This window comes from Muscardinus avellanarius, assembly GCF_963383645.1.
Source record: "Muscardinus avellanarius genome assembly, chromosome: 4".
Lineage (NCBI taxonomy): Eukaryota > Metazoa > Chordata > Mammalia > Rodentia > Gliridae > Muscardinus > Muscardinus avellanarius.
Window position 1 is genome coordinate 2,651,277 of NC_137789.1, and position 140,276 is coordinate 2,791,552.

Below are 140,276 nucleotides of genomic sequence, written 5' to 3' on the forward strand. Positions count from 1 at the left end.
AATATTCCCAGAAATAATGGGAGAGGAGCTCTCCCCGGGCAGACATGAGAACGGGGCGGGGACAGGGCCTGGGCAGAATCAGGGTAAGGGAGCTCCTGGCCCAGGCACTCCAACGGACAGACAGCTCTCTCTCCATCCAGGTCCCCAGGGCGAGGCGAGGGGGGAGGCTGTGGGTAAGCGGTAATGGCGGCTAGAAGGGACCCAGGAGCCTCCATGCTCCCGCCAACTGCCGGCCACGTCCCACCCACCTCCACTGCTGGGGAAGCCCAGGACTTGACCTCCACCCACCCTCTCCATTCCTCTGTAGGCGTCAGGGCAGAGACGGACAGTCTGAGTGGCCTCGGGCTCCTCCCTCCAGCCCAGCAGGCTCTGAGACCAACCCCTCCAGTGCCTCTGCCCACGGCGCCGCAGCCCACCGTCCAGGGCTGGAATCCAACCCCTCGGCTGGTCCTCCACCAGCTCGCCAGCTGGCCGCCTCTGTGCTGCCGGTCAGGACAGAGCCTGGACCTCAAGTCAAGGACACAAATCCTCAGAGCAAAAAGAACACTGGGAAAGTGCACGGCCGCCTGCCCCCGTTACACGCAGCAAGACTGAGGCGCTGACCGGCTCAGAGCCGGGAGAGGGAAGAGCTGGGCTCCAGAGCCAGCGCTCCGTGAGGCTACCACTACACCACCTCTCAGGGCCACCTGCTCCAGGAAGCCCTCCCTGGTCTAGCCATTCATTCACGGGGCCTCTGCAAAATGGTGACCTTACCTGAGGGGCAGCCGGCACCCGATACCTATGCATTTAGCCTGACAGCCTGGCCTGTTTGGGGCCACCCGTGGCCCGTGAACCCCTCTTCCCCACTGTCGATCACACTATCTGTAAAGTGGGCACAGGTCCACCCCTGCTGGCCCCCTAGGCTGGCATGAGGACCTTGAGAAGTGCAGGGAAGTCTGGGCGAGACCTTGGGACCAAGCCGGGCAGCTGGTTCAGCGACGGCAGGGGTGGTAGACGGGAAGAAGCCTGCTTCACACTGGGAGGACGGCTGTGAGCGACCTGCACCATGGGCCACAGTCCTTGACCCCGGGAAGCCTCCGTGTCCGGAGTCCTCATGACCGGCGCTGGCTGGGGACTCGTCCTCCTCATCCACACACACGTGTACAAGCACATATGCCCACTCACATGTTCAGAGACACACCTGCACATGCTCGCCCTCGTGTATACATGCACACACATGTACACACAGCCTGGAACTCACTCACTATTTGTGTGTCCCCAAAAGCCCATGTTCAGTGGCCAGTGAGAGGTGGGCCTGGGGAGAGAAGGGGGCGGGCAGGGTGGGTGGAGCCCTCCCTCCAGGTGCACCGATGCCCTCTCTGAGTGGGTGAGCTGTGGGGGCCTCCTCTCTCCTGCACACCTCCGAGGGTCCCTGAAGCAGCAGGAGGCCCGAGCCAGAGCAACCAGCTGACCTAGAGACTCCGGCCTCCTTCCAGAAGCAGGGACCGGAGGAACCCCTTTCCTAATGAATTGGCCGTCTCAGGTCTTCCGTTACAGTGACAGTAAGTGAGCTCAGACGGGGTGGAAGGTCCAGGACCCGGCCACGTGGACCTGCACGGGAGGGGATAGTGACAGCAGGCCAGCAACGATGGACTGGAGTTATCCCTGCTTACAGCAGGCTCCAGTTATGCGAGAAAATTCACTGTGAAATTTCTAATAATGATCCAGAGAGACTGGGTGCTCACGCCTGCCTCAGGCAGAGCAAGCTCTGAAGCAAGAAGCTGGGGCCACCTGTCCTTCCAGGCCCCCCAGGCAGGCGATGGGAGGACCCAGGACTCTTAGCAAGTGGTGGGGGAGTGTTTGTTGAGTGACCGGGTGTCCGGGTCTTCTTGGGGTCTCCACTCCACCTGTGCTCAAAACTCAGAGCCTGGCAAGCTTGTGACGGCTCCTCCCGGTGGACCGTCCTGCCAGCAGGCCACCATGCCAGGCCAGCCAAGGTGCCGGGGGCCCCTCTGCCCCTAGGCACGGCCACCGGGACTATGGTCATGGTCAGCGGGAAGCTCGGGCTGCTGGGGAGGTGCCTCCGGACGGGGCCGTGGAGCGGGAGGAGAGGAGGACTCCTAGTTAGCGGTGACCTTTGCTGCTCCTGTTCATTTGTTCTGAGTAATTGTGTGCGGGGTCACCCTCCAGCACAGGGCCCGCAGGAAGCACTTTTGTGTCTCCTATCAAAATGCGATGAGGTCAAGCCGGAGCATGAAGCCGAGGAGAATTTAATAAGGCGCCCACTTAGGTCTGCGGGAGGTGGGGCTGGGCGGGCTGCTCTTCACTGCCCTTCACTGCCCGACCGCAGAGAGAACTCCAAGCCAGGAGCTGGGGCTGGTGGTCTCAAGGCGCCTGCAGGAGACTCATAGGCCAGAGGGCCAAAGAGAGGGGGTACCAAGATGAGGAAGAGCCAGGAGCGGGAGCCCGGAAAGGCCGTGGGCTGGCCCTGGGTCTCCTGGAATCCCATCTGAGTCTGGCCAGGGTGGGCAGGGCAAGGCTCCAATCCCAGGGAAGCAGGCTGCAGGGGGCAAGGGGGCTGGGGTCAGGGGTCAGTCAGATGCCGAGAGGGCATGTGCCCCACCTGGGCAGGATGTGCCCAGAACAGGGAGGGGCACTCTCCACAGACACGCCCTGTGCACCCATTGCATGAGGGCCTGCTCCCACCTGGGCCAAGACCAAAGGTGCCCCAGGGAGACCCCCACCATGTGACGTGACCCCCCACCATGTGGTGTGAGTCCCCAGGGAGACCCCCACCATGTGACATTGAGTGTCCCAGCCCCCAGGGAGGCCCCCACCATGTGATGTGAGTGTCCCAGCCCCCAGGAAGACCCCCAACTATGTGATGTGAGTCCCCAGAGAGACCCCATCACCAGTGTGAGTTCCCCAGCACCCAGGAGATCTGCACATGGCAGAATGAGTTCCCAAATCCCCAGAGAGACCCTTCACCACTGGTATGAGTTCCCCAGCCCCCAGAGAGACTCCTGGTCACCAGTGTGAGTGTCCCAGCCTACAGAGAGACCCCCCCAACCACACAGTGTGAGTACCTCGGGCCCCATAGAGACCCATGACCATGCGGTGTGAGTACCCCAGGCCCCAGAGACCCCCCCACCACACAGTGTGAGTGGCCCAGGCCCTAGAGAGACCCCTGATCATGCAGTATGAGTGCCCAGGCCCTAGAGAGACCTCCGACCATGCGGTGTGAGTACCCCAGACCCTAGAGAGACCCCCGACCATGTGGTGTGAGTACCCCAGGCCCCAGAGACCCCCCACCATGCAGTGTGAGTGGACCAGGCCCCAGAGAGACCCCCAACCACATGGTGTGAGTGCTCCCGGCCCCAGAGAGACACCACCACCATGCAGTGTGAGTACCCCAGGCCCCAGAGAGACCCCACCACCCAGTATTAGTGCCCCTGCTCAATTCCTTCTGGTTGCCCTTGCTCTCCCTTCTGTCTGAGCTCTCCCTTCTGTCGCCCGCTGCATGACCTGCTGTGCTCTGCCACTCCCCGCTCACTGGACTCACCCTGCTGGCCACAGCTTCCTCTGCAGCACCGAGACCTGGGTGCTCAGCCAATACAGGCCTTCTCAGGTGAAGACCAGCTGGTGGGCCACGCCAGGGGCAGGGAGGCTGAACTCAGGGCCAGCTCAAGGCTGCAGGGACTGGCCAAGCACTGGACTCAGGCTTCCCAGGCACAGCCAGGGCGTGGTGGGGGGGCGTACCATGAGACCATCCAGGGTCTGAGCAGAGGACAGAGCCTCCGCGGACAGAGGTGGGACAGGCCTGGAATGTTCTGCCCAGAAGCAGAACCCGGAAAATGCCTGCTTGCTTCTCAGTGGTGGCTGGTGCCAGGACCTCAACTTCCTAGTAGAGCTGAGCTGGCTGCAGAGATAAGAGGCCTGCCACCAGGTGCCACCAGGAGACCTCTGGACCCAGGGGGCAGCACGGCCTTCTCTCCCGGGATCCCTGTTCTATGACCCGCATGCTTCAGCCAAGACTGCAGTGACCAGGGGTCAGCCTGGGACACAGAGGAGGGGGCTTCCCAGGGGTAGGAGCCCTGGGCCCGACCAGCAGGAAGGCTCATGGGAGACGGGGCAACAGGCCAGGGGGTGCAGCAGGAAGGCAGCACAGCTCCCCAGCCCTCAGGGGCTCGGCCCAGGGGGAAACTGAGGCACCGTGGCTCTGCTGCTCAAAGCTGTGGGTGGGGTGGGGAGCCCTCTCCCTCGCAGGGGACAGCAAGGAGGCCTGGGCCCTGGTCTCTGCCCCCGATCCCAGCAGGGGCCCTTACAGGGCCTTCATACTGCCTGGGGCCCACTTCCTCTCCAGAGCCTAGCACCCAGCAGAGCCGAGGCGCCTTCTGCTTCCTGGGAGGCCTCTGCCCTCGGGGAGGAAGCACGTGCCATCCCCCTCTAGGGCCATCTCAAGCTCCCAGAGGGCCCCTGCAGGTGCACTGTGATGGGCTGCCTCCCATGGGAGACACTGGCCTCGCTGCCCGTGGCACGTGGGTGGGCAGTCCGTGGTTAGGGTCGTGCCGCACACAGCACAGCTGGGGAGGCCATCTCCGGACCCCACGGGCTCTGGAGGCAGAGGGAAGGACAGGCGGACACCCACTGCCTCAGACCTCCCAAGTCCCCGTGGGGGGGGGGGGCTGGCCTCCATTGCCCGTGACTCCCACAGGGTGGGCCTGGGTGTGCTTCCCGCCAGCATGCAGAGTTGGAGTGAGGCGCTCAGGTTCTCCCCAGAAGGCTGGGGACACAGCTGGTAGGCAGGGTTGGGGTATCAGCCCCGCCCCAGAACATGGCCCTGGCTGTGTCCAGGGGGAATCTGATTTAGGAATACAGGCAGGCCAGGCAGGCGAGGGAATGAGGCTGCCTTCCCCACCCTTCCTCCCTCCGCAGCCTCCTCTGGGCTCTCCGCAGGGCAGGGAGGACGAGGTGTGCATTACAGCCCTCCAGGGCCCCTAAATCCTGCCTGCTCGCTCTGCGCCAGCCCGCAGCCCACTAATGTCACTGCAGAGCAGCTGCCGCCGGGGAGCACTCGGGAGGCACTCAAATGTTAGTGAGCCCCAGGCCTCCTTCAAATGCCATTTTTGGAGAAGAGCAGAAACCCTGGCTGCCCCCACACACATGCACATACATGCACATATATACATACAGGAGGATGCACACACACACGTGTGCATACACACACACACTCACACAGTGACATGGCAGGCTCAAAACCTGGCCCTGCACTCCCCACCCCCACAGCCCTTCCCAGCTGCAAATCAGGGCAACGAGCCCCAGGACAGAGAGGTCCCCTCTGAGCCCAAAGCCAACCGGTGCTGTACACTAAGCACTCATTGACCACCCACTGATGCAGTCTCTGGACTGGGCAACTCTGCCCAGGCCCAGATTTCCCATGAGTACAGCGGGTGTCCCTGCCGGGGGGCTTCAGAGGTCAGGAAGAGTGGAGGTACCCACTTCCCAGCAATGGGCCCCTCTGAGCCGCAGGTCCCTTATCCCAGCTCCCCGCCACCCAGTGCACGCCAGGTGGGGGTGGCAGGGGTGAGCTCCAAGACAGCCCCGCCCTGCTCTGGGACCTTGCACACCCCAAATACGCCACTGGCAACTGACTGCAGGCTCTGCGTCCGACACTCAGGCCCCGGCTGGGGGCGCTGCCAGCTGGTCCTCAGTCCCCCTCCAGCACCCGCCTTCCTGTCCAACACCACGCGGTCATGGGGGAAATCAAGCCACTCGCCGACTTTTGTTCATGCGTGCATTTCTGCCAGGCGCCCCAGGTCTTATTAAGCCAATGTCACGGTGCCCTCACCCTCAGCCACCCCAGTCTGTCCCACAGGGCCTGGGCCCGTCTACATGCTGGATCCTCAGGTGTGCACAGCTGAGCAGAGTGCAGATACGGAGTCAAAAAGGTTTGTAAACATTTGGCTTTGGACATCATGATGGTACTTTTTTCTCTTGTTTTTGTTTCGTTGTGCGTGTGTGTGTGTGTGTGTGTGTGTGTGTGTGTGTGGTGCTGGGGATGAAATCCAGGACATTCTACCTCCTAGCCACACTCTCAGCCCTATTTTCTATTCTTTATTTTGAAACAGGGTCTCACTGACTTGCAAAGGGCCTCACTAAGTAGTAGCTGAGGCTAGCCTTGAACCACGGTCCTCCTGTCCCAGCCTCCCAATGCTGGGATTACAAGCGTGCGCCACCACACCCGGCTTTTTTTGTTTTGTTTTATTTGTTTTTTGAGGTGCTGGGGATCCATCCAATCAGGGACCTCGACCCTGCTAGGCAAGGCATGTACCACTGAGCCACACCCTCTGCCCTGGCTTATAAAAAGGTTGAACACACACAATGAGTTACCACCTCACACCCAGAAGACAGCTAGAATCCTAGATAAACAAAAGCAAGGCTGCTGGAGATCTGGGCCACAGGGGGCCGAAGCTCTGACTAGCACACACGCGGGTGGACCTGGAAATGCTGGCACTGAGGACCGCGTGTCGTCTCGTTCCGCTCACAAGAGGACAGGCGGCCACAGAGCCGGGGAGTGGGCTCCGGTTGCGGGTGGGGCAAGGGAGATGGGTTGCGTCTTTGCTCCCAGAGTTTCTTCTGAGGCGCTGAAGATGTGCTGTGCTGGACGCGGTACGGCCGCAGGACCCTGAGAGCACACGGAGCCCTTGAATGATGTCCTGCGAAGTGCCGGGTGAGTTATATTTCAGTAAAACTGTTAGTTTTCTTTGTTTCGGTACTAGGGGTGGAACCCAGGGCCATTTTATCTCTGAGCTACACCCCAGACCTATTTTTTATTCTTTATTTTGAAACAAGATCTCATTGAGATGCAGAGGGCCTCACTAAGTAGCTGAGGCTGTCCTCAAACCAAGATCCTCCTGTCTCAGCCTCCCGAATGCTGGGATTACAAGTGTGCGCCCCCACGCCTGGCTAAAAGTGTTGTTTTAAAAATGTGGCAAGTAAGCCCATTCTCTTCCAAGTTCGCTGGGCTGTTCGTGGTGACAGCCCACGGCCCTCTCGGAACTCGACCTTGACGCTGCCCTCTCATCTGTCTATGAAACTCTGAAGCCGCCAGGTTTGGAGCAGGTCACTCTCCAGGTTTGGAGAGTCCTCAGGTGTGCGCTGCCAGGGGCTTCTGTTCCTTTGCTTTTGCTTTGTTTTGGTACTGGGGATTGAACGCAGGGGCATTCTACCTCTCAGCTACACCCAGCACTGTTTTGTTTTGTTTTTAATTTTGAAACAAGGTCTCACTAAGTTGCTGATGGCCTCACTAAACTGCTAAGGCTGCCCTCGAACCTGCGATCTTTCTGTCTCAATCTCCTAAGTACCACTGCCCCTGGCTAATACTTCTGTTTCTGCAGGGGAGATAGAAGGGATGGTGGGCACCCAGGGCAGCAGCTCAGTGGACAACAGGTGGGGCTCAGCCCTCGGGGTGGCCCTGGCTCCCAAGGACAGTGCCCGTGCTGCGCTGCGCAGCGGCAAGCTGGGGAGTCAAGCTGGGGAGTCCAGGAGGGGCAGGCGGGGCGCTTCCTGGCTGTTCCTCACTCTTCCCTTTCATGACAGACTTCCGCCTCAATTTGGGTAATTGTTCTCTATTCAGCTCGGATCTTCATTCAAGGAACCGTACGCCAGCCAGCGTGCTGGGGGAGGAAATTCTTTCAGACTCAGGCATCTGCTCCTGGCCTGGGGTGGGGGAGTTCTTCAAAGTCACTCCTCTCTCCTCTTTCTTCCTGGCAGCTGTCACTCTCAGCTCTGGGGGTGGGGAATCTTAGAACCCAACCGGGGCCTCTGCCCCTGGGGACTCTGACAGTGAGGCCCCCTAAGGAGCATACCTTCTGGTAAGAGACAGAAAGAAACAGCGGTACTGGCCCTGACTCTGGAAGCCAGGCATGCCGCAGGCGGCAGAGGGAAACCCTTCCCAGGCACCATGCCTGGACGGCTTCCTGGGGGAGGTGGCAGGCCACAGGGGGCTGGGTGCCCATGCTGTGGGAGGCCCATCGGGAAGAAGGGAGGGATGGCAAAAGCAAAGGGGTGAGATGAGAGGGTTCCAGACAGGACACGGGGAGAGCTGGGTTGAAGGAGACAGGCAAGGTGGGACCCAGGGCGGGCTGCCCCCACGGGCCCTGAGCCCCCACCAGCCCCGGCCTCTGTCTCCTCCCGAAGCCTTCCTTGAGCAGGTCATTATTCTATCAACAGACATTTAATAGAGAGTCCCCTCCTGGGAGATGCAGTGCTCCCTGGCTGCCCCAGACATGACCAAGTCCTAACCCTGGTACCTGGAAGGTGACCCAGCACTCTGCGCCCCTCGGCCTTCCAGGACGCCTGGGTGTCCCTGTCATTAAGTTTCTGACGGTCCTTGAAGGACTGTCAGCAGGCCAGTGTCTCAGTCCTGAGGCTGCTGCAGCAGAGTCCCCAGGCCGGGCCGCCTCCGCCGCAGAAGCGGCTCTCTCCAGGGGCCCAAATTGTGAGATGCGGGGCCTCCTGGCCCTGCCGGCTGCCCAGGACCCCATGCTCCTCAGTTCTGGGGTATGGCACCCGGGTCTCTGCTTCTGCTGCCGCATGGCCTCTCTCTCTCTCTGTCCCTTTGTCTCCCTCTGGCCTCTGCCTCTCCCCATGTCTCTGTCCAACTCTCCCTCTTCTAAGGACCCGGATCTCCATGGATTAGGGCCTGCTCTACTGCCTCGGGACTTCATCCTGACTCACATGCTCAGGTGCCGGGGTCAGGACTCAGCAGCGTCTCCACGGGGGGCACAAGGCAACCAGAGAAGCCAGGGAGGGGAGGGGTGCCTGCACGTCCCAGGGGCACACAGAGGGCAATCTCAGGGACACCCCCACCCAATGTCTGTTGATGGACTGAGAGACCAACTCCACCATATGCATCCCAGAAACACAGCCTCAGCGCCACATACGAGTCTGTCCAGGCATCTGGCGGCTGATTTGAGTATCTGGGTCTTCATTTCCTAGCAAAAGAGGCAGGCTGGCGGGGTGCCTGTCCACGCCCCTGGAGGGAAGAGACCACCAGCCCTTATCTCCGCAGCTCCTTTCTCTGAGGACACCCCAGGCATGGGGCCTCCAGGGCGGCGCCTCCAGGCACATCATGTCCCAAACAGACTCCAACCTCCCACAAGCCCTGCCAAGCGCGGAGCAGTCAGTGTGATTTATTAGTCTGCCAGGAACTTTTCATGATCCTAATGCGGTATTTAGAATCTATTTAACTGGGCAACAAAAACACCCAGCACCAGAAACGGTAAATAATTATCTCCTCCATTGGGCCTGGCTCGTCCTCCGTCCGCACCGCTCCGCAGAATGTTCCACGTTCTCCTCCGTTTGGAACGAGTGCCCAGTTCATCAAAGAAAGAACCTGCTGTGGGTTTCGGGGAGCGACGCGAAGGACCCCCTGCAAGTCTGTGATTAGAATACAAGAGGGAGGATCAAGGTAATTAATTTTTTTAACTTTAATTTTTTTTTTTTTTTAGTTTCCCCATCAGCTCCTGAAAACCCACGTGAATTATATCTGCTTATGTAAATAAAGCTAACGGGTGATAACATTAATTAGTAGCATAAAACTTTGGCTCATCCGGCTGGAGATAGCAGATAGTTGGGGGAGAGGATTAATTTCTATTTTAATTAGAAATGTACATTTCAGCAGCACGGCCTCTAGCCGTGACCAGTGTCAGTGCCCAGTGGTAAAGTCTGGTTCCTTCCAAGTGGGGCGGCTTCCAAAAGGGCGCTGGGGGGCATCTGCCCCTGAAGGGGATTCCAGCCAGCGTGCAGCTGGCTGATTAAAAACAAAGAGACAGAGGAGAGATGCCCTCGGTGCAGCTGCTTGTCCTGGCCAGGGCTGGTCCTTCACTGGGCTGCCCGCCCCTTCAATCCGCAGCCGTGGGAGCCCTCGGGGTGGGCTGGGGGGTGACGAAGCCATGTGCATTCAATGAACTTGAAGCAGGAGGAAGTCCCTGGGTGTGGCCGGACTGGGCAGCATCCTCAGAGCAGCACGCCAAGGTGCAGCTGCCAGGCCCCCAGGTGTAGGGGATCGAATCCCAGTGACCCCAGAGCCCTCTGGGGCGCGAGGACCCCTGGTCTAGAGCAGGTAAGACCTGGGCATGCTCTTCCTACGCACACGTACATGCTGTGTACATTTGAAGGGAGAACCAAAGTTTCTGTGTGGTCTGTGCAGCGTGCTGAGCGTGAGTGTGTGTGTACCATGAGCACGTGGCCTTGGGCATGATGTTGGGCATGATGTTGAGCACGTGTTGGGCATGATGGGAATGGGCAACAAACGTGGAGTATGTGTGGAATTTGCCTGTGTGTGCACACGTGTGGGTGTGTGTCTGTGGGTGACGTTCATGTGTGCATGTGGAGTGTGACCGTCCAGCCTGTCCTGTCCCGAGACTCTGGCGCACACCCTGCCTGGAGCCACCCATGCCTGGGCTGTCAGCTCCGACACTGCCCCCCCCGGCCTCAGTTTCCTCTTCTCCAGCCTGCTGGGTGGCTTCCTGGGCCCTGGGGGAGGGTGTGCTGGGCCCGCCTGTAACCTGTAGCCGGGCAGCTCTCTGGCCATCGGATCTCTGCGGACACCCAGCAGGACACGCAGCTCAGTGATCCCTGAGCCCCTCTGCCCCAGGCTGACCTCCTGTTCTCTGGTGGCCTGCGAGCCCAAGCAGGCCCTCGGGGCAGCTGGAAGGGAGCTCAGGCCAGATCAGGCCCACAGACCAGCGCCCCCCGGGGCAGGTAGAACCCTGGACAGAGGCTGGTCTGGGAGGGCCTCACCAGTAACTACAGAGAACAGTGCCGTCCACAGCCCCTGGCTGGCCTGCAGCTCTGCTGACCTGAGGCCAAAGGAGGATGTGACCCTCCCACCCCACCCCTCTGCAGAGAGCCAGGCAGTTCTGAGGGGCAGCCCTGCTCCCTCGGATGGACGCTGGGGGCAGCGAGGGGTCCTGGGAGAAGCCTCCAGGAAGGGCAGCGAGCATCCCTCCCTCCCATGGCAGGCAGCCCCTCCTGCAGCTTTGGCCTTTGCCTCTGTCTAAAGGCAGATTAGAACCACAGCAGGTGGGAGCTGGGAGAGGCCGGAGGAAGGACTTCCCAGACCCCAAGTGGGACCCAGGACGCAGGGAAGGGGTAACCAACTAAACCCCCTGAATCCAGAGTTGGCCTCATGCAGACGCTGACCACCCCAGCCCTGCACCCCCACGCTGGCCCAGAGGGAGCCAGGACCCCAGCCTCACCCCTCAGGATCTGATGTCCTCAAGACAGGCCTGGCTAGGGTACTCGCCAGCTCTGAGGGCGCTCAGAGGCCCCTGGACCCTAATAATGGTAGCAGCCCACACCCGGGCACCTGTATGGGCCAAGCCCTTTTCCAGACCCAGGGCCTCATTTAGTCCAACCACCTGCTAAGGCGGGGACAGTTAGTTCTCATTTCACAGATGGGGAAACTGAGGCATGAAGATTAACTTGTCAGCCAAGAGACAGGGCCAGCACTTTGGCTCAGCATCATGCCAGGAAGACAGAAGGGGGGTGGAGAAAGCACAGCCCCGTGGATCCCTGCGCCAGGCAGCCCCGAGGGTCGAAGGGCCCAAGGAAAGAGCTGGCCCACCCCTGCACGAGCCAGAGGGCTCAGAGAAACCCTTGAAGAGATGCTTACGGATTGACCCCTCCATTTCACAGGTGGGAAAACTGAGGCTGGAACTCGCCCTGGCACAGCCCCCGTGCACGGTGAGCAGAGAGGGTGGAGCCCCGTCTGGGCCTGGGGAACGTGTGAGTGAGTGTCTGCTGCCCAAGCCAGAGTCTGCCCCTCCCCTGGCCCAAGTGCCCAGTCCGCTCCATCCTGTCTCTGTGGGCCTAGCAGTGACTTGGCCCCTCTCCCAGGGGAATGCGCTCCTGCCAGGCAGGTCCTTCCGGACAACCTGGGGCGGATGGGCAGCAGCTGGCACACGGTAGTGCCCGCAGCAAAGGCTCCCATCTGCCCACTCTACCGTCAGCCCCAGGGATGCGCTGGAGTGCCGGCCCACGGCTCTGAGCCCTCCACGGGCAGGCCGGCCCCTCCCATACCGCACAAGCTCCCAGCAGGGCCGGACCCTGCCAGGCCACTATTTTTATCCAGTATGTTCCACATCTGAGAGGGAATTTCTGGACAGTTCCAGGACCCAGGGACAAGCCCTGGCCTGGCCCAGCCTGGCTTGGCAGGAAGGTAGTGGGCATCGGCCTCAAGGTGGATTTCGGACCCCACCACATCTCAAAGCCCCAGGAGACGGAGCCCCAGGTGGCCAAGCTCAGAGGGCAACAAGGTCACATGGTCACTCTACAGGCAATAGAAAGGCTGGGACACTGACCCGTGGCCTCACAGAGACTGCCCCCAAGCCCATGTCCTGGGATAGCTGGACAGCATCACAGAGACCTGTAACGCCACATCTGCAAGGCCACAGCATCACAGAGCCCCCGAGGGCCCTCCACCTGGGGGCAGCAGAAGAAAGAGGACCTCCTCCCCGGTAAGTCTGGGGTCATGCCAGTCCCAGGGTTAGGATTAGGGTCAGTCACCCCATCCCCCATACTCCCTGGTTTGGCCAAAGTTGAATGCGGCTCAGGAGGGGTCAGAATAGGTTTCAGTTGCTGAGCGTGGTGGGCACGCTTATAATCCCAGCACTTGGGAGGCTGAGCCAGGAGGAGGATCGCGGTTCGCGGACAGCCTCAGCTACTTAGTGAGGCCCTCTGCAACTCAGTGAGACCCTGTTTCCAAATAAAGAATAAAAATAGCGCTGGGGGTGTAGCTCAGAGGTAGAGTGTCCCTGGTTCCATCCCCAGTACTGCAAAAAGAAGAAGGAGAAGGAGAAGGGGGGGGGAGCCAGTCAGTATAGAGAAGTCAGGGGTCTGTGGAGCTTCCCCAGGACAGATCTCAGGGGCAGCCAGGGCAGAGCCCCTCCCTCAGGAAGAGGTCCCTGAGCCCCGCCCCCTGCTCATTACGTATGCAGGTCTGTCCCCACCAGCCCTACAGCCCTGTCCTCATGCTCTGAGACCTGCCTGGTACCATGAGACACTCTGGCCACCCCTCCAGAGTCAGAGATGACCGGTACCATTGTACTGCCCACCCAGCCCAGCATCCCCACCAGCAGCCTGATGCCTGGAGAGAGCGGTTCCCATGACGACAACTGGGATGCCAGCTCCAGATGCCCCCCGCCCCGGGAAGAGAGTGGGCTCTGCGGAGCTGGACAGGCAGTGGTGAAAGGGTGCAGGGCAGGCCCGGGGCGCAGACAGCTGGCTGGAAACCTTGCTCATCCCGTCGCCTTGACGGGTCAGTCTTCCCTGAGCTGGGGCTCCCCCCACCTCAAGGCAGACGGACGCTTCATGAGGTAGACAGGAAGATGGCCGTGCCACATGGATTCTAGCAAGAGCCTGTGCCATGCTCAAAACCTTTAGAAATGCCAGGCACTTTGCGGACATTGGAATGCAGAGACTTCCAAGGGAGGCAGAGCAATCCGAGACCCAGAGACAGGAAGGAGGACCGGGGTGGTGAGGACTTACTCGGGCCCCACCAGGCACAGTGGCTTTGAGCACTGGTCTCTCAAACCTGCAGCTGTGCCTGGCTCCCTCCCACCCCTCACAGAGGGTGACCAGGCCAGGGCTGAGCCCGCATGCAGAACAGCCCCTGATAGCTACTGCTCAGGAACACACCACTAACCAAGCTTGGAACTCATAGGGTGCAGGAGAGATCCCTGGGGATCCCTGCCTTTGCAGTACGTAGCTGTCGGAGTCTGAGGAGGGTCAGGGGAGCGGAATGGTGGGACCCACCCCGGGACAGAAAATTCAAGCAGACTCACACTCAAGGTCAAAGTTTAATAACAAGCATGTTCTGTGTGTCTTCAGAAGTAGTCCTAAACTGGGCACAGTGGTGCACACCTGTAATCCCAGGGGCTTGGGAGGCTGTGGCAGGAGAATTGCAAGTTCAAGGCCAGCCTGAGCAACTTAGCAAGACCCTGTCAAGACAGGAAGGGCTCAGCCGCTCAGTGGTAGATTGCCCCTGGGTTCAATCCCATTACACAGCAGGGCTCAGCTCACGACCAGGAATTGAGCTAGACTTGTAACCAGGATCAAGGCTCACACAGTGCCCAGATCACAGCTCAGTTACTGATCAGGGTCCGTGTTCAGTATGACTGGGGTCAGGGCTCAGCTCTGAGCAGGGATGGGGCTTAGTACACATGACCAGCATTTGGCTCAGTGTTGTTCCAGGCTTAGCGCTTCCTGTGACTGGGAAACGAGGGTCAGGAAGGGCGGCGGCGCCAACCCCTAGGCGTCGCCGCACGTCGGGGCAGCGTCTGCACCGGGGAGACCGCAGAAGCCGGCTGTCGCTTCTGACGGCAGACCGGCTTGCTTTGCCTGGTTGTTTTTCTCCTTCTTCACTCTCTGCCCAGCCAGGCAGCAGGGGAAGGTGTAATTAGAAATCAGGTTTGTTAACACGAACACGACGTACATAATATTTAAAACATCCGAGCGCCTTTAACTCGCTACCAACGTGCATTTGCTCATTAAGCAGGAATTTTTTATGGCAGCAACACTGCAAATAGCTCTTATTAAAATGCTCAAAACACCATCTGGTCCTTCGCCGAGACGCCGAAGCATGGCGGAGGTAGCCCAGCATGCCTGGAGACCTGGAGATCCCCAGGGCCCCCTCCCCAGCCAGCTCTGCGAGCACCCGGGGCCCTGTGTGCAGCCATGCTCCTCCTCTTCACCCTCAGCATCCCACCTTCCAGAGGAGAATGCAAAGGCTTTGAGGAGGTTCAGTGACCAGTAAGAGAGGCCGGGTCTGGGGTGCCCTGGGAGCCCAGGCTGACTCTGAGTGAGGGAGGACACAGCAACAGGACAGCTCCCCAGACCGCACAGCTGGAGCTGGAACTGGGCACTCACGGTCTCGCTCAGGGACTTCACCAAGGTCATCAGGACTGGGGCCCGGTGGGTTGGGGCTGGAGCCGCCCATAGGTCAGGAGGCTGAGAAGGGATGCAGGAAGAGTCTACAAGCGGCACTCCGGGCTCCACAAAGGCTGTGTTGCAGGAGGCTTGGTCTGCAAGGAGCCAGACTGGAGCCAGAGTAGGGTAGCAGGTCTCTGTGTTCACCGTGAGGCCCAGGGAACAAAGCTCTGGGTCTGAGCCCATCATCATACAGACTATATAGCCCCAGAGAGACAGGTTTTGATTGGATCGATAACAGGTAGGGTACCAATGTGGCGGCTCGGGGCAGGTCCTGTTTCTGCTTTCTGGGCTAGTTTTCCTGTATCAGCTCCACACAGCCAGGACTGCGTGGCACCATCTTGGGCCCCGGGTGGCTGGAACTGGGTGGCGTCATCTTGCTGAACTTAGCTACCTTATCTTGTGGCCTTAGCTGCCTGGAGAGCTGTTTTGTTCATCTCAGAGGAGCACCTGCTAAGAAAGTTTTATTCTTCTATCTTGTCCCTAGACTTTAATCAAGAGTCATCTTCAAGGACATAGCCGGGCCGGGCGTGGTGGCGCACCCTTGTAATCCCAGCGTCTGGGAGGCTGAGACAGGAGGATCGCAGTTGGTGGATAGCCTCAGCTACTTAGTGAGGCCCTTTGCAACTCAGTGAAACCCAGTTTCAAAATAAAGAATAAAAAATAGGTCAGAGGGTGCAGCTCGGAGGTCAAATGCCTCTGGGTTTTATCCCCAGACCCGCTTAAAAAAAAAAAAAAAAAAAAGGACATAGCTGGGCCCTGCCTCAGGTGCTCTAGGATGAACCAATGGTGCCCCTAAGCTGCCCTAAAATAAAATGTTTAAAAGAGGACGGGGCCGGGCTGGGGGCCGGGCGTGGTGGCGCACGCTTGTACTCCCCGCGCTGGGGAGGCGGAGACAGGAGGATCGCGCAGGTTCGAAGCCAGCCGGCTGGCTTAAGACCCTGTTTTCAAATAAAAATATAAAAAATAGGTGTCTGGGAGTGTAGCCCGGAGGTAGAAGGGTTTCCAGGAACCCCAGTACCACAAAAAAAACACAAGAGGATGGGGGTGTAGCTCAGTGGCAGGCAGAGCGCCCTGGGGTTCATCCTCGGCACTGCAGTGGGCGTGGGGAGGGGAGGAGAAAGGCCCAAACCCCATCAATAACCAAGCTGATGTCAGACCTGAGGCTGACTTCAGAAATGAAAACCTGAGTGGAGTTAAAATGCACAACAGGCAGAGCCCCCTCCCCTCCCCATCCGCCCTCTGGGTCCCGTGCTGGAGCAGCCCCAGGCCCACAGGGTAGCCCTGCTATCGAGCCCCACCCCAGAGCCCAGCCGCCAGCCCTGGGGGTGCTGGGCCAGAGCGCCCCTGGCTGGGGCTCCGCCCGCGGGCTTGGCAAGCGTGGGCGCCCTTCTTCTCGCCCCTTCCCCAGCGATAAGTGGCGGCGTTTAGAAAGTGTCAACTCTTCCCAGCTGTTGTTGCCAAAAAAAGGAAGACGAAAAAAAAGAAAAGAAAAAAAATCCCTCCTGGTTTCAAGGAAACTCACAACAACTTTAGAGAAACTTGCGACCGTGATGGATGCGCTCACTCCCTGAATATTCAACAAGGGCCAGAGGCCTCCATTTGTCATCTGCATTTTGGAGCTGCCGGGAGTGGGCGGCCGGGGGACCTGTTCTGTTCGGGCCTGGCATGGTTCCTCCTCGGGCCACTCCGGGCTTCCTGAAAGGAACCGTCTTTTATTTCTCTTTATTCCCAGGAATAATGGCTCTTGACATAAACGACTCCCGCTAGCAATTAGCCGTGATTAATGTACAAGTCGCTGCAGAAGCAGAGGAAGCGCGGGAGGGGTGGGCGACGCACGCACAGCCATGGCTTTGGAAGCCTGTGCCGCGCAGGGGCCGAGGAGGGAGCTCCCTGGGGCTTCTCCAAAGCTCTCAGCCCAGCACCGGGCAAAGGGCGTGGGCTTCCAGGAAGGACGGCGGGCTGGAGCTGGGACTCTAGCTGCCAGGGGCACATTGGGCGGGCAGCCCCAGCCGACCCTGACAGCTAAGCGCTGTCCTTTAGTACACACCCTGGTCCTCTGAGGCGTCACCCGCCACAGGCTGGGGAGTCCGCTGGGCACCCAGAGCCCAGACTTTGCCAGTGGTGGTTCGTGCCTCAGTCTCTGTGAGACCACCTATTCCAGGGCTAGGGTATCTTCATGCATGCCATACTTGCCCAGCCCCCACTGCCCCTGGGGGAGTCCGTTCTCACCCACCCCCCTCCTGGCACTGTGGGAGACCCAACACATGCCTCAGCACCAAAATACCCTGTAAAACTCCATGCCACCCCCACCTCGCTGGGGAGACGTGCCCAGCCTGCTCAGAGCACCCCTGCCTGGTCCACATCTGCCCCTGAGATCCCTGTTCCTCTCCCGGGGCCACAGAGGAGGTGGGACGCCTGGCTGTTGGCTCCTCTTCTTAATTTAATTTCAGGGCTCGTTAGAGCTCCATAATTAACGGGCCAGGGGAGCACTCATCACCCCAGCAACAGCCCAGACATCCCATCTGGGCCTGAAATGGGCCTCAGCCGTTCCTGTTTCCTGCCAGGCACGGCCCCCACCGCAAAGAAAGCTGGCCTGGGAGGATGTCTGTGGGCCCATTTCACAGATGAGACCAGCGGCTTGCACCTAGATAGCCTCTTTCCTGGCTCAGCCTGAGTCTCCAGCGGGCCCTGTGGCCCTCCCATGAGCCCCTCGGGCTCCCCAGGCCAGCTCCCAGATCAGTGCATAGAAGGCACCCTGCCCAGGCTCTGGCGGGGCAGTTTCTAGAGGGCTCAGAACCCCTTCCCTCCTCCCTCCTCTGAGTTCACATCTCTCAGGAAACCCCATCGGCTCCACCTTCCAAGAGTCCCCTAGTCCCACGCCCTCGCCATCGAGGCGGGTCCCCAGCCTCGATGGCCAGCCCAGCTCTCCACCCCAGCCACGAGCATCTCCCAGGTCTTCTAGATGAGGCCTCAGCCTTGCCCGCTGCCCCCACTGAGGAGCCTCTTTATACATGTCTTCCTAATGTGTCCCCAACGGAATTTCATTTCCACAGATGCCGCATGTGTATCTGTGCTTTGGGCGCACAGAGTAAGATGCCTTCAGCCTCCTGGACCGGATGCTCTAGGGCTGGATCCCCCTCAGGAACGCCGTGCTAACCATTAGTGAGGTCACGTGCTTTCTCTGCTCCAGGCCCCCCTGGGCTGAGGGTCAAGCCCAGGACCCGTGGTAGCCGTCACCCTCGCTCCTGCCCACGGTGCCTCCCAGACTGACACTCTCTACTGCGCCCTCCACCTGGGGTCCCCACCCCAATGCCTTCCATCCCTCCCCTCTCTGAGTGCCCTGCCAGGTCCCTCCCCTGGCCTCCATGCCCCCCCTGCCCTGGAGGCACTCTATAGAGGCTCTGGCAGGAGGAGGGCGGGGCTCCCATCCTGCACCCTGAAGGCAAGAAAGGCAGGGCTGGGGCCGTGTTCAGGGGGGACCTTCCTCCTGCAGGTGCAGGGACGGCAGGAAGAACCCGGAGCCACACAGGTTCGCCCCTGTGCGGGCACATGCTGCCGTTCACAGCCTCCTCCATCCCGGAGGCTCACAGCCTCTCATTCTACAAAGGAGGGAACTGAGGCCCAGAGACAGCAGCCACTCTGCAAAGCCACAAGCGGGGCCCTAAGACAGCCGGGTGTGGGAGGCACGGGCCCCGCCCGCAGGGCCTGTGCTGGGCTGGGGCTGCCCCGCTTTCCCATAAGGGCCCACGTTTCATGTGTCTCTGGCCCATGCAAGGTGCAGCTGCCAGGCCTGTGTCAGTCAGGGGACACTGGTTACACTGAAGAGGCAATAGCCCCCAGTCTCAGGGGCTCGGTTCTCCCTCCTGCGGCAGGCCTCGCCCCAGGCCAGCTCCAGGACTCCACGACAGAGGAAAAGAGGGCTCTGTGGCCCCGCCCTGGCCTGAACGCTTTGGGCCTTGTGCAGTGTCCAGCAGAGGTCAGCAGAGGTCACCGCCGGTCGCCAGCTGAGCTCAGGGGCAGGGAGGAGCAGCGGGCCCCAGGGGAGCCCCTCAATTAGCAGCCACTCAATTAATCCTCCATCGCAAAGTCCAACGCAATCAATTTGGGGAGCCGGTCGACACCGTCACACAGTAATTAGGAACAACCCTCAACTCCGGGCTTCCTTTGAAGATTGTAATTGCAATTAATTAAACATCCTCTTTGCTCCTCCGAGTCCATTTCGAGGAAACTGGAGTGGAGGGGTGGGCGCATTCCCAACCCCCGATCCTAGCAGCCAGCAACCAGAAGGGGACCCACAACCCAACGCATGCCCTCCTCCACGCTGGCTGCACACCGTGTCCAGAGGAAGAGGCCCACGCCCGGACTCCGCTAGCACTCCACTAGCAAGGTGCTACCCAGCACGGTCTGAAAGTGTTAACTGAGCACCCACTGGTGCTGTTCCACAGTAAATGCCCTACAGGACAGCTGCCCTGGAGGGGTGTGCTGACGGCTGTGAGGCTGCATGAAGACGGGCAGCCTGGGCCAGGGGCATGAGCAGGACCGGGGAAGGTGGCTCCACTCTGGACAGGGAGCGGCGGCCAGCTCCGGACAAAGACAAGGGCAAGCAGGAGCTACGTTTATAAAACAACTCTGTGTGGAGAGCTTTATATCCCAGCCCACCACCCCGCCCATGGGGCTGCACCTCAGGGTGTCGGGAGGCCCGCCCCAGGCCACACAGCTGCCCACAGCAGGACCCAGTGGGCTTCTGACTCCACAACCCTGAGACTGAGCCAAGAGCCGTCTGGTGTTAGGATTAGATAGAGAGGGCCCCGTGAAGCGCTCATAAACTGGCATTAGGAGTTGCTATGACTGAGCCCTGAGGCTGGTAATCCTGGCCGTCAACTGGGTCATCTGGGTGGTGGCTGGAGGGAGTGGGTCCCGTGCGGCCTTGGGGTTATATATATGGTTCCTCCTCCCCGGCTCACGTTCTTGCTTCCGGCCGCCATGCCCTGAGATACGCAGTCCCCGCCTCACGAGGACTGAACCCAAAAGAAGAAAATAGATAAACACGTAAGAAAATCAATCTTCTTCCCTCTGAATGACACCGTCAGCCTTTCAGTTATAGCTGAAGAACGCTGACCGGAATGCCCTCTCAGCCCCAGGAAGGCGCTGGACCAGCTACACGAGGCGGCAATGTCGTGGGAACACGTGCCCCCTCCCCACAGGGCTGTCACCGCACCTGGGGCCAGGACCTGACCCGCACATCCTGCAACCTGGGAGCCGCAAGAAGGCTCTGTCGCTGTTCCTGTTTGCGGAGACTGATGGCCGAGGTCGCCAGGCCAGGGGCAGGGGCCCCGTGTTCCAGCCCGTCTTGCTGTGCCCCCAGGGGTTGCCATGCACCCACCCAAGTGGAAGCCAGGGCCCGGTGTCACCATCGGCTTGACTGGTAGCCGCAGTATCCAGCCAGAGCAGCAGGCTTGCCTGGAAAGACGGCAGAGCCCTCTAGGAAGGCAGCAGGGGGAGGGCGGGCTAGGTAAAGTGGCCCAGGGTCAGGATCTCTGACTGCAAGGAAGGTTTTCCTCCAATTTCCAAAAATAACCTGAGATTCTGTTCTTACAGTGCAGGCATCATAAGACTGACTCGAAGGCCAGACAGCTAGAAGAGGCAACAGCACCAGAGTGGAGGGAAAGTACCCCCAAGGGAAGTGAGACCAAATACACCTCGAGCATCCCAGCAGCCATGGCAAAAAGGGCAATGTGCTGGGGGCTTGGTCGGGCCAGTGAAGGTGGAACAGGGGAGGCAGGACTGCTTCTCCTCAGCCTGGGCCTCCCTCTCCAGAGATGAGCATTCCCTCTCCAAACACCTCTCCAGCAAAACCAAGCAAGAGTTTGGAAAAATCTCTTCTCACCACCGCTTAGGAAGCTATAAATAACTGCAACTCCTGGATTCGAAGGCAAAAAGGGGGGAAAGCCTCTCCGGCTGCTTCTGCAGCTGAACAAGTCTGCGGCCTCCAGGCGGTTCCCCTGCGCCTGGAATCCACACGCCCCCGACAAGTGGAAGTCTGTCCTGTCTCCAAAGGTCACTGGTCTCCCTGCTTGGCACCCTGCAGATCGGAAGAGGGAGCCCCCAGGCCACGTGGGCCCTGCCTGCAGAGGCCACGGTAGAGGCGGGCTCTGCCTGGGTTTGTCACCCGCAGAGGCAGGCTGCCCCGCATGGACGCCTGGCCGCCTGCACTTTCCGGGCTCTGTGAACTCTCTCAGCCCCACAGGGGGACCAGGAGGCAGGTCTTACAAAGCAGGGGGCCAGTGGGCCTGAAGGAGGGCGGGGAGCCCCCTGTCGCCCCCCGCCCATGCCAAGCCCCTCATGGGAACGGGAAAGCTACAAACTAATACCCACAACCAGGACAGGCAAGGCCCCAGGGAGACAGCGCTGCGAGGGGGCTCCCCACCTCCCTCCCACCCACACACACCTAACAGGTCCACTTGCCACTGACGCCCGCCCTCCCGCGGCCGGCCGGCCTGGGTCACCATCTCCACCTCTCGCTCTTGGACTCCCACACTTTCAAGGCCATGGGGCCATCCCGCTCCACTCCCCGCTCACTGCCTGGCCTGGTGTCCTGCTGCAATGGAGCCTGCTCCGTCCAGCCCACCCACCCTCCCCAGGGGCCTCTGCGACGGCATCTGTCCAGCTGGCAGAAAGCACCTTGGCGAGAAACCAGACCCTTTATTCACTCCCGCGGGCCGCAGGGGCTGGCCCAGCCCGGGCAGCCAGCCTCGGGCCCTGGGAAGGGGGCGGCGGGGCCAGGCCCCAGCAGCAGGAAGCCAGGGGGCTGGCCAGCGCCCGCGCTCACCATACTGAGTGCCAGCTGCTCCAAGCGCCGCTTGCGCACGGCCGCCTGCGCCGTGGCGTGCAGGGGTCTCAGCAGCGTGGGCGGCAGGGCGCCGGGGCCCCGCAGCAGGAAGTCAAAGCCTGTGCGGTCCTGGGGGTCATAGAAGAGCGGCCCCCGGGCCGGATCGGGCCCCGGAGGCCAGGCGAACGGGAAGGGCAACGTGAAGTCCTCGGTGAGCATGCGGATGGCAAAGTCGTCCTCCTTGCCCAGCGCGCGGTACGCGCGCCCGATGCCGCGGAAGTGCGCCTCCCACAGCTGCACGTCCCCGCCGTAGATGTCCGGAAAGCGGGGCTCCTGGGGAGCCGGGGGTCCTGCAGCCAGAGAGGGGACAGTGAGCCCGGCCAGGTTCAGGAGCTCCACCGGCGCGGGCCCGCTCTCCGCCCTCATCTGGCCCAGAGGCTGGGGCGCAGAGGTGGAGATGTGGAGGGGCGATCCAATGAGGGGCATAGAAACCTCACAGCTGGCCAAGACACGGCCACGCAGCGAGCCCTGCAGCCCTCGGGGACAGCACCAGCGTGCTGTGAAGCGCCATATAAGAGTCCCAGCACTGTTACTTGGGCAGAAACTTCCAGGTGGGGACGAGGCTAGTTTGGTGCAGGGACTGTGCAAGCGCAGATGTTGGGTTTGCCCAGCAGGCAGGTGTGTGGGACACGAGATGAGGCACTGAGCTGAGCGTCCTGTCCACTTCCAGTGCTGTGGCTGAGGTCTCACTGGAGGTCAGGCCATCCCAGGCAGGCGAGGGTCAAGTGAGGGCCAGGACGGGGCTCAGTGGAGGGACGTGCAGGGAGGACACAGCTGGCCTCGGAACCCCTCCCCGGGCAGGAGTCGCGGGAAGGCGCCCGTCCCACGAGCAGGCTCTGGACCTCGTTGTGAGGGCTTTCTGCAGTCACGTCCAGCAGACGCAGCGCTCACTCCCAGAGCTACGTGCCATGCCTGTCCTCACGCCACCTGAGGAGCCCGTTGCCTCAAAGCTCGCTCCCGGCCCCCAGAAGGCCAGCCAGGCTGTACCCCACACCCCACCCGGGCTGCCGCGCCCCACGCAGGAGAAACTCCTTTGTACTTTCCCCAGCTGTTCATCAGACATTCTCCGCTCTGGGGATGCCAAAGTGGGCCAGGCAGCACAAAGCCCAGGGAGCGATGTAGACGGCTCAAAGGTGGACTCAAGACAAAGGCCAGGCAGCTCCCCAGCAGGATGTGAGGCCTGGGGGGAAGGACAAAATGGCACAGGGCTCCAACCCCAAATTCTCAGGCCCTTTCCCCAATGTCCCCGGGAGGGAGACATTCAGCCTTTGTAGAGCTGAGGGTCCAGGCCCAGAGAGGTCACCTTGGGAGGCCAAACTCAAGGCTGAGCTGAGTGGTCGCTTTCCACTCTGCCACAGCCCCGGCTCCATTAGAATGACTAATTCTCCCACACAGAAGGCCTCACTTCTAGAAAATGGTTACCACCAAACCTGTCCTGCTTCCCTGGCGAATAAGATGGGATTCCTGACCTATCTTATCGCTGGAAAATACTTTCTGGGGTCAGGACCTCGGACAGCACCAAGAGGTGTTCAGCAGATGCCCAGCGAGGCGCAGAGCATGGGCCAGGCCAGCAGAGGGCTCAGGGGCTGTTGTTCTGAGCACCGTGGACAGCGCCTGCATCCCTGTGCCTGGAGCCTCGGTCCTCAGGGGGCCAAGGTGGGTGCCTCCTCCTGCACCTCCTCCAGACAGCAGCTGAAGGTACCAGGCTAACCTGGTGCCTGCCACTCGTACCGGCCAGTGGGGCCGACAGCCAAGGGCAGGGCCTCGGAGTTGCTGTGGATGCAGGGGTGGAGAAGCTTTGGAGGAGAAGTAGACTGGTTCTGAGGAGGGGAGAGGGCCACTGGGCCACCCCACCTCATCACAGCCTGGGCATGCAAGGAATGGCATTATCTGGCTGGCACTGCACCAGGCGAGCCTGGCCACTCTCTTGCAGGTAGGTGGAGGCATAGGGCATCACAAGACACCAGTGAGAGGACCAGGCAGGAGTCCAGGTGAGAGGGGCGGGGGACTGGGCCAGAGCGATGGGGAAGCGCTCAGACTTCACTATGTCTGGAGGCTAGGACCAGCTGGATTCGCTGATGTGTGGATGCAGCCGGTGTGATGTGGTGGGAACACACAGTTTTGTCTGTGAGGAAGGAGGCATCAGTGGCTGAGACGAGCTGAGGCTGAGAGGGGCTGCAGGTCATGATGGGGCTAAGAGGAGCAGGTTGAGCTGGGGGAGTGGGAGGTTTAATCGTGGACAGCTGATGCCTGTAGCTGGGCAAGGGAAGAGGCCAGCTGGCCCTATGAGTCTCCAGGCTGAAGGCAAACATTGGGAGGTGGTATTTAGAGCTGGGAAAGTGGGTGAAATCACCGAGGGAGGGAGAGAGAGAAGAGAGGAGGCTGGGAACGGAGCCTGGGGCCTCCGTCCTCACCAGGTCAGGGATGAGGAGCGACGAGGGGCCTGGGGGAGGTGGTGATGCGGGGTGTGGGGCTGCGGGGCCTTCGGGCTGAGTCATGTGCTGCCGTGGGTGAGTCAGAGGAGGCCCGGGGACTGACCCCAGATCTGGCAGCGGGAGGTCGTCGGTGACCTTGACCCAGCTGCTCTAGGAGGTGCTGGGAGCGGAGCCCGATCTAGCGGGTTCAAGAGCAGATGGGAGGGGAGGACTTGGAGGCGGCGAGGGTGGAGAACATTTTCAAGGAGTTCTGCTATAAATGGGGAACAGAGAAATAGGGCAGTCGCTAAGAGGGAAGTGGGGTCAAAGAGAGGAGGCATGGCCCTGTGCTTTCATCTTGCTGGGAACGGCACAGAGGGGAGTGCCAGGCTCGGGAGGGGAGAGCTGCGGAGCTGGGTGAGGGACGTGCAGGACGTCCTGGGTGGGGGCAGGCAGGTGGCAGAGCCAGGCACAGCGCTGTGGGAAGGACCCGAGTCCTCAAGGGCTCCGGTTTCTCAGCGTAATGGGGAGATGGCCGGCAGCTATGCCAAGGAGAGGCGCAGAGAGAGAAGGTGCCGGGCCGTTGCTAGGAGAGGGGCCAGGCAGGTGACGCAGGCAGGAGCTGACCTGGCAGGGGCACCGTGGGCTGGTCATGAAGGGAAGGCGAGCGCCCACTCTGCCAGCCGCATGGGCACAGGCGACGTGGACAATCTAGAAGTTTGCCAGTTTGTACAGGAAAAGGGCCTAAAGGGGCAGTGAGTGGGGCAGGGACAGGTGGAGGCCAAGGGGAGGCCGAGGGGAAGGCGCTGGGAAGAGAGACCCAGAGCCGCCTCTGGGCTGGGCGGGCAGAGAACGCGGCCGCCCGCCTGGCCACATGACCAGGCGGGAGAGGGAGGTGGAGGCCAGACCCTGGAGGAGACGCATCCAGGGAGAACAGTGGCTACACCGGGGTGGACAGGTTGATGGCCCCTCCAACCCGCGAGGGAGGGGACAGATTTAAAGGGCTTTGGGTAGGGAGGAGGGCCGGGAATCTGAGGGCTGTGGAGAAGCAGCCCCCGCCCAGGGAGCACTATTGGGGTGCAGCAAAGAGGGCCACCTCGGGGACAGGCTGAAGCCCCCAGCCTGGTCCTGCTGCCACTGTTGACTGCGTGGCTCAGCACAGCCCCCCGCGAGAAGAGAGAAGGGGTAGCTGCCGCCTGCACCCCAGTTCTGAAAACCCCAGGGCCACCGTACCGCACCCCCCCACCACCTCACCTGGCATGCTGACAGGGGGGAGGGGCAGGCCTGTGGGGCTGAGGTCCCCAGAGCAGGGGGAAGCCATGTCCACAGCTGGGGCCGGGCTTCTGTTTACCTGGCTGCCCAGGAGACTGGGAGGGGCTCCGAGGGGGGACAGAATCTTGCATTTAAAGGGGCCCCACCTGGAAGGCTGGGATCAGATCAGCTGACCTGGGGCACTAACTGTGGGTAGCCCTGCAGCCGGGCAAGGGAAGGGCCCCGGGAGTCTCCAGGCTAAAGGCAGACCTTGGGAGGTGGTATTTAGAGCTGGCAAAGTGGGTGAAATCACCGAGGGAGGGAGATGGGGAAGAGGGGAGGCCGGGCGTGGAGCGTTCTCTTCCCTCAGCGCCCTGCCCTACGCTCTGCAGGGCTCCTCCGCACTGCACCCAGTGGCCTTACAACTGTGAGCTCCCAGCTTCCCTGGCTGCTCAGAGACCTCCCACCCAGACTGGAGCCCAGGCCCTTCTCCTCTTGGCTCAGGTCCGCGTGGTCTCCACAGCCCCTGCCTGTATATGCCCAGAGAGCAGCCCAGGCCTCAGCCCAGCCTTAGCCAGCCTGTCCCAGTCGTGGGCACCATGGTTGCTCCCCAGTTTCTGTTCTTCTCTGTTCCCCAGAGAGCTAGGGTCAGCAGCTCCCAACTTCAGCAAGTCTAGCAGTGCCCTGACTTGAGTCACCAACCATGGGTCCCCCGAAGCAGATGCAGCATTGCTAGGGGGGAGAGACGAGAGACAGGAAGAGAAGAAAGCCCACGAAGGAGCCCGGGGGCAGCAACCACTGTGGGCCTCAGGCCACCGCCGCCAGGGCCACGAGGCACTGCCCCCAACCTCAGTGCTCAGCAGCCTGGGGTCCCCTCCTGACCCCTGAGGGTGCTCCTGAGGGGCGTGGACCCCCAACATGTACACATAGGCTGCAAGCAGGCCCAGAGGCAGGGATGACCTCGGGCATGGGTGAGCGTTGGTGCCCTTAGCTGGGCCCTGGGGCCCCTTGGAGAGAGGACCCCACTCTGACATCATGTAAACAAGCGGTGAGATCCCACCGGCTGCCCAAGGCTGTTACTGCAGCCACAGTGGGAGGGCTGAGACCCCTCCCTCAGATGAGCCGATGCTCCTCCCACCACCTTCAGCCAAGGGAAGAGACCTAGCGGGGGCTGGAGCTCCGAGGAGACCCTCACTCACTGTTGCCAGGGCAACCACCTCCCCGAGTCTCTATTTTCCTGTCTGCAAAATGGGTCTAAAGATGCCCTGCCCGAGTTTACAAGAATGTCAGAGTACCACTGAGAAGGGATGAGACAATAGCATGAAGCTGGACTTCACCCTGGTCATGACAAAGCCCCTCGCCCCTGAGAGCGGCTCCCTGCTCACCCCCACAGGAGGTCTGCCGCTGCGCCCTTGTGCACACGAGACGGGCAGGCTCAGTAGGATGGGAAAGCTCTCACTCAGGAGTGGGAGCTCAGACCACAGCGGAGAGGAGAGACCGCAGGAAGCCCAGAGCCTGCAGGGTCCTGCCTTTGCCTCTCTAGGCCCAGCTGTATGTGCCGTGGGGCTCGCTTTGGGTATGATTTTTGTGGAAGAACACTCCGGGAGACCTACGCCTTAAACAGTCTCATGCACAGTGCGACATTAAGTACCACTGCGCTCAGCAGCTCTCTAGAACTCACTCATCTTCCAAAGCTACGACTCTGCCCATCGGACAGCAGCACCGGCCCCAGCCTCCGCGGCCACCACTCCGCCCTCCACCCCTGCGAGCCTGGGATGCATCGTATACGTGAGGTCAGGCCTGATTTGTCCACAGCACCTGGCTCACTTCAGTGAGCACAAGGTCTTCCAGGTTCAGTCACACTGTCAAATAGGGTGGTTTCCCTTCTTTTTAAGGCTGGATAATAGTGCACCGCGTGCATAGACGCTTTCTTTTGCGTTCATCCATCGCGAGCCCTTGCTTTGTTTCACACCCTGGCTGTGCCAGTAGTGCTGCAGTGAACACAGTGAGATCCTGTCTCCACCCTTTGGGTGTATACCCAGAAGTGAGATTGCTGGATCGTATGGCACTTCTATTTTTAATTTTCTGAGAAACCTTCACACTGTTTTCTGTACCGGCAGCACCGTTTTACATTCCCGAAACAAGGTCCTGGGTTCCCCTTCTCCACTCCCGGTTGCCTTGGGGCTTGAGCGTGGCCGTCCTCACAGGTGCCGGGTGATGTCTCAGGGTTAGATTGGGTTCCGCTGGTGACCGTGAGGTTGGTACTTCGTGTCCCCGTTGGCCATTTGTCTGTCTTCTTTGGAGAAATGTCTGCTCCAGTCCTCTGCCTGCTTTCTGACTGGGTTATTTCATTTCCTGCTGAGTCTCAACAGTCCCTTATCTAGTTCAGCGACGGACCCTTTATCCGGTAGAGGGCTTCCAAGGACCTGCTCCCGGTCCATCGCCACCGTGGCGTTTTGTTGGTTGTTTTGGGAACATTTAGCCACATGTTGTCTCACATCTATTTTTGATTTGGGGGTTGTTTTTTCTTCGCCTGTGCTTTTGATTTCATACCCAAGAAAAATCAGTGCCAAGACTCATGGCAAGCAGCTCCCCCCTCCCCAGTTTTCTTCTAGGAGTTTGGCAGTTTGGGGTCTTAGGTTTAAATCTTCCGGGAGGAAGTCAGTTGGTCAACTGGGCCCTTGAGCCCCTAGGAAGGGAGGAGCCATGGAGGGGGACTAGCTGGGGACGGGGCACCGGTGCACACAAAGTCTCTCCTGTCCCCTCCAAAGGTAACACAGCCTCCACCATCCAGGACCATTGAAGGGGCATCGCAGAAATCAACACTATGGATGCCCAGAGCAACTGGGGTCTCCAGGGCAAATAGGAATGTGGCTTGGGGGGGGGAGCTTACGAAGAAGGCATAGTCCAAGAGGAGGGCAAGGGGTACACAGAGCCCAAGAGCCAACCTGGCTGCCTGGGAACTCTGAGGAACTGGAAGGGGCCAGAAGGGGGACCTAGGGAGAGGACAGGGGAGCCGCCCTGGCCTGCAGGGGGCCTGCGTAAGGGGGTAGGAAGTAGGGCCCCTTCCCAGGACACACGCCCCCTGGTCCCTGGCTGAAGGAGGGGCAGTTGGAAGAACAGGTCACTGCGGGGCCTCCAGGCCTGGGTAGCAGGCCCTGCTGGGCCTTGGGGCAGCCTCCCCACCCCATCCTCCCACCACAAGAGTCCTGTCTGGGTTCACAGCGCCACCTGCTGGCTTCTCGGGGAAGTTGAGGAGCCACAGAGGAAGACACTGAGGCAGGCCAGGTTCCACCAAGACCTGCTGCTACCCTGGGGAGGGGGGATCCGATGGCCCATGGGTCTGGTCCTCACCCTGGACTTGAGTGAGGAGCCTGAGTGTGAGCCCTGTTCCACTACTGATTGCTGCATGACCTCGGCCAGCTCTGGCCCTCTCTGAGCCTCACTCCAGTCCCTGGACAGGAAGCACATCTGGCCTTCAGGCTCTGAGAGGGGGTGACCACAAGGTAGGACGCCTTCATCCAGCAGGGCTTGAGGTGCTCGCTGACCGATCTCTGAGAGGTTCGCAGGGAGACAGACACGTGCCCTCACCCAGCCAGGGCCCTGTGGCCCTGACATTCGCCATTTTCTGTGGTGAGGAGCAGAAAGGGATGGTCAGGGTCAGATGCCGGGTCTGGCAGGTGTCCTTTTCTCACCCCAAGGTTGCCCCCTCCCGCCCGCTCCCTGTGCCGCTCAAAGCCGCGCCGGGATGAGCTCCCAGGTGCGGCGGAGTCGGGAGGCCGTGGGCGTCCGCCTGCCTGCTCTAGCCTGCCGTGACCTGCCGGGAGCTCTCCTTGCTGTACAACGTTCTTCTCGAGGAAGCAAGGTGCCCTTGCAGATTGCTTAGCACAATGAAATGTGAGCTAGCAGACACTGCAGGAGCCACGAGGGCCCACGGGGTGTCAGGAGGGTGTGCGGCCAGTACCTGAGAAGCTCCCGGACTCGCTCCCCGTGGCTCGGCCTCCCTCCTTATACCCACTCTTCCCTTGAGTCCTAAGGAAGGATGTGGCAGCCCTGTGAGCCTCCCACTGCTGGCCCCAGTCCAAGTTCCCAGAAGAGGGAACTGAAAGGCCCAGCTTTGTGAGCTGTCTGTCCATCAACCAGCTCGCCACTGGCTCGTGTCTGCCAATTCCTGTGGTGTAAATGTCCACCGCGGTTGTTTTCAAGTCCCCGCGAGACAACAGAACAGAGAGTTGGTGAGATGTTTGGGAGCTAACATCAGAGGGCCTTCCATCCACGCAGGCCACAGACAGGAGTGGCCGCCAGGGCGTGGATGGTTGTAGAAGCAGCAGGCAGCGAGCCTGGTGTTTAATGGAGTCTGCTGAAGGTTTCTAGGGCTGCCTTTAAAACCAGACCTCCAGTTCCTGGGACTTCAAGAATCAGGCGCCTGAGCCTGCTGGGGCTGGCTCCCGCACCCCCTGACCAAGGCCACCAGGGGAAATGGCCCCAGGAGCTGCACGGAGGTGCCGGATGAGGTAGGGGGCTCTCAGGAATGGAGGGGGCTGACCAGGTGCCACCAGCAGCTTCGCATGATCCTCTGCCCTTTGCGTGAAGGGCTCTCCTTCATCCATGGGCTTAACAAAATCTCATAGTGCCCAGAGAAGGACAGAACGTAAGCCTGGAGTTGCCAGGCAAACTGGGTGTCTTAGCGCGGGCTGCTGTAACAAGACACTGTAGCCCGGATGGCTTGTAAACAACAGGAGCTTACAGCTCACAGTTCTGAAGTCTGAAGTCCAAGGGGCCAGCGCCTCCAGGTTATAGACGGCGTGCCCCTCGCCCCTGTCCTCAGAGGCGGGAGCAGCCAGGGGGGTCTGTCAGTGCTCTTCCAAAGGGCTCCGATTTCATCTCTCCTTCCAGGTACAACACAAAACTGAGAGAAGCCATGGTCGCTGCAATGAAATGCTAAGAGACACAGATACTGCGCCTCACCCCTGCCTGCACCTCCGCGGCTGTCCCTCGCCAGTCTCCTGCCTTGTCTGGGTTTGGTTCTGGCCGGACCCAGGCATGCGGCCGAGTCATATAGGGCTGGTTTCCCATCCTCCCATCCTCAGGGAGCCCCAGACCCTGACTGCTCTCCACAGATGCCCCCTTTGGCCCTGCACTATCCGTCCAGACTTCCTGGACCCTCAGCCTGATGGCCCCTGACATGAAGGGCAGCCCTGCCTGCTCCCAACTGTGGCCCGGAGCCCTCTGGAGCACCAAGCATGGGGGGGGGGGTGAAGCCAGAGCACCCCAAAGCTGAGCGTGAGTCTCCAGCCTGGACGCTGGCCTCATTACCAGTGGTGACATTTGTTGTCATTTTGCGGAGCTGTCCCTGTCTGGGGCCAAGGCCACCTGGTTTGCCCCAGCTCTGGTTCTGAAGTCACAGAGCCCCTTCCCCCCCCCAGCCTCCCAGGCTCCATGAGAGCATCCCCACCCTTTATCCCGGCCTTCAGAGCAGCCAGGAACTGGGATTTACAGGTGCGTAGACAGTGTGCTCATGATTCATAGATGGGTAGACGGGAGAGAGCTAGCTGGATTGCATGCCTGCTCCCCACCCGGAGCCCAGGCCATCCTTGCTCCCGTTTATATAGCTGGGGACACCCCAGAGGTGTCCATGGCAGCGCATGGAGGGCATCCAGCACCTCCTGCGTGGACACCACAGCCTTGCCTTGAAGGGCGGCCTCAGCTCCAGCCCCTAGGCTACTGTCCACACAGGGGCCTGGGTCCGTCCAGCAGTGGCCACGCTGGGACAACTGAGGTCCAGAAGAGGAAGAGTCCAGCCCAAGGCCTTGCTGGGGACACAAGTGCACATGTGCACCAACATACGCACCTCCCTCCCCAGAACAATGTCTGCCGGGGGGGGGCCTTTGTGATCTCAAGGGTGAGGTCAGGGCCAGCCAGGGCGGGGGAGGAGCAGCGCCCAGAGATAGGGCTGGCCCGCGGCGTGAGGACAGAGCCTGCAGCCGGGCTCCTCCACACTGCATGCGCTCATGGATCCGCAGCCCTCGGAAAGGCCACAGAGCCGCGCCACGGCTGATAGGATGTCACCGGCCGTGCCCCACAACCCCAGGTCAGCTCAGCTGCCCTGAGGGCCCGCCCGGTCTCCCCACAGGTACCCTGGCCCCTCCACCTTCCAGGAAAGTGACTCCCTGCAGCGCAGCTGGGGATGCCCCAAGGACACACCTGAGGCTGAACCCCAGCCCTGTGCAAAGGTCCCCTGCTACCAGGAGAAGTGGGCAGATGTGGAGTGGGCCTCAGGACGCCAGTGGCCTGGGCATGGCAGAGAGGAGGCCCGAGGGAGGGGACCCAGGGTGAAGGGTCTCACTGAGTTGCAGAGGGCCTCACTAAGTAGCTGAGGCTGGCCACAAACCTGCAATTCTCCTTTCTCGGCCTCCCAAGTACTGGGATGACAAGCGTGTGCCACCGCGCCTGGCTAGGAAGTTTTGACCTGAAACAACTCCATCTCCCAAACACTCCTCCACGCCCCCTCGCAGGGGACCGTCTCCAGCCCCGGGTCCCCGGAACCCTCTGGCCTGCTTTCCCTCCACACAGCTGAACCTTTGGCAGACCGTCATAAAGACGCAGCGCGCAGCCCCTGGCGCCGGCTGCTCTCGCTCCTCATGAGATCCTTCAGAATCGTACTTACCAGGAATCCTGTCTCCTGCCGCTGAGTCACACTGTGGGTGTGAGGCGGTTATACATTCACTAGGTGAAGGACACTTGGATCCTGTCCCTTTTTAGCTATGATGAGCAAAGCAACTACTAACCACTGGTGTAGAGGTTTTCATGAGCATGTCAGGAGTGGGCGGCTGAGTCACATGGCCAGCGTCTCGCCCTGTAAGAAAGGGCGGACCCTTGTGCCTCCCACGGGGCGTCCGGGCTCTCCAGGCCTGCCAGCACTTGGCATCTTCGGTTTTTCTGATGTTAGCCCTTCCCATGGATGCACAGTGAGAGCCTGCAGTGGTTTTAGTTTCTTTTACCTCGTGAGAAATAATGCCGGGCACTTTCTTGTGCCTTTCTATCACCTGTTCCCCCTTTGCCGGGTGCCGGTTGAAATCTTTGGATGCGTCTTGTGGATGGTCTGTGGGCTGGTTTGGTGCTGAGGGTTCTTCGTACATCCCAGACGTTGCCCCTCCAGCCCTGCAGCTCACCTTTCCACTTTTTATGAATATCTTTCAAAAAGAAGAGGTTCTTCATTTTTATGAAGTCCAGTGTATTAGTTTTTCTCTTACAAGTAAGGCTCTGAGGTCACAGCTATGAAATCTTTGTTTCGCTCAAGGTCATGAAGATTCTTATGTATTGTCTTCTAGAAGCTTCAGCAGTTTGGGTTTTGCTTTCCTCTCTGTATTCTATTCTGAGTTAATTTTTGCATAGGGTGTGAAGATAGATTGAGGGTTATTTTTGCATGTGTACATCCAATTGTGGTACCATATGCTGAACTATCCTTTCTTAATCGAAGTGTATTTGCACCTTTATAAAAAAAAAAACATGAATTGGCCTTATACATGTGGATCTTTTCTGCTTTAGTTTATTTTCATTGGTGCATTATAATTATACATAATAGTAGAATTTGTTGTTATATATTTGTACACACATGTAACATAATTTGGTCGACTTCATTCCCCAGTATATGTGTGGGTCTTTTTCTAGACACCATGCTCTGTTCCATTTATTTATATTTCTGTTTTGATTGATATACTGCCTTCGTTACTGTAGCTTTATAAATGTTGAGATCAGTCCTCCAGTTTTTTCTTCTTTAAAATCACTTTTGCTGCCTGTAATTCTAGTACTTGGGAAGCTGATACTTAAAGCCAACTTCAGTGACTTAGCAAGGCCCTCAGAAACTTGGTGAGACTCTGTCTCAAAAAAATTTATAATCACTTTTTGTGCTCTGCTATTCTTTTACCTTTCCATATAAATGATTTTTTAAAACAGTTCATTTGTTCACACAAAAAATGCTGCTAGGATTTTAATTGAATTTGCATTGAATATTTATAGAAAAATTTAAAAATTGACATACTAATAATAGTGAATCTTTCAATCCATGAACATGGTATGTCTCTCCACTTACTGGTCTTCTAGGTTTCTTTCAGCAATATGTTGTAGTTTACATAATATGGATCTTGCAATAATTTGTTAGATTTACATCTAAATATCTCATGATATCTTTAGTGCAATTGTCACAGTATCTTTTTTAAATCTCAGTTTCCAATTGTTAGTATACAGAAATGTGTCTGCTTTTGTATGTTGACAAAATTACAAATTTTCTGAACTCACCTTTTAATTCTAGTATCATTTTTGTAGATTCCTTGGAATTTTCCACTTAGATAAAAATGTCTTCTACAAGCAGAATGTGTTTCTTCCTTTACAGTCTGTTTGGCTTTTATTTTTTTTTTTTTGTTATGACTTTTTGCATTGACTACGCCCACATTCCAATGTCAAACAAGAGTGGTAAGAGCTGGCATTTTTGCCTTATTCCCAATCATGTGGGAAAAACCTTTAGTCTTCTATCATTAAGTGTATTAACTGTAGAATTTTTACAAATGTCCTTATCAGGCTGAGGGTGTTCCCATAATTCTTGTTTTTATTGTGATTAGGTGTTCAATCTTGTCAAATGCTTTCTCCACATCTATTGAGATGATTATGCAATTCTCTTTATTAGTCTGTCAATATGGTGAATTGCACTGATTGATTTTCAAATGTTCAACCAACCTTGCATTCCCAAGAGTAGCCCACTTGAACATAATGGGTGAGCATTTTTGTACACTTTCGATTCCTTTGTTAAGAAAGTTTGTGTCTGAAGTATATTAGTGTATAGTGTTTTGGTTTGTTTTGTTTTGATTTTGTAATGTGGTTGTATGATTTGGGTATCAGGGTAATGCTTGCTTTGCAAAATGAGTTAGGAAGTATTCAATTCAAAATTTTCAATTTTCTGAAAGAGTTTTGCAGTAGTGGTATTATGTTTTCCTCAACTGCTCGGTAAAATTGAAGTCATTGGGCCTAAAGTTTTTTCATGGAAAGATTTTCAACTATAAATTATTTTTCATAATGTATATAGGACTATTATTATCACTTAATTCTATTTTTCAGGAGTTGGAATTAAACCCAGGGATTCTACCTCTGAGCTATACCCCCACCCCAGCCCTATTTTGAAACACGGTCTCACTAAGTTGTTGAGGGCCTCACTGAGTAGCTGAGGCTGGCTGTGAACCTGCGATCCTCCTGTCTCAGCCTCCCAAGTGCTGGGATTACAAGTGTGCACCACCACACCCGGCGGCCATGTGTATTTGAAAAGGATGTGTATTCTCCTGTTAGACCATTCTAAAAATTGCAGTTAGGTATCATCAATTAAGAGTATTGTTCAAGTCTTCTACATCCTGACTGATTATTTCTTTACTTATCCTATCAATTATTGAGAAAAGGCTTGAAATCTTCAACTACGATTGTTGGCTTGTCATTTCACCTTGTAGATATATCTTCTTTAAGTATTTTTTGAGGTTTTGTCAAAAGATTCAGGAACATTTATGATTGTTATGTTACCTTAATAAGCAACTTCTTTATCATTCTGAACTGATTCTCTTTTTCTTTTTACAGTATTCTAAATATATGTTGTCTAAAATTAATATAGCAACTCTCGCTGTTGCTAGATTGATATTAGTATGGTATATTTTCGTCCTTTTTAAATTTTATTTTGTACTGGAGGCTGAGCCCAAGGGGCATTCTACCTCCAAGTTATACACCCAGCCCTATTTTATTTTTTTCTTTTAAAACAAGGTTTCACTAAGTTGCAGAGGATCTCACTAAATTGCTGAGACTGGCCTTGGACCAGCCTGTCTCAAGCCTTCTAAGTACTGGGATTCTAGGCATGAGCCACCATGCTTGACTCATCCTTTTATTTTTAATCAATTACTATCTTATATTGCAACTATATTTATTTTAGTTAACAAATACTCAACTCTGCTTTTTTATTCAACTTCACAATCTCTGCTATTTGATTATGTTTAAATCACTTATGTTTAATGTGACTATTAATATGATTTGATATTAACCTACATCTCTCATAGACATTCTATGTTTTGGGTTTTGTGTTGTTTTATCTTTGGTAATTGCTCTAGGGTTTATAGTATATAATACTTATTTCAGGCTACCTTAAAGTCATATTTACCATTTTACTTGGAGTATAAGAAGCTTAAATTTTTTTCCTAAATTTCTCCTCTGATGCTATAGTTGCTATATATTTTTACTATTTGTTCTAAACCCATGAAGCGTTATTAATTTTACTTTAGATCTGATAAATAAGAGGCATTTTCTGTTTGCCTGCATAGTCACCACTTCCGTGTCCTCTTCTTTCATCTGGTGTCATTCTCCTCTTGCCTGAGAGATTTCCTCTGACATTGTTTTTACTGCAGATCTTCTAGTGATGAGTTCTTGTGGGCTTTGCATTTGTGAAAACTTTCTTATTTTACCTATGCCTTTGAAAGGTGTTTTCTCGGGGTATAGATTTCTAACTTGATAGGTTGCTGACGGGCCCTTTTTTGGGTTTTTTCCTGTTTCTTTCAGTGATTTAAAATGTTACCTCCATTTATTTTATGTTGCATTGTTTCTAACAAAAACTACACTGTCCTTCTTTATTCCTTTTAACGTCTTTTTTTCCCTTTGACTTGTATGTATGCATGTATGCATTCTTAGATTTTCTCATATTGATTTTAGGTAATGTTATTTTACTGTGATTTTCTGTTATTTTCCTCGTGTTTCTTTTGCTTGGAATCCATTACGATTTCTGATTGTGTAAATTTATAGTTTTCATCATATTTGAAAAGTATTCCGTATTATTTCTTCAGATTCTGTGTCTGTCCCCTTCCTTCTCCATTGAGGACTCAAGTTACAGATGCACCTTGACATCTGAAGCTGTCCCCGCTCAACGGTGCTCTGCTCCATCTTCTTCTGTCTTGTTTTGTTTTCCATCTGTGTTTCCTCTTTCGGATCCTTTCTGTTGGTCTTCAAGCACACCAACCTTTCCTTCCATAGTGTCTCATCTGCTGGTAAAGTCGCCCGTGGCATTCTTAATCTCAAGTGTGATTTTCATCTTTTATCTTTCCATGTCTCTCCTTAGCATGCTTATCTTACTCTACTAAGTAGAGCAGATAGAATATAACTATAGCTGGTCTGATGTTCTTATCTACTGATTCTGTCATTTCTGTGTTGGTTTTGACCAGTCAGTAATTTTTCCCCTTATGATGGGTCATATCTTCTTGCTTCTTCACATGACTCTGGTAATTTAGGGGGGGGGGCACTTGGAATGTAACCCACGGGCATTGTACCTCTGAGCTTCACCCCCAGCCCTATTTTTTATTCTTTATTTTGAAACAGGGTCTCACTGAGTTGCAGAGGGCCTCATTAAGTACCTGAGGCTGACCACGAACCCAGATCTTCTGCCTCAGCCTCCCAAATGCTGGGATTACAAGTGTGCGCCACCAAGCCCGGCTTTATTCTTTATTTTGAAATAAGATCTCACTAAGTTGCGGATGGTCTCACTAAATAGCTGATGCTGGCCACAAACCCTGATCCTCCTGTCCCAGCCTCCCAAGTACTAGGATTACAGGGGGGCACCACCACGCCCAGTACCTCTGGTAAATTTTGACTGAAAGCCAGACATCTTGAATTTAATTTGTTGAGTATTGGATGGATATTCCTTTACTTTTTATATATGCTTGAACTTTGTTCTAGGACACAATTAAATTCTTGAACATGGTTTGGTCTTTTTTGAGACTTAATATAGAGCTTTGTAGGGAGAGCTGAAACATCCTCGTTCAGTGCTGATTTCCTTCCATTACTGAGGTAACAACATCTAGAGTCCTCTTCCCACTGCCCTGTGGACTATCAGGGTTCCCACTGTGGCCCGTGTGGGTTCCAAGTGAGCGCCTGGACTTTGGCATGGTTCTTCTCACTTGCACTTAGGACAGATGAAGGGGACTGCAATTGCCAGAACTTCCTCCCTCCCTGTGTCTTCCCTGAAAACTCCAGCCACACTGGCTTCACAAACTGTCACCTCCACTTGGAACAGGAGCTTTGGGCTTCCTCAGTTTCCTCCCCCTGCACTGGACACTGGAAACCATCCCAGCAGCTGGCTGTGGCAATCTGAGACACACCTTGCTGGCGTCTCCTCTCTCGGGGATCGCCGTTCTGTCTGTTGGGGTACGATGTCTCCTGGCCATGATTTCGTGTATTTTTCCCAGGCTTCGGTTTGCTGAAGGCAGGAGGATGAACCGGGGCCTGGTGGCTCTGGCTTGGTGGAAAGCATCAGTGTCCTCCCTGCCATTTGGGGGTCTTTGGGATTTTCTCTGGGTGCAACAAGGACCCAGGGGAGGTAACTGAGTGGTGTGACTGACACACATCTTTTACATGGTGGAACAAGTGGATACATAAAACGCGTGGCCAGAGCTGCCCCCTATGTGCCCAGCCTTACTCATTACATCTGCCGACTGCTTTTCCTGTCTGCTGACGTGTCCCAGGTGCCTAGAGCAGCCCGCACCAGGGAGTGCTGGGACGCGAGGACTGAGGTGAACGGGCACTGAGGCCATGCGTGGAGGCAGAAGCTCACCATTAGGCTCCTGTAGAGGGGGCTTAGTGAGGGAGAACTGCGCTTGGGCTGCACCCCAAAAACAAGGATGCCTTCTTGTTTTGCTTCTTGATGGCAACTGACAAGTTGAGGGAAACTTTTCTCGTGTTTGCAGGAGAACAGGAAGGAGAAGGAAAGTGACAGACACCAGCGTGAAGGGGCCCTACACCCGCCCTTGCTACCGCAGCTCCCTCACTCACCTCGGAGCCCCCACCAGTGGCATCTGGGCAGCCTGGGGCTGCTGTACTTTCCTAAAGAGGCTGACCCCTCCAAGCTAGTGGAGAGCCAGAGAAGGAGGCACAGTACTCTGAGCCCCCACATTCTACTAGCGTGCCTGTCCCTAGTACCTGCTGGTATTGTCTGGGGCCAATTCAAACCCAGGCTGTTTCAGCATCCCTGCATATGCACCCTGAACACACTGGGCACACTGCTGCTCACCCAGGATCCTCTCCATTTCAGAATCTCCTCCCATGTCTCCACACCCATGAAGGAGCCACCTTGCAAGAAGGCACCTCAGGACTGTGTCCACAGAGACAGATGGGGGCACCCTACCACCATCCTGCTCTGCAAGTCCAAGAGCAGCCAGGCTGCCCTGATGCCCAAGGAGCACAAGATGTTCATGGAAGAAGCCTACAATGCAGGTGGGTGATCACCAGCCTCAGGACCCAGTGGGGCAAGCAGTGAGGGGTCCACAGGCAGGGCTGGGTTCCAAAAGCTCCCACCATTCCTCTCCATGGATGCAGCCCTGAGGCGAGGGCTAGAGCACCTTGGAGATGACAAAGGTGTAGACATGTGGACTTTTAGCAGAGAGCCCTGTGCATCACCCTCAGCTTACTCATGGCTCCGGAAGCACCATTCAAAGCACCCAAGATGGTGATCTCCCACCCCACCCTCCAGAGTCTTTCTACAGCCCTCCATCCCTCAGACCTCAGCTTAGGTCTGGGCCCCTTCCCAGGAATGCTTCTACCTTTGTTCAAACACCAGGGAGTCTTGGATGACTGAGCAGAGAATGAAAGGATCAAAGAATGTGTGGATGGAGGGATGGAAGGGGCGAATTCATAAATAGATGGATGGACTGATGGATAGGTAGATGGATCGATTTAAATATGTATGAAGAATGGGTGGGTGGCACATAGGTGGATGGATAGATGGTTTATGAGTGTATGTGTGTATGGGTGGGGAGATGAATATAAGAATGGACAGACAGGCAGATAAATGGATTAGGGGACCAGCAGATGTCTGGGTGAGTGCATCAGCAGATAGACAAATGGGTGGTGATGAATGATGGGTCAATGAGCGGGTGAAATCTGGGTAGGTCAGTGAGTGGGTGGAAATGAGAGTGGTAAATAAGGAGAGACACGCCAGCATGCAGCCCTGCCCTTGGTCCTCTCTTGAGCCCCATGAGGACCCTCTGGACAGTGAGGATGCTCATGACTTCCCAATGTGTGGCGGCCCCTGCCTTCCCAGTCCTGCCTCTCCCTACCCATTCAGCCTTCTACCACAATATGGCTCCTCATGGCCCTCCCGCCCTCATGCCCTTCCTGCCAACTTTAGCTATGTGCTTCAAGATGCTCCGAGACATAAACAACTCAGATCCTCTCCACCTGAAGAACATCATCAAGAAGTTCAAGGTCATGGCTCAGGGATCCCCCCACATGGTGATGGAGACCATCCATGACTACTTCATAGACAACCCCAAGGTGGGAGCTCCTGGGCCCTTGGGGAAGGCATGAGGGGCAAGAGGGGGCTTAGGCCCCAAGGTGGGCTCAGATCCTGGATCCCACCTGGAGTGGCTACATGCCTTGGGAAAATCCCCATCTCCTCCTCTGCTGAAGTGGCTGAGTAGGAAGGAAGGAAAGTGAACAATGTTTGTTGATACCTCTGAAACTTTCCCATCCTCAGAGATGGGACATCTCGGACTTAGGGAAGGGAGGTTCTGCCTGCAGTCACAGAGATAGTAGGGGCAGAAATGGCTGGTGGATAGATGGATAAATGGATGGTGGATGGATGGATGGTGGGTGGGTAGATAAATGGATGAATGGATGGATGGATGGTGAATGGATGGATGGATGGTGGATGAATGGATGGATGGATGGATGGATGGATGGTGGATGGGTGGATGGATGGATGGATGGATGGATGTGGGTGGATAATGATGAGTGAATGGATGAATGATGGATGGATGAAAGAATGATAGATTGATAGATGGATGGATGGATGGATGGTGGGTGAGCAGGTAGATGGATGGTGGATAGATGAATGAATGGTGGGCAAGTTAATGGATGCGATGGAATAATGATGGGTGGGTGGATGGACGGATGGATGATGGGTGGATGGATGATGAATTGGTGGGTGAGTGGATGGAAGATGGACAAATTGAATGATGGTGGGTGGATGGATAGATAGATAGATAGATAGATAGATAGGGACTGAGTGAGTGAGTGGATGGGTGGATGAATGGACGATAGGTGGGTGGATGATTGGTGGGTGGGTGGATGGAAGGTGAATAGATGGAGTGATGATGGGTAAATGGATAGATGATAGATAGATAGATACATAGATGATAGATAAATAGATAACTGTTGTATGATAGGTGGTTGGAAAGATGAAGAGTTATGGTGGATTGATGGAATAATGATGGGCAGATGGGTGGATAATGGATAGTGGAATGATTAATGAACGGATGAATGAGTAGATGGGTGAATGGATGATAGATGATGGATGGATGATGGGTGGATGGATGACCAGTGGGTGAATGGGTAGATGGATGACAGATAAATGAAATGATATACGGATGGGTGGATGGATGATGAATGGATGGATGGTAGAAGAATGGGTGGACAGGAGGATGATGGGTGGGTGAATGAATAAATGGGTGAACTGGGGGGAAGATCTGCCTAAGAGTGAATGAATGAATGAATGAATGACTCTAAAGATGGGATTTTTTAAGTTCCCTTAGCAGTTCCTGAGGCTAGACTGCTCCTTCCTCTAGGTCTCTGCAACACTGATTTAGGACTTTTATATGGCAAGTGTTTGCTAAAGGTTTACTGAGTGCATGGCCCACGGAAGCCACTCCCTGGCCTCCCCTGACCTCCCTCCACCAGTGCGTCTGCAGGCACCTCATGCGTATTCAGACCCAACTGTCCAGTGTCCCCTCTGCCACCCACAGATCTCCAGCAGACACAAGTTCAGGCTGTTCCAGGTCCTGTCAAGTGTCATTGGAGCCAGTGACTTCCTGGAGGAGACCTGGAAGAAACACTTCTTGCAGCTGGCCCTGGAGAACATGACCAAGGCCACGGTGGGTGTCCCCTCCCGGCAGTTCCCAAGGGCTTGGGGGATGTGGGTGGCTCCCTCTGCCACCCCTCGTGTCCTTGCCCCCACCCTTCAGAGCGGCCACAGCGGAGGAAGCCGAGCTCAGTGGGGTGTCTGTCCAAGGCCACAGAGTCCATACACGCTTCTAAACACACAGACATGCCTCCAACTTGGCAGCACAGGGCAAGCGCCCCGTGAGTGTTCTGAGCTGGTTTAGGACTCAGCAGGGCAAGCACACTCTTCACCCAGACTGGGCGCGCATAGATTTCTCCAGCACTCTCAATGCCCCAAGTCCAGGCTGATGCTCCGTGTCACCCTGGGGTCTGCCTACCTCTGCCTTTCTCTTCCTCTTTCTTTCTCTCTCTCTCTCTCTCTCTCTCTCTCTCTCTCTCTCTCTCTCTCTCCCTCTCCCTCTCCCTCCCTCTCCCTCTCCCTCCCTCTCCCTCTCCCTCTCCCTCTCCCTCTCCCTCTCTCTCTCCCTCTCTCTTTTTGTGGTACACCCCTAGCCCTACTTCATTTTTTATTTTGAAGCAGGATCTTGCTAAGTTGCTGAGGGTCCACACTAAGTTGCTGAGGCTGGCCTTGAACCTGCAATCCTGTCTCAGCTTCCCAAGTACTGGGATTACAGGCTGAGCCCAGCCGGGAGCCCCATTTTCTATGCTTCAAAGTCTTCCTCCTCCCCAATTTACTCTTAAATTGCAGACCTACCTCTTCAGCAGTTTCTTTGGAAAGGGCATTTGGAAGGAGAACTTGGAACTATGCAGTTCTGGAAATCTCCCCGTCATTCTATTTCACCCCAGACGGGGCGTGTGCCCGTGTCTTCCTGTCCTCAGTGAGGTGTGGAAGCCCAGAGCCGTTCTGAACACCAGTCCCTTCTATGTGGCCTGCTTTTCCCCTGGGAAGCCGGCAGCATCTTGGTCCTGCGTGTTCTGACATTCCACACCCATATGCCTCGCTCCGGACCTCATTGAGCACCGTGTTCTGCGGTCCTGAGTCCCTCCGCCTGGCCACCTGCATCCCTTGGTTCTGGGAAATTGCTTAGATTGCTGTACTGATGCTATCAGCCCCTCTGCTTCTCTGTTCTTAGCATCCGGGATTCCTCAGGCTGGGATGTGGGACTCTCCCCAGTTCCTGAGTCTTATCTCTCCTTTCCTGCCCTGTTCTGCTCTGAGAGATAGCATCTTCCACACCCTCTATCCAGCTTCCTATTTGGGGCTTTGCGTCTTTAAAGAGATTTTGATTCTGTGCTCAGAAAGTTCCTTTTTCATATCACCCTGGCTGTGAAGAGAAAAAGAATGACTGAGCCCGGCAGTGGAGCACACTTGTAATCCCAGCATTTAGGAGGCTGAGGCAGGAGGATCACAGTTCGAGGACAGCCTCAGCTACTTAGTGAGGTTCTCTGCAACTCAGTGAGACCCTGTTTCAAAATAAAGAATAAAAAATAGGGCTGAGGGTGTAGCCAGAGATAGAATGCCCCTGTGTTCCATCCCCAGACCCCCCCCCCCAAAAAAAAAGAGAAGAGAAAAGAAAAAGAATGTCTGTCTTTCCTCTGCTGTCTGCCACGACCAATACTGGGAACTTGTGTGACCTCAAAGAGTGGGCACTGCTCCCCAAGCCCACAGTCAGCGTGGTGGTGGATGCACCCGCTGGGCGCCCACAGGTCCAATTCAGATCTTCTACCTGGGGGTAGCACCAGATCCTGCAGGTTGGGTCTCAGTCCCCAAGACTGCCCGCCCCCTTCAGACACCAGCCAGGAGCCTGGCTGTGTCATTGCCTCTGACGGACAAGCCGTAAGGTGGGGTCCCCACACCTCGGTGTATTCACTTGCATGAGTGGCTCTCAAAACTCGAGGGACACTCGCATTCATGGAGTTATCAAGAAGGATGTCACGACGCGTGCAGAAGAAGAGATGCAGAGGTGTGGGGAGGGATGTGGAGCGCCTCTGGGTGCGCCACCCTCTGGGACCCCACGGTTCAGCCCTCTGGAAGCTCTCAGGATCCTGCATGGTGGGTTTTCCAGAGGCTTTGCTGCATGGACACGGTTGCTAAAGGACCGGGTGGGAAAGCTGGCCAGCCCTCACGTTCAGAATCTCCTTGGCCCACTCTGGAGCCTGCCTTCCTCCAGGGCAGGGGAAACACTAGTTTCCATGGCCCACCTCAGGGGAAAAACATCCCGGTAGCTATGCCTGCCTGGGGGAAGGATTTGCGAGCCAGGACTTAGAGCCCAAGAGCCGCTCCTGCATCGGCGTGTGGGCGGCTGTCAGGGCTGCGGTGACCTCCCTGGCCTCCAAGCACTTCAGAGAGCGCACGTGAAGTTTTCGCCTCTCGTTCCTCTGGATAGCTGTTCTCTGAGTTGCAGTGGGCTTTGTGGTCTTTTCCCTCCTATGTCCAAAGCTCTGTCCAGTGCAACTGCCCACCAAGGTTAGGAGTCGGCAGGAGGCTCTGGCCCACAGGGGTGAGAGGACGCGGGGCTCCACTGGAGGGTGGCAGGGTCAGCCCACTGCCCAGCCCGAGCCGGCAGCGTCTCTGTGTGTTTCCTCTCGGGCTCCGGGTATTTCTAAGGAAGACCCTGATCCACGGCCTTGCTGCGTCAAGTTCCTGCTCCGTGGCAGTGTTCCCGAGGGCCTGGGACGCGCTGCTCCCTGAGCTCACAGGCCTCCTCGCCTCGCAGAGTCCCCTGCCTCCCTCGGACCAGACCTGTGGAGTCCTGAGGGGCGGGAGTGCAGAGCGGGCAGGGCCTCCTGGGGTGTGACCACTTCTAAACCACTCTCCCCACTTCCTCCCACCCACCACCGCAGTCCCTGAGCTGGGGACACGCGGCAGGTCTCCTACTTCCTCCCAACGGGAGGTGTGCAGCTGGAGGGTGTGCAGGTGGAGGGTGTGCAGGTGGAGGGGTGCAGGTGGAGGTGTACAGGTGAAGGTGTGCAGGTGGAGGGTGTGCAGGTGGAGGTGTGCGGGTGGAGGTGTACAGGTGAAGGTGTGCAGGTGGAGGGTGTGCAGCTGGAGGTGTGCAGCTGGAGGTGTGCAGCTGGAGATTGTGCAGGTGGAGAGTGAGCAGGTGGAGGTGTGCAGGTAGAGGGTGTGCAGGTGGAGGGTGTGCAGGTGGAGGGTGAGCAGCTGGAGAGTGAGCAGGTGGAGGTGTGCAGGTAGAGGGTGTGCAGGTGGAGGGTGTGCAGCTGAAGGTATGCAGCTGGAGGTGTGCAGCTGGAGGGTGTGCAGCTGGAGGTGTGCAGCTGGAGGGCTGGCTCTTGGCTCCCCGCATTGAGCTTAGCTCTTGGTCTTCAGTTCCCTCATCAGTCTCCTCTGGCCTCCAGAATATGATTTTCATTGTCCATCTTTAAAATCTAAATGTAGTTTTAGAGAAAGGGTTGGATCCAACCCGTCGTCTTAACGAGGAGCCCGTGGCTGGGCTCTGTAAGCGGTGCTGGGTGAGTTCATGTGTGATCCAGCAGCATCGCAGTGCAAGTGGGGCGGGACCTCTCACACTGCCATGGGCAGGCGCCAGCCACCACACACGGGGCCCCCACACCCACACACACCCACAGCCATCGCGGAGTGGAGACCAGCGGAATCCAACCCAAGAAGATCCAGAGACGCCACGTGCCAGCCACGTGTGGGCCAGGCAAGAGGCCCCGCGACTCGCCAGGCACAGGAGGCTGCTTTCTCCTGATGACGCCCTGGAGGGTGGGTACAGCGAGGACCAGGGACCTGGCTGGCCGGGCTGGCAAGGAGTCGCCGTCATGCTGGCCCTGCAGGCAGAGAGCTCAGGGCAGGAACACAGCCTCAGCTCCTCGGGCGACCACGGGTAACAGGACACGAAGTTGTCCCAAGCTGCCAGGTGCTCAGGAAGAGGAGCGATGGCTGCTGGAGGCTTGCCTGGGGGTGGGCTAGGATTTACGTGGCCGGGGCAGATGGCTTGGGACCTCCAGGCAGGCAGCAAAGCAGCAAAGCTCTGGAAAAGGGTGGAGAGTGGCGTCTGGGCTGGAGGAGGACGGAGTGTGAGGAGCCCAACACACACAGGCCAGGTTTCCGTGGCCTCAGCTTCCTACCCAAGCATGACTTGATAGCCTGTGTCCCGCAGATCCAGCCAGAGCCCACGCGTGAACCGGCCTGCTCTGACTTGCTCTGCTCCCCCTCCAGGAGCTGGAAGAGATATACCAGGACGCGGCCAGCGATGTGCTGGTGGCCCTCTGCAGGCACTGCTGGCCGGAGGTGGCCCAGCACCTGGAGACGGAGCTCCTGACAGGCGTCTTCCCACACCGCAGCCTCTTCTACGTGATGGGCGTGCTGGCCTCCCAGGGTGAGTGCTGCTGAAAGGAGCGGGACAAGCAGTGGCTGGAAAGAGAGTCACGAGGCGGCCATTTGACAGCGAAACAGGCTTTGGCAGGGTGCACCAGGCTGCTGACCCCAGGCCCCTGGCCACCACCCCTCAGCAGTCTGGCCACTCTTAGAATGGCTCAAGAGGATGACTAAGACCCACTGTGCTGATTCTCAGGGCTACACGCTCCTGCTGTGTCTACACAGATCCAGGACGGGGGTCCAGCAGGGGCCGGGGCAGCTATGACCTCCTACCTCTGACCCTCGACCTCCACCTCTGATGGCACATCTGTCCTCTCCCTGGGCCACAGCAGGCAGGGCAGACACGGCCAGGCTCAGGCAGGCAGCCTGCAGCCAGGGCCCCCGCAGCCCCCCAGCCTGCCCCATGGTGTCTCCGACCCTCTGCCCCTATCATTTATTCACCCACCCACCCACAACTACCCAGCCCGAGCTGCTGGGCGGAACAGGGGCTGCTGGAGGGGCCAGAGCGGGAGAGACCCACTGCCCTGAGGCCAGTAGGAAGGGCTTCCTGGAGGAGGCACCAGTGTGAGATGGCATTGGAGGGGAGCTGGCTCCTGCAAGAAGAGGCCGGGAAGAAGCCGGGAGGCCAGCAAGGCCAGGCTGGGAAGTTCGCACTCTAAGGCCTGCACCAAGTGAGACCCAGCCTGGTGTGGCCCCCACCCTACCCACACCCCAAGAACCATCAGGCTGGGTGGGGTTCCTCTGTACCGAGGGACTCCCAAAGCAACCCCCCTCCCCGCAAGGAAGATCTCCAAAATTCCCAAAAGGCTTTCAGGCTTCACAGGGCTCTAGGAAGGGCTTATTACCCACTCTTGAGGGGACCCCAGCACATCCCAAGGGCCAAGGTCAGAAGGGCCCTTCAGCCACCTGTGGAGAGCCCAAGGCCAGAGAAGGACACGGCCTGTCCAAGGCCACAGGGCGTTCCAGCCCACCTCTCTGGACCTGAGCCCAATTCTGGCTCATATTCCTTCTTGTTTCCTCCACAGAGCCAGGCAGAGGCAAGACCTTGTTGCCCTGGCTCAAGCTGGCTCAAACCAGCATCTGAAGGGTGGGGAGCTGGGGCCCAGGGCCCAGCCCTGGCCCTGAGCTGAGACCCAGCCCAGTAGCCCACCTTCCTGTCCCACAGAGGAGGCTCTCAACAAGGAAGACAGGGAGCACTGGGAAGACCTGCTGACCCAGGTAGGGAGGGAGCCCAGCCTGTTGCTGGGCCTTCGTGAGGACACCGGGAGGGAGGGACGGGAGTCAAGCCACTGCAGAGGGCAACACTACAGCCAGTCCCAAAGTGGGAGGAAGAGGAAGGAGGACAGATGGAGGGAGGGAAATGAGGGAGAGGGAGGGGCAGGGAGGAAGCTGGGTGGGAGGAGAATGCCCACTTTACAGAGCAGCAACCCATATGGGGGAGCAGGCAATCTGGCCTCAGGCAGAGGGCTGGTCACTGGAGTCACCACTGGAACCTCGGTCTCCAGATGCTTGACACAGAGCCGTGGCGGACACATGTGAGCCCTTCCCCAGCCATCCTGGGAGCTGGATCCTGAACTGATATGGGGAGACCAGAGAGGGGCCAGAGCTGAAACCAGGGGGGAAGGGAGCAGCCTGGGGTGGAGTGAGGACGCCACAGCTGAGACAGGGCCAGACCACACTGCCCACTGAGGGACGCACGCAGCTGAGAGGAGGGTCACCACGATCCCTGGAAGGACTGGGTTCAAGGCCAGCTCATCACAGCTGCCTGCCTGGGAGCCTCCTTCGCCTCTCCGTACCTGAGTGTCCCTATGGGCCAGTGAGGGTAACAGTGCCCTGCTGGCTCAGTGGCTTTGAAGATCATTGGCACTGACCCCAGGGGCGCGTGCACGGCGCCCACTCAGGAAGCCTGTACTCTGTCAGTTAGGACTTTCACAAAGTGACAGCAGCAGCAAGACAGCAGCAAAGGGCGGGAGAGAACGCAGCAGCTAATGGAACAGAAGCATGAAGATCACTAAGGGAAGACAGGAACAACTCAGTTAACCAAAGTGATCTAATTGACAACCCTTTCAAATGCAAACAGGACACTCCCAAGCTGGATGGACCACACTCTGGGCATAGATCACGTTTCAATAACCTTAACAGGACTGAAATCGGAAAAAAGTACATTCTCTGACCGAAACATAGATTAGCGGTCAATACTAAAGATGTCTGGAAGAACTCCAAATGCTTGGAACTCAAACAGCGTGCTTCTAAATAACCCATAATTCAAAGAAGAAATCACAGGGAAAATTAAAAATATTTTAAACTGGATGATAATAGAACACGGCATAGAAACAAATGTGAGATACAAGAAGCAATTCTCAGAAGGAAGTTTGTATTTTAATGCCTACATTAGAAAAGGAGAGAGGAAAAATATTTAAATCTTCATTTTAAGAAACTCCCAAAAAAGACCAAATGGAGAGAGGCGGTGTTCATGGGTGAGAAAGTCAGGTGACATTCAGAGAGCCCCAGACTGATTTGTGGATTGACTGCAGCACCAACCAAAATCCCAGGAACTTTTAGTGTAGAATTAAATGTAATCTACAGATTGGGTTTTCATACGGAAATTTCAAAGGTGCTAGAATAGACCAAACAATTCTGAAAAAGAACAAAGTGTAAAAGTCCCACTGCTTGATTTCAAGATTGAGTAAAAGACGGAGTAGAATCATAGCAAAAGACCATCTGCCACGGGCGCGCAAACAGGACGGTGAGCTATTGGCAAAGGTGAGTCAGAAGAGGAAATCCAGTGTAAAACCGCACCACGCAGTCAATGAGTTTTTAAAGGTGCCAGAGCAATTCAGTGAGGAAAGGAAAGTCGTTTAACAGATGGGTCTAGAACAATTACATATTTATGAGGAAGAACAAAATGAACGTTAATGCCTACCTTAAAGCATTTGCAAAAATTAATCAGAGTACAGCCAAGACCTAGTGTAAAGCCAAAAGTCAATGGCTCCTAGAAGAAAACCCAGAGGGAAATCTCGCCACCTTGAAGCTATATTTCTTAGAACATAGAAATCAACCATTATAAAAAAAAAAGTGGGGAGGGGGATTTGACAGCTGGGATTTCATCAAAATTAAAACTTCTTCTTACTAATTGATGTCACTAAGAATATGACCAGGCAGGACACAGATACGTATCTGTCAAGGGACTGTGTACAGAAAAAGCAGTTCCGTAGGGAAAAGACACACAGCTCAGTTTTTTTTAATGAGCAAAAGAATTAAATAGGCACTTCACAAAGGAAGCCATACTTCCCAAAGTAACCAAGACACAAACGAAATGCACCAACCCCGGCGGCCCTCGGAGCCAGGACGACCTCACACACCCCGGCAGAGTTCAGCTAGGACCTGGCGGCAGGAAACGCTGGGCAGCACGCGGGTGGGAACAGAGGGGCCGAGAGGAGAGGACGATCCTAGATCCTACGGCAGCCTCTTAAACACTGGTGCTTCCTTCTGCAGCGACGCACATGACTCAGCCATTCTGCTTTTAGGAATTTTACCCAAGAGGTGTGAAAACATACGTACAAAGGCTTCCTTAATACAGGAGCATTCATAGCAGTCTTACTCATTAAAGCCTCTGACTGGAAATGACCGGAGCTTCCATTTAAAAGCAGAACAACGCCCCCACTCAGGAATCTGAAGCCCACGACCTCACATCCACCCACCGTAGGAAACCAGAGAAAGAAAAGCAAATTAAACCCACGCTAAGCCGCAGCAAAAAGAAAATGCTGAGAATTTAAACAGAACAAGAGGAATGAACTTCTGATGTACCCAGCACTGTGGATGAATCGCAGAAACATTTTGCTGAGTGAGAATGTACCGCACAGAAGCACGAGCTGCAGGATTCCAACCATGCACCTCACTCCAGAAAAGGCAAAGCTAATCTACAGCAGAACTTAAAGAGTAAATTGATAGTAGCTGGGCTCAGTGGCACACGCCTATAATCCCAGTACTTGGGAGACTGAGACAAGAGGATTGTTTGAGGCCAGCCTCAGCAACTTACTGAGGTGCTATTTTAAAATAAAAATAAAAGGATAGCTATGTGGCTCGGAGGTAGAACACCCCCATACTGGTTCAGTCCCCGATACAGCACACATTAAAAGAAAGTTTGGTAGTGATGGAAATTAAGTAGAAAGGTTAATATAAACGTAGAGCGAGCTGTCTGGCATGGCAAATGCCCCATACCTTGACAGTGTGTGAATTACGTGGGCTTAACATTTGTTCAGATCTTTTGGCTCGGCAATAAATCTCTGTGTGTTTCACTGTAAGTTAAGAATGCCTCCCTCAACTTTTAAAATATTTAAAATTTTCAAAAATTCAAAAGCTAGAGCAAAGATATATTTAAAAATTCAGACCATTTCAGATTTTTTAAAAATTAAAATGGCACCCATCCTGGAGATCCCATAGGTATCTGGAGCAGGATCTGGGGCCGGTGCAGAATCAGATATGTCGATAGCTCTGCTTCAGCGCCCTCGGTATTCACACCAAGTCCCATAACTCATGTCACGTTTACTTCTGAGTGTTGGAATTTGAATTGCAGACAAGGAGCTGGGGTGCTGGTACTTACAGCACTGAACAGACAGTAAGGGCTGGGGACTCTGCAGACACCTGCCCTCCAGGCTTGAGAGCCGTCCAGGAGAGGATGCAGCCCCGCAGACAAGCTCCAACAGATTCCTCCCTGAGTGGGGAGCTATTTCCATTTCAGGAACCAAGGGATCCAGGCCAGGGAGGGCCCCGCAATCCCACCTGCAGGGGCGCTAAGATCGGCTTGCTTTAATGTTGAGCAAAGCCTTTTAACTGCTCTTTCCAAAACTTAAGAAACAAAAGCGAAGCTGTAAATCCGATCACCCCGCTACCAAAGATACTTCCTTGAGGCTGCAGTCCTGCATCACAGAGCATGTAGACACAGCGGGAGTGCAGGAGGCACGCAAGGCCTCTGCCAGCTAATATGGCAAACTGCCCTACCGTAAACTGACTTTTACAAGTGGAAGGAGAGTGTTCTGAAGCAATAAAAACCCGGTCGGTGTATGAACCAGAAGCGTAGGTGTTAATTATTATCAAGTATTATATACTGCACATATTGCATGCAGCACCTTACTTTTGTAAGATGGCATGGAGGTAGGCTTGATTCGTCAGCATCACTACGAACACGTGGGCAAAGCCATCCGGAGGCCACGGCATCACTGGGCGGCAGGAATGTTCCAGCTCCGCTCTATCGTGGTCTAATGGACATGTCGCATGTGGTCCACCGTTGACCCAAACGTCACAATTCAGGACGTGACTATTCAGCAATTCTCACTCTACCAGTCTTGGCCAAAGTGATGCATAATCTTAATTTCCATTCCTTAGATATTAGCAAAGTTGGGTTTATGAGATCCTGATCATATGTTTTTTCGTCCTTTTTAAATGAAGTATCCTGGGCACATGCCTAGGTACTTGCGAGGTAAGTAATCCCAGTACTTGCGAGGCTGAGACAGGAGAATTTCAGGTTTTAGGACAGCTTCGGCAATTTAGCAAGACCCTCGGCAACTTATCGAGACCCCGTTTCAAAATAAAAGGTAAAATAAGGGCTTGGAGTTCAACTCAGAAGTAGAAAACCCTGGGTTCAATCCCTAGTACCAAAAAAAGGATTGTTTGCCTTCTTTCTTATTGGATTTTAAAGGCTATTTTTAATTTAATTTATAATGGCTTTGCTTAACAAGCTCCTTTAAATGCTAACAATGTTACATGGATAAATGTTAAGACACTTACCAGTCATTTAACATTGTTTACTTTGGAATCACACTTAGAAAGGGCATCCGCACACCAGGACCTTGAGGGAGGCCTTGGGCATGTTCAGTCACAAAATCTGGGGACGCTGAGAAGGACAGAATCTTGCAGAGTCACCATTACAGACCATGGGATAGTAGTCTCAGAACTTTCAGAATCCTAGATTTTGAAAGGACATTTCATTTGATCTCTCATTCATTGATTTAAAAACATTAATGGAGCCAGGCATGGTGGCGCACGCTTGTAATCCCCGCACTTGGGAGGCTGAGACAGGAGGATCGCGCAGGTTCGAAGCCAGCCTCAGCTACTTAGTGAGGCTCTCAGCAATTTAGTGAGACCCTGTTTCCAAAAATATATATAAAATGGGTCTGGGAGTATAGCCCGGAGGTAGAAAGCCTCTGGGTTCCACCCCCAGTACCATCAAAAAAAAAAAAAAATTAATGGAGCTGGAGGTGAGGTGAAGTGCACTTGGAACCCAGTACTTGGAAGATTGAGATAAGAAGGTCTCAGGTTCAAGGCCAGCCTCAGCTACTTAGCAAGACCATGTTTCAAAATAAAAAGAAATAAATAACTGGGCGTGGTGGTGCACACTTGCAATCCCTGCATTTGCGAGGCTAAAATAGGAATATTGCAGTTCACGGCCAGCCTCAGCTACTTAGTAAGGCCCTTTGCAACTCAGTGAGACCCTGTTTCAAACTGAAGAATAAAAAAATAGGGCTAGAGGTGTAGCTCGGAGGTAGAATGTCCCTGGGTTCCATCCCCAGAACCAAAAATATAATAATAAGTAAATAAAGGGCTGAGGGTGCAGCTCAGAAGTAGAATGCTCCTGGGTTCAATCTCCAGTACCACAAAAATAATAAAATAAACATTAATAGAGTAGCCACCGCATGTCTGCCACTACGCCAAGAGCTAGGGATGCGGTGTGGACAGAATAGACCAGGTCCTGCCCCCAGCGCCCACCTGCAGAGGGGCCACCTTCATCTAACACCAAAGCTCCATCATGGCAGAGACCCTGGTCTGTGCTGGGGCGTGGCCCAGATCCACTGTGCAGCCTCCCAGGCTCCTGGTTTCCTGTCTCACCTTGACCAGCTTGAGGAACAAGCTCCTCTTCCCATTCCCAAGGCAGTGCCTGGAGACCCGAGGAGGGAGGGCCGAGAGGGCAATGGAGGTGGGCTCCACGGCCTGAGCCCAGGCTGGCAGAGGCCCAGCTGCCGGGGTGGAGGGAGGGATGGACGCACCCCTGCCACCCCCTCTGTTCACAGATAGCTGCCAAGTCTGTCCAGTTCCTGAACACGGATGCATGGTCCAAGCAACTGCTGTGGGCCCTCACCAAACCCAGCCAGACCCAGCAGGAGGACTCCCCAGAGAAGGTGGGTCCCATTCCCCAGGGAGTGCCGGCCTACCCACCAGGCGGGCCCAGGGACTCCGTCCACAGGATGCACAGGGCCCATAAAAAGAAACTGGTGGACCTCAAAAGAAACCGGGGTGGGCCTTGACAGCAGTACTAGAAGCCACGCCCTTCCCCGCCAGGCATGGCATAGGTAACCCCAGGAACCAAGAGAACAAGGTCAGGGAGGTCCCAGAGGTGGCGGCAGGCCAGGCCAGGGGGTCAGCACAACACAGGACACTGACCTCCCGCCAGGCCTTCCTGTTCACCTACTATGGACTGATCCTTCAAGCCGAAGAGAACAGCACCCTGGTCAGGACGCACCTGCAAGGCCTCCTGGAAACGTCCCACCAGTGGCCCAAGCAAAGGGAGGTGAGCACCCAGCCCTCCGTCCCCAGGACCACAGGGCCCTGGCCCTGGTCACACACTGAGCCTGACCCCGGTCACAGGCTGGGCCCTGGCCCTGGTCACACGCTGAGCCCTGGCCCTGGCCTGAGCCTGGGCCCTGGCCCTGGTCACACACTGAGCCCTGGCCCTGGTCACACACTGAGCCCTGGTCCTGGTCACACACTGAGCCCTGGCCCTGGTCACACACTGAGCCTAACCCCGGTCACAGCCTGGGCCCTGGCCCTGGTCACACACTGAGCCCTGCCCTGGCCTGAGCCTGGGCCCTGGCCCTGGTCACACACTGAGCCCTGGTCCTGGTCACACACTGAGCCCTGGCCCTGGCCTGAGCCTGAGCCCTGGCCCTGGTCACACACTGAGCCCTGGTCCTGGCCTGAGCCTGGGCCCCGGCCTATCCTAAACTCAGCCTGACCCACCCTAGCCTGCATGTTCTTCCTTTACGCCACACACACCTCTTCAATCCCGACCTGGCTCAGTCTGCTCAGAACTGGCATGAGAGTCCTCCAGGACTCCCCCTCCACCTGCCTCCCTCCTCTACCTTAAAAGAGGACCCCCCAGGGTTGGGCTCAGAGTCGCTCATCCCAAAAAGTGTGCAGCTGAGTATGATGCCCTGAGACTCAGATGAATTCCTGCCCCCTGGTGGGCCCCCTCCCCCACAGGGCATCGCTCTCACCCTGGGGCTGGCCGCCTGCCGGCACTTGGACGACGTCTGGGCCGTCCTGGACCAGTTTGGGCGGAGCAAGCCCATCAAATGGAGCCTGCAGAGCTTCTCCCAGAAGGTACCGCTGGGCTTCAGTGCAGCCTGGGACCCAGGACCCCAGCCTCCAGGAAGGGGGTCCTCCTAGCTGGGACCCCAGGGCAAGGTCACAAGCACTGGCTTCAAGTCACACACCCCCACCAGACTCCAGTCCTGCCTTCAGTGTGACCACCCCCACCCCACCCGCCTCTGATTCCTTCTCCTGAATAAGTCTCCCATCATGACTAAAAAAAAAGCTGGGGCCATAGGGAGCCAGGCACACAGCAGGTGACAGGCAGTGCCGGGCCTGCCTGTGCAGGGACAGCTCCTGTCAGGCCATAGGTGGCCCCTGGGCAGGTGACCATCTGAAAAGACACACACCAATGGCAAAGACTCCTGCTGGAGGCACAGTGGCCAGACTGTTCCCCCAAGGATCCCAGCGGCAAAGGAGAGAGGGCGGTCTCCTGCTGCCCTCTGGGCCTGCTCACAGCTAACCCCAACACCCAGAGAGAGCTGCGGGTCCCTCAAGGTCCCAGAGCTGGCAAGTGGCAGAGGAGGGCCAGGAGCCCATGGCCAGACCCTCGGAGGTGCCTGGTCACCGGAGGGCAAGGGCATCCATGGCCCAAACAGCACTGGGAACGGCCCGCCCCACACACAGGGTCGGCAGCTCCACAGGCCCCGTTACAGCTCTGAGGGTGCGGCACGCCCCTCCTGGGCCTCCGCAGCCCCAGGGGCACCTGGCGCCAGACCTTGCCCCGCCCTGCAGGTAGGGGCCCCTGGGAAGGGGCTGTCACGGGAAAAGAAAGTAGGCCCTGAGCACCGCCATCCGGCAGAGCCTAACACCCTAACCGCCCTGGGCGGCCCTCCATGGCCCAGCCCAGCCCCTGAAAGATAAACTGAGGCCCAGCAGCCTCAGGATACCTGCCTCCAGCATCCCGCTGGGGCCCGGGGAACTTTCTGTCACCTTGGGCCTGACGTGCTGTGTCTATCCTCACTCACACCCGTGGCCAGAGTACGGAGGACCTGCGGTGGAAATGGGCCAGCAGCACCATCCTCCTCGCATACGGCCAGGTGGCGGCCAGGGCCAAGACGCACATCCTCCCGTGGGTGGACAACATCTTGTCCAGGATGGCCTTCTACTTCCACTACAGCTGCTGGGTACAGCCGGGCTGGCCCCTTCCCCAGCCCCAGCTCTCCAGGGACCGACTAGGAGGGCTCCAGCCGAGCCACCCACCAGACGCCCAGAGCCCCGCAGTTCCAGAACCAGCCGGGGCTGCGGCCATGTCCCCACTTCCCGGCCCTCCCCGGGACGCGGAGGAAGCAGGAGCAGCTCCCCGTTTGCGACCCCAGGTCCTCCTCCCTATCCTGTGTCCTCCGAGACTCCATCCCCGACTTCTCAAAAGCAAACCCTGGATTTTCACTTTTGGGTGGGGGTGATGTCCACCCCTCTGCTCCGCTCCAGGCCCTCCAACCCAAGTCATCCTGAGGCAGAAGTGTGGCTTGTGGCCAAGCCCTAGCTACGAGGCTGCCCCCAAGCATGGCCGAGGATTCACACTGTCACTCCAGGCTCAAGAAAACCTCAGGCTCCTCCTAGAAACATCGCAGGCACGGCTCCAGCTGGTGGCCACTCTTCCCTGCATGCTGGCTCCTGCACTCTGCTGGGCTCTCGGCCTGACCTCTCCCCTTTGTCCCGGGGCCTGACCCATGCAGGACGAGACGCTGAAGCACAGCTTCCTTGAGGCCAGCATGATGCTGGTGGGAGCCATCCACCGGAACGAGGGCGCCCACAGCTACGAGTTCGCCCAGCTCTCTGGGCTCATCGAGTGTCTCACGGTGCGTGCCAGGCCCAGGCAGAGGGCTTCCTCAGACCAGAGCCTTCCAGACAAAGGGGCCGCCCTCAGCCCAGCGCCCTCCCTGGCAGCAGGGACCTCCCCCTCAGCCCAGCACCTTCCCGGGAAGAGAGGCCTTCCTTCAACCCAGCTCGGCAGAGGCGAGGGGCACATCCATGTCCCTCATAGGAACAGCTAGGTGTCCCCCAGGTCACTTGGTTCTCACAGGCTCCCGGGCTGGCCGGGTACATGACCACGCCGGGAGACGCTACGGGTCCCCGCAGGCCAGCGCCACCCACTCCGCACATGTTGACCTGGCTGGGCTGGGCAGCCACTGGGGCTCTTGGCTTCTAGTGGCAGAAACACACGTGTGACTGGGTGATTGTAGCAGGAGCAAGAAGAACTGTTAAAGGACAGCTCTGCCCTCATTCCCGCTGGGGCCCAGCCACTGAGCTCCACAGACCCTGCCTCCTGTTAACACATGTGCGACAAGGCCCTGCTCCTACCAGTAATGAGCTGGAACAGGTGGCGACGTGCCCGAGGGCGCGCAGCCAGGGCGTGGGGACCAGGCGCGGGCCTGACCTGCCTGCTCCAGGCTGACTCTGCAAGCAGGGCCAGACCGCAGAGGCCCCCCAGGTGGGGGAGTGGCTGGGCATGGCCCTGCGCGTCCCAGGCGTGCCAGGCGTTGATGCAGGGATGAGACCTGGTGTCCACACTGGGCCGGGCCAGCCTGAGCGGCTCCACCTCTGCCTTGCAGGTTCTGATGGAGAAGGAGCCGCAGGACACGCTGTGCACGGCCAGCCGCCAGCGGACCATCCAAGTCATCTCCAGTCTCTGGTAGGCCGCCCTCAGCAGCAGGTCTCACTGCAAAGGGGGCAGTCGGGCAGCCCAAACGGCCCTGGGGAGGGGCAGGCGGAGCCGGGGGCATCCACTCTGAGAACCGAGTTTAAACCCCAAACCCCTTCGCCGGGTTTGGTGGCACAGGCTTGTAATCACAGCATTTAAGAGGCCGAGACAAGAGGATGGCGGTTCGCGGCCAGCCTCCGCTACTTAGTGAGATGCTCTGCAAGTCGGTGAGACCCTGTTTCAAAGTAAAAAGTAGGGCAGGGGGTGTAGCTCAGAGGTTGAATGCCCCTGAGTTTCATCCCCAAACCCGCAAAAATAAAATAAAATAAAACAAACCACAACCACAACCCTCCAAGCCCCGTTTCCTAATTCATCCTGTGCTGAACTGCTGAGAGCCGTTTACGCTCCAGGCACCCTCGGGGCTTGGGGACCCAGCTGTGAGCCCGCAGGGAGCGGCCCTGTGCTCCACGCTGGGGGAGACAGACAGTCCTCAGACCACAGCTCTGGGGCGGTGAGACACTGAAGGGAACAGCATGAAAAGCGACTGGGGCGGAGTGCAAAGCCCCCGGGGCGGGGCCAAGGGCTGCCTGAGACACGCATTGGTTCAACAGCAGCTAATTACTGACTGTTGATGACAGCTCCGTGAGCTCGGTGCTCTTCTAGGCTCCAGGACCCAGCTTGAGGCCGCGCCAGGCTGCCCTGAGAGGGGGCTTTTGTACAAAGCCCTGACAGGGTGAGAGACTGAGCCCTGCCCATACTCGGCTGAGAGGGCAGCAAGTGTAAAGGCCCTGTGGCTGGTGCACACTGGGCTTCTACAGGACCTGCTAGGGTACACGGAGCAGGCGGAGAGCCATAAGGCCTGCAGTGTTGGAAGCGGAGGCCGGGCATGCTGAGCCTGGGGGGGTCCCTGGAGGGCCCCTCCCAGCCCCCGTCCTTAGGCACGCACTCTTGGTCTCCCAACAGCGAGCTAAGGCCACCCATGGACTTGAGCAGGAAATCACGGCTGCTGGCCGCCTGCCTCCACGGCGTGTTCGCCCTGCCGCTGATGGACACCCTGAGGAAGCACACCTGCCTCTTTTTGGAGCCGCCCGACATACAGGTGCAGCGCTGACCTCCACACAGGGGCATCTGGCCCAGCCAGCTGGCTGGGCGGAAGGGCCCCTGGCCACCGCTGGCAGGGCTGCGGGTCCCAGGAGTTTCATGCCAGAACTGGGCCTCCACTTGCCCAGCTGTGGAACGGGATGATGATAACCAGACCTGGGGTGACTGAGCTGAGACACTGAGCGTGCGCGACACCTGCAGGGGCGGCCCAGAAACAGTGGCATGAGCAGCCTCCTGCCATCCAGACAGCCAGCACGCAGAGGCTGGCAGCACTGGTACTGACCAGGGCAGGGCCTCGATGGCCGGCGAGGTGGCTGGGTCGGGCTGCACTATTCTCTGAGCTCCCGAGCAGCCCAGGGGAGGCCTACAGGAAGAGAGCTGCCTCTGAAAGATGAGTCCCCAAGGGTCCAGCCCAGGCAGTCACCGAGCCCAGTGGCCCTGAGTCACCACCCCTGCAGGGTGGGCTCGCCCGTGCAGATACTCAGACTGGCCATGCCCAGCAGGCCTGCCTGGCCACCCGCAGCCCCAGCGACGGTGGAGGGAGGTACTCTGCAATTGCGCTCAGCACCCTGGCCCGCCCACCACTCCTTCCTGGGTTCTGTTGAGGAAGAGCTGCCCCTGCAGGGAGACGCCTGTCATTGCTCCTGGCCACCCCCGGCCTGGGGCAGGCAGGGCACAAGGGCCTTGGCTCACCCACACACGCACTCACGCAGAGCCTGTATAGCCAGACCGTGGAGGCGCTGGACCACATGCTGCAGAGATTCATCACTCAGAGCCCCACAGCGGACGAGCTGCACTTCCTACTGTCGGTGAGGCCCGGGGCGGGGAGGGGTCCCCAGCAGAGGAAGCAGGAGCTCCCCACATTTAGGGATTCCAGTGGTTTGGGGTAGCGGGAGGGGAGGCAGGGCAGCAGGTGCATCCTGATGGAAAGGGTCTTGTGAGAAAATGCCCCATCCGGGGAACTCTCCCTGGAGTGTGCCCAGGTCTCCCAGCCCGCAGCTCCGCCCTCACCTTCCATGGGTCCTGCCTCAGTGGCAGTCCAGGGGCAGAGGCCTGGCCCAAAGGGAAGGCTGTCTAGAGAGCCAGAGGTCAGAGCCAGCAGGCCCTCACGAGGGGCCGCAGTGAGGACTCAGGTGGTGTCCGGCAGGGCAAGACGCCACAGCAGAGGCTTCAGGGGCAAGGGAGCAGTGTGGACTCTCTGGTCAGAAGGAGAGCTCTGGCGGCTGGGGCGGGAGATGGCAGGATGAGGGTCAGGGCCAGGGCCAGGCCCCTCAGGAGGCCGGGCTGGAGGTGAAGGAAGGCCCCCAGCCCGGGGGTCGGGGGTGGGAGCCAGGGGAGCCGTGGATAGGATGAGCACCATGTCCAGGCTCCCCAGGGGAAGTCACAGAGGTTTCCCAGGCCATCACTGGCGGCCCAGTGTCCAAGGGTTGAGTCTCCTCCCCGTTCAGATTCCCAACTCCACCCACCATGCAACAGAGCAGCTCTGCAGTGGCTGGAGGCCACCCAGCGTTGACTGTTCCAAGATGCTCTGTACCGCGGGGCATGGTAGTGCACTCCTGTAATCCCAGTCCTTGGGAGGCTGAGACAGGTTCAAGGACAGCTTCAGTGCTACGTAAGAGACTGTCAGCAACCTAGTGAGACCCTGTTGCAAAACAATAAAACAAAAAGGACTTGGGATGTAGCTTGGAGGTAGAATGCCCCTGAGTTCATTCTCGAGGACCGCAAAACAAGACGCTTTGTATCCCTGGGCACTCATTGTGCACAGAGAAAGTTCTAGCAAGGACTCCAGGGGCACAGTAGTAAGAACCAGAACCCGAGGGGCTTACACAGGAGGAAATGATGGTGGCCTGGGGACAGAAGGACTGGCCAGTAGCGCAGTGGTCTGGGAAGGGCACGGGAAGCCTGGCAGGGCACCCAGGAGCCTGGCTGAGGGAGGGGTGGGCCTGAGCCCGGGGTGTGGCTGCAGCAGGCGGTGGGCAGAGCTTGCCCGCGCTGGCTGCTGCCCCCTCCCTGATCCCGCCCACCTCCCCAGCACCTGTATGGCTGGCTGGCCTCAGAGAAGGTACAGGAGCGACAGCGGGCGACACACACCTGCACCACCCTCCTCAAATTCCTGAACTGCAAGCTCTGCCTGCACGTGAGTACCCACTTCCTTGTGCACCCTCTGGACTGCGCAGCTCCCAAAACCTGCCAGGCTCACAGGGTTCCAGGGTGCAGATGACCGTGCCTCCAGGCCAGAGTGAGTCCCTGAGCGAGCATCCTGAAGCCCTGCCCAGGCTCCATGGTGGTGGGCAGCCCTGGCACTGTCCCCTCTTACACTTGGGAACACAGGCTGCCAGGAAGGACCTGCCAAGGCCTCACAGCTGGGCTCTGACCCAGAGGGCTTGCCCTGGCCTGAGAGCAGTCCCGCCCTGCGCCCTGAGGCCTGGGTCCTGCTTTGCCTCCCCAGCCTCCGCTGCTCATCACTAAAATGAGTGGAAACCTCCCAGAGGGGCGTGGTGGGTGCAGGCTGAGGCAGCCTGCACAGGGGGCTGCTTATGTGCGGAGCGACCCCTCCTCGCCGCTTCAGCCAGGGCCCCAGCACCTCCTGGTCACGCTAGCCCCGGGCTGAGCAAACTTGGTGCGTGTTCAGAGTCAGCCTTCAGTCCTAGGAGACCAGGAAGGTGAGGATGCCTGCCTGTGCCTGGGCAGGAGGGAGACCAGAGGGGCAGGGCTGGAAGCCCTGATGGGGCCTTCTACAGAGCTCAAAGGCTTCAATTTACTAAAAATTAATGTCTGCACCACAGGACTGTGACTGGGATGAGCAAGCAGGAGGTTCTCACTTAGGGTCAGGAGCACCAGCACTCTCCATAATCAAGAGTAACCTGCTAACGTGATTGGTGGGTGATGGCCCATTATGTGACGGTGGCCCATGGGCTGCCCACCTGCTTTTGTAAATAAAGTTTTATTGGAACCAGGGCCAGGATTAGGGTAAAGCAGGTTAGGCAGGGACACCCGAGTGCAAGGCTGGATCCTGCCTCAAGATCTTCACACTCTGTTCACAGTGGAGCTTTGGCCCTTATTTTGATTTTTCTCATTATTGTATTAGTATATCATTTCTCTCAATTGCTAGCTTTTTGGCAATCCCAATTCGCCCATTCCCTCTTCATGGCCCTGACACAATTTGAGGGCTTTCCTCTAGGGTGTATGTAGCCCAGGGGTCTTCATGGGTAGGTTCCCACCATCAGTGGTCCCTTCCACTCTCCGCACAGCCAAAGGAGGGCTTCAGACGGATCGGGCAGCTGGTGGGCATGCTGGGGATCCTGTGCCAGGACACAGATATGACCGTCCAGTGCTCCAGCCTGGAAGGGGTGGGCCATCTCTACCAGATCCTGGTACGCCAGAAAGGTGAGCCTGCCCAAACCACCATGGCACACCCCACCCCAAACGCAGCTCACAAATCCACCCCCAGCCCCAACCCTGATCTCAATCATAACCCTAGGATGGCCTCGCTCAACCCCCAAACGGAGGCACAGTCCTGACCCCACATTACTAATGATCCCACCCTAGATGCCAGGCCCACCCTTGCATTGCCTCACCCCTGCCCTGCCCTTGGCCAGCAGGAGAAGCTGGGCAGGTGGACTCACAGGCCCCCGAGGAGTTTTCCAAGCCCACCGTGGATGCAGCTCTCCTCTGGAAAGCAGGAGACCAGAAAGCCACTCCCCAGGACCTCCAGGAGCTGGTGCCCCCACCGGACAGCATCTTCAAGCTGGACAGCTCCCAAGCCATAAAGGTCAAATCCTGGGCTGACTGGGGGCAAGGGGCATGGCAAATTGACCACAGTACCTGGGGATGGGGGAAAAACGGGCTCAATGTTGCCCGTGCTATTGAAGTGGAGCCAGGTGGTTAGGGGCAGCCAGCAGTGCCCAGTGAGACCTGGTCCAGAACCCAGCTCTCAGGAGCCGTGGTGAGCTCTCCAAGTACAGAGACCCATCAGAAGCTTAGTACAGAAAGCCTAAAACCCTGGCACCAATGCAATAGCCACCTATGTCTAGAAGGGGAAACCTGCCTCGGCTGTGGCTTATACCAGAGACCTGAGCTGGGATGAAGACAGGACAAGGAAGAGAGGGTCCCTCTGGCTTCCCCTCACCATGGCTGAGTCACTAGGGGGAGAGCGTCCAAGGCCTGGCAGGCAGCTGCTCCAGAGCACGGGCATCCAGCTCTGCTCCTCCCTGAGCAAGAGTCAGAAACATAAGGGATCGGAGAAAGGGCTGAGGACAGGAGGCCTGCTGATCGTGCAGTGGCAGATCTGGGAAGAATCTGCTGAGAACAGATACTCTGAGCCTAGGTCCTGGTTCCAGGCTTGTGTCTGACTCCTCATGCAGCCTTAGATATACTATACCTTTGTCATCATAATGACATCACCATCACCGCGCCACTGCCCTCATCATTGTCAGCACTACTACCATTATCACCACCATCAGCATCTCATCCCCTCCATGATCATCACCATCACCATCACAATCATTACCACCACCATCATCATCACCATCATTACCACCATCACCACCACCACCATCACCATCACCACCACCACCACCACCACCACCATCACCATCCCAACACTATCACCATCACCATCATCACCATCACCACCACCATCATCATCATATTACCACCATCATTACCACCAAGACTACCACCATCACCTTCATTACCACCACCACCATCACCATCACCACCACCACCACCACCACTATCACCATCACACCACTATCACCACCACCATCACTATCATTATATCACCATCACCATCATCACCATCACCACCACCACCACCATCATCATCATATTACCACCATCATTATCACCAAGACTACCACCATCACCACCACTATCACCATCACCACCATCACCATCACCACCACCATCACCACCATCACCATCACTACCACCAGCACCATCACAACCACCACCACTATCACCATCACCACCATCATCATCACCACCACCACCATCACCATCACCACCACTATCACCATCACCACCATCACCATCACCACCACCACCATCGTCACCATCACCATTACCACCACCACCATCATCACCATCACCACCACCACCACCACCACCACCATCACCATTACCACCACCATCACCACCACTATCACCATCATCACCACTATCACCATCACCACCACTATCACCATCACAATAATCACCATCACCATCACCACCACCACCATCGTCACCATCACAATTACCACCACCACCATCATCACCATCACCACCACCACCACCACCACCACCATCACCATTACCACCACCATCACCATCACCACCACCACCACCACCACCACTATCACCATCACACCACTATCACCATCACACCACTATCACCACCACCATCACTATCATTATATCACCATCACCATCACCATCATCACCATCACCACCACCATCATCATCATATTACCACCATCATTACCACCAAGACTACCACCATCACCATCATTACCACCACCACCACCATCACCACCATTATCACCATCACCACCATCACCATCACCACCACCACCATCACCATCACCATCACCACCATCACCATCACCACCATCACCATCACAACCACCACCACTATCACCACCACTATCACCATCACCACCATCATCATCACCACCACCACCATCACCATCACCATCACCATCACCACCACTATCACCACCACTATCACCATCACCACCATCACCATCACCACCACCACCATCGTCACCATCACCATTACCACCACCACCATCATCACCATCACCACCACCACCACCACCACCATCATCACCATTACCACCACCATCACCACCACTATCACCATCACCATAATCACCATCACTACCACCATCATCACCATCACCACCAGTATCACCACCACCACCACCATCACTAATCATTACCACTATCACCACCACCATCACTATCATCATATCACCACCATCACCACCACTGCCCCCATCTTGTCAGCACGACCACCATTATCACCATCATCAGCATCTCATCACTACCACATCATCACTATCACTATCGCCATCAGCACCACCACCACCACCACCACCATCACCATCATCACCATCGCCACCACCATCATCATATTATTATCACCACCATCATTACCACCAAGACCACCACCACCACCATCACCATCATCACCACCACCACCATCACCACTACACCATCACCATCACTCTCATCATATCACCACCATCATCATCACTACATCCCCATCACTCCATCATTGTCAGCACCACTATCATTATCACCACCATCAGCATCTCACCACCACCACCACCACCATCACCATCACTGTCATCACCACTATCACCACCACCATGACCACCACCACCACCATTGCAATGCCATCATCACCATCTCCATCACCACTAGCACCACATACCACAATCATTACCATTAGTAATAATGCTAACCATCATCACCACTATCACCATCATCATTTTACCACAATTACCATCACCATCACCATCACCACCACCATCGCCACCTCTACCTTCACCTTCACCTCCACTTCACATTTATTTATGCCTTTGATTAGAGTGTCTTTGCCAACTCTGAGGTGATATGCTTCGGGAGTCTCAGTCTCACCACCATCTCAGTGGGCGCTTTCTGGGAGGTTGGATATTCTCAGTCTCACCACCATCCCAGTGGGAGCTTTCCGGGAGGTTGGATATGTCCTACACGGTGCTGTTGAAGGCAGCCACTGGGCATGTGTAGCTAGCGATTGGTTGAAATGTGGCTGGTGCTACTGAAGAATGGAATTTTAGTTTCATTAAATTAAATTTAGCCGGGCATGGTGGTGCGCGCTTGTAATCCAAGCAATTGGGAGGCTGAGGCAGGAGGATCATGGTGTGAGGACAGCTTCAGCTACTGAGTGAGGCCCTCTGCAACTCAGTGAGACCCTGTTTCAAACCAACGAATAAAAAATAGGGTGGGGTGTAGCTCAGAAGTAGAATGCCCCTGGGTTCCATCCCCAGTACCACAAAAAATTAAATTTAAATAGATTTAAGTTGTAGGTTGACATAACTGTGGGTGGCTGGTGGCTACCGTGTTGAGCAGCAACACACTAAGTCTTTCCAGAAGGTTCTGCCGTTCAGCGACCTAGCCCAGCCCTACCCTCCAGGAGGCATGGAGCGGCATCAGACCCACCCCTTGCATTTCCCTGAGCACCCCTTCCTTTCCTCTGAGCAGCAGCTCATGGCCAGGTTGCAGAGGTGAGCCTGCCTCCCTCGGCCTTCTGAGGCACTCCCGGAGATTGGGAGCAAGCAGGCAGAGCTGGGGTGTTGGGAGTGGGAGCCATGACCTCTAGACCACCATCAGCAGCCTGGCCCCTCATCGTCAGAAACCCTCTTCTGTGACTGCGGGGGGCCCGCACACCCCGCCAGACCTGGGGGGGGGGGGGAGTCACATCCTTCACAGCTCTGAAGTTCAACCTCTCTTTCAATAACACACCCGTGATGAACTGGGAGGGGAAGCACGGGTGATCACGGGGACCTCCCTCTGGGCTGGCGCTAGTGGAAGGTCATATCCCAAGGAGCCCAGATGGGCAGAGGAGAGGAGGAGAAAAGGCTGGCCGGCCATGAGGGTCCAAGACAAACACAGGCTGATGGAGGGAAGGGGCCAGAGCCTGCCCTGAACTGGGCACCACCCCCCTGGGCTGCGGTTGGTGCAGAAAGAAAAGTGGGTACTCGGAGCCTGGGCAGAGGAGAAAGCTCACACATCGCAGGCGCCCCCATGACGGCCACTCCCCTCCCACAGGAGCTCATGAGGCATCTTACCATGGCTGAGCTGACCGATCTCATCTGGACGGCCATCGACGGCCTGGGCTCCGCCAGCCCCTTCCGCGTGCAGGCAGCCTCCGAGCTGCTGCTGGCTGTCATTCAGCAGCATGGCACCAAGCTGGAGACCGTGAGGGGCTGGGGCACCGCGCAGGGCCAGGCGGGAGGACAGGGTGGAGGGTAGGGTATCCTCCAGACCACCGCGGAATCTCTGAGCTTGGGCCCAACGGGGGCAACCTGGGTCTGGTACAAGAACCAAAAGAACGACGGGTCAACAATCCACGGGTTAAAGATGAATGTGCGCGGGTCTAAGCAAGCCCGCCGGGGCCCTGAGGGCAGCTGTGGGGTCCTGGGGTAGACACACAATGACTGAGCCCTGCTGTGTGCTCTAGAACGGTTATGAGGTGGGGGAGACACAGGCCAGATCCCCCAAGGAGCTCCGGGCCTGGTGGGGTAACCCACGATGCAGTAGATGTGAAGCCGAGGAGGGGTGAGGCCAGGGAGGAGGACTGATGCCCAGCCTTGCAGGCAGGAAGCCTCGGGCCGCAGGGCTGAACTCAACAGATGAGGTGTGGCTGCCAGCACACGGAACTGCACGTGCCCGGGTGGCGTGTAGAACGAGATGGGACGGGCGGGGTAGACTTGCAGGACTACAGGGCAGCCTGGGGAGTGCGCAGCCCTCGGGTGCCCGCAGAGGTGGTAGGACCTGTCGCTACCCAGACTGTCCCTACCTGTTCCTACACTGGCCCCCTTCAAACCAGGGTCCAGGGTAGGGCCGTGCCTCCCCCATCAGACTCTCCAGGGCAGGGCAGGGCCTCCGCCATCTGACCTCTCCCTCCACACACAGGTTGCTAATGTGGGCTGGGGCATCCACCTGCGCCTCAGCTCGGTCCGCGTCCCGCAAGCCATGGAGAACACCCTGCACGCCATCACTCTGCTGGCCCGCGACCACGCGCCCGAGCTGGTGGCTGCCTTCCTGGACTTCTCCATGCCCTTGAACAGGTAGGTGCCCAGCCCACCTCTCCTCACTGCCCCACTGCCCACCCTCCACCCTTCCCAGGCAGGGCCACAGCCTGTGCCCCTGTGTCTGATCTCACAGCCCACAGGGCCCACAGAATCTCCACCATCCTCAGATGTGCCTGGGTCTGGGGGTGGCTAGCATCCTTTTGATGGCCCCTCCTCTTGAAAATCCCAGCTCCAAATCCCACATCTTCGGTCCATACCATCTGTTACCCCACACACACACACCTGGCCTGGGCTACCCCGCACTCCTAGACGACACAGCGCTCGCTCACTCTTGCTGTGGGGATTCTGCTCTTCCCCTCACCCTGACTTCTGCCTGGCCATCCTCTCTCCCAGCAACCTGTCCTCCACGCTCCCTCAGCCACCGTACCCATGGGCCCACCCTCGGCTTGGTCATCCCCAGTTTCAAGCATCTCTCCCACCTTTACAGCCTCTCCCTTTGATACCCACGCCATCTTCCAGAACCTGTAGGCCCCCACCCTGCGCACCTTCTCCCGCCCTTCACCTGTCCTTGCCTGACTCCTGCCCTCCCAGCATCACGGTGACACCCAAGTCCTTGCTCTTAGCCTGACCTTGCTTTGCTTACCCCTTCTCTGAGAGCCAGGGACCACCAGGACAGAGGTCACAGGCTCCCAGCCTCCAAGGGACTTTCCAGGAAGGTTTCTGACGCCAGTGTGAGAGCGTCTTTTGTTAGTAACGTCTAGTTTGATTGCCTTGTGATCAGTGTGTTGTCTCTAGTGCTCCTACTTTATGGAGTCTACTGATCTTTGAAATTATTATTGTGAGGAACCCATGGGTCCTCAAGAAAAAAAAAATGTCTTTTCTACCACGGAGGTGTAGAGCTTAGCATCTATAAGGCTTAGTTTATGGACTATATCACTTAGATCATCCTCCTTCAAATTCGTCTTCTTTATGCTGAGAGTATGTTAAAAGTCTCACTAAAGCCGGGCGTGGTGGCGCACGCTTGTAAGCCCCGCACTTGGGAGGCGGAGACAGGAGGATCGCGCAGGTTCAAAGCCAGCCGCGCTGGCTTAGGAGACCCTGTTTCCAAATAAAAAGTATAAAATAGGTCTGAGAGTGTAGCCCGGAGGTAGAAGGGCTTCCAGGAACCCCAGTACCACCAAAAAAAAAAAAGTCTCACTAAAGAAACACTGGTGCTGGACATGGTGGCACACACTTGTAATCCCAGCATTCAGGAGGCTGAGACAGGAGGATCACAGTTCGCAGACAGCCTCAGCTACTTAGTGAGGCTCTCCGCAACTTAGTGAGACCCTGTTTCAAAAATAAAGAATAAAAAATAGGGCAGGGAGTATACCTCAGAGGTCGAATGCCCCTGGGTTCCATCCCCAGACCCACAAAAAAAAAAGAAGAAACACTGGTGTGTTTGTGCATATCCTTGCATCTACTCTACTTACTTGAGAGATGTGGTTGCCATGTTATTTGATGTACACAAATTCATAAGTGGTATCTCATTTATGAATCATGACATTAGCCTTAGAAGGTGCTCTTGAGAGACTTTTAATAGATGAATTATACCCATTGGCATTTATTTATATGGTTTATTTGCTCGTTCTGTCATAACGTTTTGTAATAGTGCACATTTTTGTATTTGCTATGTTTCTTTTCCGGTAAGATTGTAATCTTGTTTTAATTTAGGAAGAATTATAATTTTTTCCAGCTGTTACTCTTATACCCCTAACTACCTAATTTTATTTATTTATTTATCTATTTATTTATTTAATGTGTGTGTGTGTGTGTGTGTGTGTGTGTGTGTGTGTGTGTTAGGTACCAGGGATGAAATCCAGGGGCATTCTACCTGTAAGCTACACTCCCAGTCCTATTTTTTTTATCCTTTATTTTGAAAAGAGGTCTCACTAAGCTGCAAAAGGCCTCACTAAGTAGCTAAGGCTGGCCACAAACCTGCAATCCTCCTGTCTTAGCCTCCGAAGTACTGAGATTACAAGTGTGTGCCACCGTGCCCGGCTTTTTTTTTTTTTTTTTAATTCTATGTCTTGGTGCTGGGGATTGAATCAAAGGCCTTGTGCATGCTAAGCATGCACGCCACCGTTAGCTGCACCTTTGGCACTCCTTGCCTATTTTACTGCCACTCTTCTTCTATTTTATTACTTAACCTTTTAATATCTGATTTGTTTCATGTGATACCCTTGAATTCCCACTCCGTTTCTATACAAGTCAGTGCGGTGACTCTATTTTCCCTTGATCTCTCCCTTTTTTACTTCTATTTTTTCCAAAAATGTAACATTCACAACTCAACTTCATCACCCACCCCCACATGTATTTTTAATGCTCACACCGCACACTCACCATCATCCTCTGCTCAAGTTTTCTGCCCACCTGACTTGTTAAAGTTCACCCTGACAGCTTCCTCGAGGAGGGCTCCTGTCTTCGGAGTCCTTCCATCCCCTCCACGTTGGAAGGTGTGTGTTTGGAGGACAGTTCAGCTGGGTATAAATTTTGCAGTCCACACGCCGTTGGGAAGTGTTTTTAAAATGCTTCTGGCGCCGGGCGTGGCGGCGCACGCTTGTAATCCCCGCGCTTGGGAGGCGGAGACAGGAGGATCGAGCAGGTTCGAAGCCAGCCACGCTGGCGTAAGAGACCCTGTTTCAAAAATATAAAATAGGTCTGGGAGTGTAGCCCGGAGGTAGAAGGGCTTCCAGGAACCCCAGTACCACCAAAAAATAAAAAATAAAAAATAAAATAAAATGCTTCTGCATTGTCGCCTTGCACTGTCCTTTTTAAAGTCTGATGGGAATTTTCTTTTGTTTGTTTTTGGTTTTGGTTTTTTGGCTTCTCAAGTTATTTGATCCTTTAACTAGAGACCTTGCCAGTTTTTTCTTTATCTTTGAAGTCTAACTATTTTACCAGAAAATGTCTCAGTGTCATCATTCTGGACTAACTTTCCCAGGTACCCGGTGTTCACTTTGTATCTGGAGCTTTATGTTGTTGTTCTTCTTCTTCTGGGAAGTTTTCTCATAGTTTTAAATATAGTTCTGTCCCACTGCTGCTTTTCTTTCTTGCCTATCTTCCAATACTACTACTTCCTCCGTGGCCCTTTTTGTTTCTGGCATAAATTCACTGCTGTCCTCTTGGTCATCTTTCTGCCTTTCCTAAATGCTTCTTATTAAATTACTATTTGGAAAATGGAAACAGGATTTATCTCTCTTGCACAGCTCTCACTTCTGAGATAATTTTTTTCATTTCATCTATTTCTTTCCTGAGTTCAATCAATTCTTTTTTTTTCAGTTCTTATTGAAGACTTTTTGTCCTTGTCTGAATTTATAATTCAAGGTATTTTTTTATATCTGTAAATGCATGCTTGTGTACATTTAACTATATTTGGAATGAGTGTCAGCGTAGGGGTATCTTCTGTGTTATGACTGTTCATTAGGGGAGTGTCTCCATTTTATGGGTGTCTACTTTGTTTTCTGATTTTTTGCAATAACTCTGAAGACCTGCTAATTTTGCTCCTGCTCCTGCTCATGCTATGGGCGTGTTTAATGGGCTTTCAAGTTCAATGGCACCCTCTTCTGTCAGAATAGCAAAGCCCAGATAATTCTGGAGGTAGGCAAAAGAATTCTGTATCCCCAATCATTTTGGCTCTCTTTTCTCTGAAGGACTCTAAATTTTTCTCTCTTCCTTTCCATCACCCTGTTCCCAAGGGATCCTTCTGGGGTTTTGTTGGATTGTTTTATCTTTTTCTCCCAAGAGCTGTGCATCTTGAAGACTTCCCAGCATATGAGGCATACTGCCAAGTCCCTCTGACCTCCAAGGAACCTTCTTTTTAATATTTTAAGACTTGGGTGGACTAGTCTTCCTGAAGGTGGATTTGCTCAACTCTGGACCCTGTTTCTTGCTGTCTTCTCTTTCCCCGGGTTTTTTCTTGGTGCCTTCATCCGCCGCACAGCCTTAGGGGAGAGGGTAAGAGCTTGCACACTGACTGGGTCTGGACTGTTCCCCTCGTGACTCAGAGTACCTTTGACGTCTGGACATTCTCTGCACCTACACCGAGGTCATGATTCCTGTGTACATCTACTCTTTCCTTCTTCTGTTTCCATGTTGCTTCACAAGAAAACTTTCGGAGGTGAAGACCTAATCATCAGACCTTGTCTTCAGCAACCCAGAATTTTATAGTTCCATTTCACTCAAATTGGAACTGCTATCTTATTTCCTGAATTCTAAGCACATTCTCACGTTAACAGAGCTCTGAGTGCATCTCACATCGACCGTGCCTTCCGATTAGACTCATACCTGCTTCCATCAGTCACGTGAGCACAATAGACTTGAGACCACTTTACATTTAAAAGTCTCTGAAGTTTCTTTGAGTCACACTGGTGGTGTGAATTCAACATCAAAACGGTGTTAAGGTTTAGATTCTCAGGTGAGATCCTCCTTCTTCCCTGGTGCTGACTGAAGCAGGGAGTGGCCTCCCCTTTTTCTCTACAGAAGTTTGTCTGCTTGCGTATGTCTAGCATCGCTGGGCATGGTGACATATGCCTATAATCCTAGCTTTCAATCATCCTTACACTGCACAGGCAGCTCCAGATAAGGGTCTCCTGCTTGGCTCCCATATTGGAAAATCTTTCTTTCTGGCCATCCATGGACTCTTGATTCATCATGGGTCTGATTATCTTTGTTCACATGCTAGAAATTTTTTGTGGGGAGGTTCTGGGTATTGGGAGATTGAACCCGGGGATGTTCTACCTCTGAGCTACATCCCCAGTCCTATTTATTTTTATTTTTATTTTATTTATTTATTTTTTTTTTTTTTGGTGGTACTGGGGTTCCTGGAAGCCCTTCTACCTCCGGGCTACACTCCCAGACCTATTTTCACATTTTTATTTGGAAACAGGGTCTCCTAAGCCAGCGCGCGCGGCTGGCTTCGAACCTGCGCGATCCTCCTGTCTCTGCCTCCCAAGCGCGGGGATGACGAGCGCGCGCCACCACGCCCGGCCCCAGTCCTATTTTATTTTTTCATTTTGAAGCAGGGTCTCACTAGGTTGCTGACAGTCTCAACAAGTTGCCGAGGCTGACTCCGAATCTGTTGCCCTGTCTTAGACTCCCAAGTACTGGGATTATAGGCATATGTCGCCATGCCCAGCAATGCTATACCTTTTGGGGGGTAAAAATCATAGGACTAATTGAGGGCCTACACAAAGATATTTTCCTCAGGGGGAGATGGGTGTGTGCCTGCTGTATAGGCCAGGACATTATGGCTGAAGGCCACCTTCAACCAAACCCAGGGCTTGAGATGCCCTGAGGCCACCAGGCAATTTAAACCTGCTAAAAATGCACCTGGGCTTTTCCACATCCAGTTCAGCACCACCCAGGAGTGGTGGAGGGTCTGCTATTGGGCTAGTCCATCTCTGGGCTTCAGTCTCTAGACAAAGGACTTCTTTCAAGAATCCTCAGGGTCCAGAAACATGCCACACATCTATAGTCTTGTCATGGCTGATACTTTCAGGACCCTTGTTTATATTTTCTCCAGCCTCTCTAGATATTTTCAAGGGAGGAGCTGGTTCAGGTAAATAACCATACCACTACTGGAAGACTGGAACTTTGCACTCATTTAAAAAAATAAAAGCTTATTTAGATATAATGAGGTCCTGAGTTCAGTTCCCAGCAGCCTACAAAAATAATCCACATAGTGTATAATTCACCTGTTTAAAGCACACAATTCAATGGTTTGGATGCATGGCATTTTTAATTTCTTTAATTATGGTAAATATATATGACATAAGATTTGCCGTGTATTTACAGTGTTGCACCACTGTCAACTCCATCTAATTTCAAAACGTCCCCATCACTCCAAGCAGACTCTCTGCAGACATTAAATGATACCTCCCAAGGAACTCCCCTGGCCTACCCAGCACGCCAGTCTCCCTACAGTCCCCCCAGCCCCTGGGAGCCGCAAATCCACTTTCTGCCCTCATCAATTAGCCTCTTCTAGACATTTCATAGGAGTGGAGTCATTTCTATCTCTCCCCCGGGGTCCGGATTCTCCCCCGGGTCCACCCGTGCTGAATGAATCCCATTCCTCTCACAGCTGAATGATACTCTATGGCATGTACATGTCACGTTCTGTTTATCCATTCATCTGTTGATGGACACCTGGGTGGTTCCCACCTTTTGGCCATTGTGAATAATGTGGCCATCAGCTTTGACATACAAGGGAGTCGACCTTCAGTATTCACAGGTTCAAAAAACTGCTAAAAATGTTGCACCTATGCTGACCACGGACAGACTATTTTTTCCTTGTTATTATTCTCTAAACAATGCAGTCTAACAACTATTTACATAGCGTCTACATTGTGTTGGGTCTGCATAACCTAAAGCATATACACAGGAAGATGTACGTAGCTTATATGCAAATACTTTTGGGGGTACTAGGGATTGAACCCAAGAGCATTCTACCTCTGAGCTGGACCCCCAACCCTAATTTTCTTATTTTGAAAACACATTCTCACTAAGTTGCTGGGTCTGGCCTCAAATCTGCAATCCTCCTCTCAACCTCCCAAGAACTGGGATTAGAGGTGTATGCTACCATGCCTGGCAAACACCGTACCATTTTATATAAGGCCTTGACCATCCATGGACCTTGACATCCAAGGCAGGTCCTAGAACCAGTCCCAGCAGCCGGTCACCACGGGGCGTTGTGTATGATCGCACCCTTCCTCTCAGGTGCTCTGGGTGCACGCCTGGCGCTGCAGGCACATGGCGGCCCCGTGTGACGGCCTAGGGGCTGCGAGGCCATCTTCAGCGGTGCCACACCGCTCACACCCCGCCGGCAGTGCCCAGAGCTGCCGACTTCCCAGCCTCACCGACACTTGTTATTTTTCCCTTCTTGGACCCTCGCCATCCTGTAGGTGTGGTAACATATGGCTGTTTGCATCTGCGCCCTCCTGATGACTAATGACGCCGAGCGTCTCCGTGCGCCATGTGCGAGTCGGCCGTTCGGGCAGCTTTTCTGGAGAGGCGTCTGTCCAGCCCGGGGCTGTTCGTGACCCGGGTTCTTGGTCTTGGTGTAGCTTCATTCCTCTTAAACCTGCCGGGCCAACCTTTCTCTGCTGCCGTAAGCCTATGCTCCACAAGGTTGCCACCGCACTCACTTTGCTAAGTCTAATGGTCACCTCTGTCTCCAGCTTGCCTGGGCCGTCACACTCTCCTGAGCCCTCTCTGGCTCTCCTCCCCTTCTATGGCTGCCTCTGCCCACTCCTCTGCCCTGGTCTCTGAGCCCTGAGGGCAGCAGGGTGACCCTCAGACCTCACCATCAGCTGCCTGCACTTCCACAAGCTCACGTCCATGACCAGTGCTTTGAATGTCCCAAAAGTGCTAACACTGCCAGTATTCACACCCAGCCCAGCCCGTCCCCTGCGCATCTGATGGGGGCCCTTGACAGGTATATAACACACCCAGACCACAGCCCAGCCTTCCCAGACACCACTCCTCCTGCCTCCTCCCACGCAGGTGATTCACCCCAGCCCTCTGACTGCAATGCTCCTCTTCCTGCTTCAGAGCCTCCTGACGCCCTCGGAAGTGCTGTGCCTGCCCAGCAAGGGTCAGCTGGGCCTGGCAGCTTCCCAGGGCCCTCAGGGGCCATCTGCCTTGAGTCTCTTTAGGCTGGGGTAAGGGCTCATTCAGCCACCCTGCTGTGGCCCTCCCAGCCTCTGCCCCATCCAGACCCTTCCATCCAATACTAAGGCCCAAAGACCACTGGGGCTGAGAACCCGAGGGCCATCATAGCCTGCTTGCTCCAGGGCCCAGTGCTCCCGCCTGCAGCGTGGACGTGAGAACACCCCTCTCACGACGAGCGGCAGGGGGCTTGGGCCAAGCGTTCACCCTGCACGCCCCAGCTCTGCTCACGGTGGTCACGCCCTCATGGCGCCCTCTGCCCACAGCCATGCCTTCCGCCTGTGGAGGGCCCTGGGGGCTGAGCATTCAGTGAGCCGCCTGGTGCTGGCCGTGCTCCTGGCCTGGCTGCAGGAGCGGCCCCTGCCCGTCAGCACAGATGGCAGTGCCCAACCCAAGGAGAAAGCCTGCCTGCGCTCACTGGCTGTGAGTCTCTGCCACCCACGGGGCCCAGAATGAACCCATTGGCTCAGCAGTCAGCGTGCCAGGCCACGGGGAGGGGGAGCCCCACATCCAGGCTGTGGAAGTCACCTCGGCCCTGGCCAAGAGGGAAAGGGCCTCGGGAAGCCCAGCCCAGGGACCAACCCACAGGCCCGAGGTCTCAGGCTCCGCTGTCTACTCCCTGGTCTAGGGCTCTGGGCCCCCAGCTGTGAGTCAGAACCAAGTGTCCTCTCTGCAGGACTCCCGGAGGGGCCTGTTGGAAGCAGCTCAGGCAGCAGGGGTCAGCCCGCAGGGAGGGACACCGTGTGGATGCCGGATGTGGTCCTGGGGCAGGGAGGGAGGGCGGAGCGTGGTCAGACTCTGCCTCCTCTGGCCCCACAGGCCATGAACACGCTTCATGAGCTGCAATTCACGCGAGAGTTCAAGAAGGCCATCCGGGAGGCCTACCCACAGCTGCTCCTGGCGTTCCTCACCCAAGTGCACTACGTCCTGGAGCTGGGCCTGCCCATGGAGCCCCAGCCCGAGCAGCCCGAGCAGCAGGCCCAGAGGGCGGCCATGCCCAGTCCCCAGAGGTAAGAGAGGCTTCCCAGGCCGCGGCCACAGGCGTCCCGGGAAGAGTCGGGCATTAGTGTCCTCAGGCTGAGGACAAAACACACACCCAGGGGCTTCAAACAACAGGAGCACGCCGGCGCAGGGTCCCGAGGGCAGAAGTGCAGAGTCGAGGTGTCTGCCGGCCGGGCCGGGGCCCTCTGTGACCTCACCACCCAAGGGTGCTGGGCACTAGTATCTCCAAGCACTCCTTGCAAAGACCCTGGACACGGACGTCATCTTCCCTACAAATAGGACAGCTGGGTGTGGAGAGGCCCAGAGGTGCCCAGCCTGTGTGTCTGAGCTGGACAGCCAGGTGCCACCCGGCCCCCACTGGCCCCTGGAGGCGGATGCCCTCCGGGTCCCCTGGCCCCTTCAGAGGAGCCGGGCACATCTTGTGCAATGTCACAAATGGTTGCCCGACCGTGCCATCTGACCAGGGTGAGCAGAGGGGCGTGGGAGACCGGCCATCCTCGGCCACAGCAGGGCTGCGGCCTCGGCTTCCCTCCGCACTGGGTCTTTTCCAGAAACTCAGTAAGCGAGTCTTTCGCCCCGCCGGGGCCCGCCACACTTTTCATTTGTTTGTATTATGATGTGCTCACGCAATTCGTCAGTTCTAACAGCTCTCCCCAAGGCACGTCACTGAAAAAAATGTCACTTCTTCCATATTGCCTTGGCATCGGAATGTGCATTAATCCCTTTTTTATTCTGATCAACCGTGCGAAATGCATGAATCTCCCCTAATAAGCTAATAAAACGTTCTCCTCCCAGAGCAGGCGAGGGTTGGGAGAAAGCACGCTGCGTCTAAGTGCCTCCCTCCCGCCCCATCGGCCCGCTCCTCCCTCCCCTCCCTCCGTCCTTCCCGCAGGGCGCTCTGGTCACCTGCCGCCTGGGCTGGGGCCACCCCTCTCATCCTCCTACATCCCAGAGAGCAGCGGTGTCTCTCAGGCTCCCCAGTGCCCCAGGGGCCTCCCTCGCTCTTGGGCTCCCGTGTTCCTGGGGCGTCTGTGTGGCTCTGGGGCAGTGGTGGCTTCCTGCTCAGGCGTGGCCGGCGGCGACGTCCCCTCCTGGCAGCCTCTCCACACGGGCCCTCCCCAGCACAGCATGTGGCCAAGGACACAAGTGTCCACCCTGGACACCCTGGCTCTGCCTGGCCTGCTCTGGTCACATCCCTTGGTCACGGGATATCTGAGGGCCTGGGCCTCCCTTCCCCGAAGGAAAACTGCCCAGGTGACCACCCCCAAAGAGCCCAGGTGCAGGGCGGGTCACCCAGTGGCTACACGGACAGGGTGCCACCAGCATCCAGGAGCAGGGGCACTGGCGCCCACTGTCTGGGCCTCGTGGTCTGACACATGGACAAGGTCGACTGGCACTGTCAGGAGGGCACTGGGGTGGAAGAGGGGTCTGGGCAGACCCTGCCACCTAGCCCACTAGCTGTGGCTCCCATTTGGGGTCGTAGACTCTGGACATCAGGCAGGCAGGCGAGCCTTGGGCAGGGTGGGCCCAGGCCTCTGAGGCTCCTGACATCCTGCTCAGCTGGGCCAGCTCTGGGCAGCGAACCCTTACCCTGCAGGGACCCTCCTTTGGCTTAGAGGTGTTCCCTGCATTGCTGAGTTCTCAGCTGGGTCCTCCTCCAAACAGTGTCCACCCAAGCCGTGAGGACCTCCCCTTCTCTCCCGTCACCCATTTCCGGGTGACGGATTCTCACGAGGCACCTTCTTTCTCCATCTCAAACACACCCCCAGCCTCACCATCACCCCATCCTGAGAGTCTGCCTCTGTCCCTCTGGGCCGAGTGGCGAAGCCTCTGATAAAGATGAGGAGGACTCGCACAGCCAAGATGGCCACCACCCAAAAACAAACCACATAACAAGTATTGGCAAGGATGTAGAGGAACTGCCGTCCTCGCCCACTGTCGGTGGGGACATCAGACGGTGCGGTGGCTGCAGAAGACGGCGAGGCAGCTCCTCGGGTAATCAAGCATGGAAGTAGCATGGCTCAGCAGCCCACTCTGAGCTTACACCTGCAAGCGCCGCAAGGACTCAGAACAGAACTGGGAACCCACCAGCATGGTTGTGCTATCCATAGCAGCCAGAGTGTGGAAGCCCAGGTGCCCAAGACAGGCCAGGGGACAAGCAGATCTCTCCCTGCAGCAAGAGGCTGGCCAGCCTGAGCTGGAGGAAATCCCGGCACGGGGACAACTGGACACGCCTGGAGGACGTCACACTGTCTGAAATGAGCCAGTTGCGAAAGGACAAGTGCCATGCAATTCCACGCACGTGAGGTCCCGGCGAGTCTAACTCATAGGCAGGAAGTGGACCCGGCAGTGCAGGGCGGAGGCACCGGGAGTTAGTGTCTAACCAGGACACAATCTCAGTTTGGGAAGATAGAAGCGCTCTGGAGAGGAATCTACTGCCATGATGGTCACACCATACCACGAATGTGCTCATGCCACCAAACTGTACCCTTAAAAGTGTAGAATGGCAAGCCAGGCACGTTTGTCATACCAGCATTTGGGAGGCTGAGACCAGAGGATCGCAGTTCACGGACAGCCTCAGCTACTTAGTGAGGCCCTCCCCAACTTAGTGAGACCCTGTTTCAAAATAAAGAATAAAAAACAGGGCATGCCAGGCGTGGTGGCACACACTTGTAATCCCCGCACTTGGGAGGCGGAGACAGGAGGATCGCGCAGGTTCGAAGCCAGCCTGTTTCCAAATAAAAAATATATAAAATAGGTCTGGGAGTGTAGCCCAGAGGTAGAAGGGCTTCCAGGAACCCCAGTACCACCAAAAAAAAAAAAAAGAAAGAAAGAAAGAAAAACAGGGCAGAAGGGGTAGCTCGGAGATTGAATGCCCCTGGGTTCCATCCCCAGACCTGCAAAAAAAAAAAAAAAAAAAAAAAAAAAAAAACAGAAAGAAAGAAAAAGAAAGTATTAGAATAACAACTTTTACGTAATTTATGTTTCTCCACAAGTGAAAATAAAAATGAAACCAGAAGCTGAGCGTGGTGATGCACGCTTGTAATCCCAGCATTTGGGAGGCAGAGACACGAGAATCACAGGTTCAAGGCAGCAACTTAGGGAAACTCTCAGCAACCACTTATTAAGATCCTATTTCAAAATGAAAAGAGCTTGGGTATAGCTCAAAGGTGCAATGTCTCTGGGTTCAATCCCCAGGATCAAAAAATAAAAATATAACTGGGCATGGCGGCTCCAGCACTCAGGAGGCTGGGAACCTCAGGAGTAACAGGAAGATCACAGATTCAAGACCAGCCTCGGGGACGGGGAGCCCTCAGCAACCTAGTGAGACCTTGTTTCAAAATAAAAAATAAAAACAAGGTGTGGTGGGGGGTAGCTCAGAAGTAGAATGCCTCTGGGTTCAAACCCTGGGACCACAAAAATAGAAATAAAAATAAATTAACAATAATAATAACAGAAGACCAGAGAAAGAAAAGGAGATGGTGGTGCTGGGGAGGTGCAAGCCCGGCGTCCAGCGGCCTGGCAGCCCGCGAGCGTACCCTTCTCCCTTTCCAAGGACTCCCTGTCCCCTCTGAGGCCAGGGGAGGGAGGGAGGTTGCTCGGGTCGGCACCAGGATGCTGGCGAGTCAAGAAGCTGGGAGGCAGGACAGCATGACTTCGGGGCCAGGAGGAGTGACCATCCTACCAGGCCAGGCGTGAGCTCCAGGACTCCTCATCAGTGCCGGGGCTGCCCCAGGGCTTCAGGTGGCACAACCCCAGGTACTGCCAGAGTCCTGTGGGGACCCCGGAGGGTGGCTCCCCACCGGAGGTCAGACGGTGATTCCCGCCAGCGCTCAAGTCCGCTAGCACTTGTCTTTCCAGAAGCCCGGCGGTGGCTACAGGGTAAGAAGCAATTAGGGAGGACGAGCAATTGCCATGCCCAAGGTGCCCGGCACCGGAAGCTTCCAAGCCTGGAAGAGCGCACACCCCGCCTCCCAAGTCCCCTTCTCCTGACAACCATCTTCACTCTATGGCCGAAACCAGTGACCTGGAAAACGCTGTGTCTTTTTAGTCACACAGCTTGGGGCAAGATGACAAGCCAGCTGGCATTTGGATTGGCACCATCGGGGACCTTCAGAATGGCATTGTATCCTTTGACACTTGGCTTTACAGATCTGCTGAGAAACGTGCCCAGTCCAAGCTGCTGGCCTGGCTCCAGGCGCGCTCACAGGACACACGCTTGAGACCATCAGGGCAGCGGGCGAGGCGCCTGCGTCCCCGGGCTGCAATCCTGGACTCACGTGCAAGCTGGGCGTTCAGTGCCGGGCCAGCCCCGTGCCTGTGACATCGCTGTGCAGCCTCAGGGCCAGGCGCTGGCCCGGCTCCATTTCTGCTGCCCTTGACCCGGCTCTGTGACTGCGTGGAACACGCCATCTCTATGGAAGACTCCTCCTCCTCCGCTGAAGGGGAGTTACAGCGCAGGCAAAGTGCTGCACACCGTGCCAAGAGCTGCCAAGCACAGTCACACCACGATCCGGCACACCCTTCTTTCTTGCACACACGTGGACCCTGAAACCTGGTCTCCTCTGTCCTCTGAGGGCAGAGGAGCCTCAGGTGTTGAAAGTGAACCGCTCCGGGCTCCTCCAAGGACACACACCGCCCCTCCATTCTTCACCCATACTTAAAAGTCCCCGGAGAGGGAGGGGCTCCACGTGCTGTGTGCATGTATGTCACTGTCTACATGATTTATATGTAGTAAATCTACACGGTCTACCATCATGATGCGAGACAAAATCCACCAGTAAAAGCACATTATAAAAAATATTTGATAATAGCCGGGCGTGGTGGCGCACGCTTGTAATCCCCGCGCTTGGGAGGCAGAGACAGGAGGATCGCGCAGGTTCGAAGCCAGCCGCGCTGGTTTAGGAGACCCTGTTTCCAAAAATAAAATAGGTCTGGGAGTGTAGCCCGGAGATAGACGGGCTTCCAGGAACCCCAGTGCCACCAAAAAAAAAAAAAAAAAAAAATTGATAATAAAGCCAGGTGTGGTGGTGCACACTGTAATCCCGGTACTTGGGAGACTGAGACAGGAGGATCGTGGGTTCAAGGACAGCCTCAGCTACTTAGTGAGGCCCTCTGCATCTTAGTGAGACCTTGTTTAAAATATAAAAAATAATAGGGCTGGGGGTATAGCTCAGAGGTAGAATGCCCCTGGGTTCCATCCCCAGTACCGCAAAAAATTAATTAATTAATTAATTAAAAATAAGGCTGGGGTATAGCTTGGAGGTAAATGCCCCTGGGTTCCATCCCCAGTACTGAAAAAAATAAATATATTTATATATATACACACACATACATATATATACAATACAGAGAGAGAGAGAGAGAGAGAGAGAGATTTGATGATTAAAAAATAAAATAAAAATATATATTTAAACTTATCCCCTGAGACTTGTCCAGGATACTTCCCACCTTGGGACTGTAGAGACCACGGAGCCCAAGGTGGCCCCATAGCCCCTCCAGCCCTATTTCCTGACCTCTGGCCTGTGACCTTGCTGCCAGAGCACTTGCCATCTCCTCTAGGGAGCTCCAAGGGTGACCATGATTGCTGTGTACCAAGCCAGGCCCTGAAAGCCAGGGCCTCCCCTCCCTTCAGGCCAGGCAGGGCCTGAGCCCAGCGTGGGAGGGAGGGTCTATTGCGTCCCCATGCCACACAGCACCCACATCCTCCCAGGCCTCACATCCCTGGGAGGCCTTGGCAACGGCGGGGCTGGAGCCAAGAGGCGCCAGTGTGAACCGTTCCGCCTGGGGTGCCCAGGGACCCGTGGGCCTGACCCTCTGCTTGGCCGCAGCACATCTCTGGAGGCATTGAAGAGCCTGCTGTCCACCACAGGACACTGGCACGATTTCGCCCAGCTGGAGCTGCAAGGCGCCTGGGTATACTTCACCTCTCTCTGCACCTACCCACAGGGCGTGGGCCTCCTCGCCAGGTACTGTGGGGCGGGAGCTGCGGAGAGGGTCTGCTCCTGGGGCCTGGCCTGGGCCTCCTGGAACCACTTGTAGCCCCAGGCCTGCCCGGGAGCGGGACCCCTGGGTTCACACCTGCACACACAGCAGCCCTCAGCACAGGAACGCCGGGCCCGAGGCCACCTGGAAGTCAGGACTAGGGGTGGCTGCTTCTCCTCTCCCCCATATCTGGCCCAAAGTGGACAGCGGGGTACAGAGGGAGTGGGGCAGTCTCAGCAGTGACACCCCCCATGCCCAGATGTGTGGGCAGCTGGAGTGCAGAGCGGATTCCAGGCTTGACCGCAGCCCAGCCCCGGTCCCCCAGGGCCATGGTGCAGAGCCAATGCAGGCAGCTCAAGGCGGTGCTCGGCCAGCTGCTGCTCCTTCTGCAGAGCCAGGAGGCTCGAGAGAGGAAGGCGGCCATCCTGGTCCTCAATGAGGTAGGTGAGGCCCCTCGTCCCACCTGCTCCCATCAGCAGGACCCCAGGGGTCTGACCCACCCAGAAAGACCCTCACAACCAACCCTGCTTCCAACACTGTGGGTGTCTGCGCTCCGGGGCTCCCCACCTTTCAGCCCCTTCACCCGTCTCTCTAACCCCCTCCGGGCAGAGACCCTGCAGAGTGGAAGTGAACTGGGTAGAGCTGTGCTCACCGTCAGCCCTGCCCTGCCCGGCCGTCTCAGGCCCTGCCCAGGACCCAGAGCTGCAAAGGACAGTTCCAGCCAAGTGCTGGGCGTGACCAGCTTTGCCTCGTGGACTCTGAGTGGTAGCAGAGTTTGAGAGTGTCTTATTTCCATCAGTTACCCCAGTGCCTTCAGCCCGAGTCAAAGCTTTGCGCAGACTTCTGCCTCCCCAAAAGAATAACCTGGGCCACCTCCCTGGGGACGCTGTCCCTATAGGCTGCATGAGCCAGCTGTTGATAGAAGTGGGCCTGAACCTCGCTGGGCAACCTCAGGCAAGGCCCTTCCCCTCTCTGGGCCTATTCCCACAGATGTATATCGAACGGTTCATAACAGGCAGGGTTCAGACACTTACTAACCAAGGTTCACAGGGGGTGATGGTCAACAGGTACGTTCACAAGCTCCCCAGGAGAGGGCCAGGCCTAACCAACCTGCCCCCTGGGGCCCCAGTTCCTCTACAGTCCCAGCCTGCTGGAGGTGCTTCCAAAACAGGCCTTTCTGACCCTGCTGGCCCAGAGCCTCCAGGATGCCAGCCCCGAGGTCCGCGTGTCCAGCCTGCAGGGCCTTGGAAACATCCTCTTCCACCCTGAGAAGGTAAAAGCGCCAAAGGCCACAGCACCCCAGACAGACGAGGCCCACAGGGCTACAACCCCAGCTCCTGCAATGCGACCTGGGGCACCTGACTCCACCCCTTTGGCTCTGTTTCCTCATCTGCAGAGAGGGGTCTCTTCCATACCAGAAACAGACAATCCTACTGCAGACCCCAGGTGCCCACTAAGAAGCCAGCCAGGTACACCCAAAGCCTGGCCAGAGAAAACATCCACTGAGAATTTTATGGAAGGGTCCCCCAAATCGCTGTTGGCTTATCTTCACTATTACCAAACAAATCTACTATTACCATAGCAACCTATACCCCATAATGAACAGCTGGAGAAGAGGCGGCCAGCAGAGATGTGATAGACGGCCTTCCCCATCTCCAGCCCCAGCTCTGGCCACAAGTTCCTGACGCCTCCAGACATAGATGCCCAGGGCCCCTTGCAGTGGATGAGAGCAGAGGACCTGGACCACCCAGCTCCAGCACTCTCCAGCCAGCAGGATATCCCCAGGCCTTAGTGTTCATACCTGTAAAATGGGAGAGGGAACAGGACCTGCCTCGGATGGTAGGCAGGTCATGAGTGCCCACTGAGGCTTGTGCCAGCCAATGGGCAGCCCTCAAGCCATTGGTTGTCACAGGCAGCAGCAGACCCTTTTACAACCAACACTCTGCATGGGCTCTGAACCTCTATAATAAAAATCCTGAGCTAGCCAGGCACAGTGGCACACACCTGTAATCCCAGTACTTAGGAAGCTGACAGGAGGATTGCAAGTTTGAGACCAGCCTCAGCAACTTAGTGAGATCCTATTTTAAATTTAAAAATATATATATAAGGCTAAAGGTATAGTTCAGAGGTAGAGAATGCTCTTGGGTTCAATCCCTAGTACCAAAAAGAAAATGCTGAGCTAAACAGAGGAGTGCTGATCAGGAAAGATCAGCCTCCCCTCATCCTCCCGTCTGTCCATCCACCCATCCACCCTCCCATCCATTCATCCATCTCCTTATCTATCAGTCCACCTGCCCATCCATCTGTTCACCCGTATACCTATCTATCCATCCACCCATCCATCCATACATCTATCCATCCATTCATCCATCTCCTTATCTATCAGTCCACCTGCCCATCCATCTATTCACCCGTATACCTATCTATCCACCCACCCACCCATCCATCCATCCACCCATCTATCCATCCATCCATCCATTCATCCATCTCCTTATCCATCAGTCCACCTGCCCATCCATTCATCTATTCACCATCTACCTACCTACCCCCAAGGGAAGACAGATGCCTACCCCATTTCTGTCACTGCTCACTCTTTCATAAACAAAAGGAGTTTCAGGGCTTCCAGAGGCAAGTGTGATCATAGGAAAGCCCGGGAAGGGACAGCTTCCAAAGAGATCACAAAGCCCCGTGACCACCAGCCCGGCTCACTCCACTAGGGTCACCAGTCACAGCACCCTTTGCACTGCACATGACACCTAGTAGGCACTTAATAATGGAGGACTGAGACTACATAGGACTTACTTATCAACCTGCCCACCCACCTACCCACCCATCTATCCATCCTCACAGCATCCACTACCCATCAGTCCACCTACTCACCCTCTATCTGTTCATCCAGCCATCCATTCATTCACCCAACCATCCATCCACTTACCCATCAGTCCACCTACCCATCCATCTGTTTACCTGTATACCTATCCATCCATCTACTCTCCCATCCATCCATCCATCCATCCATCCATCCATCCACTCTCCCGTCCATCCATCCAACCACTCTCCCATCTATCCACTCTTCCGTCCATCCATCCATCCATCCATCCATCCATCCATCCACCCATCTGCCCATCCACCCTCCCATCCATTCATCCATCTCCTTATCCATCAGTTCACCTGCCCATCCATCTGTTCACCCGTATACCTATCTATCCATCCACCCACCCACCCATCCATCCATCCATCAGTCCACCTGCCCATCCATTCATCTATTCACCGTCTACCTACCTACCTATCCATCCATCATCCATCCACTCGTTCTTTGGATGTTTCATCTGGCTCATTATTTAATTTGCTCACTCTTTATATATTATTCACTCAATCATGTATTCATTCCCTCATTCACCAGTCATTATTCGTTCATTCAGTGGCTAGTTATCTCTGCACCTTCCCAGCTCTTCTCAACATCGTGTGCCTTTTCTATGCTGCCCTGAGTAAGGCTCTGTGGAGAACGTGAAGGCAGCCCAGGGCCCTGCTAGACCAGGAGCCTGGGCCTGAGGAAGTGGGGTGTGGGCCTGAGGGCACAGGCAGGCCCGTGGGAGCTCTGAGCAGGGAGGCCGGGCGGTGTGAGGATGGGATCGGTGGACCCAGGCAGGACAGTCTGGTTTGCACACGTCATTGATAAGGGCCCAGTGGCAGGGAATATCCATCCCGCTTCCTGACAATTCATCTAGAGAATTCAGGAATGTACTGGAAGTAAGTCGAGCAGACAGAATGGGCTGAAAATTAATTTTAAAATTCTTTTTAAAGAAGAAAGTATAACACCAGGCATGGTGGCGCACGCTTGTAATCCCCGCGCTTGGGAGGCAGAGACAGGAGGATCACGCAGGTTCGAAGCCAGCCGTGCTGGCTTAAGAGACCCTGTTTCCAAATAAAAAAGTATAAAAAAAAATAGGTATGGGAGTGTAGCCCAGAGGTAGAAGGGCTTCCAGGAACCTCAGTACCACCAAAAAAAAAAAAAAAAAAGAAGAAGAAAGTATAAAAACAGGACACGATGGTCTCTTGCAACATGGTCCTGCCACCAGGCACACAAACCCCAGCACTGGGAGAGCCAGGGCCCACCTGGCTTTGCCCAGATCCCATCTGAGCTGCGGCTAGAAGCCAGGGGCTGGCAGGGCGGAGCAAGGGAAGGGCAGCCCCAGGACTGGAGGAGGAAGGAGCTGGGACCCAGTGGATCAGGCCTCTGTGCGGCCATCCCTCTCTCGGTCCCATGAAGATCCAGCTGGCTCTGAGAGGAGAAGTCCTGCCCGAGGCCACACGGCTCCTGATGGGCACAGCCTCACAGGAGCCACAGCTGGGCGTCACCTGCAGTTGGGCAAAGTAGGAGGACACGGGGTTGGGACATAGGGGCACCATGGAAGCCTCAGAGTCCGAGGGGAAGCCTGGTGCCCAGCCATGGTCCTCTGCCCACAGGGAGGCCTGCTCCGGGGGCAGCTGCCGCCCTTCCTGGACGGCTTCTACCAGAGCAGCGAGCCGGTGTTGGTGTGTATCATGGGCATCGTGTCGGACGTGCTCCATCGCCTGGGCGCGCAGGGCGCGGGCTCCCAGAGCCTCCGCGTCGCCCTCAATGCCCGTTCCTTCTTCGATGATGTGAGTGTGGGGTAGAGCTGGGTGCCTCCCGCCTGGGTCCTCCACGTACCTCTCCTGCACTCCTAGGATTCCCCGCTGCCCTCTATGGAAGGCCAAGGCCCGGGAAAGCTGCCTGCGTGTGGCCCCAGCCCACGGCGCACCAGCTCTAGCCGGGAGCCAAGTCCAATCTCTCCATCCCAGTCTGCCATCTCTGGTCCTACAACTGACCACACAGATGTCTTCACGTTACGACGTGTGTAGAACGTCTGCGTTCCCCTCACTGAGAAAGTGTGGGCTAAGTCTGCCCCCGCTGCATTCCTGACACAAGGGTGTCAGGCAGCCATTGTGTGAGAATCAGTTCATATTTTGAGGACAGCCTGGGACAGTTTATATTTTGAGGGAGAAGCAGGGCCCTGTCTGTCTGGGGGGTGACACAGGACCCTGCTGAGGGGAGAGGCAGGGCCTGCCCTGGAGCCCTGGGCCAAGCTGAACGGGTTCTGAAGAAGCCCAAGGGGCAGGGGTCCCCAACGTGGGCAAGAGCGGCCTTGCTGAGCCCCTGGCTTGCAGAAGCGTGACAAGATCCGAGCCGCGGCCATGGCGCTGTTTGGGGACCTGGTGGCCACGACGGCTGGCAGGGAGCTTGGCAGCCTTCGAATCCAAGTGTACCAGAGCATGGTGCCCCTGCTGCTGCACCTGAAGGACCAGTGCCCGGCTGTCACCACGGTCAGTGCCCATCACAGGGCATCAGGGCCGCCTGGGAGTGGGGATGCCAGGGCCACCCGCACTGCCCTCCAGGCCTCCACCCACCCTGGGTGGTGCAGTGCTGGGTGGGCCGGACCCTCCATTCCCCACACCTCTCCCGGCAGTGCCCAGATCTGGTGGAGGGCGCCCCCCTGCTGGCGCTCGGCTGTCCCCAGTCCCTGCTAATGGGAGTAAACGCACAGTTCCAAAACGGCAGTCAGGCCGGGGCCAGGAAGGAGGTCCCCTGAGGCCCATGGGAGCCCTGTGGTCCCCAAGAGAGGCTCAGACCCAGACGGGCGGCGGCAACCCCAGCACTGTCCCCGCAGCAGGCCAAGTTCGCCTTCTACCGCTGTGCAGTGCTGCTCGGCTGGGGACTGCAGCATGTGCTCTTCTGCTCGCTGGCCTGGGAGCATGGCCTCAGTGCCCGCCACTTCCTCTGGACCTGCCTGGTGAGGGCCGGGCTCCCCAGGGTGGGGGCGGGGCCGGAGCCAGGCCCTCCAGCGGCCGTGTGACAGCAGCTCTCCCCAGATGCGCAGCAGCCAGGAGGAGTTCAGCATCCACCTGGCACAGGCCCTCGGCCACCTGCACAGCTGCCACCCGCACATCAAGACCTGGGCCGCACTGTTCATCGGTGAGCCAGCCTGGGCCCGCGGGCCACCCCGACCTCCCTGCCCACACACCAGCAGAGCAGGGAGGGGAGGGGCTGGGAGGGGCCCAGGGTGATGGGAGCCCCCGCCTGCAGTCAGCTGCGTCCCACCTTGCACAGGTTACACCATCTGCTACCAACCCCACACCGTGATCCAGAGGACAAGCGACACGGACATGAAATTGCTGTTCTGCAGTAAGCAGCCGCACCCCAGCCCCCGAGCCTCCCAGCCCCCCAGCACGCCAGCCTCCCAGCACGCCAGCCTCCCAGCCCCCTAGCCTCCAGCCTCCCAGCCCCCCAGCACGCCAGCCTCCCAGCCCCCCAGCTCCCAGCCTCCAGCCTCCCAGCCCCCCAGCCTCCCAGCCCCCTAGCCTCCAGCCTCCCAGCCCCCCAGCTCCCCAACCTCAAGCCTTCCAGCTCCCAGCCTCCAGCCTCCCAGCCTCAAGCCTTCCAGCTCCCAGTCCCCACCTCCAAGGCAGAGAAACTGAGGCTCTGAGGAGTAGGAGCTTCTCCAACCCCCACCGCAGTAGCAGCCTGAGGCCCAGGCCCAGGCCTCTGGGTCTGGAGTGGAGGGTGACCTGTCCCCTCCTCGGGCCACAGCCTTCTCAGGGCTCCCACTGAACAAGAGCTCCGCGGTGGGTGGGCACAGTCGACGGGGGTGGGGGGGCCTCTGGGTGGTGGACAGGCAGGCCAGGCTCCCCAGCCAGGTCACTTCAGACCTGTTCCTTCTCTCTTGGAGCTTTTGAAGATCTGAAAAAAGACCCAGAGCCCAGCATCCAAGAATTCGCCACCAGGCAGCTCTCCTTCCTGCGGAAGGCATCGGCCAGACCCCAGCAGTGACCCCCAGCCATCCTCCCCGTCCGCACCCCCTGCCGCACCAGCCACGCAGCCTGGTTGCATGACATTTTTCCACTTGAAAGAAAGGTCTAGATTCGACAAAGTGTCCCACTGTCAGCTCCCTGCCCACCATCCATGGGCCCCTCTGCTCTGGCTAGGGGCTAAAGGGGGGGCTCCCTGGCCAGCCTCCCTTGGCATGGGCCCAGGTGTCCCCTCTACCCCCACTCCAGCTGCAGCCACCCAGGACTGGCCCGGGAGCTGTGGCAGGCGCACCCGGGCTGCAGCACACACCCCAGAGGAGACCTGAGGGCTGAAGGCAGAGGCCTCAGCTGCTCCATCTGTGAGATGGGAAGGCCTTCCCTCCAAGACCCCTCAGAGGCCTGAGCCCAGAAGGCACAACTCCAGGGAGCCCTCCCAATCCTTCCTCCCTTGGCCTGTTTCCTCTCATGACACAGGCGGGCAGGCCATGGGTCCCCTGCCTGTGCGTCCAGAGCTCTTCTGAAGCCTCACACATAGGCTCGGGACCTGCCACACCAGGCAGCTCCCCAGAGCCAGAGTGGGGCGTCCAGCCAGCCCACCCACACCTGAGCTCAGCTGTGTTCTACCCGCAACCCCCACTTCCACACCCCCCACCTAGAGCCCCCCACCTGCACAGCCCCACCCCCAGGCCCAGCTGGAGGAGGGTCTGGTGGAACCCAGAGCACCCCTGACCTGCTCTAGGACTCCCACCGTCATCCTCCACCCTCTACCCTCCCTCTTGGGGCGGGGGCTGGCACAGAAGCCCCAAAACTTGGATGGTGAGTTGAAAAGAATACAGCGACCTTCCTGAACCACACCTCGGACGTAGCTGGTTCACACATGCTCAAGGGAAAGAGAAGACAGCCATGAAGTAGAGCCGGTGCCCCGCAGGGTCTGGGGCAGCTCTGCCCCTCCACGTCCCCCAGCCTGCTGCTGACCCCTCGGCTTGAGCCCTGGCTGGGGAGTTCCCCTTGGGCCCAGCCAACCTGGCCGGGATGGGAGTGGCCGGGACCAGGGCTGTCCCTGGGCATGCCAGCGGTCTGCCCTCAGGGGTACTCCCCATCAGCTGCCCCCAGCCACCGTCCCATGGTGGCCCTGTGCTGCTTAGCAAAAGCTTGGGGCCAGGCTCGGGGGGTGTCTGGACTTGGGCTTCCTGAGCCAACAGTGATTGGACAAGCACCTTGGGCTGAGTCTGTCCCTCCTCCGGAAAGTGGCAGGTGCTGGCCAGGCAGGTCCTGAGAGCCTGGCACACAGGAGGCGCTGCATTATGCTGCCACGACAGCCACAGCCTGATGCCAGGCCCTATGAGAGTGCCAGGGTGGAGGCGGGCCCCAGGGCCCAATGGGAGTGTGGGCAACACAGGCCCTGGTGGTGGCACCCACAACTGGGCAACGAGTTTTGGGCAAGACCTCCCCCAGCCACCGGGTCACGAGGCTTGCCCTCCCCAGGCAAGAGTGAGAGTGGCTTCTGGGGCCAGGTGAGCCCCTCCCAGGGCCCTGGGGACCTATCCGAGGGGGCATCGGTGGGAGCCGGGCGGACAGGCCAGGTGGGGCTCAGGAGAAATGGCCAAAGGCCAGGCAGGTATGGGGGGGGGGGGAGCTGGGGCATCAGCCAGCAGGTGCCAATAGGGCGGGATCGGCGAAGACCATGAGTAGCATCCTTAGGGGTGCCAGTGCCCCCTGCACAGCAGCTGGCCAGGCCAGCCCTGGGCCCTCTCCACCCCACTGCTCCCTACTTGTGGAACCCCCTTCCTCCACCTAGGAGGACACTGGCCCCCAACTTGGGAGCCCACACACAGAAACATGTGCACATCACAACCCCGGCCCCTGAGCCGTCCTCAGTCTCTCCTGCACTCAAACTCTCCCCAGGTTCCCCGCCACCCTGAGCCCTGGCCCCACGTCCCGGCCCCCACCCTTCTGGCCACTCCACCTGCAGTCCACCCCACCCGTGGACCACTGAGCTCCCTTCGCTGGCCCTGGGTAATTGCCACGTGTTTTTCAGAGGTGCAACACTGGTGGCCCAGCCAGGTAACTATCCAAAGCCCAGCTCCCCTCTGGTTATCACAGCCTTACAGAACCAGGTCGAGGATGCAGAACCCAGCATAGCCACCAGGGGGCGCAGTGGGAGCATGCTGGAGCCACAGCGCGTGGGGAAGGCTGGTCCTGGGACAGTGGCCTCCCAGGCCCATGGACACCGCCACACCACCTGGCCCTGGACTCACTTTCCACACACAGCCACAGATCTTGTTTTATTGCCTTTGAGTGTCCGGAGCAAATGACTGCCCAGGACCCAATAACTTAAGGTGTCGAGCACAAGTCGGGTTACAGGCTACTGAGGAAGGGCTGGGCCCAGTGGTTAGAAAAAATATATGCACCAGCAATAAAGAGGAGAGGAGACCTGCAGGGGGTGTGGGGTGTTGGGAAGTGCTGGAAGGAGGCCCAGGGGACAGGCGGGTACCAAACCTCAGAGACAGACATGGCACAGAGGGGCGAGGGCGGAGACGCAGACACGAGAGGAGGGCGCGAAGGGTGAATGCGGGGCCCTCAGGCTCCTTGGGGCACAGAGGCACAGGAAAGAGAAGGCGGCCAGGCTGGCCCGGGGGCCACAGAGCCTTGGCTGGTGGGCAGGCCATCACGGCCCCGGGCCGGGAGGTCCTGAGCTACATGACACAGCACTTGGTCTTGTGCGTGTGGGGGTCTTTGAACCGCAGTCTCTGTTTAGGCCGGTATTTTTCCAGGTAGGTGAGCTGCTTGCTGTTGATGGCTCCACGGCGCTTCCTGGGGAGTCGGAGACACGCAGAGGGTCAGCCAGGCCGATGCGGCCACCTGCCAGGGAACCCAAGGCCCAGCGCCCATGGTCTGGAGCGGCCTTGTGGCCTGCAGGGCCTTCCTGTCCTGGCTGCTACAGCCTTGCGCTCAGGGGCCCGCACACCCCGGCAGGGCACGGAAGCGTGTGTGAGAAGGGCTGGAGGGATAGCTACAGCAGGGCCCAGCCCGTGCACAGACCTGAGTGTGTGCATGATGTGTGCGCCCGAGCACGTGCACACTGTGCCTGTGGCCCGTGGGCACTCACATGTAGACAAGCCAGCACATGCGCTAAGAAGCCAGCCCTGGGTAGAGATGGCTGGGCCCTGGCTAAGGCAGGCCCCAGCGGCACAGGAAGAGCCGCCGAGAGCGTGTGTGCGTGACAAATGCTTGCACACATCTGCTGGTGAGGGCAGCGCCGGCCCTGCAGTCTGCCCTTCACCAAGTAGGCAGAGGGAGCCCTCCCCAGGGGGCTGAGCCATGGACAACTGGCTGGGGGTACTGTGTCCTGGGGCTGGGCCAGGGTGCGGCTCAAAGACCCAGCAGGGCTGGTGTCCCTGGGAGTGGCTGAGACTGGAGGCTCGGAGCTCTCATTTTCACGGACAGACAGGGCTGGGATTCCTGGACAGCGAGGGGGGTCACTGGGGTCTGTCCAGGTCAGAAAGTGCTTGCCTGGCACACAGCCTCAGCTCCTCACCCTCTACGGCAGCCAGGCATCCTTACTGCCACCAGGCCTGGCTCCCAGCTGTCCAGAGGCAGCCCAGGGCTCACCCACATAGCTTCAGTCCAGGGGAACGGCACGAACCAAAGCTCCAGGGCACCGCAGAGGGGCGGGTGAGGGGGACCCGGTGACGGCACAGCCCTCGCCCAGGGCAGCGGGATCCTCGCACCAAGCCGGCCACCCCTGCCCACCCCCTGCTGGCCACTCACTGCCGGATGAACTGGATGGCATCTTCGTACTTCATCCCGCTCTCGATGAGGGCCAGGGCCACGAGGACTGGAGCCCTGCGGGCAGACAGAAAGCTGGGCTCACCTGAGCCTCTGCACCCACCCCCACGGGCTGCCTGCTGAAGACAAGGCACGGGGCCGGGCCAGACTCCACACACACACCAAGTCTGTAAGCTCCATGCAGGGCACAGACTCAGACCAGCCCGGCTGCCTCAAGTGTCTACCATGCAAGCCCTCTGTGCCTCGGTGGTCTTGTGAGGGAAACGGTGACGTGCTCAGCTCAGGCCTGGCCTGGTAAGAGCTTGGTGCACACCGGCTCTCAGCCAAAAGGGCTGGGCCTCCCTCTGCAGATGCAGACTCCACTGCCTGGCCATTTCCATCCAACCCAGGCTGCTATTCTTCCTCAAGAGCCCCACGACCCCAGCTGAGAGCGGGTCTCTTTGTGTCTGGGAAGGAACAGGGCGTCAGCTCTTGTCTTCACAGGTACAGGGACAGTTCAACCCCAGCAAGAAGAAGCCAGGTCAGACCTGGGCAAGGACTTCCTCCCCGCCAGGCTGTAAGAGGACTTGTGTGAGAACCCTCAAACTGAGGTGCTGACCCTCTGGGAAGACCACGTGGACATGGCCCACATCCCACAGCGAGGAAGTGGGGCACGGGATCTCAAGCTCCAGCCGCGCCCGCAGCAGGGCCCCGCCAGCTCACCGTCCCAGGCCCGCCACGCAGTGCACGGCCACGCAGCTGCCCGGGTCGGTGCAGAACTTGGCCTTCAGCAGACTCAGCCAGTCCTCCACCACCTTGCCAGGCGGTGGCGCCCCGTCATCGAACGGCCAGTCCTGCGGAGGGAAGCAGAGTGAACACAGGGCCTGGAGGTAGAGGAGCCGGCCCTGGGGCTCAGGTGGCCACCTGAAGGCTCGTGAGAGGTGCTAGGGGTCAGAAGCAGGCGGCTGAGGGCAAGGAGCCTGGCTGGGCCACAAGCACCCCGAGCGCACCCGGCACCTCATCGCTTCCTGCTCCTCAGCTGCCCCTCCTCCAGGACGCCTTCTGGGGTCACCCCGTGCCTTTCTGCACAGAGCACCCTGGGAACCCATGGGCCCTGCACCCACCCTCTGCCCACGCTATTGTCCTTGGGTCACAATCCCGCCGTGGTGTGCTGGTGGCCACCTGAGAGTCTCTGGGTCAGCACGCCCAACAGACCAGCCTGCATCCCCAGCCCCAGAGCTCCACCCAGCCCGGGCCCCAGGAAGCAGGGAGAGGACACCAGACGCCAGCAGCACCTGGGCCTTTCTCGTCTCTCCCGGGGTGATTCCATCTTGGAACGTTAGCTTGGTCGGGGGAGGTGGTGCCAGGCCACTGGAGGGAGGGCCATGCCAGGGAGCTCAGGACAGAGCATAGGTCCCAGTGAGGCAGGTGCACTGGCCCAGGGGCTGTGCCAGGCTGAATCCACATGGGCCCACAGAACCGTCTCACCTGCCCATCCCATCCGGGAGGGCAGATTCCTGAAGGCAACTGGTCTGAGTGACTGTCCACCCTCCTGTGAGGTCCCACCCCCAGGAAAAGCAGCAGAAAGTCCAGGCCCCAAAGTGCAGGCCACGCCGGACACTGACCACCCACACAGCAACACCTGTCAAATGCTATCGACAGGCCTGCAGAGGGAGGCCTACGGCTGGACACAGTACACAAAGCTGGGGGGCTGCCACCCAGCCAGACAGGGGCACCCCAAAGCCTGGCTCTGGAGCCCTGGGTGCAGAGGCCTGGCTCACAGGCATGTAAGCAGAACTGCCCATCCTCCACCTAAACGGGATCCCTAGGGCCTCGGAAGCCAAGGAGATGCCCCAGGGTCTCTATTGCAGCTCTGCACAGGGCCTCCCCAGGCACCCACTGCTGCCTGGCGACAGGGCCCAGATCCCAGGCAGTGGGAGGCTGAGCCAAGGCTGCAGGGACAGGGCAGCCCGGCTGCGGAGCTGACTCAAAGCCGAGGCACACACCCCTTCTGCCCCACGGGGCCCGGCCCCAAGGCTTGTGCGCCCACAGGCGGACCATGGCAAGGACCAAGTGCCACCCAGCTGGACCCTCACACCTCGGGTGACCACGGACCCCGCGCCCTGGTTTCCCCAGATGGGACCACCCAGGGGCTGAGATTTGGTGGTGGCACATAGGCCCAGCTGTCCGTAGCCGTGGCTCTGGCCAGTGTGCTCACGGCGTGGGACAGCGGTCAGGTAGCCAAGGCCCCGCCCCCTCCTGGCACCCACTCGCCCCGCGCCAGGGAGGGCCGCCCACCCGCAGCCTCACCACCACGGTGATGCCGTCCTTCTCCAGCGCGGCCTTGTCGTAGGTCACCTCGCACACGCGCACCACGGTGGTGGCTCCATACTTCTTCAAGTCCTGGGAGGATGGAGGAGATGGGCTGGGTGGGGGGCCAGAGCTGCGGGGCATTGTCAGGTCCCCTCAGGCCCTGGGGCAGAACTGGGTCCTCCATGTGTCCAGAGGAGAGCCCTGCCCCTCAGTCGCCCCTCAACACGACAGGAACGTGCTGTTGACGATGCTGGTGGACACTGAGGCCCAAGGGCCGGAAGCCTCCCTTGGTCCTTCTGAGCACCTGGCTCTGAGGGAAGGGGCGGCGTCTCTCCCAGGTCCCTGTATCCTCCCTTGCCTCAGGAGCTGGGCCACATGGCCTACACACGGCTTCGCCCTGTGGCACCCAGGACCAGCTGTCTCACCAGCAAGACCCCAAGTTCATACAAGTGCGCTGGGTTCCCACTGCGGGGCAGCACCCAGCCCCCAGGAGGCCCTGCAACTGAGCCCGGCCTGGGCCACATGGGCATGTCAGTGCAGTGGCTCTGAGGGGCAGGCCCAGAGGACGAGGGGCCACAGCGGTCTTGGTGGCAGTGGCCAGGAGGGATCTGGGCCCAGCAGGCTGGCAGGGAAAACCCAACCACCAGCACAGAGGTCGCCCCAGCCGGCAGCCAGACATCCCGGGCCATAGGCAGGGCCTTGCCCACCCCTCCTGCGCCCAAAGGTATTCTGGGAGTGATGGGGAATCCCTCGGCCTTGCTGGTCATGTGCTGGGACACCAGACGCAGGATCAGGACCCAACCATCTTGAGACTATGGAGGTAGGAAGGTGCCAGGCTCTGGGGCCACGTGGTGTTTCAAAGACCCTCTGCCTTCAGTGGAGGAAGCCGCCACCCAGCTCGGGACACTCTGGCCCTCATCCTTACCTAGCACGGGGGATTTTCCCTGACCCCGGTCACACCCTGACCCTGGCCCTGGTCATACCCTGACCCTGGCCCTGGTCACTCCCTGACCCTGGTCACACCCTGACCCTGACCCTGGTCACACCCTGGCCCTGATTACTACCTAACCCTAGTCACACCCTGACCCCTGACCCTGGTCATACCCTGACATTGGCCCTGGTCACTGTCTGAGCCTGGTCACACCCTGAACCCTGACCCGGTCACAGAGAGTCCACATTTTGGTCCCACGCTGAGCCCTCCTCCTGGTCTCTCGGTGCTGTGCCTGTCAGTCCTTCCCCATCCCTCTGTCAGCCCCGGGTCTCAGCTGTGGGAGGGGACAGCCCTCCTTTGCAGCACACCTGGCCCCCAGCCCTTGAGCACCAAAGGGCAAGTGAACCGAAACTGCCCCCTCCCAGGCTCCCAACAGATGGCAGGCTGGCCACTGCCGCCTCCTGGCTCTGACTGCCCTCACACCGCGTCCCTGCCGGCGGCCAGCCCACACTCATGTCACGGAGGAAGGCTGAGACAGCAGGCTCTGCACACAGCCCTGCGCACACGAGCCAGGCCACGGCTCAGACCGCTCCCAGCACGGGGCCGCAGACACCTGTGAAGACGCCTCTGCCTGCCCGTCAGGGGCAGTGGCCACTCCGGCCCGTAGCCAGCTCCCGTCCAGCCAGGTGACTGCCTCGCTCAGAGCCCTTGCTGCCCACCTCCCCGATTTACCACCCGGGGCCCCGTCTCACACGCTGCCCCGCCCTGCATCCGCAGCTGGCCCCAACACTCCTCACACCTGAGACCCCAGAGCCCGCCCACAGCCCCACGTACCTCAATGAAGGTGCTGAGGGTGGCGTTGGTGGGGTTGTGGGTGATGAGGAAGCGCATGTGCCTGTAGCTCACCTCCACGGGGGCGGGGCGGTTCATGCGGGCCATGCCTCCTCCCGCTGGGGCGCACGGCGACACGCACCAGAGAAGGCCCCCCAGCCCCAGAAACGGAGTAGAGCAAGATCCCTGCACTTGTCTGAGAGAGAGAGGAGTTTTAAACCCCACCCCCACACCCGCACAAATATTGTGCAAATACTTGCAGGGGAGAGGAAGCTGCCTGTATTTGGATAATTAAAAAAGAAAGCCCAACCCTAAAAAAAGAAAGCCCCCAAAATCAAGTGGGTAATTCAAACTCTTGTCTCTCAGAGCTGAGTAATTATAAGGAAGTGAAGACAAAAACGACAACCAAAAAATTTTTTACAAAAAGTCAGCAAAGAAAACTTAAAAAGCCCGGAGTGAGTTGGCTGCCGGGCGCGTCCAGCGCGGCGCTGTGGCTAGGGAGACTCTCTCGGCATCAGTGCGCGGTGGAGGCCTCTGCTCAGAGGCGGCCCCTGCTCTCGAGGACCAAAGGACGAGTGAACTTGAGCTGAACCAACTCCGGTGACCCTGGGGCAGCGGCCTTCCGTCACGTTACCCCATCGGGGTAGGGCGAGTCCTGGAGGCGGGCGGGGGGCTCAGGCAGCAGTATGGGCCCCAGGCCTGGCAGCGGGGGCCATCGGCGGGCGGGGGCAATGGTGAGGGCCGAGTGCAGGCTCCTCAGCGGCAGGCTGGGCGGCGATGCTGGGCAGGGCAGTACTCAGGCCTGTCCCCGACGGCCTCCCCATCCACTGCGGGCTGGTCTTCAGCAGGCAACGTCTGGGGTGAAGAAAGAAGGGTGTGAGTAGCCTCCCTGGGCCTCAGTTTCCCCATGTGACAGCTCCTGCCAGGGCTGACCCAGGACCCCAGGATGACAGATCAGCTACATACAGCTGCCAGGACAGACCGAAGAGGAGCACAGGCAGTCACCGGTATCAGGGACACCCGACCAGCAGACCACGGGCGGTCCACGGCAGAGCCCAAACCTCGAAGTCCAGTCCCCACCCAGCAGCCCTGGCCAGCGGACACCTGCCCTCACCCCAGGACAGTGGCCAGTCTCCTTGTGGAATCCTCAGCCACTGCAGGTATAGGACCCGGCCTCGGACCAGGGTGCTGCTAGAAGCCCCACTCAGCCACAAGCTGCTGTGGTGGCTTCTCGGGCGTCCTTCAGGCCCCTGCCCCTAGGGCACTGCCAGGGCCACAGCTCCCTCCCTCCTGCCTGCCCGCCCTCCCGGGGCTCCGGGCTGGCCAGCATGGGAGGTAAACAAGTCTGCTCTGACACATGCCAAGGTGTCAGAGCAAGTGGCCAGGCGCGGGTCACACTGCAACAGGGCCCTGGAGAAGGCCACTGCTGGGGCACAAGCACCTCCACACCCCTCCCACCCTCGCCAATCTGACTCTCCAGAGGGCCCAGGCAAGGGCCCGGAGCCCAGCCCCTCCCAGCCCACATCCCATCACTGGCCGTTCCCCCCGAGGGGCCAGATGAGGAACCCCCGTGGTCCCTCTGGCTGTGACCCAGTAGTCAGCAGAGCCCTCCGGCCACTGGGCTCAGCGCACCCCAGCCTCACCCACAGCCGCTGACACACCCTGCCCAAGGCCTCATGCACCAATCAGTGCCTCTTACCTTCGCCCCCGCACCCCTTCTCCTGTCGCCTGCCAGGCAGCCTGGGCCCCTGGACTCTGTCACTCCAGGCCCCCTGCTCTAGGCACCGCCCCCACTGTCCAGGGTCCTCACCCCGAACCCCACACCCAGGGGACGTCCAGTGCCCCTGACTAGGGCAGGCACCACGGCTCACACCCTGCCCCTCGCCATGATCCCCAGAGGATTAGTATTGAGGGGTGGTGACCCCAGAAGGGGGAAGAGAGGCAGAGAGGAGGATCCTGTCCCTGGTTCAGCTGCCCTTCAGAGCAAGCCAGCCCCTGGCCCGAGTGCAGGAAAGGGAAGCCTCGGCTCATAATCTAAGAGCACACAAACACCTGGGGCCTCCTGGGATGCACGGGCGTGTGTGTGTGTGTGTGTGTGTGTGTGTGTGTGTGTGTGTATGTGTGTGTGTGTGTGTGTGCGCGCGCGCACGCATGCGCGTGCACCAGAAGCACACTCATGTTTACAAAAGGCACAGAGGGACAGAGGCCCAAGGAAGCCACGGGACTCCAGGAACCTCTCTAGAGGCCGGCCCGCCCCATCAGCCTCAGCACTAGGGACCAGGGAGACTCCAAGGGTGGCAGCACATGGCTGGCGTCGCTGTCCAGTGTTGTGGACAGGTCTCCAAGGCCGAGCGTTGCTGGGCTGAGGGCTCTGGGCTGCCCACACCACCACACCACTCCCCGGAGGTCCAATGTCATCACAGTCTGCAAGGACCAAGGATGAGAATAGGCTGGACCAGGGTCAGAGTCCAGGTTAGAATGGGGTCGGGGCTCTGACCCTCGGCTGGACCTGGTGCCACCTACCTCTGCCATCTGGGGCCCCCATGCCCAGAAGCGGGCAAAGCTGCGATGGGCCGCCCCTTGCCTTAACTGTGGCTGCCCCCTCAGGCACAAACCCTCAGTGGCCGAGCTGCCCAGGAGCAGGGGCCAAAGGGATGAGGGGGGGTCACTGGCCATCCGGGCCCTGACTGCCCAGGTGGGTAACCTAACCCAACCCCTCTGGTCCCAGGTGGGTAACCATAGCGCCCCCTCCACTAGACACAGCAGCTCCAGATCTGGGGAGAGCAGGACCTCCGGAGCAGGCAGCGAGCACGCCCCAGAGCCACTCACTACAAAACAGGCGCAGGCCGCACTCAGGTGCTGTGTGCCCCCACCACACCCACCGCAGGGCACACGCCCCTCCTGCCAGGGGCCCTCTGGATGGCCAGCATGCCCTCTGCCACTTCTGGGGTGCATCTTCTCAAGACCCTGTAAAGGGGGCCCCTCTTGGAAACAGGCCATTGAGAGGCGGAAAGACATTCTCTGGGTCCTGGCCAGACCATATCCAGCTAAGTGGGTTTGCTCAGCCTCGGTCTAAGAGGCCGGGAGGAGACCGAGCTTCAGAGACGCAAGTGCCTGGGCAGCGGCTAAGGAGCCAGTCCCTTGGCTTCAGGGAGGCCCTCCATACATGGACCACCATGGAAGAGCCCTAAGACTCAGTGGGGTGCAGAGATAAGGCCGGTCGGTGGGCAGGGCTGAGACCAGGGCACTGCCCAGGGCATGAGAGGCTTCCCGCCCAGCCTAGCCAGAGCACCTCCTCCCGGGTGGGGCTGGGGTCCCGGTGGGTCGTGGGGTGCGGGTCCCGCCGCCCGCTCTTCCCACCCAGCTCACCGGCGCCCACCAGCTTGCGCTGCCAACATGCGCCAGGCAGGCCGCAGTGCTGCGCCCCAGGCCTCGAGCAGAGCGAGCAGGGCACGCCCTCCCGCGGTGGCCGCTTGGAGGATGCCAGTGCCGGGGCTATTTATAGTGCCCCACGTCACGTGGGGGGCGATGACCAGCAGGCAGGCTGGAGGGCGGCTCCCAGCACTCCCAGGCCTGGGCACCTGCAGCCTAGAGACTGGCGCCCCCTTCCGGGACCCTCACAGAGAGAAGGGGCTGTGGGGTCTACAGAGGGGCAGGAGGAGGGTGGACCTGGAGCATAGACCCCTGCTCTGCTCTTCAGCCTCACCTTCCCAGGACTCTCATTTACTGAGCACCTACTGTATACCACATTCTGTTCCTTACTTAATCCTCCGACTCCCCAGTGGGGTGGCTATTCACACACACACACACACCATGAGGCAGAGGGGCACCTCCTAGTCCCACCAGGCAGGTGAGATTCAGCCAGGAAGCTGTCTCCACAGGGACCTTCAAGGCTCCTTGCAGATGCACCACTCTGCACAACGCACTCCCAGACAAACTCCCCTCTGGCTCCCCTCGGGGCCCCCACCTACTCCCCAGCAAGGGCCTGGCTTTGCCTACCAGGAGCATGGGACCCAGGAACTCACGTGCTACCCAGAATAGGGCCCCTGAGAGTGGAGCCTGGCATCAAGGTCAACTCCATGCCTGCCTGGCCCGAGGCCCCCATGGGCGGAGAAGGGCACACAGACGCACGCAGGGTCCCCAGAGGCCTTGCCTTGCTGGGAAGTGGACAGTGGTCAGCGTAGGGGAGGGCCCAGAACACAGTTCCCCCAGGTTCTCCCACACCCCTCAGAGGCCCCCCAGCCACCACACAGCCCTGCCTGCCACCCTGGCCTCTGCCACCCTGCCTGGCGGGTGAGCAGGCAGCAGACAACATGGCGGTCCAGGAGCCTCTCACACCCCCAACCAAGGTACCCCTGAGGAATGCACACCGAGCAAGGGCTCCTGCCCTCCTGGGGTCACCCGGCACTGTGGGTAGAACTTAGTTCTGACTCCCACTCCAGTGCTCTCAGCTGCCGCTTCCAGAAGCAGCTCCCTGAATCTCGAGGTGGGGCTGGGTCAGCGCTAGGCCCTTACAGCCCAGCAACCCCCCCCTTTGCTTCTTTTTGTGGGGGATTGAACCCCCAGCTACACCCAGGACACTATTTTATATTTTGAAACAGAGTCTCACTATGTTGCAGAGGGCTGGGACCCTGCAATCCTCCTGCCTGAGCCTCCCCAGCACTGGGATTACAAGTCGGTTCCCCCGGCTGCTGCTCTGGAACACTGTGAGGGACACTGCAGCCCACCAGCACGGCACCAGCACGGCCACGCCGTGAGAACAGCAGCTGAGCAGCTGAGTGGCACGCACACCCACCCCAGGAGCAGCCTGGAGCTGGGCTGGCTGGTCCCAGAGACCCCGCCTGCCCCCGCCCTCCGGGGAGAACTTGGGGTGGCTGCCTCTCCTCACCCAGAACAGGCCTCTTAGTGAAAGGTCCCAGGGAGCTGTGTGTGCCACAAGCGGGACACAGCACACTGGGCTGGAGGTCCCCGAAACAGGCTGGGCATGCCTGCCCCTTCCTGGGCCCACCCCATGGCCAGGCCTAGGGGCACCTGCTGCAGCTGGCACAGCCCCAAGCCTTTCGGAGAAGTCTATTTATAAAGCAGCAGAACCATTCCTGGAACCCTCCCAGAGGGAGCCCAAGCCCGCCTACTGCCAGGGGCCAGGAGGGGAGACCCAAGCAGGCCAGCCCTCGCCATCCCCCCCCAAAGCCGTCCAGCACCAAAGGCCAAGCACTCCGCCCTCCCAGCCCCTGCTCTCCCTCTCCCAGGAAGTCCTTGGCTCCGCCTACCACCCATCCCCGCACAGGCCCTGGCACCAAGAGGGCTCCCACTTGTTTGTGGAGGGGACAAGTGACCCAGTGTTCCAGGCAGAGGTCCAGATCTGGGAGACATCCAGAACCCATCACAGGATCTCAGCTCTTGAGGATGGAGGAGCCTCAAAGGTCATCGGTACCGCCTAATCCCCGGATTGCATACCTCCAGGAACGGGGAGTGCACGCTCACTGGTAGCCCTGTGCCTTCTGCCTTTGGGCAGCTTCCCAAGCCCTCAGGCCCCTCCCTAGTGCCTCCTGGGCCTCCAAGGCTTGGATGGGACCAGAAGGAGGGCGTCCAGAAGCCCCAGGTGGCAGGTGAGATGGAGGACGGGCAGTCAGAGAAGGCTTCCTGGAGGGGCTGGCCCAAGGGGCAAGTGGGCATGCTCCTGATGCCCGAGTGGCACCATCAGGACTTGACCTGCTGCCCTGCCTCCCTGCACAACCTGGGGCCAGCACAGCCTGGCCTGAGCCCCTGGAGACACTGCCAGGGAGAGCAGCCCCCTTCCCAAGGTGGTGGCAGCTCCCAGCTGGTCACAGAGCGCGGGGGCCTGTGACCCAGAAGCAGAGCTGTTGGGAGCGAGGCTGGGGTCCACAGAAGTGGAAGCAGGTCCCCGTTCTCTACTGCAAGGACGCACCCCGGGGCTCAGCCACTGCCCTGCGGGCGCAATGCTGACTTACAGCAGGAGGCCTGCTCCCCGAGGTCACCTTCATGTATCACAGCCACCACGCTGCCTGGGCAGGCCACCACACCTCCAGAGACTGGGGCTGTCACCGGCGCTCCTGTGGGTGGGTACGCGGGGACGTGGGGTGCTTAGTCATGGCCGAGGCTGCTGGAGCAGAGCCTTAGGCAGGTGGCTCGGTGGGCCAGGAGCCACGGGGTCCGCCCTGCAGCCCCTGAGACCCTGCCAGACCGGTGGCAGCAGGTGAAGCTGCCCCCAAGAGGGCCTATGACCAGGACATCCCATGCTGCCCCTCGCCCTCCCCGGGGTCGCATCAGCCCACATGGCCTCTACCATCCCCCCAGACCTCGGGACCCCAGCCTCCCTGCCAGGGACATTCAGGTCGTTAGGCCCCTCCTTCCTCACATCCCAGCACCCAGTGCACTCCAGAGCCTGACCTGAGAGCCACCGGGAGAAGCCCTGCCTGGCCACACAGCCTCCAGGGCTCTCCAGTACCCGCGATGCCCTACGCTGTCAGGGGCTCCCTCTGTCCCAACCCCGCCCCCAGGAGGGCCGGTGTCAAGGGGTGGACAGAGCATCCTTGTCTCAGAGGCTCAGGGTAGGTTTGAGGGGAAGGCATCCTACTTCCAGACATGCCGGACCCAGGACCAAGAGCCAGTGTCGTCTGTAGACCCACCCAGTGAGCCAAGTATGCTCAGAAACCTGGCTTAGCTGGTGTGGTGGCACACACACGCTTGTAATCCCAGCATTTGGGAGGCTGAGACAGGAGGATCATGGTTCGCGGACAGCCTCAGCTACTTAGTGAGGCCCTCTGCAACTCAGTGAGACCCTGTTTCAAAATAAAAAATAAAAACTAGGGCCAGGCGTGTAGCTTAGAGGTAGAATGCCTCTGGGTTCCATCCCAGGGCTGCAGACAGAGCCGCAGCCCCTCAGTGGGAAGGGTGGCAGGACATACCTCCAAGCACCCTGGTTCTCTGCCCAGCACACCTCAAACACACTTACGACTAGAGCTGGGTCCCCTTCCTCCAGGAAGCCCGCCCGGGGTCTGTGTCCCCCCACTAAAGGTCTCACCCATGTGCTTGCCTGCTGAGCAGCTCTGGGCTCCAGGCCCACTGGAGGTGACGGGGCCACACTAACCAGAGAGGGGCTCACCAGAGAGCGAGACATGGGACCACAGCAGGGAGTAATCACGGAGGCTTCTCTGAGGAGGGGGCCTTCAGACACACACGGGGCAGGGGCTGCCAAGGGGGAACAGACTCTCTGAAGAATCCATGAGAAGCAGCGCACACCAGCGTCCACCCGCTGGCAGCTCTCAGAGCCGTCACAGCCGCGTGTCCACTGGAGACCGAAGACTAAGGAGCCCTATTTCACACAAGGCCAGACGGCCAGGGGGTCTAAGGCACACAAGGAAGGCAGAGAACAAAAACAGATGGCCGGCGCCCCAGCAGCCTCTCCGAGCCCAGGGACTCGCACTTTGCACACGGTTCTGACCAACCTACATAGCCAGAGACATTCAGAGCCTCACGTGGCGCATTAAGCCAAGGCAGCACCGGGTGACAAGTTCAGCTGTCACCTAGTAGCGGGGTGGCTGCCGGGCCCTGAGCACCTCCTTTCCAATTAGCCAACAGACTGGCAGGGTCCGCTCATGAGTGGGGCTCTGGCCGCCCTCTGCCGAGTCTGTCTGCACCGTGGGGCTCACCGGCCTCAGTTGCTTACAGATCAGAGGAGGCCAGGGGCCCACCCCAGCTGCGGGACAGTCGTAGCAGCCTCGTTTAGTGGCCATGCCAGCCCAGACGCAGTGTGGTTCTGACCCACCGGGCCTCCAGGGTACCAGGTGACCCGGACAGCCTCTGAACTGGAGTGACTGTTCCCGTCATCCCCTGTGTGAAAGGGCTGAAGCAAGAGGTGGGCGTGCAGTCACTGGTGCTGACCACAGGGAACCGACTGGACCAGGGCAGAGGGGAGCGGGAGCTGATGGCAGAAGAGCCAGCAGACCCCCAGCACACGTGTGCGCACCCCAGGTCCCTGCGCTGGCTGCGACCCCGTCCACCCGGGTGGCACAGCCCAGGAGGGCCCGCTGCTCACAGGAGATGGGGCGCCCCCTCCCCCAGGGCACCATGCGTGGGGAGGGGTGCACAGGGCCACCAGGGCGGTGCCCTCCCTGCCCCCGCGTCCTGCTTCACCCCCTCGCCGCCCCTCCCAGGCCCGCGGTGCCACTCACCAGCGCCTGTCCTCCACAAGCCACCCCCGGGCGCCCCGGAGCACTTCATCCCGCCGTCCCCACCTGCGTCCAAGGCAGGGTAGGAGGGTGGCCGTCCCGGGATCCTGGGGGCGGCCCCTGCAGGTGGGCTCGCAAGGCCTGCGGAGGACAGAGCCCCTCCCGCGTGGGGCAGAGCGCAGGGACAGGGCGTCCCAGAGTTTGGGAGAGAGCGAGGGAGTTGGAGCCTTCCTGCACACTCGCTGGGGCCGCTGGGGGAGAGCAGCCGGGCGGGCGCCTGCTCTGTCCTGCAGCCCAGAAAGGGCCCCAGTTCAGTCCGCTCTGGGGAGCCTCACCACTCCCCCTCCCCCCAGAATAGCCCGGGCTGCCCGGGATCGCCCCTACAGGCAGCAGCCTGGATTTGGCCCTGGGCCAGGGCACTTGGTGAAGCCTGGGAGCGGTGCTTCTGAGGAGAAGGCAGAGCATTCCCCCTTCCCGCCCAGGCCTGGCCAGGCCCCCGCCCAGAGCCCCATCCCTGCTCCCCTCCCCCAGCACTACCCCAGTTCCTTCCAGGGAAGTGGGACCCCCACCAGCAGGGGAGGGGCTGTCCTGCCTCCCTGGGCCGCTGGCCCCTCCCATCGGAACCCTGGGCTGTGACAGGAGGGAGTCTGTGCTGGGCTCCCCGCCTGTCCCAGGACACACCTCCTGGGGATACAGAGCCCAGAAAGAAGTCCATGCTGAGCCCTGCCCCCCAGGAGAAAAATAGGGCTACAGCTAGCTGTGGCAGGGGCCTCACACCCAGTCCGGAAGATAGCCCCTAAACCTCGCTAACGTAGCCTCATCCACTCCCGGTAGACGGCCAGACAGCCAGCTGCCCACAGTGACCCGCCGGGAGTGAGCCGTTCCCAAGCCCACCCACCAAGCTCCCCAGCATCTTGGCCAGTGCCAAGCCGTCCACCTGGGGCCTCCCGACACAGTCCTGCCTGCCCCCAGGCCTCTGCTCCTGCTGTCCTTCCTCCCTGCCCTTCAGAACCCTCTCCTAGCCCCAGCAGCCCCTCCTGAGACAGTCCCCAGGGCCAAGTCTACGTGGATCACCAGGCTGGGCCCAGACGCAGGACCACGTTGAGTCCCTTCTGCATCTCCCAGCAGAAGCTGCAAACCTCTGAGGTCAGTTGTACAAAAACAACTTGCAGAACAAGTAGACGGGTCAGCCCCATGGGGACGGGGCCGAGTCCTGGCTCAGACAGGACTCCCAGTCCAGTGCTCACTGCCCACCTGCCAGTGTGCCTGAGAAGCCAGAGTGGACACAGCCCAGCGAGGCACTCACACACGTGCACAGAGACATAAACATGCAAAGACGTGCGCACACCACAGAGAGGGATCTGACCAGATGCGTGTCCCAAGCTGCACTCTCCAGTGCAAGCGGGTTCCCAGCCACCCAGTCAGCATTCATACACCTGGCCGGCGAGCCCAGGCAGCTGGGAGTGAGTCGGCAGGACCTGTCCCAGCCCTCAGCCTTCCTGTCTGTAGAGCCCAGAGTTCCGATAAGATGCTGGAAGCCTCCAGCTATGAGTGGGGAGTTAATTCTGAAGCCTGGGACTCTGCAGCCAGGTCAGGGGTTCTGCAGCTCTGGGGTCCTCGAGGGGAGGAACTGGGCTCTGAAAGCCAGCCCTGGCCTCAGCGCTAGACCTGTGTGTCCACAGCCCTGTTTTCCTTCTGGGACTCACTCAGACTGGTGCCGACTCCTAGCACTGAGCCGTCCAATCTCCAAGGCCCCTGGAGGCCAGGGGAAAAGTGGACACGGTGTCCAGAGGCACAGAGCTTCAAGGACCCACTTGGAGCTAATGGCCCCTCAGGGGGCCTCGCACCCACCCCACTCAAAGCCCTGCCAGGATCACTGAGGCCCAGAGTTGGCCCTGGTGCTGGGCTGCTGGAGCTCAGGGCCCTTGGCTTGCCCAACAGCCCTGCCCCGGGGAGCAGGGGTCCAACCACTCCCGCACCCACATGGGGGGCCCTGCCCTCGAAGGGAGCCAGTCCCACCCCTGCCAGCCAGCTGTGCCTGCTGGGGGTGGGGAGATGAGCAGGGCCCCGTGGCCGGCTGTGCAGTAAGCGTGGTCCCCAGGGTGGCCAGACCTGGAGGCATCAATACCTCTGCACTGTCTCAGAGGAGGTTATGGCCCGGCTGGAACTTGGGGGTGATCCAGGGTCGGCCACTGCCCGGCTAACAGCCCCGTCCAGGCCTGTGCAGTGAGGGGCACTCTGCCTGCTGGCCTTGCCCCAGGGCAGTCCTGGAAGCACCCATCACCCCATTTGATGGATGAGGAAACTGAGGCTCGAGCTGGGCGGTCAGTGGCAGCTCTGGGGGGCTGAGCTAGGCCGGGAACAGCCAGAGTGGACACGTCCTGTGCATTCTCTCCTTGAACAGCTGAGCCCGCCAAGCCGCCAATCCAGTCGGGGCTCCGGGGACCCCGTCACCCCGCACCTGCTTCACTGCTGCGGATCCCTCCTCAGTCCCACCCAGAGCCCAGGCCTCGGCGGGCAGGAAGAGGTCAAGATCATGGAGCGAGCCAGGGCAGCTGGCCAAGGCCCTGTGGACACACGTCAGAGGGGCCTGCCAGAGCCACGGGAAAGACCTCTGACCTGGCTTCGGAGGCTACGTCCAAAATAGCCGGCAGGCTGGGTGAGAGGACTCAGCCCAGCGCACGTAGGCCTCTCGGCCCCGGGCGCTGCCAAGCCGGCCGCGAAGGTCACAGCTATTCTGGGCTACCCTGCTGGGGAGATGTGGCCCGGCACCCCCAAAGAGCTGGTGCACAAGGGGCAAGGGCCCGGCAAGGCAGGCGGGCCCCCAGGACATACAGTGCAGGGGCCCGAGAGGTGCCGAGGTCCTGCTGGGGTCCCCGGCCGGCGCTACCCCAACCCCTTCACAGGACGGGAGCGCTGGTGTGTGAGTTCCACCTCCACGCCTGAGCATTTAGCCAAGACACAGACCTGGCCCAAGGTGACAGAGGGCTCAGCCGGCTGTCTCTGGGGACCCTGCACCTGCGCCCACGGCAGGGGGTGGCACACATCCCATACCGTTTGCCCCTGTGCACAGAGAGCCCGCACCTCACCAGGCCGGCACCGCGCAGATGTGAGCACATGGCTCCACTTACCTGAGGTCACGGTTCTCGCCAGTCCTGCGGCACCAGTGGCCATCAGAAGCCCAGAGAGCCGCGAAGCTCATCCCGACCCCAGCACGGAGCCTCGGCTCGGGCCCAAGGCAGGCGGTTTCCCCACAGGTCCCAGGGGACAGGGCAGCTCCCTCCCACACCACCCAGCCCTGCCTAGTCAGTGGCCGCTGCCTGCCAAGCCCACCCTCGCACAACATCACCAGCGAGGCCCGGCCCCTCCCCGGCTGCCCACTGAGAGCTGAGTGGACACCGCCCTCGCCTCTCTGCCCGAGTCTCCCCATCCCTAAGATGGGCTCAGCCTTCGTGGCACTGCCCTGGGGGTTCTCCTGAGACCTGAAGGGACACCCGCCTTTCCAAGAGGCCTTGCCTGGGTCCCTCGCAACCCCACACTATGCCAGGCACCCACGGGGGCCCCGAGAGCATGCTGAGGTCCCAAGGGGACCCCACTCAGTGCTACAGGGGCCTCCACTGGGGACGAGTCCTCTTGGGGATGCTCAGGTAAGCTGGTCAGGGGCTCCTTACTCAAATCACTTCCTGAGCCCCGTTCCAGCCAGGATCGAGGGTATTGCCGGGATGCTCCCCACACCAGGCACACATGATGAGGGACCCCAGAACCCACCTGAGCATGAGCTGGCCCCCTGGGGCCCCAGACCCAAAACCCCTCACCAGCCCAGGCAAGATATGGGTCAGTCAGCAAGTCCTGGGAGGTGGGCACAGGGCTGCAGGTGCCCGGGCAGCCTGCACCCTGCCTCCCAGGAAAGAGGGAATCCATTTCAGCCTCCAAGCACCATGCTGGCTAGCTGGGAGCACAACTCCATGGGGCGGGGGGGGGGGCGGACAGAGGCCTACGGGAGCTTTAGAGAGAGCCTGGTTTGGAGTGGAGGGTGTCCTGGGGCCTGAGGCTGCGTGGCACGCTCCCTCCCCGGTGCTCTGAGCCCCACTGTGGACGCTGAGGGTCCCAGCAGGGGCAGGCAGGAGTTCAGGCCACCGCCACAGACCAGAGGCTGACCAGGAGTGGGGCCAGTGCTGGGGGCCCCCAGCCCTCCACCCTGCCCCAGCACAAGGAGCTGCCACCTCCAGCCTGGCCCAAGGTGGAGGGGCTCTCAGAGGAGCCGCCTCTTCCCTGCCAGTTGCCCGAAGATGCTCCCAGGCCAGGAACTCTGCCCCACTTGGCAGCGCTGCAGACAAGCCGCTCACGTGGCTTCTGAGCCTCCTCCAGCACAGCCAGGCGAGGAGTGAGCGGGCCGCGCTAAGCTCCGCTTCCTTCACAGCTGGGCGCGGGGAAGCAGGCAGACCACAGCAAGTCCGGTGGCCGTGCGGGCACACAGGGAGGGAAGCCGTGTCCCAGCGCGTCCACTCTGCTTTCCCCACGAGGGCAGGAGTGGCTTACCTCAGCACCACTGAGCTGCCACCAGAGCCACGCACTGTGCAAGCGTGGGTGTCCGCGTCCCTCAGCAGCTGCCAAGGCCTGGGGCAGCCAAGGGCTCCCCAACCTGACGGCACAGGCCTCGAGTGCCTGCCTGGTCAGCCCCTGGCTGGGCTGCTTCAGTGTGTCTTCACTGAGCTGAAATTCAAATAACATGGAATTGTCTTTTAGCAGATTCAAGGTGTCATATGGTCATCAGCACTAGTAATCCCAAAACATCTTCAAAGAGCCTCCGTGCCCATGGCAGCCGCCCACCCAGCCCTGTGAGGCAGTCTACTTTCGTATCTATGGTTTGCCCATTCTGGACATGTTCGTGTCAGCGCACTCACACGAGGGGACCTCGTGGCCAGCCCTGCCACGCCGAATGAGGTTTCCACGGTTCAGCCTTGGAAGCGAGTCACTGCTTCCTTCCTTTTACTGGCTGGATACTGCTCTACCCTACAGGTCACGTTTGAACTTCCCCCTGGGGACTGGGCCAGGGGCTGCACGGACACTGAAAGGGTGGGGAGGCAGAGTGCCCTAACGCCGCCATCTGTTCTGCTGGGACCCTGGAGTATAGGATCACTGGGGCACACAGAAGGACCAGGATTTGGGGGCCTGGGGAATCCAGGCAGGTGCATGGGCCATGGCAATGCGGGAAGACGGCAGAATCCAGCCCCCACCTGTGGACACCTGGTCAGCCCCTCCCCAAGCCTGGCAGAGTTCCCACACACAGTGAGCCTGGGCAGAGATGGGTCCCCAGCACCCAGAGGCAGAGCTCACACACAGTGAGCCAGGGCAAAGATGTATTGCTGGTGTGGATGGAGCCATGCAGGAGGAACTAGCCGGAGGAAAGCTGGCTCGCGGGACACCTTGGGACATCAGGAGCTGGGTTAAGATGGGAAAGAGCCTGGGCTGGCCACTGACCCCAGGGCACGCACTGTCAGAAGAGAGCCCAGCCCATCTGGCCAGGAACTGGGGTAGACCCCAAGGGACTGGGTCACCATTGGGCAGTCTGTTGGACAACCCCAACAGGACTTACTGTCCCCTCGCGCCTTAACAGAGCCAACAGAAAACATGAAGGGGATGGGCGTCCTGCGAGGGCAGAGCAGGAACACATGTCCACAGGCAATGGGGAGCCGAGGCGAAGCATGAGGAAAGCCAGGCTGGGCCCACACTCGACTTCTCAGTATACCATGAGCACAGGCAGGGCTGCACAGTACCCAATCCAGGCGTGACACAGAGATGGAGCCCCCAGACAGGGCAGGACAGCAGCCATGGCGGCTGATGGGCAAAATGCTGTCTGGGCCGCGGCCCCAGAGAAGGGACACCGGGGGATGACCAGGCTTCAGAGCGGTGTCTGTTCAGAGCCAGCCTGCCTGGCATCCTCAGGGTCCCCACTCCTCTCCTGCCAATGACAGCAAAGTCCATCATGACCTCTGCTCAGCACTCAGAAGAAACGCCCAAATCCTACACCCCCGGTCCCTCCAGTCCTTTCTCTGACCTCCAGTGTCTTGCCACGTAGGTATCAGGTCCTGTCGTCCTGGGCCACCCCACTCACCACAGCCAACACCAGCCATCAGCCCTCCCCAGTCCTCCTGAGTGCCAACTGCCCCCACAGCCGGAGCCCTGCCTCGGTGCCACTGCCTGGTTCTCCACGGGCCGCACAAAGAGGTGTTAAATAGATGCTTCAGGGAATTGAACTGCCCTGTGAGAAGCAGGCAGGGCAGGGACCATCATGTCCAACCAGCGAACGATGAGGATGCGGGCCAGGTGTGACCAGGATCCTGCAGCCGGTGAGCACAGAGCGAGGACCTGGTCCTCCCCTCCAAAGCTCTCCCTCACGCACCCAGGGGCTCAGCAAGAAGGTGGCCAGGGCACCTTGTGGATGGACTCAGTCACTGTTCAGAGGGTCCTGGGAAGGGCAGGCTCCAACCTCAGGGATCCAGGAAGGAGGGTCTGCCAGGACCACCAGGCAGCCCCCAAGGAACCCAAGCCACAACTGTGCACCGAGGGCGAACTGGGGTTCACCTGTGCACAGGGCCAGAGTCAGGACCAAGGGGCCAGGGTCTGCTCTCTACTGTGGCTGCTCCCTCCACCGGAGCCAGGGTCCTAAACAGCCCAGCGGTCCTAGCAGGGACCCTGTTTCCCTGGGCACCCCCTGTCCCTGCCCCCTGGTGACCCATCTGCCCCCTCCCCAGGGGCTGTGGGCAGCAGACACATCCTGGAGTCCCCAGTAGCAGCACAGAGTCAGCCTCAGCTGGGGGTTACACAGGGAAGAGTTCTGGAATTTTCCGTTACTTCCCCAAGATGCCCAGCAGTGTAGACACTGCTTCCAGCTGGTGCTGAGGGCAACTTTTGCCCCTCCTCCTGCTGAAGTGCTTGAAGCCCCAGGGGTCCCCACCTCCCAGGCCCTCCTGGCTGGACTCCATTCATCAGAGCAACAGCCCACACTTACTGAGCGCCTTCTGTACACCTTGGCTATGCTGGGGTCCAAGGTGCTCCTGGTGGGAAGGCTCAGTTCTTAACCTGGCAATTAATCTGGCCACAGCAACTGGGTGGCAGAGCTCACGGGGTAAGAGTCCTGGGGCCACGGCCCTGCAACTGCGTGAGGGGCAGAGAGGTCCCCAGATGCTGGGGACTCCCACCACAACTGGACCCTCCAACATACCAAGCAAGCCTACCGGTGTCCAGCCACCCCAGGGGCAGAGTTTGTCCCATGCTACCAGCAAAGCCCAGGGAGCGTCAGCCTGAGCCAGGGCCAGGCGGGGACAAGGCAGGGCTCAGCCCTGAGCCCCAACACCCTCCACCACCTCCCCCACTTCAACAGCACCTCAGTGCCCCAGGGTGCCCAGGCTCCACCAGCTCTGCAGCCTAGGAGCTGCTGCCCCTTCTGCAGGCTGCCCAGAGACGGCTGTGCAGAGTCCCGGCACTGCTTCTCACAGCAGGGAGACCACCCCTGGGGCTGCTGCAGGCTGGGCCCAGGCAAGCAGGAGCCAGGGACCAGCCAGTGACCCTCCTGGGACCCTCCACCGCTGCTAACTCCCCACCTGTGCCCGTCCACCCAGAAGTAGTCCACCCACCCTGGTCCAAGGTCTGCGCGGAGCAGCCAGGGCCGGGGCTCCTGCGAACAGTTCATAGAGACTTCTCTATGGGTAGGGAGGGAACGACAGGGGCTCACCCAGGGAAGCCCCCGTTGGGGAGGGCTTGGTCCCCACAGGCCGTGGTCCTGAGCCTTCCAAAGGGAAGGGAAGGGGCAGGCCAGAAGGGGCGAGAAACTGAGGCTGGGGGCCATTCCTGGGCCCCCTGCAGCTGGCTGGGCAGGGCTGTCTGACCCCAGAGCCCTCATAACTCTGGAAGGCAGGAGACCCGGGCAGGAGCGAGGCAGCCAAAGGCGCAGGACACAGGCCCACTGGGGTCAAAGTCCCGCCGAGGGTCAAGCCGCCCCAGCCGCTGCTGGCAGTGTCCGTGGGAACAGTCCCCGGGCCCCGCCGGCCACACTCAGGGCAGGCAGTGGGCACTGCTACAAATACCAGGGCAGCTGGACATGTCCCCCGGGGGGGAAGCCCAGGCCTGGAGCCAGCTCCAGGCATGTCCAGATTTGTGGGCTGCCCTGGGCAGGTCCCTGTGGGAGGAGACAGAGGGCCGGGGGAGGTGGAGAACAGAGGGGTCTACAGGGCTGGGCTTGCCCATTTCCTCTCCGTACCCCAAGACCTGCACCTTGGAGCCTCCTGCCCTTCACTCCCAGCACCCCCACCCCTCAGAGGCCACACCCCCTCCCACATCCTTCTCCTGGACACCTCCTCACCCTCTGGCCACCCCCATGCTCCCTGTGATGTCAGGGCCCCTCCTCCTGCTCCAGGACCCCACACCCACATCACACCACGGGTGGAGGAGGGGTGGCCGGCTGAGCAGATGGACAGACAGACAGCCCTGGTGGCTGGTTCAGGCCCTGCCCTGGCTGTGTGCCACAGCGCCTGAAGCCCGCCCAGCTGTGTGCTCCCAGCTCCCTGCCCCCCACGCCCCAGCCAGGGACTCCACGGCATAGACCCCAAGCTGCTGGCTGTCCTCACAGGCCTGGGGCCCCCTGGGACAGCCCTTCCGGTGACTTCCTGCCAGGGAGGCCAGGGGGAGGGTAAACAAGACCTCCAGATGGCTTCCTGCGGCTGGGCAGCGTGGGAACTGGCGGCCAGCGGAGGCCTCGGAGGGGCGGCGGGAGCGGAGAGCCCCGAACCATAGCTGAAGAGCGTCTTCCGCAGACAGCCCGCTGCCCCCTCCTACGCCCCCAACCTCCCAAACAGAGGCCATCATGCCCCATGGGCAGAGGAAGACACTAGGCACTGACGGGCAAGTCACACCAGAGCAAGCAGCAGGACCTATCAGCTAACCCAATGCCTCCATCGGCGCCCACCAAGGGCCAGGAGCCAGTGCTGCCGGGTCAGCCCTCCCGCCCCACACCTGGAGGCAGACCCATGCTCCCCAGCACTTCCAACTCTCAACCACACCCCAAAGAGGACTGGTCCTGAGGCAGCTTACCAGGGGAAGTGGGCGGCAGCAGCAGCACCACCAGGCTGAGCACTAGAGGGGTGCCCGGGCATGAGTTCCACTGCCCGCCCAAAGCCCAGCAGCTAAGACCGTTCCATCAGGCCCTGGGCAATGGGAGAACCCACCTGCACCCAGTGGGCCCCTCTCTGGGACCCCATGTGCCCCCTCCCATGCTGCCCATCCCAGTACCCAATTAACTACCCGGCAAGTCCCCCTGCCCCACCACGACCTCACAGTGTTAGGGACACAAGCTCCAGGAAGGTCACCGCTGGCCCCTGCAAGTCCTGCTCAGCCTCAGGGTCCCTCTGGGGCCAGAGCCACCCCGCTCTGCCCAGGCCTGTCCCCACAGGGCCAGCACAGGCCTGGGCAGTCCCCGAGACGCACAGGGGGTGAGCGAGCAGCCAGGATGGCGGTAATGCAGGGATGGGTACAGATGAGCAGCGTGGTCCTTCTAGCTCCTCTGGCCCCCGACTCTGTCAGTGGGACCAAGAGAGGCTGGCAGGGGCACCCACATGCATGGCCCTGGCTGCACACAGCCCTGTGCATAAGCCATCATGGCGGGGAGCAAGGGTCCCTCCAGACAGGGGCCTTCAGGGAGACGCCAAGGCCACGGCCATGGGAGCTTCAGGCGAGACGTGAGACGCGGCCCAGTGTGCGCCAACGGTACAGTTCTCGGGGACCCTGCGCATGCCTGGAAGCCCGAGCCCACAGAGCGAGGCCTGTTTAAATGTTTATTCCAAACACGCCCAGAATGGATGGGAGCGGTAAACGCACATCTGAAGCAATGCTTGTCACCCTCCCTCCTGTGCACCCCAGCCCAGGTGGTGCTCCACAGCAGGTCCCCAGACCACCCTGAGAGCGCCACTTCATAGGGAAACTGAGGCACTCATGGACAGCAGCCCCGAGGCCACCGGCCTGGGCAAGGGCATCGAGCCTCCCCAGGTGACCCGGTTCATCTGCAGGCAGCTGGCTCAGGTGGCTGGGCTGTTATGGCTCCTGGCTGCCCCCCAATTTTGTGTTGTAGGCTCCCCCAGATTCCTCCAGGCCCCAAGACAAAGAAACTGAGGCCCAGGAAGGGTAGGGCAGGCCCAGGGTCACCCAGAGAGGCCTAGCACATCTGGGGTCACGTCTCGGAGCTCCCTAGGGCCCAGCACACAGGACAGGGTGGTCACCATGGGGAGGGGCAGACAGGAGCTCGAGCACCCCCAGAGCCACCTGGCAATTCCCAGCAGATGGGCCTCTGGGCAGTCAGCCAGAGAGAAGTAGGGCCCGAAGAAGGACTTCGGCTGACCCCAGGCAGGGGGATGAAAGCAGAGAATGTTTGCCTTGGCGGGGGCCCGAGGGCCGGGGCAGGGGCAGGGGGCTGGCATTCCAGGCAGTAGCAGACCACAGGAGGAAGGGGCACCCTCTCTGGGCAGGGGGGTAGATGAGCAGGTGAGGCCCATGTGTGGGGTGGGCGGGTGGGCCTGGGCAGCAGCAGGGGTGGGCGGGTGGGCCTGGAGGGGGATCCTCCAAACCCAGCCAGGCCTTTTCCAGGAAGCTTGAGTCACAGGAGGGGCCCAGTCCCAAGGGACAGGGACGGGCAGGCCGCCTGCTGCCTGCCTCCGCCAGCTGGGCCAGCCCTGGCCTTGGGGTCTGTGGAGGGTGAGGCCAAGGCTGTGGGAACAGACTCTAGCAGCTCCTGGTGGGGCAGGGGACAGAGGAGCTGAGGACAGTGGGCCCCATTCTGCAGAAGGGGAAACTGAGGTCCAGGGAAGGGCCTACTGGTTAATGACTTGTCATCCACAAAAGCATCCCTGGGCACCCAGGTCCGGATGCCGGGGAGGCTGAGACAAACTTACCCCCATTTCCTAGCAGCAGCTCAGCTACGGAGGCCCCTGGACCCCAAGCCCACAACGCCTGCATTTGAGCATCCCGACACCCCATTCCCAGGACCGCACCCCAAGGTCTGCTTCACACAGGCCCTCCTTCGTCCCACCGCCCCTGCTCCGGACACCGCGTGGCTCCTACCACCTTGTCCCCAGGACACATCAGGGTCCAAACCACAGCCCTCGGTCGTCCGGGGGCTTCCAACTCCAACTGGTGCCTTGCAGGGGGTGTCGGCTGCAATCTCAAACTGCACCAGACAATTAGGGGTGAGTCCAAATGCACCCCTGGCCTGGTCCAGCCTCTCGTGTGCAGATGCAAAGCAGAGACCCAGTGGGCTTAGGTCTACCCTCAAGTACAGCCCAGCAGGGGCCTTCCCAACCCCTCCCTCTGCCAGCTCAGTCCCATGTCTTGCACAAGCCCCGGCACCTCCAGGACCCAGCAGCTTCCTCCCTGCCGCCACCCCACCTGGCCCTGACCAGGGGGCTCTGGCCTGTCCAAGCAGACCTCTCCTTCCTGCTCACCCCCCGTAGACCATCCAAGGCCTAGGGTACCATCCGGCCTCAGCCACATGACACTGGACACACAGCAGGCACATAATAAAGATGAGCGCTCACTCGGCAGACAGAGAAGATCTTGCCAGCCCGAGAGCCAGGCAGCAGGAGGAGCCCTGCCAACTCAGATCTAGTTTCTTTCTTTTTTATTTTTTATTTATTTATTTATTTATTTTGGCGGTACTGGGGATGGAAGCCAGGGGCATTCTACCTCCAGCTATACCCCGGCCCTATTTTTTATTCTTTATTATGAAACAGAGTCTCACTGAGTTGCAAAGGGCCTCACTAAGTAGCTGAGGCTGTATGCAAACCGCGATCCTCCTGTCTCAGCCTCCCGAGTGCTGGGATGACAAGCCTGCGCACCACGCCCGGCTTCAGATCCAATTTCTGGACGACTTTCTCCTTAACTTCCTTCTGGACCCAAGGTTAGAGGACACGGCATCTCACCTCGGCCATTCTGAGAGGTCAGCGCCCTTAGAGGTCAAGACACTGTCCCAGACATCAGACAGGCACCGTGTCAGACAGACCACATGTCTAAATGCCTTTGAGGCTCTCGGGACAAACACCAGAGCCACATGGGTCCACTGGAAGCTCTGCCCAGCCTGCCCGGGGCACCTGGGGCACTGGTGTTTCCCAAGAGCCACCTCTCCAAGAGGCCGTGTGACTTCACAAGGTGACGGAACCCTCAGAGCCTTGTCTCTTGCCGGACAGAAGGACAATCTGTCCAGCTGTCCCAGGGATCTGCCAGGACGGGGCTAAAGAGGAAGAGCCCTGGGCTGCAGCAGGCACTCTACCCATCCCAGCCATCACCTCCATGGAGCCTCAGTTTCCCCACTTGGGAGGCGCAGCTGTCACCCCTACCTCCCAGAGTGGTAGTGACAGAAGACCCTGCAGCCCCCGGGGAAGCGGTTGAACATCAACAGCTCACGCCTGGGTCGGCAGGGTCCTTAAGACGGCAGGGACAGAGGCTGGCTCTGTCGCCCAGATCCAGGGGACCTCCAGGGACCTGCCACAGGACCCATGAGAGCAGGGCCCAGTCTCTACTGTCCCCCTGGATCCTCGGTAGACAAGTGTCAGCTCTTTGGCTCAGCACACTCTGCCCCATCCCACATAACAGGAGAGACAAGGAGACTTGCATGTCCAGGGTGGGACAGCCAGGCCAGCCCTTCCTAGGGCCACCAGCCCCGTGCTCACCAGCACGCCCCTCCCTCCCAGTCGCTCACCAGCATGAGTGGCCTTTATCTCATTGTGGGCTTATGGTGCGTGGGGACTGCCAGCTCCACGGGGCAGGGCCCTGCCATCCTGTCCACAGAACTCAGAATTGGCATGGGCAGGCACTCGTGGATGCTGGATGCTGAGAAAGAATGCCAAGCTGGCTGCACAGAGCCACTGCCCAGCCCTAAGGACCACTGCTCAGAGGATCCATTACTGACCCTTCCCAGGCAGGGGTGTGGTGCCGTGTGACGGGTCCAGATCCCAGGCCCAGATGGCCAGCATCCAATCCCGGCTCTCCTGCGCACAGAGTGCCCAGGCACACTGCTTTACCTACCGCGAGACAGGACAACAGTGTCGACACTCACCCGAGGTGTCACTGTCTGCCTGAAGGACTGCATGGGGGAGACCCACCAAGAGCTACATGTGGGTTATCTACAGCCCTGGCGATGGGCCGCTGCTCACTGCCCAGGCCCCAGACGCAGGCAACAAACCCCAACTTCAGCACTGGGGCCCAGTCACATGCCAGGCTAGGTGGGCTCCCGCCACGTTCTGCAGGAAGGACTCTAGGCCAGGTTAGGGGAAAGGAGGCGGGGCCTTACCTCCCTAGCCTGGATGGCACCTGCGGCTCACAGCAATGACCAGCCCCGGCTCCTTCCAACAGCACAAGCCCTTGCATGGGCACCCCCAGATCTGGAGCCAGGAATGGTGGGCAGGGGGCAGCAGGAGGGCCCCCTGAGGCTCCTGGAGAAAATAACTAAGTGCCTCCCACGCACACACAAGAAGGCTCGACCCAGAGCCATGCAGTCATGGCAGGCGGTCAGCCCCGGAACCTCAGCTCCATTTCAGCCTGGGATGGCAGGAGACGGTGCGGGCATGGAGGATGTTCAGGGCCGCCAGGCCCCAGGCGCAGAGCAGCCTGCTCTTTTTCTGAACTGTCTCTCCTACAATAGCCCTCAAGGTCAGGTCTGCCGAGCGTAGACCTGAGCTACCCCGAGGTGGGGGAGACACGGAGCCCTCCTGCAGTGAACTCCTAACAGCCTCCAACAGCCACCCTTCACCTCCCCCACCAGCAGGGCCGTCCAGGTTGCCCCAGCCTGCTCTGACGCAGAGCGTGGCTTGGGCTGCACCATCCGTGACCCCAGACCCCCAACCGCTGCCAACAGGACAGGCCTGGGGCCACGGCTCCAGGCACAAGTTTTCCTGCTACTGCACCCGGCCCACCTTGCTCCCAGGGGCACCTGCAGTGCGCCCCCCACCGCAGCCCCGTCCAGAAGCAGCGCCTTATCCTGCAGCCGAGGCCCCCTGGGGGTCCTACTGCTCCCCTGCCAGTCCTGGCGGAAGGAGAGACCACACACCACCGAAGCCCAGGGGATGCCCTGGCAGTGTCGGCCCCAGGCTGATCCTCACACCTGTCCTGCCAGGCGCCCCCATCCCCGCTCTCTCCTTACAGGTGCAGGAGCCCTGGGGCGAGACCTCGAGTGCAGGTAGGAAACTCGAAAGCCAGGCCCTCAGCCCCAGCCCTGAACTGCTGCATTTGGCCGCACTGGGACACACCACCGTGGGTAGGGACGGGTGCCGGGGACAAAAGGAAGCAGGGGGTGACCAAGATGGTTGGGTGAAGTGGGCCAGGAAGGAAGCTCCCTGTGATACTCAGGGAAGGCTTCCTGCAGGAGGCGACCCAGCAGGTGGCTGGCAAGGGCACCATGTGGGTGAGGGGCAGGCCCAGGGTGAGAACCACCCTGCACCCTCCAGTTAGAGCCTGCAGTCAGGCTTGGCCTCCAGGGAGCTAAGGAAAGCCCAGGCCTTACAGAAATACCCGCTGTCTGCCAGCCCCAAGCCCAGCCCTCGCTCTGCCCCTGGGACAGATGCCAGCGGACACCTGCCTGGTACCCTTCCCACCTCAATCGCTCTAGCAAGGTTCCTCCAGAGCGGCCTGGTGGCCATCTGGATGCAGTCCCCACGGAGACTTGTGTCACCGCTGTGGCCGCGCTGCCACCGCCCTGCCGGGCAGCCCAGGAGGTACCTCAGGAGTGTTCACATCACAGGACGTGGCTCAGGCCCCCTCTGGTAAGGGCTGAGGCTGTGACCAACTCACCCCACCGGGGGCCTCCGGTTGTTTTCAGCCCACCCACCCAGTGATTCCAAGACCCCTCCATCCAAACTGCATGCTTGTCTGAGGAAGCAACCCTCCCAGGGCTCCCCCTGCCTGCTCACACCGCTGAGGCGGAGCTGGGCTGGGGAGAGGGCCAGCCTCTCCAGGTGGCCAGGGAAGAGGCCCCGGGGGAGGGCACACCCCTTCACCATCCCATGAGCCCACCTGCCCTCCCCTCCAGCCAGCCGGGTCCTGAGGCTAAACCCGCTATAAGCCACCTCCATGCCCAGCACCAGGCCTGGCTCGGAGAAAGAGCTTGGCAGACACTCAGGGGTGCTGGCAGGAGCCACATTCCAGAAGGGGCACATGTGAGCAGCCTGGAATTCCCACATGGGCAAGGCAGCCTAGCGCTCAGGGTACAGGGATGGGGTAAGCCTACCCAGCTGAGCCCTGGCTCCTGCCTGTCCCGGTGTCCTCACGCAGCCCGCAGGGTGAGAAAGCAGGGCTCTGCTTCGGCCTGCAGGGCCAGGGGCTGAACCCACTCCACCTTCCCGGGCCTCGGGCCTCAATTGAGGAGCAGGGCCTGAGGGGGCCCAAAGCATGGCCTCTGAGAGCCATCTGGAGGCCTCCGAGTAGGGGAGCCACAGTGTGCTCCGTGACCCCACCTGGTCCAGAGCACCCCACGCCCTGCAGACACGCAGCACGGACCTCCACGTGCGGCACTGACCGCGGAGCCCGCGGGCACAGCGAGGAGGCGACCACGGGCCAGGGCTCCCTGGGACCAGCTGGCTTCGGCCCCAACACTGGAGGGCCAGGAAGCGGCCCCCAGGGTCCAGGCCTGGCCTCTGTGCAGAGCCAGGAAGCGCCGCCCAGGGTGATGGAGCTGAGACCACCACCCAGCTCCCCTGCAGGCGCCCAGCCTAATCCGTGTGGCACCCCGGCCAGGCTGCTGATCTGATCCTGCAGCGGGGTGCGGCAGGGAGAGTTGAAGGGCTGCCCCCGGAGCCTAACACTTTTATGCCTAGCCCGGGTCATCCACTGGCCTCCACATCCTCCCCGGAGGCAGGGAAGCCGGTAGGGCTCGGCACCCCCAAGCCATGCAGAAAAGAGAACTGAGGAGCAGGAGCCTGGGGCAGAGCCAGCTCCTGGGCAGGACCGCAAGGGAGAACGCGCGGTGGGGCTGGGGTCTCCCGCACCCCCAGACCCCGGCGCGGGCCACCTGCGCGGCCGGGGCAACCCGAGGGGCCCCCGTGGCGTCCCCGGCAGCCGCGTCCCAGGCCCGGCCTCCGCGGACCGTCCCCCACGTGGCAGGCGGGCCGCGGGGTCCCGGGACGCGCGGGAGGAGGGCGGAGGCGCGACTCTCCGCCTGCGCGGCCCCGAGGCGCGGGCGCGCGCGGCCCCCCACGCGCCTCGCGGCCGCGCGCCCCGCCCGAGCGGCGCGGGGAGACTGACCTGGCGTCCGGCGCGGGCGCGGCTCCACGGCGAGGGCGGGGCGCGCGCGCGAAGGCGCGGCCTCGGCGCCGCCGGCTCGGGCGCGCGCGCGGGCGCCGGGTCACGTGGGCGCGGCCCAATGGGAGCGCGCGCGGCGTGCCCTGCGGGGCGGGGCGCAGACTGAGCTCGGGGCCGGGGCCCGCCCGCAGCAGGATGGCGCCGGCCGCGGGCCCCGGCGGCTCCGTGCCCGAGTGAGGGCGGGCCGAGAGGGCGGCCGCCGGGCCAGGTGCGGGAAACTTGTGGAGCCCTCAGCGGGCTGGGACTGAGCCCCGGCCCAGCGGAGGCCGGAGCAGCTCTCTGGGCCACCCTGGGGATGCCAGGGGGCTCCCCGGGAACCCGTGAGGGCGAGGCGGCCCCTTTCGGAGGAGGATGTGACCCAGTTAGTGGACCCCGGTGGTGGTGTGTATGGAGGCCAGAACAGAAAAGGCGCAGACAGAGGGAGCCCGCGCCGGCCTCCTCGCCAGCTGTGACCTCAGCGCAGCCTCTCTCGCCCTGCCTCCACGCCCCCAAGAAGATGCCCTTTTATACGCCCACCCTCAGCAGGCGGAAGGACCCTCCCCTAGAGGGCAAAAGTAAAAGAATCCTTTAGAGCACCCCACACTGCCAAGGGCCAAAGAGCCCAGCCTGTGCCCAGGTCTCCTGCCAGGGTCCCTCCGCAGGCCGCCCGGCGCTCTAGGCTGCACACCTGCGAGCTGGTCCTCCCACAGGTGAAGACCCCGCTGCCTCAGGGCCTTTGCACTCGCTGTCTCTCGCTTAGGAACTTGCCCCATCCTTCCCATTACTGGTCCATGAGCGGTCGCTTCCTGAGAGCCTGGCCGCTGCGGGCACCCTCCCTCAGCCTCAGAGTGCTCTCTGGCTCTCCCCGAAAATCCCCCAGGCTGCTCCGCAATGATTAGGTCTGGGCGGGCACTCGGCTTGTCCCGGCTGTGTCCCTGCAGCTAGACCAGCCCCAGCAGGTGTGCGGAATCACAGGCAGCGGCCGGCAAATGGTCCCTGAGGCTCCGATCCCTCCCCAGGGCGGCGAGGCTCAGAGGGCGCCCAGCGCCAGCTTATTTAAACCTCACACTCCCCCATCTTGCCAACGAGGCCCGGAGAAGGTAAGCAACTTGCAAAGGTCGCCAGCACACTTCGCACCCGCTGGCCCGGTGCCCGCACCCCCACGAAGCCAGGTTCCTGGTGTTCCTGAGCACAGGTCATGGTGGGCTCACGTTAATCACGAATGCTTTCAATTGCCTCGTTTACTCAGGACAGGGTGGAAGTGCCTGTCATCTCAGCGCCTGGGAGGCTGAGACAGGAGGGTGGCAGGTATGGAGCCAGCCTCGCCTGAGTGGGGCTCTCAGCAACTCAGCAAGACTGTGTGTGTGTGTGTGTGTGTGTGTGTGTGTGTGTGTGTGTGTGTGTGTGTGTGTGTTGCTAGGAACTGAACCCAGGGGCATTCGACCTCCAAGCTCCATCCTATTTTTTTTATTTATTTATGTATTTTTTATTTATTTATTTTGCGGGTCTGGGGATGGAACCCAGGGGCTTTCGACCTCTGAGCTACACCTCCTGCCCTATTTTTTATTCTTTATTTTGTTTTGGTTTTTGTTTTTACGGGTCTGGGAATGGAACCCAGGGGCTTTCGACCTCTGAGCTACACCTCCTGCCCTATTTTTTATTCTTTATTTTGTTTTGGTTTTTGTTTTTACGGGTCTGGGGATGGAACCCAGGGGCTTTCGACCTCTGAGCTACACCTCCTGCCCTATTTTTTATTCTTTATTTTGTTTTGGTTTTTGTTTTTACGGGTCTGGGGATGGAACCCAGGGGCTTTCGACCTCTGAGCTACACCTCCTGCCCTATTTTTTATTCTTTATTTTGAAACAGGGTCTCACTGAGTTGCGGAGGGCTTCACTAAGTAGCTGAGGCACTGGCCAAGTCTAGCATCTGTCCTGGACTCTGCCTCCTGGCCCAAATATGGGGGTCTTAGTGACAGTCCCAACCCCTAGGGCCACTGACAAGAACAAGGAAAACCGTGCTCACCTGTGGTTGTTTCTGCCCGAGGAGCACGAGCCTCATAAACTTTTTTTTTTTTTTTTTTTTTGCAGTACTGGGGATGAACCCAGGGGCATTCTACCTCTGAGCTACACCCCACACCTACTTTTAGTTTTTATTTTGAAACAGGGTCTCAGTGAGTTGCAGAGGCCTCACTAAGTAGCTGAGGCTGTCCGTGAACCACGACCCTCCTGTCTCAGCCTCCAGAATGCTGGGATTACTAGCGTGCCAGCCCATAAACACTTCTGATGAGTGCCCTTCTAATAGGAGCGGAAGGACAGAGAGCACGCCGTTTACTAGTATGCCAGGTATAAATGGACTGACGCTCGGGGACCGTGTCTCACACACACACACACACACACACACACACACACACACACACACACACTCCCTGATGTCACCTCAGAGGCTGTGGCTGGCTCTGGTGAGCTCAGCCCAGCAGCATCCACTGCCCACCTCCAGTGTGCCTGAGCCAAAGGTCAGAGGAGCGACCCAGGCCAGCCTCACCCTGTACCACCCACCCGCCTCCTGTCCCGCAGGCACCCACTGGGCCTCCAGACAGCACCCCCAGACAGCACCCCGGCAGTTCTGGATGCAGCTGAGGCCCCAGAAGGCACTACCCGTGTTGGCTCTCCTGCCAGGGACCACCCCAAATCAACTGTAGCCAAGCCCTACCACGGCTCCCAGCACTGGGGTGGAAGCACAGGGCCGAGCCCTGGACTGGGACAGCAGCGAGGCCCCGGGACAGGGTGAGGTGCCCTGCAGGTAGTTGGCCCGGCTCTCATACCCAAATTCCCCATGAGGCGGTCGTCACTGTCACGGAGCAAAGTATTATTTATGCATTAGTCACACACTGGAGTTGATGCTGGAAAACCTGTCCCCCTCGGGCAGTGTCAAACAGCGACACTTGGTTCTGTGTGTCCATGGTCGGGTGTTCCAGGTGGCCCAGGCTCTGGGCCATGCTGGCCTCTGCAGCCGCCTGGGGCTAGGGAGCTGACAGTCAGGGTCAGCTGCAGCTAGCAAGCCTCCGCTCAAGAGCGCCCCCTCCAGGTCCAGCAGGCGCCTGCACCACTTTCTGGCTGTCCAAGGCGAGCCAGAGACTGGCCATGAGTTCACCGCTCCACGTTGGTCACACCGGCCAGCCCTGACCCAGTGGGACGGAAGGGCAGGACGGCCCAGGAGCTGCAGGCTGAGACAGGAGGCCAGGGCGGTGGCAGGGTGAGCTCGGGTCCCCGTGAGGACCACGGGTCTGGGACCCCAGGGCTAGGGGGCTACAGGGGGCAGGGGTCGACCAGGGCTGGAGCCCCACAGGCAGAGAAGCCCAACTACACCTACAAGTCCCAACTGTTTTTGCCAGTTAAAATCGCTCCGGCTCCTGCTGTCCCAGGCGTTGGACAGACGTTCAGTAAACCTCACGCCAGGCTGCCCAGGAGCCAGCCACCCACGCGGCTCAGCCGCCACAGACAGAGCACCCCAGAGGGGCCCATCCCAAGTGTCCAGGCTGCGGGGGCTGCAGGCAGAGGGGCCGGGGACCGCGGGCCCCTGAGGCTGCGGACACGGGTGCGGGCGTAGGCTGTTGCAGGACGGAGCTGCAAGCCCTGCACACTTCTCACTGCGTCTCGGCAAAGAGAGTGCTTAGTTCAGGTGGTTTAGGAATTCCTTCCTCTGTCTTAAATTGGATAGCTGGGCTTCAAAATACTTTTCAGTGGATGAAAACCTTTTAAAGGCAACAAAGGATGGTATTTAGAAATATAGAACAGCATGAAATTTATATGCTTTCATTGGCTTTTCCATTTATGCAGATTTATAAAGGTAAAACAAACTTCTTTCTGGCAAGACTTTAAAGTATTCTATACATGACAATCAGGTTTTAAAATTTATCCTGGTCACTTTTCACAATGGTGTGTGGGTGGGTGTGTGCTAGGGATGGAAGCCAGGGGCATTCTACCTCTGAGCTACACTCCCAGCCCTATTTTTTTATTCTTTATTTTGAAACAGGACCTCACTGAGTTGCAAAGGGCCTCACTAAGTAACTGAGGCTGTCCACGAACCGCGATCCTCCTTTCTCAGCCTCCCAAATGCTGGGATTACGAGTGTGCGCCACCACGCCCGGCCACAGTGTTTTGTTGTTGTTGGTGGTGGTGGTTGGTTGGTTGGTTGGTTTTTTTGGTGGTGGTACTGGGGTTCCTGGAAACCCTTCTACCTCTGGGCTACACTCCCAGACCTATTTTATATTTTTAAATATGAAATATTTAAAAATATAAATATTTTTAAATATTTAAAAATAAATAAAATAAGTATTTAAAAATAAAAAGAGACCCTGGAAACAGGGTCTCTTAAGCCAGCGAGGCTGGCTTCAAACCAGCGCGATCCTCCTGTCTCCGCCTCCCAAGCACGGGGATTACGAGTGTGCGCCACCACGCCCAGCCACAGTGTTTTTTAATTGAGGAGAAAAACTGTACTTCTCATTTGTGATACTAAGAACGCAAGCAAATGAAAGTTACTATGCAGTTCTCAGAAACTGTAAATCCCGCCGTTTTGCTCTCTGAAGAAAAAAAAAGGATGGCAGAAGGTCACAAATTAGGTTCTTGCAATTAGATACCGCGTCCCAGGCAAGAGCTGGGGTGTCCCGTGGGGCCAGATTCGTCCCCACACCCAGCCCTGCGGGCTCCACCTGGCCCTCACCACTGCCTTTGGTGACCAGCTCCCGGAGGGCCGGTTCAGACGTGCCCCGCGGGTGCCCCCTTGTGGCGCCTGTTGGCAGGGCCATGCGCAAGGGCCTTGCCCGGGGCCACCTAGACACAGCGGAGCCTGGGAAGCAGCCCTCAGCCTGTGTTTTCACTCCGCGCTAGGGCCTTCCCATGGGCCCTCGAAGCCCTGGTCTCATCTGCAGAATCAAGGCAGCCCCTGCCAGAAGTGCCACCGTGTGTCTCTACAAACAGACGGGGAGTGGCCGAGAGCTGCAGCCATGGCCCATCCGTCACCCTGGAGACAGGACAGCCCCAGACCAAGCCTCCAGAGCCTTCCACCCCGCTGGCCCCTGCTGAGCCCACACAGAGCCCGTCCTGCACGGCTGAGCACCCTGACACACAGGCCTCACGGCCACAGGGCACGTCTGAGGTGGCCGAGAGTCCCTGCCCGCATCTCGCAGGCCCGTCCAGACGTGGCCCCAGCGGCTTCTACGGGCAAGGTCGGCTGTCCCTCCCTCCCCCACACTCCCACCCGCAGAGACCATGATGAGGAGAGGCCCCCAGCACCCAGAACTCCTGGGGTCAGCAGGAGGGCCTGTCCCCTCGAGGCTTCCTCTGTGGGGGGCTGTTCCCAGCGCTGTCTGTGGGGCAGGGCTGCAGCGGGCAGGGAAGGAGCGCTGTGTCCTCACAGAAATTGGGGAACAGTGGCTGTGGAAAGGGACAGGGAGGTCTTGGGTGGGTGACTTCAGGGAGGGCAGGACTTGCCAGCACGCCTCAGGCCGGGCTCGGCAGCTCCCTCCTGGCACCCCTCAGCTCCTCGGGGCCACACACACCCCAGTGCACAGACGCCAGCCCCCACTCCCACACGGGCTGCAGTCCCAGCTGTGTGACCTTGGGCAGGCCACCTACCTCTCTGAACTGCATTTTTCTTGTCTGTAAAACACAGTTTGTTGGCCAGGCGTGGTGGTGCACGCTTGTAATCCCAGCATTCAGGAGGTGGGAACCAGAGGATCACAGTTCGGGACAGCCTCAGCTACTTAGTGAGGCCCTCCGCAACTTAGCGAGGCTCTGTTTGAAAATAAAGAATAAAAAATAGGGCTGGGGGTGTAGCTCGGAGGTGGAATGCCCCTGGGTTCCAACCCCAGACCCGCCAAAATAAAAAAATCATGGTCGCTTGATATGGCTCCTGCCCAGGGTCCCCAAGATTGCCCACATGAGAGCGCCCCTCTCGGAGCTGAGCCCAACAGACACTCAGAAAATGTCAGGAGTGAGCATCTCCTTCCCGGGGTGAGCTGAGGAGGGCAGGGTCTAGAGAAAGGCCCAGCTCCACCACCAGGGGGCGTCAGAGAAAGGCTTACAGGACCTGATTCCCGGCCAGCTCTCACCCCAACCCTGGCTCCCCCTGGGAAGGGGTCCCCGTCACCTCGTCACCTCCCTCTGCTCCCACCCCTCATTCTCCTGGGGACCCCCTGGTGAGGGCCAGACGGCTCAGAAACCACTCCTGTCCAAACCCAGAGAGCAGCCCCTTACCTGGAAGTCCCCAATTCTCAATCCAAAAATAATTTGGAATTTGTGATTTGGCCAAACAAAGAATTTATAATTGAGCAGTGTTCTTCTGTCCTCCCTAGATTAAATAAAGGCCCCTTGGCCTTCTTCCCAACGGAGGGAGGACGCTATCCCAGCAGCTGGGCCAGGCCAGATGTGAGGGACACCTGCGGGCAGTGGCCACCAGGGGGCAGCACAGCTCACACTCCTGCACTTCCCAGCCCAGGCCGCCCCTTGGTGGGGAGAGGACCTCCTGCGCGTTGCTGACTTCTCTTTTGTTCCTGTTGGGGAGCAGTTTGAACTCTCGTTTCCAAGAAGCTGCCATGGCTAGAAATCCGTCCCAGTACACAGTGAGCTCTCTGTCGTGGGAGTATCCAAGATTCATCAGCAAACTTGCTCTGAATCCCTACCATGCTGTAAGCCAGAGTTTGTAAATTGCTAAACCCTGAGTGATGCCGGCCTGCCCACGGTTTACAAGTTTGCAGCCTACATCACTGTTCGCCCAGAGCACTTGGGGGTCATGGCTCTACCGCCTACTGGACTGGAGCGGGGACCACCCCAGGCCGCCCAGGCCTCACCCAGCCACAGACCCTGCCCCAGAAACAACAGACTCACTCGGCTGGGGCTTAGGCGTGCGCGGGCTTGCAGATGGCGGACACTGAGGTGGGAAGGGCCGCCCGGGGCTGGGGACCCCATGCAGGGGTGCAGAAGGCCACTGGAAGCACAGAGCTGCCCAGCACGGTGGGGCAGGCAGGGCCACTGGAGTGGGGCCCCCAGCAACGTGCCGGCTGGGGGGCCCAGACCCCCAGGCGTGGTACAGTCCCCCAGGGCTCCGGGAGGGTCCAGGGTCCCCACCAGCCTCTACCGAGTCTACATCCCATGTCAGCCCCGTTTTCACCTGCATCTCTCTCCTCAGAACAGAGGTAGGAGGAGGCCACCTGAGAGCAGGAAAGGAGGCACCGAAGCCAAACCCAGGGGGCGGAGCGCTGGGGCGCTGCTGGACTCCCCAGGCACTGGACCGAGCTGAGGTCATCTCAGGAGAGACTGGGGCAGAGCTAGGTCCATGGCCCAAGGGGACAAGCGCCCGAGTGGGGCCGAGCAGGCTCTCACATCGCTAGTAGGACTTAGAGGCAAGCAGTCACAAGGGGCCTTGACTCCTGATGGGAGTGAGCGCCCTGTGCTTTGAGGTGACCAAGTCCTGCGAGGGCTCCTCGAGTGGTAGGTGGGAGACCAGACCACCACACTGGAGGGGAGATCGCCTGGCATCCTGGGCGCTGCAGCATCTGAGAGTCCTGGGGATTTTTCCCCAGAGCTGGTTTCTAAAATCCAGAAGCTGGACAGAAGATGATCCAGTTGCACCTTACCTACTTGTTTGTGCCCAAACAAGACATTTTGCTGTGAAAACCCTCTCTTGCCCCCAGCCCATGGGGAGGGACCGCAGACAGACCCCTCCCACTTGGCCCTACCCAACCTGTGACCCCCAGGCCCTAGGAGCACCGGGCCACAATGTCACAGTTGATAGCAGTGGATACATAGATATTTTGTGGGGGGGTACTGGAGATTGAACCCAAGGGCATTCTACCTCTGAGCCCTATTTTTATTTATTTATTTATTTATTTAGGCATTGGGGATGGAACCCAGGGGCACTCTAACTCCGAGCTACACCCCCAGCCCTATTTTTTTATTCTTTATTTTGAAACAGGGTCTCACTAAGTTGCAGAGGGCCTCACTGAGTAGCCGAGGCTGTCCAAGCACAGAAATCCTCCTGTCTCAGCCTCCCAATGCTGGGATTACAAGTGTGCCCCACCGCACCCAGCTGAGCCCTATTTTATTTTTATTTTGAAATAGGATCCTACTAGGTTGATGAGCATCTCAGTCCTTGCTGCGGTTGTCCTTGAACTCGCAATCCTCCTGTCTCAGCCTCCCGAATGCTGGGATTACAAACACAGGCCACCACACCCAGCTTGTGGGTTCTTCTCACCAAGCCCCACAGTAAGGCACAGGCTAAAGTCCCGGGTCTATCCACACGCTCAGCGAGCATGGCACAGCTCCATGGCACACGCTGTGGGTGACAAGGTGACCCCATACCCTTCCTTGTCCCCATGTCAGGAGGAGACAGGACAAGCACGCCATCACGGGGGCCCAGCCTGTGCTCCACCGGCAAACACACCTGCCCATGGGGACACTGTCCTCCCAGGTCCCAGCCAGGGGAGCCGAGACCCAGAGGAAAAGGTGACTAGGAGGGCAGGTGGTGTACAGCGGAATCACACTCATACCTATGCAGGGCCAGGTGTGCGCCCGTGAGCCCAGGACTTGGAAGGCTGGAACAGGAGAATTGCAAGTTCAAGGGCAGCCTCAGTGACTTAGTGAGACTGAGCAGCCTAGTGAGACCCGTTTCTAAAAATAAAAAATAAAAAGAATTAAAAAGGGGTTAGCCGGGCGTGGTGGCGCACGCTTGTAATCCCAGCATTCAGGAGGCATAGACAGGAGGTTCGCAGTTCCTCAGACAGCCTCAACTACTTAGTGGGACCCTTTGCAACTCAGTGAGACCCTGTTTCAAAATAAAGTATAAAAAATAGGGCTGGGGGTGTAGCTTGGAGGTAGAATGCCCTTGGATTCCATCCCCAGTACCACACACAAAAAAAAATAATTAAAAAGGGCTGGGAGAACCAGACATTTGGCACACTCTTGTAATCCCAGCATTTGGGAGGCTGAGACCCGAGGATCGCGGTTCACGGACAGCCTCAGCTACTTAGCGAGGCCCTCTGCAACTCAGTGAGACCCAGTTTCAAGATAAAGAATAAAAAATAGGGATGGGGGTGTAGCTCGGAGGTAGAATGCCCCTGGGTTCTAGCCCCAGTACCGAAAAATAAGGGAGGTGGAACACCCTGAGTTCAACTCCTAATAACACACACACACACACACACACACACACACACACACAGTCAACAGCAGGGACTCAAAAGCTGGCACACGAGTGTGCAAGGAACACTGTTCCAAACACAAAATGCTCAAGAGCCCAAGTGCCAGCCAGGCCGCCACAGAAGGATGGCTGGACGGAGCCCGGCACACTGCAGCGGTGCCGTCCTGCCCGCGAGAGGGCAGCCCGCGATCCCTGCGTTCAAGCCGTCCCTGTCCATGAAAGAAGCCAGACACGGAAGCCATGTCGTGCTGATTTTATTTATGCCAAGTGTCCAGATCAGGTAGATCTGTGGGGCCGGAATGCAGACGCAGCTGCCGGGGCCGGGGAGGGCGGCAGGGGCTGCAAGACGGGCTCAGGCTTCACGTTGGGGTTCCGGCTCTGGCCCTGAAGCGGGCGCAGCAGGGAGGGCCCGGGCCTTCGGGTCCACCACCTGAATCCTCCAGTGGAGACAGCGATGGCCGTGTGAGAGGGTGCAGCTCTGTCACTCGGGTTCCCAGGCCACCAGGGAGCAAGGCCCCACGCACTGATGAGAGCCGCCCTGGCCTCGGTGCTGCGGCACAACCCGGGTGGTCTCGGCTCTGCTCCTGGCCCTGCTGTCCCCTGAGGCCCCCCTGTGGGAGCATGACAGGCTCCCCCAGACGCCGTGGGGAAACAGGGCCGTAAGCCCTCCTTCCTGCACCTGCGTCTCTGTGGACAGCACCAGTGTAAACACCCAGGCGGCAGGAGAAGTCTTGTCAGCCCCAGAGACGAGGAACAGGCCCCGCGGCGGGGCCGAGGGGCTTAGCTGGGATTTACACTGTACCAGGTTTACAGAGGGGAAGATAATTATCTACACGGCCTCGGATGCAGTGACACCCGTCCTTCTTGCGTGAATGGAGAGACCAAGGCCAAGGGGAGACTGATGGTGTCCACCTGCGGCATCGCTCCGTCCAGTGAGGTTAGCAGACCAATGACCCGGGGTCTCTGCGGCCTCATGGCGGTGTGGCCACGCAGTGACTGCCTGGCTGTACGCCGGAGCCACTCTTCCCACCGGTGATTCTGAGACAGGGCGGGCACAGCACACACGTGACCCACGTGGCCTTGGGTCACGTCAGCGACTCTTCACTGCCCCAAACGCTGCTGACCTCGTTGTGCAGATGGGGAAACTGAGGCATGCGGCCACTGGGATGCTTCCTCAGGTAGGAGGCACGACTAGAGATGGGACCCACATCTGTCATCCCAGAGTGTCCCTGTCACCCTGTCATGAGTCAGAGCAGGCTCCCCAGGGCAGGGCTGCCCATCAGACCTGAGAGCCAGGTGGGGCAGCTTCCCCTCCGCTCTGCTCTGGGCCTCCACTGTGCCCCATGGGCAGAGCTTTGTGCTGGAGCTGCAGCTCCCGAGGTCTGGGTTCTCTGCAGGCCTCCAGGGGCTCCAGGGCTGGGTTTGAAAGGGGTCCCCTGTCCAGGTAGGCGACTCAACAGGTCAGCGGTTCCTCTTTCCCCATGCTGATCCCACAGTCCCAACCCAGAGGTCCGTGTCACACACCCACTCCCAGCAGGAAGGACACTGAGCCCCGAGCAGGCTAGACCCTCGCCTGGCCCCTGGACTGCAGCATCCCTGGGCCTCTGGGCTTTGTTCTCCTGATGAGAAAACTAAGGAGTCTAGACTAAACCTTTCTTTTTTTTTTTTTTTTTTTTTTTGGTGGTACTGGGGCTCCTGGAAGCCCGTCTACCTCCGGGCTACACTCCCAGACCTATTTTTACATTTTTATTTGGAAACAGGGTCTCCTAAGCCAGCGCGCGCGGCTGGCTTCGAACCTGCGCGATCCCCCTGTCTCTGCCTCCCAAGCGCGGGGATGACAAGCGTGCGCCACCACGCCCGGCTAGACTAAATCTTGATGGGGGCATGCTGCCCTCTGCCCTGGTGCACACCGTCAGCCGCCTGGGCACTGTGGGAAGTCTATCCAGGCCAGTGGGAACTAGAGCCCGCTTGCTAGAGAGGCTGCTGGGTGGCCAGGGTGCAGCCAGCTCCCATGGGCCCTCCCTTCCTAAGGAAGAAGAGCTGGAAAGCTTTCATTAAGACTAAGGGGTTAGCTGGGCGTGGTGGCACACGCTTGCAATCCCAGTACTTGTGAGGCTGAGACAGGAGGAGCGCAGGTTCGCAGCCAGCCTCAGCTACTTAGTGAGACCCTTCACAACTTAATGAGACACTGTTTCAAAATAAAGAATAAAAATAGGACCGGGCAGGTAGCTCAGAAGTAGAATGTCCTTGGGTTCCATCCCCAGTACTGGAAAAAAAAAAATACATATTTTAGCCTGGCCTGATGGCACATGTCTGTAATCCCAGGACTTGGGAGGCTGTGACAGAAGGACCTCAGGTTCAAGCCAGCCTCAGCAACTTTGTGAGGACCTCCACAACTTAGTGAGAACCTGTTTCTAAATAAAAATTAAATAGGGCTGGGAGTGTAACTCAGAGGTAGAATGCCTCTAAACTTGATCCCCCGTACCACAAAAAAACAAACAAGCAAACAAAACAAATCAGGCATTGCTGGAGACGAAAGCAGAGGCACAGTGCTGACGCACGGTGACCACAGCCGTCACAGAGCGGCCTCCGGCAGGGCAGGACCTGGCAGCTCCCAACGCGCCCCCCAGAGACTCTTCTGACCCCCCCCCCCCCCAGCCTCCGGGTCTGGTCTCTGTCCTCCTGACATGCTTCGTAAGCAGGAAGTGGCCGAGAGCCACGGACACAGAGGTCTGCAGGATCCCAGCTCCTTGGGAAAGGGAAGGGCCGGGGCCTGGGCAGGGACAGAGCGGGTCTGTGCCCAAGATGGCGGCGCAGGCTGGGGTGCGCTTCAGAGTCTGGTTTAGATTTTGGAGGAACAGGCCCGCAGAGTGTGAGCCCTTGTGATCGGGGGCCCTCCATCAGACAGGGAGATTCGGCAGTGAGCGCGTCCGGATGCAGAGCACAGATCTCCACGCACCGTCAAACGCACCTGAACCAGTTTGCCAAAGGAGCTTGAGTGCTGGCCCATCCCCAGCAGGGTGTCAGGGAGCCTGGCCGAGACACGTGGGGCCTGGCCTGCAACCCTGCCTGAGCTCCCCACTGGCCGGTGCCGCCCGCTTCTGGCCACCATGTTCCCAGCACTGCTGCCCCCATGCCCACCGACCCCAGGGGACTTGGCCCCAGCTTTGGGGAAGGCTTTTGGGGTGTCTTCCAGGGCTGGTCCTCTGTTAGTGGTGACCCCGGGCCTGCCACCCTTCAGTTTACTCACTTAAAACAAAGAAGATACATTAACAGTGCAGGTCACCAAGCCCTCTGTCACTACCAGAAGGCGGCCACCTGGCCTCTCAGAGGAGAAGGTCGAAGTGAACCGTCCCAGCTCTGGGACTCAAACCCCAGCCAGAATGACACAAAGCGCAGCAGGTAAGAATAAAGCCAGACAGGAGGAAGAGCTTCCTGATCATGGCGGATGTGCACCATCTGGAAGGTTCTTGGTGGGCGTCTGCAAAGGCAGGAGAAGGGCCCCGTGCCCACGGGGCCTGCGTCACACTGAAGCCCTGCCCTCCTGCCTATTTTTAAAGCGAGTGGGGATTTGCACTTACCAAGCATCTGCTGTGTACCTTTTTACCTTTCCTAAGGGGAGCAAGGAATAAGAAAAGCTCTGCCCCTGGCCTCGGGGGCCAGATGTCCAGGTGGAAACCGACTACACCCAGAAAATCCGAGCGTGCGACCAGCCCAAACTGCCTTCCAGTCCAGGGCTCAGAGAAGCCCAGGCCAGGCTGCGTGGACGAGGTAGCCTTGAAGCTGAGGGTGGGTTTCCATCTATAGAGCCGGGAAGAGTCTTCCAAAAGAGAGACGGTGGGGCAGAGTGTGGAGAGGCACACTCAGGCTGCCCAGGGCTCCGAGTGAGGCCCCAGCGCCTGGGTTTGGGTCTCAGCAGCGCCTGGGGCTGGTGGCCTGCGCCTGGGAAGGACCTGTCCTGGAAGCTTTGAGCACACACGTTCAAAAGTGGCGATACCCTAGACGTTTGGAACCCCATAATCTGAGTGTCGGACACGTTCCGGACCTGGGGTCTCTGTGCCACGTTCCTCAGAGGTCTTAGTCATCCTGCACAACCAGAACCTTTTAGAATGTGCTGGTCTGGCCAGGCGTGGCGGCACATGCTTGTAATCCCAGCATTCGGGAGGCTGAGACAGGAGGATCGCGGTTCGTGGACAGTCTTAGCTACTACTTAGTGAGGCCCTCTGCAACTCAGTGAGACCCTGTTTCAAAATAAAGACTAAACTCCTAGGCTCCATCCCCAATAGAATGTACTGGTCTGGCCTCTCCAAGTCACAGCCTCTCCAAGTGACAGAGAGCTCACCACCTTTTGAGGAGGGTGGGAACAGCTGAGTGGAAAAGAGCAGCTGCTACTGCAGCTCCCGGCAGGGACTCCACCACCCCCCACCACGGCTCCGCTCCCCCCAGCGTGGGCTGGACAGCGAGGTCAGGGGAGCCAGGCACACAGGGCCGTTCCTCTGAGGACCGCCAGGCAGACAGACACAGCTATTCTGGTCCCACGGGGCCGTCCAAGGCCAGGAAGGGCTGAAATAGAAAGCCAGTCCTGAGGCCCAGCGGGGGATGTGGACAGCCCTTGACCCTGAGGCAGAGCCTGGCTGGAAAGGGAGCCACCGCCCAGCCAGCTGTGGCCTGGGCTCCGGGGCGGGCCTTTGCCAAGAAACACCTGGAGCCCCAACGCCAGCCTGGGCGCTGGACCTGTGGGTAGGGTCTGAAGCCTCCAGGAGAGACTAATTCAGGGCTTTGCAGAAGATGCAAAGGTCCAGCCTGGCTCTGGCCACCCAGGTTCAAACCCAGCTCCCCGTTCCTGGCTGTGTGACCTTGGGCAGGTAACTTCCCCTCTCTGAGCCCCACAGTCCTCTTCTGAGGATGCCAACCAGAGCACCCCGATGAGGGTGCTCAGGGACCCCAGGGACTCGCCTGGAGACCTACCCAGGTCGGCTCCCAGGAAGCACCCAGTAAATGGCAGGGGACCCCAGACCAGCATCTCCAGACGTGTTAATGTAACAGGACTGGCCAGACTAGCACGATTCATATTGTAGCACCCGGAACACAGGCAGGGCCAAGCAGTGCCCGCGCCGGCCCCCAGGCCACCCTGAGCCTGCCTCACCCCAAGCCCGCGCCAGCCCATCAGAGACCTCCCAGGGCCTCCTCGAACCCAGTGAGGAAGGCCCGGGGCCAGGGAGCACGGGTCCTGCTGCCTATGCCCGAGGCCCTCCTAGAGGGTGGGCAGGAAGAAGTGCCAGCCCAGAGGGGCCACGGGAAGCCCTGCAACACTGTCCCCTGGCCCAGGGGACCAGACCCCAGTGGGCCTGGGGACCTGGGAAGATGGTAGACACACACCTCCAGCCGCAGCCTGCCGATCAGAAGTGGGGAGGCAGGACGCGGAGCTCAGGGCCTGGAGCTGGGGCTGAGTTTTGAGGGCTGAGGACACTCCCGGCCCCAGTTTCCCCGTCTATGAGAGACAGGCCTCTAAGCCTCTGGGTTTCTCTGGGCCTGTTCTGTGGCTGAGACTCAGGAGAGCTGAAGGGCAGCCCAGCCCTCACACCACACTCTGGGTCCCCCCAGGCTCCAGCGGGAATCTGGGGGACCAGTGAGGCCATGGCCAGGCCTCCTCCTCTGGCAGGCCCTCCAGGATTGGGTCTCCTGTGGGAGCCCAGCTCTCCCCGCCATCCCCTCAGGAGCACTCACAGCCCACGCCGTGTCCCACCTCCTGCGTGCTGTGGCCGGGACCTGGCCCAGTGGAGTCCTCAGGGGGCTATGCTGTGTCCCCTCACACCATCCAGCACACCAGGTCACTCCCAGGGCCAGCTGGCCTCAGGATCAGGGCCTTCCACGAAGCTGCCAGGGGCCCCAAGTCTGCCACGCCCCATTTGCTACATGACAGGTCTCCCAGCATCTCTGGGTTCAGTTTCACCATTTGTAAGAACAGAAGGTGGGACAAGATAGAAGCTGCAGGGACTTCGGAGGAGTATCAGGCTGAGGAGGGGGCCCAGGTCAGCGAGGGGCGCAGTCTGAGGACAGGGGCCCTAGAGCCGCCTGGGATGGCCAGAGCCCGCTGGCCACAAGCCCCCTGCTTCAGGACACCACCCAGCTGCTGGGCACTGCTCCTGGCTTCACGGCTCAGAGCCCTTTCTGGGCCACAGCCTCCTGTGGACGTGGAGCTGAGAGCTCTGCCTGCAGCGTTACAGAGCTCAGACGTGGGCCACAGGGGAGAGGCTGCACAGCTCAGGCTGCAGCGCAGGCTTGGGCCTCTCTGGTCATGGGCCTGCAGGGCCAGCTCACAGTCGAGGCCAAAGGCAGGGGCAGGTGCACCGCATCGGCTCACAGGGGAGCCCAGCCAGCCTGCGAGCAACCGACATGGGGAGTCATGGGGGTCTTCCCCATCCCCTCTCTCTCCTCCAGGCAGGAAGGACGACAGGTGGCCAATGTCCCTTCAGGCCCCAAGGGCCTCTGGGCTGGGGTGGCTTTCCAGCGGCCCCTGTGATGACAGACAGAGCCACAGGATAAGCAGCCCCCTCCCCCTCCACCTGACCCCCACAGGGTCCTGACCCCTGACCCAGCCACTGTCTGACCTCTGACCCCAGCCACAGCCACACGGGGATAAAGTGAAATTGTCCCCGTGGCCTGGCTCCTCTGAGGGCTTCGAGGGGCCAGCCCCACTCCCCAGGCCCCAGGTACCCACCATGCCTGTGTGCTTGGGGACACCCACCGAGACTTCCGTGGGAACCAGGCCGAAGGTGACCATGAGGCCTGGCCAGCCCTGCCTGTGACTCAGCGGCCCCAGCCAGCTCATAAAACTCCAGCTCCGCGGCTCAGCCTCCTCCAGGCCGCCCGCAGAAATAGCGCCGAGATACCCCCACAACCCCGCATGCCCCGGCGGACTCGGGAGCTGGCCCTGGTCTAGGGGAGCAGCCACAGTGGGCCAGAGGCTCCTTTACTTCTCTGGGCCTCAGTTTACCCATCTGGGACAGATAGAACAGTAGTCGGGAGCCTGGAGGCAGGGGCTGCTCCTGAGGGATGGGATCTCCCTCCTAAAAACTTCAGTGGCTCCCCATTGCCCACAGGATCAAATCCATCCAGCACACACGGACATAAAGAGGCCCAGTGTCCCCCAAAGCCACAGGGGCAGGACCCCCATGACTATGTCTAGGGGTGAAAATCTGGACTTTGCACTTCCTGATTCCCATCCTGAGGCCTCACAGCCTGGGGCTGAACCCACCCCGGCCCGCCCACTCCTGGATGGAGCAGCTGCGGCCCCTCAAGCCTCGGTTTCCCCTCTGTCACCAGGGGTCACAGGGACTCTGGCCCCCAGCTGGCTCTTCTGGGCTGGCGGCTGCTCCTCCTAGGGGTTGCAGAGGCGGGACAGAGCCTGCCACGCCCCCACCCCACCGCCTATGCCCAAAAGCAGCGGAGAGGCTTGACGTCAGGCTGGGGAGGCGCGGCCCCATCACCTCGGCCGGCCGGCTGGGCTGAGGTTCTGAGCTGAGGTCCCAGCCGGCAGCTCCGTCTCCAGCCCTGCGAAGGCAAAGGCAAGGTGAGTTCCAGCTGCTTGCTCCCTCCCGGCTTCCCCATAGGGGGCCGGAGCAGAGCAGGGCAGGCAGGCAGGAGGGGAGGGGCTGGGAAGCCCCCCCCCCCCCCCCCCCGCTACACCCGGCAAGCAGGCAGAGCAGAGTGCCTGGGGGCCGCCTGGGGGCCGTTTCACAAACAGGAAGACTGAGGCCCCAGGAGAGGGCTGCCTTGGTCCGTGGGAAAGGGCTCCCCCAGCTGCGGGGCACCTGCCCGCCAGGTCCCACTTCATTCATGCATGTGTTTATTCAGTTGGTGAACTCTCTGGGCTGAATCTGCTGGGGCCCCACCCTCGAGCTGAGCCTCGCCCCCACCCACTGAGGCCTCCCAGAGGCCAGGCCAGGGAAGGGATGGGGGACCCCAGAAGTACTTGGTGCTTGGCCGGGGCTCATGGGGTGTCCTCCAAGTAGAGAGTCCCCACCCCCACAGAGTTAGTCATGCCTCCCACAGCCTGGGCCTCTGCTCCAGCTCAGCCCTTTAGCGGTGGGGAAACTGAGGCCCAAGGCGGGCTGGCGGGCTCAGCCCCCAGCAGGGGCCTCGGAGCTGGTGCTGCCCACGGCTCTCCCAGGCGCAGCTGCCTGTGAGCAGGCAACAGGAGCAGGGTCCCGAGGGGGCAGCGGGATGGGAACTGGCCAGTAGCCAGGGTGCCTGGTGGATGCTGGGCGGCCCCAGCAGGGCTGGAGCGGCAGGGCTGAGGCCGGGGGCAGCAGCCCACGGTTACAGTGAGGCAGGATTGCCCATTGTCCCCACGCTCCTCCTGGACCACGCAGCCAGGTCTGCCCTCCCTGCAGGGGCCGCCCACCTGTGGCCACAGCAAGTCCCTGCGGACCTCTGAGCCCCGCAGAGCAGGCCCCTCCGCAAAAAGAGGTGCAAACAGGGAGCCCTGGGGCCCACTCTGTCCTTGGAAGCCTGAGAGGAGGAGGTGGGTATCCAGGCGCTCAGGGGGGAAACTGAGGCAACCCTCCAGGAGGCCAGAGTGCTTTTTAAGTGTCCATTCATCAGTGGCTCCTCTGCTGCAGCCCTGAGCGGCCTGTCCTGGAAAAGCAGCAAGGGGGCCATAGCGTGGTGGGAGGGCCAAGGAGCCTACCCCGCTCCCTCAGGGCCTGAGCACAGAGCCGGCTCCCGCCTCGGCCTCGTCTCCTTGGGACACCTCTTGCTCTCCTGCAGAGGACACCCTACCAGAGCACCCACTCCTGTCCGCCTCCCCCCCTGCCCCCGCTTCCCCCAGCGCTGGACTCTGCAAGGAGGGCGGGGTCTGCCTGGTTCAAGTCCAGATTTGACAGCACTTAAATGCACGGCACTGACTACCCTGGTGCTAACTACCTGATCTTGTGGCCTGGGTGAGCAACGGGCGCCAGGCCTCTGCCAGCTTTGCAGGGTGATAAGATCAGGGTGCAGGGGCGCTGATGTCACCCACCACCCAGCCCAGGCACTGGCAGGCAGGAGGGCGCAGAGTTCAAGCCAGCTCCTCCTCACTGGCTGGGAGACCTCAGTTTCCTCAGAGCCAAACTAGGGCCTCTGACATGCTGTGGGGCCATGGTGAGACCCAGAAGGGCTGTCTCAGCAGGAGCCCCACAGATTGTGGGGCTAGAGCTGCCCCCTGGGGAGGACTCTCTGGCTCCAGGAGGCCAGAGGGAGGGAGGGTTGGGGGGGCAGTGACCACTAGTACCAGGAACCTGCATCAGGTGACCCAGGCAAGGGGACAGTATATGCAAAGGCCAAGAGTGCTGGGCTAAGCCTCTTCAGGCAGAAGACAGGCAGGCCCAGCCGGGCCGTGCCATAGAATGGCCATCCTGGACCCCTGGACAGGACAGGGGGGCTGCTCCCTGCCCCTGGCCCTGGCGTGGTTTCAGAAGCACAGTCTATGCCTGGTCCCGCCCAACCTGGGTTCCACCCCCAGGTCCAGGTCCAAGATTCCATGCTGCTGTGTGACCTTGGCCACGACCCTCACTTCTCATCTGTTAAAGCTGCAGTGCCCAGGCCCCCAGCAGGAGCTCGTGGTTCCTTAGTGGGGACGTCTACACCCTGCTCCCAGCGCGGGAGCCACAGGCTGCCTGCAGGACCGGGCTGCCACAGCTCCCTCTCTGCAGGTGGAGGCAGCCAGACAGTGGGGCAGCTGAGCCCGGGCAGTAGGGTGGAGCCCAAGGGGCCATGAGGACAGGCCCCGCCTCATCCACCTGCCAGGGGGGCACAGGTGCTCCAGCTACCCAGCAGGTGCCTGGGCTACATGCACCTCGATGTGGGGTGTCCGGGGCTCTCCCATCACCCAGCTCCTCACCACTGCCAATTTACCTCATTCTCTCAACAGCAGACCCCCGGAGCCGCAGGCGAGGGGATGGGAGCTGCAGGGGTGGACTCCTCGCCGGGCCTTCGGGAAGCAGGTGGGTGTGGAGTGGCTTAAACCCAAGGCAGGCACTGCCAGTGTTGGTGAAGGGAACCCCAGGGCCAGAGTGGCTCAGTGGGCTTCCTGGAGGAGGTGCCAGTCCTGGCGGGGTCGTGGGGTGGAGCTGAGGATGCGGCCAGTGCCCTCCTGCGCTGCACTGGGGGTGGGTCACAGCAGGCTGGAGGAGGGCACTGAATAGCAGAGAGCACTGGCCCAGGCTCGCTGCAGGCATTCACAGGGTGCAGAGAAAGGTGACTGTCCTTCCGGGTGGGTGTGGCCCCAGCTCGAGCAGGTGCTGCGCACAGCGGTAAAGATGCTGCTCGGGGTGGAGGGACACAAGGAGCCGGGGGGGGGGGGGGGGCGAGGCGTCCCAGAGAGGAGCAGGAAGGCTTCCTAGAGGAGGTGAGCCCAGGAGAAAGCTGAATCGTGTCAGCATGGGGGCAGCCTGGACAGAGGGGCCTGCGCTGTGCAGCCTGCTATGACTCCCACTGATAGGCGGGGTGAGTGACCACAGGACACCCCAGCCCTGCCCAGGGTTCTGGCCTCTGCT

At 58.8% G+C, this 140,276-nt stretch overlaps 3 protein-coding genes across 4 annotated transcripts; 1 reads left to right on the forward strand and 2 right to left on the reverse strand.

Annotated features, from left to right (window-relative positions):
* Nucleotides 1-21,682: 21,682 nt before the first annotated feature.
* LOC308262247 (uncharacterized protein C8orf90) lies at nucleotides 21,683-25,600 on the reverse strand (the record flags this gene model as incomplete). Its single annotated transcript, XM_080694706.1, has 2 exons — nucleotides 21,683-22,155; nucleotides 25,534-25,600. 2 exons carry the CDS (start codon nucleotides 25,598-25,600, stop codon nucleotides 21,683-21,685), a joined length of 540 nt encoding a protein of 179 aa, XP_080550832.1.
* A 5,941-nt stretch (nucleotides 25,601-31,541) lies between these two features.
* Nucleotides 31,542-88,219, forward strand: LOC308262248 (maestro heat-like repeat family member 5; the record flags this gene model as incomplete). Its single annotated transcript, XM_080694707.1, has 33 exons — nucleotides 31,542-31,621; nucleotides 31,664-31,862; nucleotides 38,358-38,467; nucleotides 38,630-38,811; nucleotides 39,725-39,870; nucleotides 41,340-41,468; nucleotides 45,622-45,781; nucleotides 46,946-46,998; nucleotides 52,848-52,955; nucleotides 53,228-53,344; nucleotides 54,037-54,156; nucleotides 55,113-55,271; nucleotides 55,824-55,946; nucleotides 56,700-56,779; nucleotides 57,752-57,887; nucleotides 58,603-58,698; nucleotides 59,922-60,026; nucleotides 61,141-61,276; nucleotides 61,492-61,661; nucleotides 65,690-65,839; nucleotides 66,557-66,711; nucleotides 74,649-74,805; nucleotides 75,202-75,392; nucleotides 81,216-81,353; nucleotides 81,695-81,809; nucleotides 82,499-82,642; nucleotides 85,837-86,013; nucleotides 86,560-86,715; nucleotides 87,060-87,182; nucleotides 87,262-87,364; nucleotides 87,500-87,574; nucleotides 87,980-88,018; nucleotides 88,119-88,219. The coding sequence occupies 33 exons, from the start codon at nucleotides 31,542-31,544 to the stop codon at nucleotides 88,217-88,219; spliced, it is 4,233 nt and encodes a 1,410-aa protein (XP_080550833.1).
* Nucleotides 88,220-90,893: 2,674 nt separating this feature from the next.
* On the reverse strand, nucleotides 90,894-96,148 carry PTP4A3 (protein tyrosine phosphatase 4A3; the record flags this gene model as incomplete). 2 transcript variants are annotated; one of them, XM_080694239.1, is made up of 5 exons in its annotated part: nucleotides 90,894-91,011; nucleotides 91,969-92,043; nucleotides 92,689-92,819; nucleotides 94,276-94,368; nucleotides 96,044-96,148. In XM_080694239.1, the coding sequence occupies 5 exons, from the start codon at nucleotides 96,146-96,148 to the stop codon at nucleotides 90,894-90,896; spliced, it is 522 nt and encodes a 173-aa protein (XP_080550365.1). The 2 variants fall into 2 exon arrangements, with proteins under 2 accessions (XP_080550365.1, XP_080550366.1); XM_080694240.1 differs by lacking the exon at nucleotides 91,969-92,043.
* Between the last annotated feature and the right edge of the window lie 44,128 nt (nucleotides 96,149-140,276).